This window comes from Motacilla alba, chromosome 28, assembly GCF_015832195.1.
Source record: "Motacilla alba alba isolate MOTALB_02 chromosome 28, Motacilla_alba_V1.0_pri, whole genome shotgun sequence".
Taxonomy (NCBI): Eukaryota; Metazoa; Chordata; class Aves; order Passeriformes; family Motacillidae; genus Motacilla; species Motacilla alba.
This window is the reverse complement of record NC_052043.1, coordinates 97,547-226,419: the sequence shown is the minus strand read 5'-3', so window position 1 is coordinate 226,419 and position 128,873 is coordinate 97,547. Positions and strand designations below refer to the sequence as shown.

General features: G+C 60.0%; 14 protein-coding genes across 33 annotated transcripts in view; 10 read left to right on the top strand and 4 right to left on the bottom strand.

Annotated features, from left to right (window-relative positions):
* MAU2 (MAU2 sister chromatid cohesion factor) overlaps positions 1 to 12,532 on the top strand; it is a 14,223-nt gene extending 1,691 nt beyond the window's left edge. Inside the window, exons 4-19 of the mRNA XM_038163677.1 lie at positions 232 to 327; positions 1,330 to 1,424; positions 1,961 to 1,988; positions 2,421 to 2,576; positions 3,039 to 3,185; positions 4,138 to 4,228; positions 4,477 to 4,580; positions 5,434 to 5,511; positions 6,141 to 6,206; positions 6,427 to 6,510; positions 6,939 to 6,988; positions 7,199 to 7,276; positions 8,106 to 8,217; positions 8,902 to 8,992; positions 9,746 to 9,873; positions 10,393 to 12,532. Coding sequence (XP_038019605.1) covers positions 232 to 327; positions 1,330 to 1,424; positions 1,961 to 1,988; positions 2,421 to 2,576; positions 3,039 to 3,185; positions 4,138 to 4,228; positions 4,477 to 4,580; positions 5,434 to 5,511; positions 6,141 to 6,206; positions 6,427 to 6,510; positions 6,939 to 6,988; positions 7,199 to 7,276; positions 8,106 to 8,217; positions 8,902 to 8,992; positions 9,746 to 9,873; positions 10,393 to 10,467 — 1,479 coding nt within the window. The 3' untranslated portion in view covers positions 10,468 to 12,532. The remainder of the gene's footprint in view (positions 1 to 231; positions 328 to 1,329; positions 1,425 to 1,960; positions 1,989 to 2,420; positions 2,577 to 3,038; positions 3,186 to 4,137; positions 4,229 to 4,476; positions 4,581 to 5,433; positions 5,512 to 6,140; positions 6,207 to 6,426; positions 6,511 to 6,938; positions 6,989 to 7,198; positions 7,277 to 8,105; positions 8,218 to 8,901; positions 8,993 to 9,745; positions 9,874 to 10,392) is intronic.
* A 1,251-nt stretch (positions 12,533 to 13,783) lies between these two features.
* GATAD2A (GATA zinc finger domain containing 2A) lies at positions 13,784 to 39,361 on the top strand. Of its 4 annotated transcripts, none has more exons than XM_038163678.1 (12): positions 13,784 to 13,875; positions 22,852 to 22,902; positions 27,050 to 27,315; positions 28,319 to 28,448; positions 29,326 to 29,454; positions 29,927 to 30,019; positions 31,519 to 31,638; positions 32,481 to 32,648; positions 33,264 to 33,543; positions 33,948 to 34,237; positions 34,790 to 34,964; positions 36,001 to 39,361. In XM_038163678.1, the coding sequence occupies exons 3-12, from the start codon at positions 27,059 to 27,061 to the stop codon at positions 36,129 to 36,131; spliced, it is 1,773 nt and encodes a 590-aa protein (XP_038019606.1). In that variant the 5' UTR covers positions 13,784 to 13,875; positions 22,852 to 22,902; positions 27,050 to 27,058; the 3' UTR covers positions 36,132 to 39,361. The 4 variants fall into 4 exon arrangements, with proteins under 4 accessions (XP_038019606.1, XP_038019609.1, XP_038019608.1 ...); XM_038163680.1 differs by lacking the exon at positions 13,784 to 13,875 and adding an exon at positions 13,884 to 14,013; XM_038163679.1 differs by lacking the exon at positions 13,784 to 13,875 and adding an exon at positions 19,691 to 19,904.
* On the top strand, positions 19,693 to 24,750 carry LOC119712355 (collagen alpha-1(I) chain-like). Its single transcript, XM_038163459.1, has 4 exons — positions 19,693 to 19,865; positions 19,912 to 20,990; positions 22,852 to 22,902; positions 24,707 to 24,750. The coding sequence occupies exons 1-4, from the start codon at positions 19,693 to 19,695 to the stop codon at positions 24,748 to 24,750; spliced, it is 1,347 nt and encodes a 448-aa protein (XP_038019387.1).
* Positions 39,362 to 40,599: 1,238 nt separating the features above from the next.
* Positions 40,600 to 43,286, top strand: NDUFA13 (NADH:ubiquinone oxidoreductase subunit A13). Its single transcript, XM_038163690.1, has 5 exons — positions 40,600 to 40,757; positions 40,865 to 40,943; positions 41,626 to 41,697; positions 42,065 to 42,134; positions 42,923 to 43,286. Exons 1-5 carry the CDS (start codon positions 40,664 to 40,666, stop codon positions 43,040 to 43,042), a joined length of 435 nt encoding a protein of 144 aa, XP_038019618.1. The 5' UTR covers positions 40,600 to 40,663; the 3' UTR covers positions 43,043 to 43,286.
* Positions 43,287 to 43,726: 440 nt separating this feature from the next.
* On the top strand, positions 43,727 to 49,790 carry YJEFN3 (YjeF N-terminal domain containing 3). Of its 2 annotated transcripts, none has more exons than XM_038163686.1 (6): positions 43,727 to 44,127; positions 45,941 to 46,049; positions 47,436 to 47,546; positions 47,631 to 47,744; positions 48,417 to 48,570; positions 49,146 to 49,790. In XM_038163686.1, exons 1-6 carry the CDS (start codon positions 44,081 to 44,083, stop codon positions 49,343 to 49,345), a joined length of 735 nt encoding a protein of 244 aa, XP_038019614.1. In that variant the 5' UTR covers positions 43,727 to 44,080; the 3' UTR covers positions 49,346 to 49,790. The 2 variants fall into 2 exon arrangements, with proteins under 2 accessions (XP_038019614.1, XP_038019615.1); XM_038163687.1 differs by lacking the exon at positions 43,727 to 44,127 and adding an exon at positions 45,536 to 45,801 and having other exon boundaries at positions 49,146 to 49,783.
* A 1,021-nt stretch (positions 49,791 to 50,811) lies between these two features.
* Positions 50,812 to 57,262, top strand: CILP2 (cartilage intermediate layer protein 2). Of its 3 annotated transcripts, none has more exons than XM_038163671.1 (9): positions 50,812 to 50,856; positions 51,100 to 51,268; positions 51,865 to 51,963; positions 52,396 to 52,668; positions 53,241 to 53,423; positions 53,786 to 54,253; positions 54,337 to 54,445; positions 54,536 to 54,693; positions 54,774 to 57,262. In XM_038163671.1, exons 2-9 carry the CDS (start codon positions 51,109 to 51,111, stop codon positions 57,161 to 57,163), a joined length of 3,840 nt encoding a protein of 1,279 aa, XP_038019599.1. In that variant the 5' UTR covers positions 50,812 to 50,856; positions 51,100 to 51,108; the 3' UTR covers positions 57,164 to 57,262. The 3 variants fall into 3 exon arrangements, with proteins under 3 accessions (XP_038019599.1, XP_038019600.1, XP_038019598.1); XM_038163672.1 differs by having other exon boundaries at positions 50,819 to 50,856; positions 51,172 to 51,268; XM_038163670.1 differs by lacking the exon at positions 50,812 to 50,856 and having other exon boundaries at positions 51,022 to 51,268.
* Positions 57,263 to 62,759: 5,497 nt separating this feature from the next.
* Positions 62,760 to 67,734, top strand: LOC119712453 (paramyosin-like). 2 transcript variants are annotated; one of them, XM_038163689.1, is made up of 8 exons: positions 62,760 to 63,023; positions 63,122 to 63,185; positions 63,304 to 63,373; positions 63,503 to 64,707; positions 65,932 to 66,028; positions 66,114 to 66,237; positions 66,601 to 66,666; positions 67,022 to 67,734. In XM_038163689.1, the coding sequence occupies exons 4-8, from the start codon at positions 64,336 to 64,338 to the stop codon at positions 67,029 to 67,031; spliced, it is 669 nt and encodes a 222-aa protein (XP_038019617.1). In that variant the 5' UTR covers positions 62,760 to 63,023; positions 63,122 to 63,185; positions 63,304 to 63,373; positions 63,503 to 64,335; the 3' UTR covers positions 67,032 to 67,734. The 2 variants fall into 2 exon arrangements, with proteins under 2 accessions (XP_038019617.1, XP_038019616.1); XM_038163688.1 differs by having other exon boundaries at positions 66,601 to 66,684.
* Positions 67,735 to 70,003: 2,269 nt separating this feature from the next.
* LOC119712451 (plasmalemma vesicle associated protein) lies at positions 70,004 to 72,712 on the top strand. The gene is made up of 6 exons (XM_038163685.1): positions 70,004 to 70,445; positions 70,812 to 70,890; positions 71,109 to 71,701; positions 71,962 to 72,082; positions 72,301 to 72,376; positions 72,465 to 72,712. The coding sequence occupies exons 1-6, from the start codon at positions 70,068 to 70,070 to the stop codon at positions 72,469 to 72,471; spliced, it is 1,254 nt and encodes a 417-aa protein (XP_038019613.1). The 5' UTR covers positions 70,004 to 70,067; the 3' UTR covers positions 72,472 to 72,712.
* A 1,070-nt stretch (positions 72,713 to 73,782) lies between these two features.
* On the bottom strand, positions 73,783 to 77,860 carry GTPBP3 (GTP binding protein 3, mitochondrial). Of its 2 annotated transcripts, none has more exons than XM_038163683.1 (9): positions 77,776 to 77,860; positions 77,117 to 77,421; positions 76,753 to 76,839; positions 76,213 to 76,415; positions 76,025 to 76,097; positions 75,469 to 75,612; positions 74,856 to 75,021; positions 74,400 to 74,774; positions 73,783 to 74,071 (listed from the first exon to the last, which is right to left on the bottom strand). In XM_038163683.1, exons 1-9 carry the CDS (start codon positions 77,811 to 77,813, stop codon positions 73,837 to 73,839), a joined length of 1,626 nt encoding a protein of 541 aa, XP_038019611.1. In that variant the 5' UTR covers positions 77,814 to 77,860; the 3' UTR covers positions 73,783 to 73,836. The 2 variants fall into 2 exon arrangements, with proteins under 2 accessions (XP_038019611.1, XP_038019612.1); XM_038163684.1 differs by having other exon boundaries at positions 73,891 to 74,071; positions 75,469 to 75,641.
* A 1,712-nt stretch (positions 77,861 to 79,572) lies between these two features.
* Positions 79,573 to 95,109, top strand: ANO8 (anoctamin 8). Of its 6 annotated transcripts, none has more exons than XM_038163820.1 (18): positions 79,573 to 79,972; positions 82,831 to 82,941; positions 83,652 to 83,784; positions 83,995 to 84,133; positions 84,398 to 84,494; positions 85,085 to 85,201; positions 85,391 to 85,518; positions 85,918 to 86,100; positions 86,597 to 86,749; positions 86,981 to 87,107; positions 87,186 to 87,241; positions 87,857 to 87,931; positions 88,132 to 88,275; positions 88,836 to 89,489; positions 89,783 to 89,974; positions 90,990 to 91,121; positions 91,624 to 91,734; positions 92,183 to 95,109. In XM_038163820.1, exons 1-18 carry the CDS (start codon positions 79,870 to 79,872, stop codon positions 92,840 to 92,842), a joined length of 3,315 nt encoding a protein of 1,104 aa, XP_038019748.1. In that variant the 5' UTR covers positions 79,573 to 79,869; the 3' UTR covers positions 92,843 to 95,109. The 6 variants fall into 6 exon arrangements, with proteins under 6 accessions (XP_038019748.1, XP_038019747.1, XP_038019749.1 ...); XM_038163819.1 differs by having other exon boundaries at positions 79,574 to 79,972; positions 92,180 to 95,109; XM_038163821.1 differs by having other exon boundaries at positions 79,575 to 79,972; positions 85,939 to 86,100; positions 92,180 to 95,109.
* A 1,025-nt stretch (positions 95,110 to 96,134) lies between these two features.
* Positions 96,135 to 100,172, bottom strand: DDA1 (DET1 and DDB1 associated 1). Its single transcript, XM_038163834.1, has 5 exons — positions 100,095 to 100,172; positions 99,290 to 99,370; positions 98,987 to 99,038; positions 98,376 to 98,437; positions 96,135 to 98,113 (listed from the first exon to the last, which is right to left on the bottom strand). Exons 1-5 carry the CDS (start codon positions 100,095 to 100,097, stop codon positions 98,003 to 98,005), a joined length of 309 nt encoding a protein of 102 aa, XP_038019762.1. The 5' UTR covers positions 100,098 to 100,172; the 3' UTR covers positions 96,135 to 98,002.
* A 442-nt stretch (positions 100,173 to 100,614) lies between these two features.
* Positions 100,615 to 101,279, bottom strand: MRPL34 (mitochondrial ribosomal protein L34). Its single transcript, XM_038163833.1, has 2 exons — positions 101,163 to 101,279; positions 100,615 to 101,071 (listed from the first exon to the last, which is right to left on the bottom strand). Exons 1-2 carry the CDS (start codon positions 101,204 to 101,206, stop codon positions 100,801 to 100,803), a joined length of 315 nt encoding a protein of 104 aa, XP_038019761.1. The 5' UTR covers positions 101,207 to 101,279; the 3' UTR covers positions 100,615 to 100,800.
* Positions 101,280 to 102,242: 963 nt separating this feature from the next.
* ABHD8 (abhydrolase domain containing 8) lies at positions 102,243 to 110,243 on the top strand. Its single transcript, XM_038163825.1, has 5 exons — positions 102,243 to 102,695; positions 105,321 to 106,035; positions 107,456 to 107,626; positions 108,031 to 108,247; positions 108,732 to 110,243. The coding sequence occupies exons 2-5, from the start codon at positions 105,329 to 105,331 to the stop codon at positions 108,879 to 108,881; spliced, it is 1,245 nt and encodes a 414-aa protein (XP_038019753.1). The 5' UTR covers positions 102,243 to 102,695; positions 105,321 to 105,328; the 3' UTR covers positions 108,882 to 110,243.
* A 937-nt stretch (positions 110,244 to 111,180) lies between these two features.
* Positions 111,181 to 116,072, bottom strand: BABAM1 (BRISC and BRCA1 A complex member 1). Of its 7 annotated transcripts, none has more exons than XM_038163830.1 (9): positions 115,830 to 115,987; positions 114,897 to 115,281; positions 114,557 to 114,615; positions 113,861 to 113,981; positions 113,452 to 113,530; positions 113,061 to 113,085; positions 112,532 to 112,661; positions 112,255 to 112,341; positions 111,181 to 111,636 (listed from the first exon to the last, which is right to left on the bottom strand). In XM_038163830.1, exons 2-9 carry the CDS (start codon positions 115,239 to 115,241, stop codon positions 111,439 to 111,441), a joined length of 1,044 nt encoding a protein of 347 aa, XP_038019758.1. In that variant the 5' UTR covers positions 115,242 to 115,281; positions 115,830 to 115,987; the 3' UTR covers positions 111,181 to 111,438. The 7 variants fall into 7 exon arrangements, with proteins under 7 accessions (XP_038019758.1, XP_038019760.1, XP_038019757.1 ...); XM_038163832.1 differs by having other exon boundaries at positions 113,061 to 113,079; XM_038163829.1 differs by lacking the exons at positions 113,061 to 113,085; positions 115,830 to 115,987 and adding an exon at positions 116,051 to 116,072 and having other exon boundaries at positions 113,424 to 113,530; positions 114,897 to 115,242.
* Between the last annotated feature and the right edge of the window lie 12,801 nt (positions 116,073 to 128,873).

Here is a 128,873-nt window from a genome sequence, read left to right as displayed (position 1 = left end):
TTCTCCATTTCTCCCCAAATCCCAGATTTCTCCAGTCCCCTCCAGCCCTTCCTTGGACGTTCCAAGGACGCAGCAGCCCCAGCCTTCTCCCATTTTATTTTTATTGCTTCCAACGCTCGCTCCCTTCCTCCCAGCCCTCCCCGGAGGGCTCAGCCTGGTTTTCCAGGGAATTCCAGGGCTGTGGGATTCCAGGGTCCAGGGTTTTGCTGACTGGGGGTGTCTGTGTTGCAGAATTCCGTGGACACGGCCAAGCCCCTGCTGCGCAAAGCCATCCAGATCTCGCAGCAGACTCCCTACTGGCACTGCAGGCTGCTCTTCCAGCTGGCTGTGAGTCCTTGGAGCAGCAATTCCCTGGGGAAAATCCTGGAAAGATACTGCATCCCCGTTCCAGACAGCCTGGAAGCCTTGCATTCCGTTATTCCCTAAAAACTGCTGTTAATGGGTGCTTTCTGTCCCTTTATCCCATAAAAATTTGTTGTTAGTGGGGAGGGAAAAGGCAAATCCAGGGTGGAAACTGGTGTTGGGTTGGGTCAAGGAATCAGCCAGGCTCACTCTGTGGGAATCAGGGACCTGGAATTCCAAGGATGGAGGAAAAAATCCATTTTGGGGCTTGCAGGGAGGGCAGATCCTGCTGGGGCTGGAGGCGTTGGTTGTTTTGTGTTCAATGTGGGATGGGAGAAGGAGGAAAAGGACCCAAGGAAAATTCTTGTTCCTGCTCTGGAATACGCTGCAGAATATTTACAAGTTAAAAATATTACTGAGAGTGGAGACACTGAAGTGTGCTTATGGAGAAATAACCTTCATTCCTGATGGATTGAGGAATATTTCGTCTCCCAGGAATGGAGGAATATTTAGTTTTGATTGAGGAATGTTTAGTTTTCCAGGAGTTCATCCTGAGGACTCTGAAGCTTTTCCTCTCCTTGGAGCTTCCCATTTTCCCTGATTCCCCATTTCCTTGGAGCCTGTTCCCTTCCTGGATTCCATCTGGCTTTGGGAAAGGGGTAAAATTTGGGAGCACACCTTGGAGGCTCCTCTTGCTGGGAAAGCTCTTGCTCCAGTGTGGCAATCCCTGGGTTTTTTGGAGCTGTTGGGATCTGATCAGCACTGGATTTTCACCCTTTGTAGGATCTGCCTCCTGTTCTTAATCAATTCCTCATTAATTAGGAATTTGAAGATAAAAAAATCCATCTGGGCTCAGACAAATCCTTGGAAACCCGACGGATTCTTTGGAAAATGGGTCTAAAACCCCTTTAAGGAGCAGGAATTTGTAAATCTGGGGAAATTGGCATTTTCTTGGGATTTTTATGGCATTTTTTATTCCCATTTCAGCAACTCCACACGCTGGAGAAGGATTTGGTGTCAGCCTGCGACCTGCTGGGCGTGGGGGCGGAGTACGCGCGCGTGGTGGGCTCCGAGTACACCAGGTGACAGCTCTGCTTCCTGGGACTCCCTGCCTGGATCCCTGGGATTCCCTGCCTGGATCCCTGGGATTCCCTGCCTGGATTCCCTGGGATTCCCTGCCTGAACTCCCTGGGATTCCCTGCCTGGATTCCCTGGGATTCCCTGTCTGAACTCCCTGGGATTCCCTGCCTGGATTCCCTGGGATTCCGTGCCTGAACTCCCTGGGATTCCCTGCCTGGATTCCCTGGGATTCCCTGCCTGGATCCCTGGGATTCCCTGCCTGAACTCCCTGGGATTCCCTGCCTGAACTCCCTGGGATTCCCTGCCTGAACTCCCGGGATTTCCTGCCTGGATTCCTGGGATTCCCTGGGATTCCCTGCCTGAATTCCCTGGGATTTCCTCCCCCAGTTCCCCGGGAATTCCTCTATTACTTCCCTTATTCCTCTTTTTTCTCTGTTTTTAGAGGGAGAAAAAGGCAGATTTTTTTTTTCCTGGAATTTTTTTCTTTTTGGATGGAGTAATTTCTTTTGGAATTTAACTTTACTTTCTTTCATTCCAGAGCCCTCTTTCTGCTCAGCAAGGGGATGGTGAGTTGCAGCTCTTTCTGAAATAAATTATTTCCTGTGTAATTGTAAATCCCAGGGGATTTTTTTGGGGAGGGGTGTGGGGGATAAGCAGGATTCTTATGGATAAATTCACCTTTTCCCCTCATTTTTTTTCTGGGAAAAATAAAAGGATTGTTGCACATTTTCACTGGAGCTTTTGTAATGAGGGGTTGAAAAGTTGGTGGGGTGAAAGGGCTGTGGGAATGAGGTGAATAATCCAATCCAAATCCCTGGAATTGGAGAATCCCTGGAATTGTTTGGCTTGGAAGAACCAGGGGCACCTTCCTCCATCCCAGGCAGCTCCAGCCTGGCTTTGGGCAATTCCAGGCTTGAGGCAGCCCCGTTTTCCCTGGGAAATTGTCATTCCCTGAGGGTTTATCCTGGAAAAAGCTGGATTTTCCTTGGGAATTGCAGCTGCTGCTGATGGAGAGGAAGCTGCAGGAGGTTCACCCGCTGCTGACGCTGTGTGGGCAGATCGTGGAGAATTGGCAGGGCAATCCCATCCAGAAGGAATCCCTCAGGGTCTTCTTCCTGGTCCTGCAGGTCACACATTACCTGGATGCCGGCCAGGTACGTGCCACGTTCCAGCTGGGAATTTGGGACAGGGATATTCCCTAAGGAACAGCCCCGAGGGGATTTTGGGGATTGTTTTTTTGTAATGGAAGCAAACTCTTGTTGGTTTTATTCCCAAATTAAATGAAGAGTGAGGAAATCGTGTTAACTTGGAGGCGTTGTCCGTGATATTTTTACATGCATGGTGGTCTCTGGTGCTTCCAGGTGTGTGTCGGAGGGAATAACAGGAATTTTGGGGGATTTTGGGAATATTTTGAGCATCCCTTGCTGCTGTTCACCCCGTGAGGCGCTGAGGGTCATCAATCCTGAACCAACCCCCTAACTATGGGAATTACCACTGTGCTGGGAAGCTTCCCCCTGCCAGAGCATGGCAGCAGCGGGAATGTGAGGGATTCCCAGGGGAATGTGAGGGATTCCCAGGGGGAATGCGAGGGATTCCCGTGGGATCGTGTCCTGCAGGTGAAGAGCGTGAAGCCGTGCCTGAAGCAGCTGCAGCAGTGCATCCAGACCATCTCCACCCTGCACGACGACGAGATCCTGCCCAGCAACCCCGCCGACCTCTTCCACTGGCTGCCCAAGGAGCACATGTGTGTGCTGGTCTACCTGGTGAGCGCTCCTCGTTAGTGCTAATTGCCAATTAATGAGGGTTGAGGGATGCTTTGGAGAGCAGGGACGGGGCTCCTGGCTGCCTTGGGCTGCTCAGTGACCCTGGGGTGAGGCTGAGGGGGCTGCTCAGTGTGTGAGGAGATTCCAGGCTGGGAATGGGAATTAATTCATTATTTATTAAATGATTTATTAATTAGTACCTGGCTCAAACGGAAATGGAGCCATTTGTACAAATCAGAGCCACTTTGGCTTGATTTTATCAATTGTTTGGTGCTTTTGTTCCCCTCAGTGGCCTGGGGTGATGCTGAGGGGGCTGCTCAGTGTCTGTGGGAATTCCAGCCTGGAAATGGGAATTAATGAATAATTAATTAATGAACTGATTAAGCAATACCCCAGTCAAGTGAAAATGGAGGTATTTGTACCAATCAAGCCACTTTGGCTTAATTTTATCAGCTCCTTGGTGCTGGTTCTGCCTCAGTGTCCGGGGGTGATGCTGAGGGGCTGCTCAGTGTGAGGAGATTCCAGGCTGGAAATGGGAATTAATTCATTAATAACTAGTTAATTGATTAAATAATACCTGATTCAAATGAAAATTGAGTCATTTGTACAAAGCAGAACCACTTTGGCTTAATTTTACCAACACGAGGAGAGCTGGACTTGGAATTGCTGAAGGATTTTGTTCCATTCCTTGGAGATTATTCCAATCCTTGGTAAAAAATCTGGGATTTGAGGAATTCTGTGAATTCCCAGCCCTTCCCTCTCTGCACAGACAAATTTTGGGAATCATGGAATAGCTGGGCTGGGAAGGAGCTTTCAAACCATCCATTCCCACCCTCTCAGTCACACCTCCCGCTATCCTGGGGTGCTTCAGAATTTTCCAGGGATTCCTGCTGTGGGGATTGCATCCAGGGGAATTCCTGGGGGGGATAATCCTTGCTGTGCTTCCCTGCAGGTGACAGTGATGCATTCCATGCAGGCAGGCTACCTGGAGAAGGCTCAGAAGTACACGGACAAAGCCCTCATGCAGCTGGAGAAGCTCAAAAGTAAGGAAAAGGGGCTGGGATTCCAGGGAAATCCTGGAAAATCCCGTTATTTGTTCCTCATTTACACCCATCCCGCAGCCTTGCTGAGCTGCTGGGTCAGCCTAAGACTAAAACTAAGACTAAACCCCTGATTTTAAGGCCTGGTGGTGGCTTTGGAGTACAAAAATCAACTTTTTTGGGGGTTTTTTTGGGTGGGATTTGAAACATTCCATAAATTTCTGATGGAGTTGCTCCTGCTCCTTTCCCAGTGCTGGACTGCAGCCCCATCCTGTCCTCATTCCAAGTGATTTTGTTGGAACACATCATCATGTGCAGGCTGGTCACGGGACACAAAGCCACCGCCCTGCAGGAGGTAACGTGGGAATCCCAGCACTTCCTGCCTGGGAATGGCTCCCAAAAAATGGGAATATTCTGCAGGAACGGCCTCTGAAACGTGGGGATGGCAGTTTGGGCTCAGGTGGGAATTCCTGCTGGGTTATCGTGGATGCAGCCAGCCTTGCTGGGGCTCAGGACTCGGGAAGTGGGGATTGGCTCCTCTTGGATATCATTTAAGGGCACTTTGGAATTGGTCGTGGAATAATCAATAACTGGTTGGATTGGCACCTTCCTGGTGGCAATTCCAGGCTGATTCCAGTGGTTTTTTCCCATTCCATCCATTCCAGAGTGGCTCCTTCCTCTTTCCCTTCAGGTTCCTGCCTTGTCCAGGTGTTTCCCAGTTTTTCACATTCCTGCTTTTCCTCCTCTTTCCTGGTTGGTTTGGGTTGTTCCAGAGGAAGCTGCACCTTTTATTCCTTGTTTTTCCAATCATTTAAAAATCCTGGGAATCCATCCCAGGACTGGATCATCCAATCCCTGCTGCCAGCTTGACTGGGAATGTGCTGGGAATGGGGAGGAATTCAGCCTCCTGAGACTCATCCCAATCCCAGATTTTGGGAGGTTCTATCCCACTTTTCCTGGAAAAGCTGCAGCATTTCAGGAGGGATCCGTGGCTGTGAGTCCCAGGGGGTGGAGGAAACCATTCCAAACCAGCTGGAATGTGGGAGGGATGTGAGGAAATCCCTTTTCCTGCACTGGCAGCACATCCAGCCTCCCCTTCATCCGGGACTGGGGATCCTGGAGCCGATCCCTGCGCCCACGAGGAGCGGGGTTTGGAGCAGGGAGCAGTGGGAGAGGTGTCAAACATGGGGAATTGTGTTCTTCCCCAGATTTCCCAGGTCTGCCAGCTGTGCCAGCAGTCTCCCAGGCTCTTCTCCAACCACGCTGCCCAGCTGCACACGCTCCTGGTGAGTTTTTGGGGTGAAACCTGGGAATTCTGCATCCCTCCTGGAATTCTGGAGATTCCCTGGGAGTTACAGATCTGCACCATCCACTGCTGGGGGAGCTGATCCCTGCCTCAAAACCCTTTGGAAACAGAATTCCAGGTTGGGTGGGCACGCAGGGGCGCTTCCCACAATATCCCAAGTTGCTCCAGCAATTCCTGGAGAGAAAATCCCACTTTTCTGTGGAGGAAATTCCTGGGATTTGGCTATTCCTGGGTGTTTTTGCCATCCAGGCCTTGTCGGGCAGCAGTTTCTTCATGAAGGGAGGGGGAATTTGGGAGGAATCAGCTGGAAAAGGGGAAATCCAGGGGTTTCAGCTTTGCCCACTGGAGACAGCTTTAGTGGGAATTACAGAAGGCAAAGGGGTTTTGTAAGGAATACTGAGTTTTCCATGATTTTAATAAAGATTTTTTTGGGCTAAATTAAGCTTTTCCCCCCCATGAATAAATTATTTTCAAGGACATTTTGTGGAAATTCCTGATTTTCCCCACACCTGAGCCTCGTTGCTCCCTTTTTCCTGCTGTTATCCCACTATTTCCAAGGATTTGGGGATGTCTTGGGCTACATTCCCAAAAATATCCTTTCTTTTCCAGGGTCTCTACTGCATCTCTGTCAACTGCATGGATAATGCAGAAGCACAATTCACTACAGCACTGAGGGTGAGATTTTATTCCCACATTTTCCCCTGGAAACTTAGGGATGGCAGTGTGAATTTGGAAGGGAAACCTTCCTCGGTTCCATTATTTATTAACAGTTTTCCTTGGATTGGGGGGATTTTTAACATCAAAATGTGTGACGTTTTTTAGCCAAGATTTTTTAATGGCAGTGAGCAAATCGTGAGGAAAAGACTGAAATATTTGGGAATTTTCTCCCTTCCAGCTCACAACCCACCAGGAGCTGTGGGCGTTCATTGTCACCAACCTGGCCAGCGTCTACATCCGGGAGGGGAATCGGCACCAGGAGGTGAGCCAGGCTCTCCCAAATCCTGCTTTTCCGTGCAGAAATTCCCTGGGATTTGCCTTTTTCCGGGTGTTTTTGCCATCAGGGCCTTGCTGGCAGCAGCTCCTTCATGAGGGGTGTGGAAATTCCTGAGGAATTATCTGGAAAACTCCAGAATTTCTGGATAGTTACATTCTGGTTTTCATTAATCAAGTCTGATATAAAATTCATTTTCATAATCCACCAGGTCCAAGTTTTCTGTGGGAATACAATTATCCAGGAAATGCTGTGGAATTGGAGGAGATTTGGGATGAAACTTGCATTTCTTTGGGATCAAAACAAGCCTAAAATCCCCAGTATTGGGATAAACTCGGGCTGGTTTGGGTGGAATTTCACTGTTTCGGTGTTGATTTTTCCGTGGAAAATCGATTTTTCCTTTTCCCACTTTCCAGCTCTACAGTTTATTGGAAAGGATAAATCCCGACCACAACTTCCCCGTGAGGTGAGAATTCCCACAAATCCCAGCATTCCGGGCTGGGAGTGGCGGATTTGCAGCAAGATTTTCAACAAATCAGGGGGGAAAAATCCAACCTAATTCCAAGGGGAAGCTCGGGATGGGGCTCAAATGGAATATTTTGCTTGGAAGTGGGATTTTGGGTGGGATTCCTGGGAATTCGGGTGGGATCCTGAGGTATCCATGGTTTTCCCACAGTTCCCACTGTCTGCGGGCTGCGGCGTTCTACATCCGAGGGCTCTTCTCCTTTTTCCAGGGAAGATACAACGAGGCCAAGTGAGTCCCAGCCCTGGGAAAAGCAGGGAGAACGTGGGAAAAATGTGGGAAAAGTCACCCCGGCCTTCTTTGGGATGGGAGTGGGAATGCCGAGGCTTTGTGTCCATCCCATTCCCACGGATTTCTCCTGGATTGGCCTGGGGGGAGGAGCAGGGATGTGGTGGGGGTTGAGCTCTCGCCTTGGGAATCTTGGGAATCATTCCCTGCAGTCCTTGGGAATCTTGGGAATGTTACTCCCAGCAAGCCCAAGGAATCCTTGGGAATGTGTTTCCCTGCAATCCTTGGGAATTTTGGGTTCCTGTTCTCTGCAAAATCCTTGGGAATCTTGGGATTTTATTCCCTTCAATCCCAAGGAATCCTTGGGAATCTTTTTCCCTGCAATCCTTGGGAATCCTTGAGAATCTGGGACTTTTATTCCCTGGAACCCCGAGGAACCCTTGGGAATTTTGGGCATTTTATTCCTTTCAATTCCAGGGAATCCTTGGGATCTCGTTCCCTGTAATCCCAAAGAATCCCTGGAATCGTGGGACTGTTATTCCCTGGAATCCCTGGCAATCTTGGGACTGTTATTCCCTGGAATCGTGGGACTGTTATTCCCTGGAATCCTTGGGAATCCTGGCATTTCAGCCCCTGCAATCCCGAGGAATCCCCTGGGAATCTCGTGCCTCTCCATCCCGAGGCTCCGCACCCTCCAAGGGCCAATCCCAGAGCAAACCCAGGCATTCCCTTTCCCTGAGCTCCTGATCCCGCTGCTGCCGTCCCGTCCGTGCAGGGGTGCCCCCAGGCTGCCCAGGGGGGCTCCAATCCCATTTTCCCCGTGTTTTTCCAGGCGTTTTTTGCGGGAGACGCTGAAGATGTCGAACGCCGAGGACCTGAACCGCCTGACGGCGTGCTCGCTGGTGCTGCTGGGCCACATCTTCTACGTGCTGGGCAACCACAGGGTGACCGCAGAGCCCTCCCGCCCCCGCGTCCTGCCCGGCATTCCCAGGGCACATCCCAAAAATCCCGAAGGCAATGCGATGTGCCTGGGAATAATGGGGTTTTATCAGGGGTTTTTAGTGCAGTCGCATCAAAAATCGGGGTTTTCTTCCCTCTGGATCATCCAAATCCCTCCCCATCCCTGGAATCCTGCACGGGCATTCCCAGAACAAATCCCCAAAAAATCCCTGAGAAAATCCTGAGTGAAATCAGGGAATCCTTGGGAATCCATTGCCCTACAGTCCCAAGGAATCCCTGGGAATTTTGGGATTTTATTCCCTGCAATCCCAGGGAATCCCTGGGAATTTTGGGATTTTATTCCCTGCAATCCTAAGGAATTCTTGGGACTGTTACTCCCTTCCATCCCAAGGAATTTTGGGGTTTTAATCCTTTCAATCCCAGCAAATCCTTGGGATCTGATTCCTTTCCATCCCAGGGGATCCCTAAGAATTTTGGGATTTTTTTCCCTTCAATCCCAAGAAATCCTTGGGAATCTTGAGCATTTTCCTGACTTCCATCGAGCAGAGCAACCAAAATCCGATTTCCCACGGGGAATTTTCCATCTTTTCCTCTCAATCCGTGTTGGAGAGGGCAGGGAAAATTCCCCACATCCCAATTTTTCCCCTTTGCCTTCCCGATTTTCCTAGGAAAGCAACAACATGGTGGTGCCGGCCATGCAGCTGGCCAGCAAGATCCCGGACATGTCCGTGCAGCTCTGGTCCTCAGCCCTGCTCCGGGGTAAGGCCGGGACAGGGGGAATCCAGGGAAACCTGGGGAATGGGAATGTGCAGCTCCGGGGGCATTCGGGAGTACCCTGGAAAACCGGGATAGAGCCTCTGGAAGAGCGGGAGCTGAGTGAAAATGTGGAGTGGATGGTGAGGGTGGGAATGTGCAGCTCCAGGGGTGACTCAGTATCCATAAAAAACTGGGAAACGGCCTCGGGGAGGGGGGGAATGCCAGGGAGAGCCTGGAGCTGATCCCAGGGCTGGGAATGCACAGCTCCAGGAGCTGATTCCAGAGGGGGAACGGGCTCCAGAAGAGCAGGAGAGGATTTGGGAGAGGGGATGGAGGGACGGGGCACGGGGAATGGACCTGGGATGGGAATTCCAGGACACAGGGAATGGATTTGGGATTTGGGAATTCCAGGGCACAGGGAATGGATTTGGGATGGGAATGAGGACTTTGGGAAGGAATTCTTGGCTGGGAGGGTGGGGAGGGAATGGGCTGGAATCCCAAGAATTCCTTGGAGAAGGGAAAAACTCGGGATCTCTGTGGAGCTTTGGGGGAGATTTTGCCTCAAATTGAGGCAATTTTGGGATCTTATTCCCTGCAATCCCAGGGAATTCTTGGGAATTTTGGGATCTTATTCCCTGCAATCCCAGGGAATCCGTGGGATTTTGGTGCAGACCCCAAACCCAGGCAGGATTTTTGGGATGGGGGGAGCCCGGAGGCGGGAATGGGAGGAATCCCAGGATTTCTGTGCCTTTCCAGACCTGAACAAGGCGTGTGGCAATGCCATGGATGCCCACGAGGCCGCCCAGATGCACCAGAACTTCTCCCAGCAGCTGCTCCAGGACCACATCGAGGCCTGCAGCCTCCCCGAGCACAACCTGATCACGGTCAGGGCCGGCCATTCCCAAATCCCCAGAGTTCCCAGAATCCCCCAAATTCCCACTGTGCCCGTGGCAAAAAGGACCCCGAGGTCATCTTTATAGGATTTTTAATGTGTTTTTTTAGTGCTGTCACATCCAAAGTTGGGATTTTCCTCCCTCTGGATCATCCAAATCCCTCCCAATCCCTGGAATCCTGCAATGGGCATTCCCAGAAAGAAACCCCTGAAAAATATCCCAAGGAAAATCTGGATATGGGTGGGAATAATGGGATTGCTGAAGGGTTTTTTGGTGCTGTGGCATCAGAAGTTGGGATTTTCTCCCCTCTGGGTCATCCAGATCCCTCCCCGTGGGATTTTGGCTTTGAAATCCCAAAAAAACCAAAACTGGGAAACCAAATCCCAGCGGGATGTAGGGTTGGAATTTGGGATCCCTGAGGGCAGGGAGGGTTTTCCTGGGAATTCTGGGATGCTGAGGGAGCTTTCTGGGAATTTCTGCCGGGATTCTGATCCCGTTTTTCCCTTGCAGTGGACGGATGGACCCCCCCCAGTCCAGTTCCAGGCCCAGAACGGCCCCACCACCAGCCTGGCCAGCCTGCTGTGAACTCCAGGAAAACTCCAGGAAAATCCCTGGAAAACTCCAGGAAAACCCCAGGATATCCACCAACCACATCCCAGGAGGGGGGGTAAAGAAAAAGCATCAAAAACTTCGGAAAAGAAACAAAAAAGAATCCATGGGAAAGCTCCCGAGTTCCCTCTGGCAGCGAGAAAAGCCCGGGGGTTTTCCAGGGATTCCCGGAGCCTCCGGAGCTGCTTTTCCAGGTGGGAATGTCCCGGCGAATGCCGAGGTTTGATCCTGGAGAGAATTGCCAGGAAGAGCTGGGAATCCTCGGGGATAAGGGGATGAGGAAATCATGGATTGGATTCCCAGCTGGAATTCCCTGAGGGGAAATTCCCATTTTTTTGGGAAGGAGGAATTCCAGGATTTCCTGGGATGTCCCTCCCGCAGCCGCAGCTCTCCCCACGCTCTCGGGATTGGGGAACATCCGGAGTTTTCCTGCTGATCCCAAACTTTTCCAGGCTGAAGGCACCACCTGTGCCTTAAGGATTCCCAAATCCTGGGAATAAATCCCAGTCCAGGGGTTGGGATGGAATTCCAGCCTTGCCCTCGGCACCAGATTCCCCTTTCCAGGTTAAATTCCCTGGTTTTAGCCCGTTTTTTTTAGGATTTCCCGGAAATCTGGGAATGCTGAATCCCAGGAAAAAAGCTGGAAGTTTTTCCAGGATCCCAGCAGTGCCTGGGGTGGGACGGAGTTGGTTTTCCCAGCTGGAATTCTCCAGATTTCTGGGAAAGCAAAAAGAATTCTGGAATTCTTGGAGAGAGGAAAACCAAAGCCCTGGAACTTCCCGAGATTTTTGGGAATTTTCAATCCCACCTGGATGGGAAGGAACCTTAAAATTCCCTTAAAACCCCTTTGAAATTCCCTCATTCCCATCTCTTTCCAGGTCAAGGAATTCTCTCCACCCAAATTCCTGTTTTTCCCTCTGGAATTCACTCCAGGGATGAGGTTTTTTCGTCCCATTCCCAAAAATTCGCATTTTCCAGTTTTTTTCCCTGTGGAAATCCTGGTCCTAAACCTGGAAATCTCCGAAGGACCTGGAAATCCCTGGAAGTTTCGGGGATTGAGGATTGGGAGTTTTTATTCCGGATCTTTTTGGGATGAAGGAAAATCCTCAGTGCCACTGGAACTCAAAAAAACAGGGAAAAAATCCCCCAAATTTCCCAAATCCAGGGATTTTCCAGCTGAATCCAGGGCTGGAATTCCCATGGGAAATCCCAGAGGCTCCCGGGCTTTCTCTGGGATCTTTGGGATCCCACGGACACAGAACCATCCCGGGAATTTTGGGATCTGGGGATTTTCCTCAGCACCTGGGGGACTTTTCCCACTTTTTGTGTTTTTTGGGAAGCACATTCCCAGTTTTTATTTCCTCTGGGGTGCAACAGTTCCTTGGAATCTTTTTCCTTGGAATTTTCCTGGCTTGGGAAAGGCTGAAATTCCCAAATCCCAGCCAGGAAATCCAAATTTTCCTTTCCAGCTCCGGAATATTCCAGAATTTCAGGCCCAACTCAGATCCAGCTTGGAATTTTGGGCTCAAGTTCCCAAATTTTGGGCTGGAAAAGCCTCGGGATGATCCCAATCCCAGGGCAGGGACACTTCCACTGTTCCAGGCTGCTCCCACCTGCATTTGAGCACTTCCAGGGCGGCCAAATCCCAAAAACTTGGGGAAAAACCTGGAAAAATGGGGAAAAAATTGGGAAAAATCCCAGTTTTGGAGAGCTGTGGTTGGGGCTGAGCTTTGGGAATTCCCCAGGTGGGAAAAGAGCCTTTCCCACCCCCCGGAGACGCCGAGGAAGGAGCAGAATTCCCAAAAGTTCCCTAAAATTCCCAATTTTCCAGCTTCAGTCTCCTGTGAAAATCCATCAAAATCGGTGAAACGGCCGGGAAATCCCTTGGGAATTCTGGGGGGGTTGGGCTGGGAGCTCTGAGCTGCTCCCGGCTCCCCGGGGCTCCTCCCGCCGCCGGAATTCCCAAATTCCCGAATTCCCGGCGGAAATTCCAATGTACAGAGCTTTTTACCATTGTATATTAAATTATTTAATAGCTTTTCGTGGCAGCTTTTCCTTCCTTTTCCTTTTCTTTTCTTTTTTTTTTTCATGGAGCAGAGCTGGGGAAGAGGAGCTGAAATTCCTTGGAATTTTAGAGGAAAAAATCCAGGATTTTCTCCAAAGTTAAATCCCAATGGGAATGATCCCAAATCCCAGTGGGAATGATTCCAAATCCCACTGGGAAATTATCCCAATAATAATGATCCCAGGACTAAATCCCAAAGGGAATGATCCTAAATCCCACTGGGAATTATCCCAGATCCCATTGGGAATGATCCCACATCCCAGTGGGAATGATCCCAAATTCCAGTGGGAATTATCCCACATCCCACCGGGAATGATCCCAGATTCCATCGGGAATGATCCTGAATCCCAATGGGAATGGCCCCAGGTCCCGCCGGGCCCGATCCCGGCGGAGCAGCCGGACCGGGCCGGGCAGCGCTGACCCAGATCGGGCCGGGCCCTCATCCCCGGCCCGGGCCCTGTGCCGCTCCCGGCCCTCAGCCGGCCCGGCCGCAACCCCGCCCGCAGAACCGGCTCCGCCGGCCCGGTGCCTGCCCGCTTCCTGCCGCCGGCCCCCATGCGCGGCCCCAGCGCGGCCTGCGCGGGCGGATAAGGGCGGGTGAGGGCGGATCAGGGCGCCCCTCCCGCGCCGCCATCACCTCAGCCGGCCCCGGGCGGAGCCCGCGCGGCCCGGCCCGGGAACCGCCCCCTCCCGCGGGCCGCGCTCCCATTGGCTGCGCTTGGGCGCACGCTAGCTTCTATTGGATATTTGAACTATCTATCAAATTAAGGCCACGCCTCTGTCCGCCCTCACAGCAGGGGCGAGGAGCGCACCACGGGGTCGCGCCGCTGATTGGTCGATGTGCGCGTCAATCAAAAACAAACCGCGCCTTTTCATTTCTCCTTACTACGAGGGGCGGAGCTACTGCTGACTCTTCGCGCCAATTGGCTGCAGGGCAGGCAACCCACCTTTCTATTTGCCGACGCGCCTGCCAATCATTAGTTTAAAGATTAAAAAAACCCACCCGACGCAGCGCCCCAGGCCTGGGCAGGGGGCGTGGCCGGGCGCGAGGGTGTCCCAAATCTGCCTGGCAACGGGGGGGGTCCCGGGGGGGGAGGGGGGCACGGGGGGGGGGGAGGGCACGGAGGGGGAGGGGGAGAGGGGCGGGAGGAGGGGGGGGAGATGGAGGGGGGGCGGGGCCCCCTGCGCGCGCAGCCCCCCCGCCCCCCCCGCCTGTCAGTGGCCACCTGAGGGAGCCGCCTCCCCTCCCCCCACGGCCCCAGTCCGGGCCGGGCCCCGCTGAGGAGGAGGAGGAGGCGGCTCTGAGGGGGCTCCGGACAGTGAGTGACACCCGCGCCTCGGCAGCGCCCGGGGGGACGGGGCCGCGGGGACACCCCCGCACACACACCCCCTTCCCCCCAGGGCGGCCCGGGGCAGTGCGGGGCGGGGGAGCGCCGCGGACTGAGAGAGCCGGGGCGGTTCGTGAGGGGCACGGCCGCGAGGGGAGAAGGGAGCGGCCGCAGGGCGCCCGCGGCCGGGGGGACCCGCGAGGGACGCGGGGAGCGGGGCGGAGGGCGAGCGCCGGAGCGCCAGGGGGGCTCGGGGGAGGATGAAAGTGCGGCCGGGCGTGTGTGTGTGAGGGGCGGAGGGGGGCCGGGGGGGTGGCGATAATAAAAAGGAAAAAGCTTAAAAAAAAAAAAAAAAAGCAGAAAAGAAAAGGTTGGGAAGTCCGAGGGGAGGGTGGGCACGGGTGAGGGGGTGCCAGGGAGGAGCGGGAGTGCATCCTGGGAGTTGCCCGATAGGCACAGCCACCAGAGCATGTCAGCAAAGGCGGATTATTGGTGCCAGAGCCTTGGGAGGGCGGGGGAGGGGAGTGGGGGAGGGGACGGGCCACCACCGGGGCCACCGGGGCCACCGGGCCACGGCTCGGGGCTGCGGGGCCGCGCCGGGAGCCCCGGGGGAGCCCCCCCAGCCCCGGGCGGCCGCGGGTGTCCCCGGTGGGAGACGGGCCCGGAGCCGCACTCCGGAAACACGGAGAAAGTTTGGGCACGGGGCGGGGAAACGCGGGCAGAGGAGCGGGGAGAGAGCGGGGAGAGAGCGAGGATGTGCGGGGAGAGGAGCGGGGATGTGCGGGGAGGGATGAGGGGTTTGGGGGAAAAGTGAGGGATGCAGGGAATGCTGAGGGGTTTGGGGAAAAAGTGAGGGATGCAGGGAATGCTGAGGGGTTTGGGGAAAAAGTGAGGGATGCAGGGAATGCTGAGGGGTTTGGAGAAAAAGGGGTCCAGGAAATACTGAGGGGTTTGGGGGAAACTGAGTGGTGCAGGAAAAGCGAAGGGGTTTGGAGAAAGATGAGGGGTTTGAGGAGAACTGAGGGTTGCAGGAAAAGTTGAGGGGTTGAAGGGAAAAGCTGGGCTGCAGGAAAAGCTGAGGGGTTGGGGAGACTGAAGGGCTGAAGGGAAAGCTGAGGATCTGCTGGAGAATCCCAGGGGCTTCTGGAAAACTTGAGGGTCTGGGGCAAAACCTGAGGGTTTGGCCTAAAGTTGGAGGGTTTGTCCTAAAATCTGAGGGGCTGAAGAGAACACTGGGATGCACTGGAAAACCTCAGGGGTGGCAGGGAAACTTGGGGCTCTGCTGGAAAATCCGGGGGTCTCTTGGAAAACTTGAGGGATTTTCTACTGGAAAATCCGGGGGTTTGTCCCAAAATCTGAGGGTACTTGAGGGTCTGTTGGGAAAGTTGGGGCTCTGCTGAAAACCCCGAGGGCAAAACGTGAGGGGCCATCCCCGAATCCAGGGATTTGTGCCAAAACTCGAGGCTCTGCAGGAAATCCTGAGGGTTTGCCCCAAATCCTGGAATTCTGCTGGAAAACCCCGGGCTCTGAGCAATCCTGAGCATTTGTGGGATAATCCAAGGATCTGCTGGAAAGCTTGGCAGTGTGTTCCCCAAAACTCCGAGGGTCTGCCCTAAAAGCCAGGGATCCCCTGGAAAACTCTGGGATTCACTGGAAAACCCGAGGGGCTGGGGGGGACCGCAGGGATTGTCCCAAACTGCCCAAATCCAGGGCTTTTCCCCAAAACCTGCGGGCCTGGGGATCTGCTGGGAAACCTGAGAGCCTCCTGGGAGATCTGGGGTCTGCGGTGGATCCCAGGGATCTGGGTGAAATCCGTGGTTCTGTCCCAAATCCCGGGGTTTGCAGTGGATCCCAAGGGTCCATCCCAAATCCTGGGATTCTCTGGTGATTCCTGGGAATTCACCCCAAATCCCAGGGATCTGTGTGAAATCCCAGGGCTCCATCCCAATCCCAGGGCTCCATCCCAAATCCCGGCTCCATCCCAATCCCAGGGCCACCATCAGGACCAGAAAATTCCTTTTAATTCCCCCCATTCTCCCTCAGCCCTGCCCCCCTTTTTTTTTTAGGATTTTGGGAGTTGGAAAAAATCCAATTAATTCTGGATTTCCCCCTTTTTTTCCCTTCTCTTTTCACTCTTTTCCCTGGTTTTGGGGGAAAATCCAATTTCAGGATTTTTTGAGGGAGGCTGTTGGGAAAATTGAAGGATTTGGGAGGGATTCATTCCCAAATTTTGATCAAGGAGTGAACTCCCAATGGGAAAATAGGGAAAAACCCCTTTTGTTTTAAATTAAATTTAAGGAAAAGTTACTTTGTTTCAACTCAAATTCCTTAAAAAGTTGGGAATTGGGATTTGCTGAGTCCAAAGCAGCAGGAACTGCCAAGGAAAAGTGTGGAATATTTCAGCTTGGGAGAGGAAGATGGGGTTTTGGGAAGGAAAATCCCTGATTTTAGCAGGCAATCAGCTTTTAGAATTTGGATTTGTCTTTTTTCCCTCCCAAAAAAGCTGGAAAATGAACTTTTTTAGGAGTTCAAGCACAAATCCCAGCTCCAGACCAGCCCTGCTGGAGCTGCGTTTTCCAGGGAATAAAATGCAGCTGCAATTCCCATTTTATGCTCCAAAAAATCCCAAAAATCCTTGGAAAATTCCCGTTTCCTGCTGCCAGGAATTCCAGAGGGGATTGCAGCACCCGGCTTGTCCAGGCTGGGGCTGGAGCTGGGGAAATTTGGGATTAAATCCCCCAAATTCAGCCACTTTTCCTTGGGAATCTGCTTGGGATGAGCTTTCTCGGGAATTCCTGATCCCGGTTTCCACGGGGATGGGACAGAAGGGTTAAACCTCGGGATGGGGCCCCAAAGCCAAGGATTTGGGAGGGCTTGGGATGGGATTTGGGAGTTCCTGACCCTCGTGTCCCTTCCCATCCCAGGATCTCCAGCTGGAATTTGGGGAGTGCAGGAAAACAGGCACAGAGGGGATTTGTGGGGATTTATTCCTGGAATTCTGGATTTATTCCTGGAATTCTGGGGTGGTTTGGATGGAAGGAGCTGAGGGATCAGCTGATCCCACCCCACGCCTTTCCTGATCCCAGACTGGGACATTCCAGGGATCCAGAGGCAGCCACAGCTTCCCTGGGAATTCCAGCCCATCCCAGCCAAGAATTCCTTCCCAAATCCCAACCCACATTCCACTTTTCCAGTTCAAATCATTCCCTGTGCCCTGGCATTCCCAAATCCCAGATCATTCCCCGTCCCTCCATCCCCCATCCCAAATCCTCTCCAGCTCCTTTGGCCTCCTCGCCCCTCCGGAAGCAGCTCCCAGTTTTCCTTGGATCCTTCCCTGCTCGGGCATTCCCGGCTCCAGGGGCAGCCAGGCTGCTGTGGGAATGCCAGCCCGTCCCGTTCCAGGCGGGAATCCCTCCCCAGTCCCATCCCTCCCTGCGGGAAGAGCCAGGAAATCCCAAAACCTTCCCTGGGAACCTCTGGAACGGGGCAGAAACTGGAGAAGGAATCCCAAAGGAGCCTGAGAAACTTTGGGATCTCTCCCATCCCGGGACGTTCCCGCTTCCAGTGGGATGGGATTTTATCCAGGGGAGCTGTTTGGGGTGACATCCATGGGATTTTCCCAGTTTTGGGGTGATATCCATTGGGATTTTCCTAGTTTGGGATGGAATCCCTGGATTTTTTTCCCAGTTTGGGGCGATGTCCGTCGGATTCTCCCGTTTTGGGATGGCATCCATGGGGTTTTCCCAGTTTTGGTTGATATCCATGGAGTTTGTCCAGTTTGGAGTGGTATCCCTTGGATTTTTCCAGTTTTAGGATGATATCCACTGGATTTTCCTGCTTTGGGGTGTAATCCATGGAATTTGTCCATATTTGGGATGATGTCCATGGAATATTCCAAGTTTTGGGATGGAATACCTGGAATTTTCCCAGTTTGAGGTGCTATCCGTTGGATTCTTTCCAGCTTTGGGGTGGCATCCACGGAGGTTTCCCAAAATTTGGGTGCCAGCCCTGGAATTTTCCAGGTCTGGAATTGGATTTGTCCAAGTTTTTGGTGCCATCCGTTGGATTTTCCAGCCTCGGGATGACATCCATGGAATCTTCCCGCTTTCGGGGTGGCATCCATAGGATTTCCCAGCGTTTGGGGTGATTTTCTCTGGGATCATCCCCACGTTCCCCCCGTAGGAATATTTGGGATTCCCAATCCTGGATTGCACTTTCCCAAATCCTTCCAAACTCCGGGAATTTGGGGTTTTAGGGATTTCTTTTTGGATTGGGGTAACAGGAGGGAAAAATGGGAATAATAATTAGTAATTAATAATTAATAATCAATAATCCCACAGCTCCAAATTCCTTCTGCTGCTAATTTGGTGGGAAATAATTGAAATTCGGGATTTTGGATTTGGTTCCAAACTTCCCTGGAAAAGTCTTTGCCCAAAATCCTGGGGATGCCGGGCGCTGATCTGGGGGGGATTCCGGGATGTGGGGAGCTGGGGCTGCTCAGGGATTCCGGGATGGGAGGAATTCTCGGGAGGGTTTCGGGGCCGGGCTCCCGGGGCTGCAGAGCTTTTGTGGGATCGGGAATTCCGCGATGGGAGCCGGGCCCTGCCCCCGTCCCGCTGCCGCCCAGAGCCACCGCTCCATCGGCCACCGCCGCTGTCCCCTCGCTGTCCCCTCTCTGTGTCCCTGCTGTCCCCTGTCTCTCTGTCTGTCCCCTGTCTCTGTCCCCTGTCTCTCTGTCTCTCTGTCCCCTGTCTGTCTGTCCCCTGTCCCCTGTCTGTCTCTCTGTCTGTCTGTCTCTCTCTCTGTCCCGTCTCTGTCCCCTGTCTCTGTCTGTCTCTCTGTCCCCTGTCTCTCTGTCCCCTGTCTCTCTGTCTGTCCCCTCTCTCTGTCCCTGCTGTCCCCTGTCTCTCTGTCCCCTGTCTGTCTGTCTCTCTGTCCCCTGTCTCTCTGTCTGTCCCCTGTCTCTCTGTCCCCTGTCTCTCTGTCCCCTGTCTGTCTCTCTGTCCCCTGTCTCTCTGTCCCCTGTCTCTCTGTCTGTCCCCTGTCTCTGTCCCCTGTCTGTCTGTCTGTCTCTCTGTCCCGTCTCTCTGTCTGTCCCCTGTCTGTCTGTCCCCTGTCTCTGTCCCCTGTCTGTCTGTCTGTCTCTCTGTCCCCTGTCTCTCTGTCTGTCCCCTGTCTGTCTCTCTGTCTGTCCCCTGTCTGTCTCTCTGTCCCCTGTCTCTCTGTCCCCTGTCTCTCTGTCTGTCCCCTCTCTCTGTCCCTGCTGTCCCCTGTCTGTCTCTCTGTCTGTCCCCTGTCTCTCTGTCTGTCCCCTGTCTCTCTGTCTGTCCCCTGTCTGTCTCTCTGTCTGTCCCCTGTCTCTCTGTCCCCTGTCTCTGTCCCCTGTCTCTCTGTCTGTCCCCTGTCTGTCTGTCCCCTCTCTCTCCACGTGGCCTCTCCCAGCGCGGCGCTGCCCGCGCGCCCCCCGCCCGCCTCTCCAGCCAATCAGCGCCCCCCTCTCATCATCCGCGCGCCCCCCGCGGCCAATGGCGGCCCGCGACACAACCGCGGCTCCCCCGCGCCGCGCCCGGAAGCGGCGGCGGCCGCAGCGCGCGCGGGGCCCGGCCCGGAGCCGCCCCGGTGTCCCCGGTGTCCCCGGTGTCCCCGGTGTGCCCCGGTGTGCCCGGTGTGCCCCGGTGCTGCCCCACGCTGTGCCCCGGTGTGCCCCACGCTGTCCCCGCTCTTCCCCCGCTGCCCCCGCGCTGTCTCACCGCTGTCCCCACGCTGTCCCCTCCGCCGGCCCCGCCGCTCGGCCGCCCCGCCCCGCGCATGCTCCGCCGGTGCCGCCGCGACTCCATGTGTGAGGAGCGCATTATCGGCACCGGGAGAGCGGCGGCCGCGGGAGCCGCCGGCAGAGCCCCGCAGCCGCGGGAGAGCGGCGGGGCCGGCGCGGGGAGCGCGGCGCGGAGCCGGGAGCGCGGGGCGGGCTCGCCGCGGATGCGGCGCGGAGCTACCGGAGCGGCGCCCTGCGAGTTCTCCCGGTAAAAGTTCTGCCGGCGTTTATTGGCTCCGGTACCGGAGCGACGGCACCGCCGGGAATTTGGGAGAACGGAGGCCGGGATGCGGGAGAGCTGCCGGGGAAGTTCCGGCGTTTCCCGGCCGTGCGGGCAGCCCGGAAAGTGCAAAGTCCCGCTGGCCGCGGCTCCGGCCCCGGCCGCCCGCGAGCCCCGAGCCCGCGGCACCGGGGCCGCTCCGGGATCCCGGGGCTCGGCCCCCCGGGAACCCCAACTCCGCCGCCCGCCCGGCGCCCCGGGGCGCCGCCGGCTTTTGTTTGGGAAAGTTGCTGCGGGCTTTCCGCCGGGCTGCTTCCTCTTCCTCCTCTTCCTCCTCCTTCTCCTCCTCCTCCTCCTCTTCCTCCTCCGCCGCCGCCCCGAGCGCTCCGTGCCCGCTGCCCCCCGCGCTCCGCACCGGGGACACGGGGGGACACGGGGGGACACCAGGGGACACGGGGACCCCCCGAAACCCCCCCGGTCACTCCGTGGTCACCCCCCCGCTCACCCCCCGCTCACCCCCCGCTCACCCCCGGTCACCGCGACCCTCCCCGGTGTCCCCGGGGGTCAGTCCCCGCTGTGCGAAGCCGCGATCCCCCCCGCTGTCCCCGTGGCCGGTGCCCCCCGGTGCCCCCCGGTGCCGGAGCCCCGCGGTGGCCGCGGCCGGGCCGTGCGGCCGGGCCGGGCCGGGGCCGTGTCACAATAAGAGTCCCCGGCCGCCCTTCCTGCGCCCCGGGCACCGGAACGGCACCGGCGCGGCACCGGCTTTGGGACCGGCATCAGCCCCGGGATGCGCTGCCCGGGATCGGGATCGGCGCTGGCATCCGCACCGGGATGGGGACCGGGATGGGATCAGCACCGGCACCGGGATTGGCACCGGGATGGGGACTGGCACCGGGGATGGCACCGGGATGGGAATCAGCACCAGGAACGGGATTGGCACCGGGATGGGAATCAGCACCGGGAACGGGATTGGCACCGGGATGGGAACCGGGACCGGGATTGGCACCGGGACCGGGATTGGCACCGGGATGCGCTGCCCCGGGGGGATCTCGGGCATCCCGGGGGTCCGGGGGGGTGCGGGACGATCCCGGCCCCGCACGGCACCGGTGGGCAGAGGGAAACTGGGAATTGCAGTCGGGAACAGCTCCCGGGATGGGCTGGGATCCTGCCGGGATGGGATCCTGCCTGATGGGATCCTGCCGGGCTGGGATGGGATCCTGCCGGGATGTGGGATTGGGATTCACATCCCGGCTTTTCCTGAGCATCTCCTCACTTTTCCCGGGACTGGCCCGCTCAGGGAAACGGGCGGAGAATTCCAGCTGGGAATGCCTCCCTCGGGATTGGAGCTGGGATTCACATCCCGGTTTTTCCCGAGCATTTCCTGGCTGCTTTTCCAGGATTTTCCCAGCCCGACGCTCGGTTTTCCTTGGGCTTGTCCGGGATTTTGCTGCCTTGCTCGGGCTGGAATTCCCGAGCTGTCCCAGATCCCGGGAATGCTCCAGTCCCGGCTCTGGGACCGGAGCTGGGAGAGGCACAGGAAGTGACAGCGAGAGAGGACTCTGGGAATGCGGGATGGCAGCGCCTGGAGCTGGCCGGGGGAGCGGGACAGGGCCGGGAAAGAGACTGGGATCAGCAGGAAAGGGCTGGGATCAGCCTGGCATCTTGGGAAAGAGACTGGGATCCACCTGGGAGCAGCAGGAAAGGGCTGGGATCGGCCTGGGAGCAGCCTAGGATCAGCGGGAATGCTGTGGATTTAGGGAAAGGGGCAGGAAGCTGACAGGGATTTTGGGAAAAGGGCTGGAACTGGCCTGGGATCAGCAGGAAAGGGGCTGGAATGTGCCTGGGAATTTGGGAAAGGGGCTGGGATTGGTGGGGAAGCCGTGGATTTTGGGAGGGGAGCAGGGATCTGCTGTGGATTTTGGGAAGGAGGTTGGAAACGGCCTTGGATCAGTGGGAAAGGGGCTGGAATTTTGGAATAGTGGAAAGTTGGGAATGCTGGAAGTTGGGGTGTTCTGGGAATGTTTCAAATCCCAAAATTCCAAAGCCAGACATGAATCCTGAAAGGGAATAAATCCCTCTTCTTCCATGGATTCATGGAATTCTGGGATGGTTTGGGGTGGGAAGGAGCTCAGGGATCGGGCAGGGACATTCCCAGGTTTTTCCAGGCTGCCCTTGGACCCTCCTAGGAATTCCCGGGAATTCCCTGCTGCTCCCTCTCCAGTTTTTCCCACAGATCCCAAACCACTCCTGATCCAACTGGGAGCTCCTTCCTGAGAATCCCAAGCCTTAACACAGCTGGAATTCCAGAATTCCAGGAATTCCCAGTGAAATCCAAGGAATTCCAGCTCTCCTGGATCCTCGGAGCTTCCCAAACTCCAGGAGAAGTGGCCGGGGCAGCTCCGAATTCCAAAGGATTTCCTGGGCTTTTCCCAGATCCTCTTAACCACGAACAGCTCTGGGTGAGCTCCGCTAATTCCCCCTGGAATTCCCAGGATCACGGGGCCGGAGCAGCCGGAAAAACCCGGGAACAGCCGAAGGCCCCGGGAGCTGCTCCCGGCCCAGAAAAACTGGGAATGGGGGGAAATCTGGGAATTCCATGGATGGGAACCAGGAGTGGAGGAAAGTCTGGGAATTCCATGGATTTCAGTGCCTGGAAAATTTGCGGGATGAATGAGAATTCCCAAATCCCAGTTCCCAGGATTGTGTTGCGCTTTGGGATTCCCAAATTCCAGGGCTGTGCCCTGCTGATATTCCCAGTTTTCGTGGTGGAGCCGCCATTCTGGGATTCCCAAATCCTGGCTCTGTGCCAGTATTCCAAATCCCAGCATTCCAAACCCCAGCTCTCTTCCAGCATTCCAAACCCCAGCTGCTTCCCTCAGGAAGGTGGGAATTCCCGGAATTCCCGGAATTCTCACCCCTCTCTCTGTTCCCACAGGATCCTTGGCTCCGGCTCATCCCAGCGGGACCCCATGTCCTTCCCTGACAGGTAGGAGCCGGCAGTTCCTGGGAATTCCTGGGAATTTGATGGGCTGGGGAATCTCTGCCGTGCCACGGGCCTGGAATTTTCTCCTGGAACAGCCGGGGAGGAGCTCCAAGAGGAGCTTTCCCAAAAATCCCGGGAATTCCTGAGGGGTTTGAGGGATTTGAGCTGATTCCCGAGGAAATCTCCCGGATTTTCCAAGGGATTGGGGAATTCCAGAGCATCCAGAGCTCCTGGAATTCCTGCCGGGATTGTCCTGCAGGACTGGGCAGTGCCTGGAGCGGGGACGGGACTCGGGATTTGGGATTTGGGATTTGGGATTTGGGATTTGGGAAGGGTTTGGAGCCAGGAGTGCTCGGGAGGAGCCGAGGCTGAGCTCTCACCTGGGCCGGGCTCACCTGGGCAGGTGTTCCCCGCGGTGGGTCCTCACCTGCGTCAGTGCTCCCCGGCCCGAGCGGGTCCCACCTGGCCTGGCCTCACCTGTCCTGGTCCCACCTGTCCTGGTCTCACCTGTGCAGGTCCCACCTGTCCTGGTCTCACCTGTCCCGGTCCCACCTGTCCCGGTCTCACCTGTCCCGGTCCCACCCGAGCGGGTCCCACCTGTCCTGTCCCGGTCTCACCTGTGCAGGTTCTCCCCCCGTCGCTGTTTACCTGGGGCGTTCTCACCTGCTCAGGTCCCACCTGCTGGGGTCTCCCCTGTCCCCTGTCCCGCTCCGGCCTCACCTGTCCAGGTTTCCCTCTCTCCTGTCCCCGCAGGAATTCCGGGATTTCTCCCGGGGTGGCTCCGCCCCAATCCTGCCCTGGCCCAGGGATCCCGGGAATCCTGCGGGCCTGGGATTGTCCCAGGACAGGAATGGGATTGTCCCGGGATAGGAATGGGATTGTCCCAGGACAGGAATGGGATTGTCCCGGGATAGGAATGGGATTGTCCCGGGATCCTTTGGCTCCGGAATTCCGGGAAATTCTTTTTTGAAAAGTTTGGGAATTTTGGTGGATCAATAAGAAAATTCCGTGGATCTCCGATTCTCCTGCTGCTTTTCCCTTTTCTGCGGGATCCCGCTGGGGAGGGAATTCCCGGCGGGAATCTCTGCAATCCCAACTCCAAGGAATTCCCAGCCTGGAATTTCCCCTTTCCCTTCTGGAAAATGGGAACATTTAAGGATGGAAATTCCTTCCTTAATGAGGAATTAATTGGGAAAGATCCGATTGCAACTCCTCATTAATATTCAAATGAATTCGGGAATATTTAAATTAACTCATGAATATGTGAACAACCTCATGAATATTTAAAGTAATATGGGAATATTTTAGTCGCTTCCCAGCAAATAAATCTTGGAATTTTTCCTCTTAAAGGAGGAATTCGGAATGGAAAATCAACAACGGAGAAAGAATTGATTAATGATTAATTAATGAATAATTAATGCTTAATTAATAACGGGAGGATTCGCTTGGAAAATCCCAGGAAAAGTTGGGAATTCTGCTCCTGGATTTCCTCTCTGCATTCCCAAAAAATCCCAGCCCAGGAATCTCAGTCCTTGTGTCCTGAGTATTCCAGCTGGGAAGAATTTGGGAATAGTTTCCGTGGGAAAAGAGGAATTTTCCAGGAATTTTCCTGGCTTTGATCCGATGAAACCAGAGAATTCTCAGAATTCCCATAAAATCGGCAAATTCCTCCCTGAATTCCAGCTCTCCCCAGGGAAAATTCCCCCGAAATTCCAGGAATTCCCCCTGAATTTTTCCAGGCAGCCTCTGTTCCCCATTTTCCTGCTCCAGTGGAATTTTGGGATTCTCCTTTCCCGCTTTTCCTTAGCCTTTGGAGCTCCAAACTTCCGGGAGCAGGAATCTGAAGGATGATTTTGCCCAAATTCCTGTGGGAATTCCACAAAATTTCTGGAAAATTTCCCTTCCTTTGGATAAAAATTCCATCCGGGAGGCTCCAGAATTCCCGGGCTGGAATTCCTGGAGCTGCCCCAGGGGTTTGATCCCAAAGTTTTCCCAGAGCTGGAGAAACCTCGGGATAATTCCCGAGGGATTTGGGATAAACTCCGGGAATTCCCAGTCCTGGATAATCCGGGAATGAACGGGGCGGGGGGAGGGGGGGGGGGGGGCGGGAAAACCGGGAGAAATCCCGCTGGGAATCCCGGGAATTGCAGGGAATTCCCAGCCCGGGAATGACTCCCGGGAATTTCAGGGAAAATCGGGAGAAATCCCATGGGAATCCCGGGAATTGCGGGGGATTCCCAGCCCGGGTGACTCCCGGGGTTTTCCGGGAGCCGCGGGAGGGATCCCGGCGGGGCCGGGGGCGGGAGGTCCCGCGGGGAGCGGAGGCAGCCCCGGCATTCCCGGCGGGAATTCCCGATCCCCGGCCGGCATTCCAAGGGTTAAGCGCTGCCATTTTGTTCCCGGAGATTTCTCGGGAATGGCGCGGAAATGGCAGCGCTTAACCCTTGGAATGCCGGCTCGGGAATTCCAGCGGGACCGGGGGTTCCCCTCCCCCTCTCCTTTCCCGGGAATCCCCATCCCAAAATCCCGGGAAAACCGGGAGCGGGGCTTCTCCAGAGCCCTGATCCCGCTCTTCCACCTGTTGGGATCCCGAAGTTTGGAGTGGAAAATGTGGGATTGGCTCTGAATTCCCAAAGAAGAGTTGGGGAATTTCCCCTGGCGGTGCCACATCCAAGGATTGGAGTCCTTCAGCCGGGAATTCCCATGGATTTTCCTGGGAAATCTCGGAAAAATATTCCTAGAAAAAGGAATTCCCAGGAATTTCGGGATGATCCAAGGCTGGGGTATCCAGGAATTCCTCCTGGGAATCCTCGGGAGTAGGAAATGCATGGAAAACATTTGGAAATGTTGGAATCCCACTTTTCCACCTCTGGGAATTTTCTGTTGTTGGAATTTTGACTCCCAAAATTCCAGGAGCTGGGTGGGAAAAACTCAGGGAGGAATTCCAGGATGTGGGAAAAGATGGAATTTTCAGCCCAAGTTTCTCCTTTTCCTTTGGAATTTTATTGGAATTTTCATTAGGATTTTATTTGGATTTCCCTCCAAATCCAACCCAGTTCCCATTCCCGGGAGATCATCAAATCCTCCTTTTCCAAGGTTTTCCTGGGATTTTGGAGGAATTTTTTCCCTCTTTTGTCCCTTTTCCTGCTGGGGCACTGGGATGGGCTGGAATTCTCCTGGGAGGGGTTTCCAGCAGGGAGAGCCTTGGGAATTCCCTTTTCCTGCCCTTTTCCTTCACTTTTCCAGGGATTTCCCATCCCTTTCCCAGCCCCATTTCCAGGGATTTTCCTGCCCCTTTTCCAGGGTTTTCCCCTCCTTTTCCCAGCCCTTCCTGGGTTGGAAATGCAGGAATTCCATCCCGAAATCCCGGGATTTTTAACCCCTTCGTGTCTCCCTTTTCCCGGCATTTCCCAGCCCCTTTCCCAGGATTTTTCCCTCCCTGTTGTCTCCCGGTTCCCGGGATATTTTCTCGGGAATTTTTACTTTTCCCGGGACTTTCAGCTCCCGGTTCTCTCGCTTTTCCTGGGATATTTTCCCCCCTTTTCCCAGGATTTCCCCCCCTTTTTCCCATTCTTTCCCAGGATTTTTTAACCCTTTGATGTCTCCCTTTCCATGACCTTTTCCCAGGATTTTTCTCTCATATTCCAGGACTTTTCCATCCCCTGTTGCCTCTCCTTTCCCAGGATTTTTAACCCCTAGATGTCTCCCTTCTCCTGGCATTTCCCCCAGCATTCCCAGTGTTTTTAACGCTTTCCCAGGATTCTTTCCCCCTTTCCCTTCTGTTAACTCTTTGTTCCCGGCCTTTTTCCTGGGACTTTTAACCCCTTGATATCTTCCTTTTCCTGGGATTTTTTCACCCCTTTCCCATTATATTTTCCCCTCCTTTCCCCATGATTTTCCCCGCCATTCCCAATGGTTTTAACCCTTTCCCGAGATTTCCCCCCTGGTATTCCCACTGTTTTTAACCTTTTCCCGGGATTTTTTCCCCTTTCCCGGGGTATTTTCCCCCCACCATTCCTGGGATTTTTTCCCGGGATTTTTTCCCCTTTCCCGGGGTATTTCCCCCCCACCATTCCCGGGATTTTTTCCCGGGATTTTTCCCCCTTTCCCGGGGCATTCCCCGCCGTTTTTAACCCTTTCCTGCCCCCAGGCCCTCACCATGAGTGAGGACTCATGCCGCACCCGGAGCCAGAAGCGCGCGCTGGAGCGGGACTCGGAGCCGGACAGTAAAAAACTCAGGATGGACAAAGGAATTCCGGGATCCGAGCTCAGCTCCGAGGGGGACATGAAGATCAAAGCGGATCCCGGAGCCGGGAAAATCCCGGGAGTGCTGAAAAGCGGGGAGGTCAAAGCCACCATCAAAGTGGAGCTGCCGGCAGCTGGGGATGAGCCCGTGGACATGAGCACATCCAAAGGGTGAGCTTCCTTGGAATTCCAGGAATTCCTGGGCTTGGGGAAGGGCTTGGGTCCCTTCTCATCCCGGTTTTTATTGGGATGTGGCTTGGGTGGGGTTGGAGCTCAGTTTTCGGGAGGCTCTGGTGCCACGTTCCCGGTTTTTCCTTTGGAATGGTGGAAAAGTTGGGAAGAGAATCCCAGGAATGCTTTGGAAGCTCATCCCATTCCAGGGGCAGTTCCTGCTGATCCAAACCCCATCCCAGCCCCATTTCCTTGGAGCTGCTGATGGAATTCCTGGGATTCCAGCAGGAAAAGGAGTCTGGGAGTTGGGAATTTCTCATTCCCAGCCTTTATCCCAACCCAGTCAATCCCAGTTTTCCAGCTCCAGGGAAAAGCCTGGAATGCTCCACCTGTGCCAGTTCCAGAGGGAAATGCCTGGATTCGGGGATTCCCTGGATTTGGGGTTTCCCTGGATTTGGGGTTTCCTGGGCTCGCTGTGCCCTCTAGAGGGCATTCCCGACCCTTTGGAATTTTCCCATTCCTGAAATTCCCACCCTGGGCCTTTTTCCCAGCCCTGGAGTTCCCTGAGGGCTGGAAAAGGGCTGGAACAGCCTTGGAAAAGGGGCTGGGAAAAGACTGGAGAAACCCTGGAGGAGGAATGGAAAAGGGGCTGGAGAAGAGCTGGAAAAGGGCTGGAAAATGGGTTGGAAAAGCACTGGAAAAGGGTTGGGAAAGGGCTGGGATAGGCTTGGGAAGGCTGCTCCTGGAGTGACCCTGTTCCTGGGGTTTGCTCCCCGTTTTCCTGGGGTTTGCTCCCCCCGCACTGCCACTTTTCCCGGGGTTTGTCCCGTTTTCCTGGGAATCCTGCCCCGTTCCCGGGGTTTGTCCCGTTTTCCTGGGAATCCTGCCCCGTTCCCGGGGTTTGTCCCGTTTTCCTGGGCATCCTGCCCCGTTCCCGGGGTTTGTCCCGTTTTCCTGGGCATCCTGACCCGTTCCCGGTTTCTCCGGTTCCCGTGGCTCCCAGGGAGTGCCGGCGGGAGCGGCGCGTGCCCTCCCCGGACGTGATCGTGCTGTCGGACAACGAGCCCTCGAGCCCGCGCGTCAACGGGCTGGCGCGCCTCGCCCTGCCCGAGCCCGGCGCCGAGGCCCTGCTGGTGAGCGCGGGGCTGGGACTGGGATTAACTGGGACCGGGACTGACTGGGACTGGCTTAACTGGGACTGGGACTGGCTTAACTGGGACTGGGACTGGGTGAACTGGGACTGGGACTGACTGGGACTGGGACTGACTGGGACTGGGTGAACTGGGACTGGGACTGACTGGGACTGGGACTGACTGGGACTGGGTGAACTGGGACTGGTGAACAGGGACTGACTGGGACTGGCTTAACTGGGACTGGGACCGGGTGAACTGGGACTGACTGGGACTGGGACTGGCTTAACTGGGACTGGGACTGACTGGGACTGGTGAACAGGGACTGGGACTGGCTGGGACCGGGACCGGGACTAACTGGGACTGACTGGGACTGGGTGAACTGGGATTAACTGGGATTGGGTCAGGATGAACCAGGATTGGGTCGGGGTTAACTGGGGTTAGGTCACGGTTAACTGGGATTGGGTCAGGGTTAACTGGGATCCACTGGGAATAACCCAGGATTGCCCTGGATCCCAATCCCGGAGCCTGGCGCCGAGGCTCTCCTGGTCAGTCCGGCTGGAAAAGCCAGGATTGGGTCGGGATTAACTGGGATGGGGTCAGAAGAACCCAGGATCAGCCACATTTTCCCTCCCAGCCCCATCCATTGCCATTAATTCACGAGGAGCCAATTCCAGCTGGGAATTCTCCTCATTTAACCCTTCCCATGAGTTTTTTCATGGAAAAATCCCAAATTTTCCCCTTGGATCTCCCAGTCCCCAGTCCCAGCTGGGAATTCTCACCGTGCCTGTGCCTGCCCTTCCCCTGGGGTTCTCCCCATTTTCTTGGGATTTCCCTGGGATTTCCCTGGGATTTCCCTGGGATTTTCCTGGGATTCCAGCGGAGCCCGGAGCAGCGGGAGCGCCTGATCAAGCAGCTGCAGGAGGAGCTGAGGCTGGAGGAGGCCAAGCTGGTGCTGCTCAAGAAGCTCCGGCAGAGCCAGAGCCAGAAGGAGACGCCGGCGCCCAAGGTAGGAAAATCCCGCTTTTCCAGGAATTCCCAGCCCTTTTCCCAGGGGAAATCCTGCTTTTCCAGGAATTCCTAGCCCTTTTCCCAGGGGAAATCCTGCTTTTCCAGGAATTCCTAGCCCTTTTCCCAGGGATTTTCCTGTCAGTTCCCAAGGATTTTCCCTCCAATTCCCCCAATTTTCCTGTGAATTCCCAAGCTTTTTCCCTCCAATTCCCAAGGATTTTCCTGCCATTTCCTGAGGATTTTCCTGCCAATTCCCAAACCCCTTCCCCTGGACCGGACCAGGAGGAGCAGGTGCCAATTCCTGAGGATTTTCCCGCCAATCCCGAGGATTTTTCCCGCCAATCCCAAGGATTTTCCCTCCAGACGTTCCCACCAGCTGCTCCCGGGCTCTCGGTGTGCGCTCCCCGCTCTCTGCATTCCCGCTTTTCCAGCTTTTCCCGCTGCTCTCTTTCCGCTTTTTCCTTTTCCAGCTTTCCTCGGGCCCCTCTGGAGGCGCTGCGGCCACGCCCCCGCCCTTGGTGCGGGGCCCTCAGGCTGTTCCCGCTGGGAAAACTTCCCTCCAGGTCAGTGGGAGCCGGGAAGAGCCCGGGAAAAGCCGGGGAATCCCGGGAAAAGCTGCCAGGATCGCCCAGCTCCCACGGGTCACAGGGATAACGGCCGGGAAAATGGGATGGGGCTTGCAGCTGGGATTGCTGAGCCAGGGGAACCCAGAATTCCCTCTGGAATTGCTGAGGGAATCCCAGGATTTTCTAGGTGGGAATTGCTGGATTTTCTTTGGAACAGCTCAGAGAATCTCAGGAGTTTTCCTGTCAGGGAATCCCAGGATTCAGGGTTGGAAAAATCCCATTCCAGGCTGAATCAAATCCTGGGAATCCTCAGGGAAGGAAATTCCCAGAGTCCAGGGGCGGCTGTCACTCACCCCTGGAATCCTGTGGGATTGGAACATTCCTGCTTTTTTCTTTTCCTGGGATAACAGGACCCAAATTCCCAAACTGCTCCAGCACGAGGGATTTTCCTTGGAAAAGGGTTTGGAAAAGCCCTGGAATTCCAGGAGAGGGAGGGATTTGCTCTCCTTCAGGAGCCATTCCCAAATCCAGAGGTGTGGGAATCTTTACCTTTGGAATCACTTCCAGAGGAACTGGAAAACCTTCAGGGGATCTCAGAGTTAATCCCAAAAATCCGCTTTATCCCAAGAATTCCTCTGGAATTTTGGGTGAATTAACCTGGCTTGGGTTTTGCTGGAGTGTCCAGGAATTCCAGAGGGAGGAGCAGAGGGATTCCCTGGGAATGGGATGGAATTCCCAACATCCCAAATCCTGGACAAGGGGGAGATCCCTGGTTCCAGGGGCTGGGAAACGCCAGGGTTGGGATGCAGAGGAAAGTTGGGAGTTTTGGGAATATCCCAGCCCAGCACCAGGATGGAATTTGAGGATTGGAATCCCGGGAATCCTCAGGCAGCAGCTTTTCCAAACTCCTCTCATTCCTTTTCCTTCTCCATGATTTTTCCAGAACTTTTTCTTCCCTTTTCCTTTCCTTTTCCTGCTTTTCCTTTCCCTCTTCCAGGATTTTTCCCCAGATCTTTTCCTTTCTGTGATTCCTTTTCCTCTTCCATGATTTCTCTTGGAGCTTTTCCTTTCTCCTGATTCCTCTTCCAGGATTTTTCCCAATGTTTTTCTTCCCTCCTCCCTTTTTTTTTCCCTGCTTTTCCTTTCCCTCCACAGATCCAAACACTTCCATTCCCACAATTCCCAACACTTCCACTCCCCATTCCCCCAATTCCCAACGTTTCCCCCCCATTTTTCCCCCATTTCCAGCTTTCCCAACCCTTTTTCCCCCATTTTACCCATTTCCCCCCATTTTTACCCCATTTCTTATCCTCGTTTCCCGCCCCGATGCCATTCCGACTCCTTTTCCCATTTTTCCAGCCCTCCTCCCGCCGCATTCCGGGCACCGGGATCCCGCCATTCCCACCTTTCCCATCCCTTTTTCCCCCATTTTCCCCCCATTTTATCCCCGCTGTGCCATTCCCAGGCTGGGGCTGACTGCTTTCCCGTTTTTCCAGCCCTCCTCCAGCCGCGTTCCGGGCACCGGGATCCCGCCGCCGCTGCTCCGGGGGGGCCAAGCGGCCGCCTCCAAGCAGAGCCCCCAGATCGTGATGCCGCCCCTGGTGCGAGGGGCCCAGGTGAGCTTCTCCCATTCCCCTTCCCATTCCATAGAGAAATTCCGGATTTCCCCCCTCTGGCTGGTTGGAACATCCCGGGGTGTGTGTTCCCATAGCAGCGGGATTTTTGGGGTTCCTTCGGGGTGTTCTGGTTTCTGGGGGGTTTTGGGGGAGGGGGTGGGAGGCAATTCCTGCTTTTCCATGGTTTTCCCTCGATTTATCCTTTCTATCCCACCAGTTGTAGCCTTTCAACGGGAAATCCCCTTTTTCCCTCATTTTCTGGGGTTGGGGAAGAGCGGGAGGAGGGAATGGAGCCCAGTCCCTGCTCTTTTCCCTGTTTTTCCTTCTTCTTCTCCTTTATCCCAGGAAAAATTGGGATTTCTTCTGGGGGAGGAGGGAGAGGTTTGGGAATTCCCTGTTCCTCCTGCTCTTGTTGAGGAGGGAAAAATAATTCCAAGGAATTCAAATGGAACAAGAAAGTGAAAACTCCAGGAGTTGGGCTTGGAAATTTGGGAATTAGGGGCTGGAATGTGGAGGCCTCTGGGATCTGTGTCCCATGGTTTTGGAGGGAAAGGGAAAAACATCCCAGTTGTTATTCCATGGTTTCCTTGCCTTTGTGCCTTTTGATTCCCACTTTTCCACATTTTCCCAACCTCCTCTTCCATGGGCTCCCAACCCCCTTTTCCATGGATTCCCAAGCCCTTTTCCATGTTTTTCCAGCAAATCCACTCAGAAACTTGGGAATTTGGGGCTGGAGGGAAAGGGAAGAACATCCTGGTTGTTATTCCACGGTTTCTTTTTCTTCGTGCCTTGCTTATTCCCACTTTTCCGTGTTTTCCCAACCCCTTTTCCGTGTTTCCCAGCAAATCCACACCATCCGGCAGCACTCGAGCACGGGCCCGCCCCCGCTGCTGCTGGCGCCGCGCGCCTCGGTGCCCTCGGTGCAGATCCAGGGCCAGCGCATCATCCAGCAGGGCCTGATCCGCGTGGCCAACGTGCCCAACGCCAGCCTGCTGGTCAACATCCCCCAGGTGAGCGTCCGGGAATTCCCACTGGGAATGGGGCGGGAATGGTGGGAATGAGCAACGCCAGCCTGCTGGTCAACATCCCCCAGGTGAGCGTCTGGGAATTCCCACTGGGAATGGGGCAGGAATGGTGGGAATGAGCAACGCCAGCCTGCTGGTCAACATCCCCCAGGCTGGCACTGCCCCGGCAGGTGACACTGGGGACTCCCTTGATTCCCAGTGATCCCATGGATCCCATTCCCTGATTCCCAGTGATCCCATGGATCCCGTTCCCCGATTCCCAGTGATCCCAGTGATCCCATTCCCGTCTCTCCGCAGGCGTCCCCCACGTCCCTGAAGGGCTCGGCGGTGCCCTTGGGCCAGGCTGGGACTGCCCTGGCAAGTGGCACGGAGCTGGGTGGCACCGGGGGACTCCCCGATTCCCAATGACCCCAGTGATCCCATGGATCCCATTCCCTGATTCCCTGTGATCCCGTTCCCTGATTCCCAGTGATCCCGTGGATCCCGTTCCCTGATTCCCAGTGATCCCATGGATCCCATTCCCTTGATTCCCAGTGATCCCATGGATCCCGTTCCCCGATTCCCAGTGATCCCGGTGATCCCGTTCCCGTCTCTCCGCAGGCGTCCCCCACGTCGCTGAAGGGCGCGGCGGTGCCGGCGGGCCAGGCCGGCGCGGCCCCGGCGGGCGGCGCGGCGCTGGGCGGCGCGGGCGAGGCGCCGGGCAGCCGGCAGGCCGCGGCCAAGCTGGCGCTGCGCAAGCAGCTGGAGAAGACCCTGCTGGAGATCCCCCCGCCCAAACCGCCCGCGCCCGAGATGAACTTCCTGCCCAGCGCCGCCAACAACGAGTTCATCTACCTGGTGGGGCTGGAGGAGGTGGTGCAGAACCTGCTCGAGAGCCAAGGTGAGCCCGGCAGGGGCAGAGCCCGGCTTAAACCTGGCTGGGATCAGTTAAACCCGGCTGGGACCAGTTAAACCCTGCTGGGATCACTTAAACCTGACAGGGACCAGTTAAACCTTGCTGGGATCACTTAAACCCAGCTGGGATCAGTTAAACCCGGCTGGGATCACTTAAACCTCCAGAAATGCAGGGTTCAAACATGACAGGAATCATTTAAACCACCCAGAAATCATTTAAACCTCGCTGAAACCACACTGGGGCTGACCCGCCGTGTTTGTCCCCCAGGGAAGGTGGCAGTGGTCACTCCCAGGTGTTTGTCCCCCTGGGAAGGTGGCAGTGGTCACTCCCAGGTGTTTGTCCCTCAGGGAAGGTGGCCCTGGGGCTGACCCGCCTTGTTTGTCCCCCAGGGAAGGTGGCGGTGGCCGTGTCCTGCCGGGAGCCCTACCTGTGTGCCCAGTGCCACACGGACTTCACGTGCCGCTGGCGGGAGGAGAAGAACGGCACCATCATGTGCGAGACCTGCATGGCCTCCAACCAGAAGAAGGCCCTGAAGGCCGAGCACACGAACCGGCTCAAGGCCGCCTTCGTCAAGGCCCTGCAGCAGGAGCAGGAGATCGAGCAGAGGATCCTGCAGCAAACGGCCCCGCCCGGGCAGCCCAAGGCCGAGCCCGTGGGGCAGCACCACGCGCTCAAGCAGGTGAGGGAGCGCCCCAAATCCGCCTGCTCCGGAGGGAAGAGCGTCCCGGGGGCTGGGGGGTGGCCCGCGGGGTTTGGCCCCCGGGTTGGGTTTAGGGTGGGGGGCTGTGGGTGTTGTCACAGGCTCTAAAGATCATCCAGGCCCAAAGATCTTCCAATCCCAAAAAACATCCAGGCCCAAAGATCTTCCAATCCCAAAAAACATCCAGTCCCAAAGAACATCCAGGCCCAGAGAACATCCAGGCCCAAAAATCATCCAATCCCAAAGATCATCCTGGCCCAGAGAGCGTCCAATCCCAAAGATCATCCAGGCCCAAAAATCATCCAGGCCCAGAGAACATCCAGGCTCAAAGAGCATTCAATCCCAACAATCTTCCAGTCCCAAAAAACATCCAGTCCCAAAGAACATCCAGTTTCAAAAATCATCCAGTCCAGAGAGCATCCAGTCCCAAAGATCTTCCAATCCCTAAAATCATCAAATCCCAAAGACCCCCCAGTCCCAAAGATCGTCCAGTTCAGCAACATCCCAGGTTTCGTTTCCGCTCCCTGGCAGAGCTCCGGCCAGCTGTCCCGCGGTGCTTCCCGAGGGGTGCTGCACAGCTTCAGCTCCTCGCCCAAGCTGCAGAGCTCCTCGGCCAGCGCCGCGCTGGGCAGCCGGCCCGGCAAGCACGCCGAGCGATCCGGCAGCAAGGGCGGCGCCGCCTGGAAGAAAAACCCCATCGGCACAGGTACGGCGTCCCGGGCAGCCCGGCGTTCCTTGGGATCGCCACCCAGAATTCCCAGTTCTGGGTGGGAATTTTCCTGGGGTGATGCTGAGGGTTGGAGGTGAAAGTTGGTGACATCACTGCCCAAAATTCCAGATTTTGGGTGGGAATTTTCATGGAACAATGCCAAAGGTTTAAAGTGAAAGTTGGTGACATCACTGCCCAAAATTCCCAGTTTTGGGTGGGATTTCCGTAGGGCGACCCTGAGGTTTGAAAGTGAAAGTTGGTGTTGGAGTGGTTTCCCCTCAAGGAATGGTGACTAAAATTAATAGAAACCCAGGTTTATCCATTTGGAGTTAAAATTTTATATTTCAGTGTATTTAATAATAAAAATAATTTGTGTTTATGTTCAAAATTTATATCTTATACATAGGTTTTTCTATGTTTTATATTATAGGTATTATATTTAATGTGGAAGAATAAAATTATTGGAAAAACTTAGTGTATAAATAAGTAGAATTTATTAATATTATTATTTATATCTATATTAATATATTATATTATTATTTCTATAATTACATAGTGTTTATATAATTCTTTTAAAAATACTAGATATATTTAATTTAATTTTATATTTAATTAGAATAACTTATATGTTATAATTTCATTATTTATATATTAGAATGTTCATTATTTTCTCTCATTCCCATACTATTCCATAATTCCAGAGGGCTCAAATCCTGATTTTGATCCTAAACCTTTGCGCTTCTCGGGATGAGTTTGGCACCAGATCCTGGTGGGACAATCCATATTTGAATCCTGCTTTTCCATGGGTTTTTCATTATTTGCCCTCATTCCCAAGCCGTTCTGTCATAATTCCAGAGGGCTCAAATCCTGATTTCGATCCTAAACCTTTGCGTTTCTCGGGATGAGTTTGGAACCCGAAGGTGCTGGATTGCACGGGGACAATCCCTGTTTAAATCCTGCTTTTCTTGGGTTTTTCCATTCTTTCCCCTCCTTCCCAAGCCCTTCCGTGACCCGGATTCCCTGTTTCCCGCAGGCGGGGCGCTGCCCTTCGTCAGCCCCGCGCTGGCCGTGCACAAGTCGGCCTCGGCCGTGGAGCGGCAGCGCGAGTATCTCCTGGACATGATCCCGCCCCGCTCCATCCCACAGTCGGCCACGTGGAAATAATTCCCGAGGGAGAACTTTTCCAGGCTCTGCCATCCTTTCTTTTCTACCACAATTCCGTGGAATCTGCTTTAATCCCAGCTGGATAACGCCCCGAGGCTTTCTAGGATGCAGCACCACCACTCCTCATCCGTCCCTGCCGGGAGAAGTGACCGCGTCGGGGTGGCCGAAGCCCGGCTCCGTTGGCTCCCAGATTTTTCATGGAAGCTGGCAGGGAAAGGGGGAAGAATTCCTTAATTTTTTTTTTTTTTTGGTTGGCTTTTTCCGTATTTAGTTTTGAAATTTTTTTGGCACCAGCACAAAAACAAACAAACAAAACCGAAAGGACTCAGCGACTCCTCTCTGCCTTCGCCGACGCCGAACTTTTTGCCGGGAACGCTCCGGAATTCCGGAATTTTGGGGCGTGGAGAGAGGAATTCCAGCCCCATCCTGCGTTTAGTGAGCCGAGTTCATGGCTGCTCCTTTTCCCTGCTCCTCTTCCAGCTGGGAAAGCAGGCGGCACATCCCGAGATTCCCAAAATTCCGACGATCCCAAGAAGAAGAGGAAGAGGAAGTGCAGATCCCGGTCAGCTCCCGTTGAGTTTGGTTTGGTTTTCTCCCCTTCGGGATCGGCTGCCGCCCAAACCTGGGCTGGGAGGTGGGAATTGCTGCGGGAAATTCCCACTTTTTTCCTTGGATTCTGGTTGGAATGGACTTCGGAACCGTTGGTAGATTCCAAACCTTGCAGGTACTGAGAGACAAAATCCACCTCGGTTCTTTCTCATCCCGCGAATTTTGGGCCTTCCCGACGTTCCCAGAGACTCCAAAGCGAAACTTCTTGGGAATTTTTTTTTCCTTTGGGAGGGTTGGTTGGGTTGTTTTATTTTTTTCCTTCCTTTTCTGTTGTTGTTTTGAGGGATATTATTCCAAAATTTATAGGAATTCCAGAAGCTGATGCAGGCAGGGAGGGTTGGGAGCTGTTCCCGATTCCCACCGGGAATTCCGGCCGTTCCCAATCCTTCCCTCCATGATTCGAGTTCTTCCAGGCATCCCAAGCGTGCTCCTCTATCCATTTGGGATGGAGTTTTCCATCATTTTTTTGGGAATTCCGGAGGTTCAACCCAAAATCCATCGGGGGCCAGTTTGGTTTCATTTTTGGTTTCTCATCCTCTTTTTCCTTGGGCTTCTTCCCGAATTCCAGACGAATCCAAGGGGCAGAATTCCAGGCCTTATTCCAGTGAGGAGAATTCTTTGGGAAATCTGGGGAATTTTCTTGGGGAAATTATAAATATATATAATTTAGAGATCTATATATATTAAAAAAAAAAAAGTGTGTGTGGGGGGGAAATTCAGGAAAATCCGGATTTATTTTCTTAGGAATTGCTGAAGCCAAGAATTCCTTCGGGATCATCCCCCTCGGATCCGAGGGAAAGAACCCCTCCCTTTTCCCACTTTTCCTGGTGTTTCCATATTGAGGGATTTCGTTCAGGAGAAAAAAAACCAACCCTTGTTTTCCAAACTGGGATTTGTTGGATGAAAACCCCCGGAATTCCCAGCCGGACGCGGATTTTGGGGTGTTTTCCGTAGGGATGTGAAGAGCTCAGATGTGGGAGTTGGGTTGGAATCTTGGAGTTTGGAGTTTTCATTCCAAGCTTGGACTGGGAGGTGCCACCAGAGGGAAGACGTGGAATTCTTTCAATTCCATTGGATTTTATGGAAAAGTTGCCGTTCCTTTCCCACGTGGAATTTTTTGGGGTTGGTTCAGGGGATTTCCTCTCCTGTTTTTTTTCCTCATGGATGCCAACGTTTGGAAAAAGTTCATTTATTCCCAAAAAAAAAAAATCCCGACAAATTTCCTTCGATTAAAATACAATTTTTTTTTTTTTTTTTTTTTTTTTTTTTTTTTTTTTTGGGGTGGGGGGAAATCTGGTTCATTTCTTCCCAGAGTTGGGATGACTCCTGGAAAAAAAACAAACAGGGAATGGAAGAGTCACAGAAGGATTCAATGGGATAAAAACGATGTCAAAGCTTTCTGGATCCCGGCAGAATTCCCTTGGAAATTGGAATTTCAGCCAATCTTGGTTCATTAAAATAATCAGGAATTGAAGGATTTGGAATTAAAAATCCAAATAATTTTCTGTGTCCAGACTTCCAAATATTCCATCCCAATTTTTTTGGATGGATAGTTCAGGATAAATCCCCCAAAAAAGTGTTTGGGGGGGTGGGGGGAGATCTGTTTGGAAGGGGAGGGAAAATCCAGCATGGATCGAGGCTGGAAAACCAAAATCTTCCATGGGATGGGGCTGAAACTCCGAATTCCCGCCTGGAATGCGGCTCCCGGGATCCAGCCTGGTTCTGACGTGGTTTTTCCCGGGATGTCCTTGGAGAGCTGCCGGGAATGGGGAGGATTGGTTTGATTCCATCCGCGTTTCTGCCAAATTCGGGATCGGTCTGGGAAAGGTTCCGTGTTGGAACGCCGGGATGTTTCTCCTCCCCACTTCCACGTGCCGGAGGGGATTTTTTGGGATTGGGCTGGGTCAGGTTCAAAGTTGTTCCAGCTCTTCAATACAGATTTTCCAAACCTCTTCCCGGTCTCCTTTTTCCAGGAAAAAGCCCCACAAAAAAATGGGAAAAAATGGGGAGAAAAATCTCAAAGAAACGGAAAATTCCCATCGTGGAATTCTGCCCTGGAAGGGAAATGTTTGGGAATGGTGGAGGAGGGGGGAATTTGGGAACAAATCCTGGGTTTATTCCTGCTGCTGGATCCCTTTTGGAGTTTGGGATTCTCTGACTGGATCCCCTCTGGGATTCTGGAATCCCCGGGATCTGCTGGATCCATTTTGGGATTCCCAAATTCCTGAGATCTTTGGCATTCCCAAATCCCTGAGGGCTTTTGGATTCCTGGATTCCCTGGGGCCCTCGAGTCTCTTTCAGGATTCCCAAATCCCTGAAATCTCTCGGATCCCCTTTGGCATCCCCAGATCCCAGAGATCTCCTGCATCCACGGGAACACCACCCAACCCTTCCATTCCCACGGATCCCTCGGGATCCTGGATCCCTGGTCCCGCTCTTCCCGAGCTTCGCTGCACGAGCTGCTCCGGGGGGCTCCGGATCCAGGGGCTCCCTAAAGCCATAAAATTCCCGCTCGGAGCCGCCGGGATTCCGGGGTTTGCTGGGACACCGCGGAGAACGAGGAAGCGCCGTTGTAATTTAGATTTTAGCCACTTGTGAAATAAAAAGATCCTGGATTTTCATGGGAGCATTCCCGCGGTGGAACTGGGGAGCCGTGTGTTTTTCTTGGATTTCCCTCCCGACGGTCGGGATTTGGAATTTGGCCGCGGGGAAAAAAGGAAAAAAAAAAAACAAAGGGGTTGGAATTGTTTTTCCTGTCCAAGGCTCTTCCTCCTCAGCGTTCCCAGCCTGGAAAAAAGGTGAATTCCCAAATTGTTTATATCCCAGGGATTCCTGCACCCGCCATTCCTGAGGAAAACGAAGGGAATCCAACATTCCAGCGGGTTCGGGATTGGGGTTCATTCCGTGTCTGGTTTTATCCTCATTTTGGGAATTCTTCCGTTACCTCTGGCTTCTCCCAGCCAGTTATCCCTTTTTTGGGGGGGGAAGAATTGGAATTGAATTCCCAAAGTTGAATCCCGGATGGAAAACTGGGAATTCAGGCTGCAGGAAGGGGTGAAATGGAGGACATTCCGGGAGATTTTGGGGAAAAACCCAAGTTTGGCTCCTTTTCCTCTCTCCTTGGGGAAGGAAGGAGAACAGGGCGGGATTTTTTTTCCCTTGGATTTGTTGGGACTGAAAATATTCCAGAATAAATCCCAAAATTTAATGATTCTCACTAATCCCGCCAGTGGAAGGATCCAGAATCGATAATTAATCAATAATTAATGGGGGGTTGGAATTGGGATGACAATAAACAGAGAAACTCCAGGATCTGCCTCATATTCCCAGGATTTTGGGGGTCGGGATGGATCGCGTGGATCACCAAGACAGAGCTGGATCTCCTTCCTCTCCCGAGGATTATTCCCAAAAAAAAAACTGGGAAGACGGGAGATGGGGAAAAGAAGGCGGCAAAAATCCGGGATTTCTGTGGATTTCCTGTGGAATTTCATGGATGGAGCATCTTCCGAGGCGCATCCCGGCGTTCTAACGGAGCAAATCCATGAATCCAGAGCCTCCTCCATTCCCACCTGGAGCTCCTGCACCCTTGGATTGCTCCTGAACATTCCGGGAAAACGCGCGGAGCCTTGGATCGTTTCCCCTGGAAGGAGAACGGGCCAAGGACATTCCCAGGTGGATTTTTCCCCCGATTCCGGATTAAATCCAAATTCTCGGAGCCGAGGAAGAGCCGTGGCCGCACGGGAATTCTGAATTCCCATGGAATTGTCCCAAATTCCGAGGTCCCGGGGATCGAGGTGGCGTTGCCCTTTTAAGCGCGCGTTGCCCCTTTAAGTGCGGCCCCCTCGCGCGCATTACGTGTGTTTCCCGCGCGCGGGAACGGGCGGGCAGGCGGCGCGCGGCAGTGACGTCACGGGAGCGCCGCGATGGCGGCGCCGAAGGTGAAGCAGGACATGGCCCCGCCGGGCGGGTACGGCCCCATCGACTACAAGCGGCACCTCCCGCGCCGCGGCCTCTCAGGTGAGCCCGGGGGGAGCCGCGGAGGAGCGGCGGGGGTGGCAGCGGCGCCGTGCGGCCCCTGGGCGCCGAGCGCCCCCCGCTCCCCTCACGGCCCTGCCGGCCCTCAGGGTACAGCCTGTTCGCGCTCGGCATCGGGAGCCTCCTGCTCGGCTACTACACCCTCGTCAAGTGGAACCGCGAGCGCAGGTGACGCTCCGAGCCCCCCGCGGGCATCCCCGGCCCGATCCCGGCTGTCCCGGGGCTCCCTGCGCCTCTGGCCCCGCCGTGGGCTTTTCCCACCCGGCCCCCGGGACCCCCCAGTGCCCCCCGGGACCCCCCAGTGCCCCCCGGAACCCCCCCCCCAGTGCTCCCCGGGACCCCCCAGTGCCCCAATCTCCTTCCAGCACCACTCCCATCCCTTCCCACTCCCTCATTCCCAGTGCCCCCAGTGCCCTATTCCCAGTCTCAGTGCGCCATTCCAATTCCTGTTCCTGTTCCCATTCGCCCGTTCCCATTCCCATGTTCCCGTTCCCATGTTCCCATGTTCCCGTTCCCATGTTCCTGTTCCCGTTCCCATGTTCCCGTTCCCATTCCCATGTTCCTGTTCCCATGTTCCCGTTCCCATGTTCCCGTTCCCCCGTTCCTGTTCCCGTGTTCCCGTTCCCATGTTCCCATGTTCCTGTTCCCATTCCCATGTTCCCGTTCCCATTCCCATGTTCCTGTTCCCATGTTCCCGTTCCCATGTTCCTGTTCCCATTCCCATGTTCCCGTTCCCATTCCCATGTTCCCATTCCCCTGTTCCCCTTCCCATGTTCCCGTTCCCCCATTCCCGTTCCCATATTCCCATGTTCTCGTGTTCCCGTTCCGTTCCCGTTCCCGGTGCCCGCAGGCGGCTGCTGATCGAGGAGCTGGAGGCTCGCATCGCGCTGATGCCGCTGCTGCAGGCGGAGTCCGACCGCAGGTACGGCCCCGCGGCGCCCCGGGAGCAGGGGGACTGCCCTGGGATCGGGAACTGCCCTGGGATCGGGAACTGCCCTGGGATCGGGAACTGCCCTGGGATCGGGAACTGCCCTGGGGAGGGGGAACCTCCTTAACAGGATTGGATCCCCTTTATGGGATTGGGAACCTCATTTGGGATTGGGAACCTCGTTAATGGCACTGGGAGCTCCTTTTATGGGATTTGGAACTTCCTTGATGGGATTGGGAACTTCCTTTGGGATCGGGATCCTCTTTGGGAACTGAGAATTTGGGATGGGGGTCCCCTGTGTGGGACAGGGGGTCCCTCTGGGGGTTCCCTCTGGGTCCCTGGCCGTGCCCGTGTCCCCCAGGATGCTGCGGATGCTGCGGGAGAACCTGGAGGAGGAGGCCAAGATCATGCGGGACGTGCCGGGCTGGAAGGTTCGGGATTCCCGGGGGATTCCGGGGGCTGAGGGGGGCTTCCCTCTGGGATCCCGTGGGATGAGCCATCCCCGTGGCATCGTCTCTGTGGCATCTCCTGGGATTTGGCTCCATGGATTTGGGATTCCCTGGGATTTGGCTCCATACCAGGGATTTGGGATCCCCTGCCATTCCGGGCTCACTCAACACAATTCCCGACACAGTTCCCAGCCCAATTCCCATCACAATTCCCATCACAAATCCCAACGGAATTGCCAGCAGAATTCCGGGCAATTCCTGTCACAATTCCAGACACAATTCCCAACAAAATTCCCGGCCCAATTCCCGACAATTCCCGGCACAATTCGCAGGAATTCCTGTCACAATTCCTGGCGATTCCCAACACAATTCCCAACACAATCCCTGGTGATCCCCAGCCCAATTCCTGGCGCAAATCCTGGCCCCATTCCCGGTGGTTCCCGGCGGTTCCCAGCCCCGTTCCCAGCCCCATTCCCGGCGGTTCCCAGCGGTTCCCAGCCCCATTCCCGGCGGTTCCCGGCGGTTCCCAGCAGTTCCCAGCCCCATTCCCGGCGGTTCCCAGCGGTTCCCAGCCCCATTCCCGGCGGTTCCCAGCCCCATTCCCGGTGGTTCCCGGTGATTCCCAGCCCCATTCCCGGCGGTTCCCGGTGGTTCCCGGTGATTCCCAGCCCCATTCCCGGCGGTTCCCGGTGGTTCCCGGTGATTCCCAGCCCCATTCCCGGCGGTTCCCGGCGGTTCCCGGCGGTTCCCGGCAGCCCGTGCCGTTGCAGGTGGGCGAGTCGCGGTTCCACACGGAGCGCTGGGTGCCCCCCACGCTGGAGGAGCTCTACTTCCTGCGGCCCCCGGCCGAGCTGGACCGCGAGAAGTTCGGCCTGCAGAACTACGTCTGAGACCCCAAACCCGACCCCAAACCCGACCCCAACCCTAAACCCAAACCCTAAACCCAAACCCGACCCCAAACCCGGCCCTGACCCCAAACCCGGCCCTGACCCCAAAGCTGCCTCTCCCGGCCTCTCCCGGCTCCTTTCCGGAGCTTTCCCCTTTTCCTGTCCCTCTCCGGGCTGTTTGCCCCCTGCCGAGCTTCTTCTGACGCCTGCTCATTAATAATTAATAAATGAATAATTAATAAATAAATGAACAAATCCTTTGGGGGTTGGAACTGCCCCTGGGAATTGGGAAAACCCCCCTGGAAACTGGGATCCCCCGTTGGGATCGGGGTCTCCCTTTGGGATTGGGATCTCCTGGGATTGGGATCTCCCTTTGGGGCTGGGGTCCCCGTGGCTCCCGGACTCCGCTCTCTCTCTCGGCAGCTCCCGGGGGATTTTCCCGGGAATTTGGGATGGAGGGAGGGGGCCGTGTCCTCGTCCCCTCCCCGCGTGTCCCCCTCTCCCGGGGCTGCGGATCTCGCTGGAAAAGCCCCGATCTGGGGGGGTTTAACCCCAAAATTCAGCCCGCTTGGAATTCCCGGGTGGGAACCGCGGGCGGCATTCCCGGAGCGGGGCCGGGCCGGGAGCGGGGCGGGGGCACCAGAGCCGCCTCCCCCCGGGCGGCACCGCCGAGCGCCGGCCCCGCTCCCACCGGAGCATCCTCGGCATTCCCGCGGGATCCGCTCCCACCGGAGCATCCTCGGCATTCCCGCGGGATCCGCTCCCACCGGAGCATCCTCGGCATTCCCGCGGGATCCGCTCCCAGCGGAGCATCCTCGGCATTCCCGGGGGATCCGGTGCCAGCGGAGCATCCTCGGCATTCCCGGGGGATCCGGTCCGGCCGGAGCATCCTCGGCATTCCCGCGGGAGCCGGTGCCACCGGAGGCTCCGCGGAGACTCCAGCGGATCCGCTCCAGCCGCGGTCGGAGGCTCCGCGCGGCTCCCGCCGGCTCCGCTCCTGCCGGGGTTCGGTTCCGCCGCCGCTCCCGTCCCGCTCCCGCCATGAGCTCCGCGCCCTGCCCCTCCCGGGAGCCGCCCCGGTACCTCAGGTGAGCCCGGGGGTCCCCCCGAGGAGCCCCCCTCGGCAGAACCGGCAGCTCCGGGCGGTGCCGCTCAGCCGGGGCTGCCCCGGGACGGGCCCGGTTCCCGGTGCCTGGACCCCGCGGGGGTGAACGGGACCTGCCCGCTGCCCCGGGAGCTGCCCCGGCTCGGTGCCAGCCCCCGCGCTGCCCGCGGCAGCCCCGGGGGGTTTCCCGGTCCCACGGGTGTCCCCTGGGGCCGGGGAGGGGGGCTCGGTACCCACGGAGCCGCCGTTGCCGGAGCAACAGCATCCCGGGTCTCCATGGCTGCGGCGGGGATGCTCCGGGAGGCGGCGGGAGAGGAGCGCGGGACCCGCGGGACCGGGATGGGCGGGGATGGGGACCCCGGGGACCGTGGGACACGCGGCGGGGACAGCGGGGAGAGCGGGGACACCGCGGACACGCGGCGGGGACAGCAGGGACACCGGGGACACGCGAGGGGCCGGGAGGGTCCCACGGTCGGGCTGTGCCGGGAGGGAGCGGCGGAACGGGAACGGGGAATGGGACCGGGATGCAGGACTGGGATATGGATCCGGGACATGGGACTGGGATGTGGAACCGGGATGCGGGACCGGGATATGGATCTGGGACATGGGATAGGGATGCGGGACCGGGATGCGTTCCGGGGGTGGGGCCGCAGCCGGTGCCAGCCCCGCGGAGCCAGCGGGTGTCCCTGCCAGCCAGGAGTGTCCCTGCCAGCAGCGCTCGGGGACAATGCGCTCCGGGAACGGACGCGGGGAACTGCGGCGGCCACGTGGCTTCTGTTGGGCGAGGGACAACACAGCTGCGCCCGGCCACCCGCGGCCACCCCCGCTCGCCACGGGAGGGGCTCCGGGCACCCTCGGTCCCTTCCCACCCCTTCTGCCCCCGGTTTTGTCCCAGAGCCCCCGCGTGGGGCTGGGACAGGGCTGGGACTCACTAGAGGGCACCAAAGGATCGGGGACAGGGATGGGATGGGAATATGGGATGGGAATGTGGGATGGGATGAAGTTTTCCTGGCAGGTTTATCAGGACAGCCAAGGGATGGGATGTGGGAATGGGGGTGCCAGCAGCTCGCTGGGGCCCTGCTGGAATGACCAAGGGACTTCTTGGGCTCTGCCAGGACATGGCTGCTCCGTGGCGACAGCCTGGATGGGGTGCGACCCCCCTGGAGCCTGGGGCCCCGACCCGGGACCCCAATCAGGGACCCCAGCTCGGGCCCCCTCAGCTGCCCCCTGGCAGTGCCGGGTCCCCTCCCGGGGCTGGCTCTGAGCGGTTCCCCCCAGCCCGGGCTACGGCGGGGTCCGGATCCCCCCGGCTCCTCTCGGTCCCCCGGTACCGCCGGGATCCCGGCCCCGCTCGGTTCCCCCGGTACCCGCCGGTTCCCTCCCGGCGGCCGCGGCGGGCGCTGGAGGCGGCCCAGGCCGCTCCGCCCGGCAGGTGAAGCCAACAGATGTGAGCAATTATTGTCGCGCTGGGCGCTGCCAGCTCCGGGCTCGGCGGCGGCGGAACAACCGCGGCTTTGTTCGCTTTTATGTAACCGGGGAACCGGAGCCGCCGCCAGCTCGGCCGAGCGCCGCTCCCGCCCCGGCCCGTGGGGTCACGGTGCCCTCCGTGCGACATCCGTGCGACATCCGTGTGGCCTCCGGGCCCGTCCCCACCACGGTGCCCACCCCGAGCGCCCGGCGCGCTCGCCCCGTGTCCCAAAATCCCGTCCCGGGGGTGGAGCGGGGTCCCGAATCCTCTCGGGGGGGTGGGGACAGCTCTGTCCCCCTGTCCTGAGCGGTGACTGTCCCCAAGGCAGCCAGGCGGAGGCGGAGGCCATGGAGAAGGAGCTGCTGGAGGATTATCGCTTCGGGCGGCAGCAGCTGATCGAGATCTGGGGACACGCCTGTGCCGTGGCTGTCACCAAGGTGAGGCTGGGGACACCCACAGGGGCTGGGGACACCGCAGCGGGGCAGGGGTCCCCACGGGGAGGGGGATGCTCAGCCCCTGCCGGGGGTCGGGGCGGTCCCCAGAGGTGTCCGGGTGTCCCCGTGCCCTGGCGATGTCGCTGCTGCGGGGATCGGCCGGGGCTCGTGCGGGATGTGAGGAGCAGGAGGAGGAGGAGGAGGAGGAGGAGGAGGAGGAGGAGGAGGAGGAGGAGGAGGAGGAGGACGAGGAGCGGGGTCCATCAAGGGCAGCTTTGTGCCTCGGGCCCGAGCGCTCCGTGCCCGCCTCAGCTTTTCCATCGGCCCTTCCCTGCCCCTAGCGCTGCCTGAGGAGCAGAAATGTTTTGCTGCCGGAGCTGTTGCAGCATCCCTGACCCCACCTGGGGCTCAGCATCCTCCTCTTCCTCAGGGCCACCCCAGCTCCGGCTCCCCCAGCCGGCCGGGGTGTCCCCGCGGTGTCCCCGCTGCCGTGTCCCCGGTGCCAGGCGGTGCCGGCGGCGTGGCCAGCGCTGGGCCGGGGCCAGGGCCGGGCTCCCGGGGCCGTGTCCCGCTCCGGCCGCTGGGGACGGGTCCCGGAGCCAGGATCCGTGAGCAGGAAAAAATCCGTCAGTGGATAAACAGCGGCTGCCTCCCTCCCTCCCTGCCCGAGCCATCCTGGAACGCGCGCGGGCGGGACGGGGGGGCCGAGGGCACGGGCCCGATCGTACCATGGGAACCATCCTGCTCCCAGCCGGGGCATCCCCCGGGCCGCCGTGGGCAGCACCCCGATGGTACCACGGGCACCGCCCCGATGCCGCCCGGGGCACCTTCCCCATCCCACCCCGGGCATCTTCCTGAGCCCACCTTGGAATTCCACCACAGGCACCGCCGTCACCCCACTGCTGACATCATCTTCACCCCACTGCTGGCATCGTCTTCATCCCACTGCTGGCATCATCTTCATCCCCCTGCTGGCATCATCTTCATCCCACTGCTGGCATCATCTTCATCCCACTGCTGGCATCATCTTCACCCCACCACGGGCACTGTCCTCATCCCAGTACGGCCCCTGTTCCATCCCACTCCGAGTGCTGCCCAAGTCCTGCTGTGGATGCCGTGCCATGCCGTGCTGTGCCGTGCCGTGCTGTGCCATCCCACTCCCTGCTACGGCCGGCATCCCTGTCCTGCTCCATGTGCCGCCTCCATCCCTCGCTGGGTGCCGTGTGCCAGTGCCACCCTGGTGTCCCTGTCCCTGCCATGTCCCAGCGCCACCCCCGTGTGCCGGTGCCCCTGCTGTGACCGTGTCCCGCTGTCCCTGTCCCTGCCACGTCCCAGTGCCACCCCGTGTGCCGGTGCCCCCGGTGTGACCGTGTCCCGCTGTCCCCGCAGGCGTTCCCGCTGCGCTCGCTGCGGCGCAGGCAGCCCACGCTGCTGGTGGCGTGCGGGCCGGCGCAGAACGGGGCCATCGGGCTGGTGTGTGCCCGCCACCTGCGCAGCTTCGTGGGTACCTCGGCCCCCGCCCTCCTCCTGCTCCTCCTCGCGGCCTTCCTCCCGAGCCCCGGCCCAGCGCTGCCTCTCCCGCAGGATTACGAGCCCACCATCTTCTACCCCAAGCGCTCCCCGGACCCGCTGCACCGCGACTTCACCACGCAGTGCGAGAAGATGGACATCCCCTTCCTGTCCTACCTGCCCGCCGAGGTGACCCCGGCCCCGAACCCCCCTGGCTGTCCCCTTCCCCTTCCCCCTGTGAACCCCAAATCCCCCTGGCTGTCCCCTTCTCCTTCCCCTTCCCCCTGTGAACCCCAAATCCCCCTGCTTATCCCCCTTTCCTTCCCTGTTTCCCTCTCCAAGCCCCAAAGCCCCCTTCTCCTTCCCCTCTCCCCCCTGTGAACCCCCCAAACCCCACCGGCTCTGATTTTCTCCCCCTTTTCCCTCTCTTTCCCCCCCTCCCCGAACCCCAAACCCCCCCAACCCCCCCCAAATTTCCCCCAACCCCCCCCCATCTCTTTTTCCTCCCCTTTCCCCTCCTTTCCCCCTCTCTCCCCATCCCGGCGCTGCTGCGATCCCGGGGATGCCAGAAAGAAAAAAATCCAGAAAAAAAAAAATCCATAAAAAATCCCGAAAATCCGGAAAATCCCGCAAGCGCAGCACACCCCAGCGGCGCTGCCCGCAGCCCCGGCTCTGTTGTTTTTGGAGCCTCGCAGCGCCGGGAACGGAGGAATTTGACCCAAAATCGGCCGCTCCTGGCGCGGCCCCGCAGTCTCGGCGTGCCGGGCCCGGCCCCGCCCGCCGCCGCTCCACCTGGGGGGGATTCTTTGTGTCTGTCCCCCCCGAGGTGACGCGGGGACACCCCGAACGCGGCTCCTCCAGGTGCAGCTCATCAACGACGCCTACAACGCCGTGGTGGACGCGGTGCTGGGAGCGGAGGGGACCGAGGGGACCGCGGGGACGGAGCCGTGCGCGGCCATCCTGGCCACCCTCAAGCACGTCCGCATCCCCATCGTCAGCCTGGATGTCCCCTCAGGTGCTCCAAGTGCCCCCCCGGTGCCCCCCCGGTGCTCCCCGTGTCCCCTCCGTGTCCCCCCGGTTTCCCCCGTGCCGCTGTCACCGCGCCCGTGCCGGTGTCACCCCGGGGCCCCCCTTCGGTGACCCTGGCGGGGCTGGGGACATCCCTGGTGACCCCCCCGCGGTGACCCTGGCGGGCTGGGGACATCCCGGGGAAATAACAAAGTGCCCGGCCCGAGACATGACGTCACCGGCCGATGGCATTCCCAGCTGGCATTCCCGGAGAGCCGCGCGGCCGCGGGCCAGGCCTGGGATTGTCATCACCCGTGTCCCCCTCCCCCGGCCTGGCCGTGTCACCTCCCCCCCCCCCCCCGGGCTGGATCCCCGCGGGGACAAACCCCTCCCGTGCCACCCCCCGGTGCCACCCCCCGGTGCCCTCTCTGTCACCCTCCGCGGCAGCGGCGGCACCCCCGGGCCACCCCTGAGCCACCGCGTGTGTCCCCTGGTGTCCCCTGGTGTCCCCCCTGTCCCCGGGTGTCCCCGCTGTCCCCCCGCTGTCCCCGCTGTGCCGGTGACCGCTGTCCCCCGGGGCAGGCTGGGCGGCCGGGCCGGGTGGCAGCGGTGACATCAGCCCGGACGTGCTGGTGTCGCTGGCGGCCCCCAAGGAGGTGGCGCGGCGCTTCCAGGGACGGCGACATTTCCTGGCCGGGCGCTTCGTGCCCGAGGAGCTGCGGCGCAAATTTGGCCTCGGGCCCGCCGAGTACCCGGACAGCGACTGCGTGGTGGCCCTGTGACCCCAAAACCGCCCTGGGACCCCAAAAACCTCTGGGACCCCAAAACCACCCTGGGACCCCAAATGCACCCCTGGGACCCCAAAACCCTACTGGTGGCCCTGGGACCCCAAATAAATCTCTGGTGGTGGCCGTGTGACCCCAAATAAAGCAGTGGTGCCCTTGTGACCCCAAATAAACTCCTGTGACCCCAAAACCCCTGCTGGTGGCCCTGGGACCCCAGAGAAACCTCTGGTGGCCCTGGGACCCCAAATGCACCCCTGCAACCCCAAATAAAGTCCTGGGGCCCCAAATAAACCCTGCTGGTGGCCTTGTGACCCCAAATAAAACAGTGGTGGCCCTGTGACGCCAAACACACCCCTGGTGGCCCTGTGACCCTAAAAATGAAGTGGTGGTGGCCCCCGAAATAAACCACTGGTGGCCCTGGGGACCTGGCCTGACCCCCCTGGCAGTGCCACCACCCCGCTGCTGGGGACAGAGCCGTGTCACCTCCCCTGTCAGCCACCCACGGGGACAGTGGCGCTGCAGGGGTCCCGTGGGGCTGAAATGCCACAAAAACCCCACAAAACCCACAAAACCCATAAAACCACACAAAACCCCACAAAAACCCAGGGAAGGGACACGGGAACCGCCCCGCAGAGCACGGGGCTGTCCCTGAGGGTGACGAGCCACCCCTGGGGACTGTCCCCAGTGCCCCCAGTGTCCCCAGAGTCCCCCTGTGCCCCCCTCCCGCCCCGGGGGGGCTCGGAGCCGCCGGAATGCCGGGAATGCACCGGGATTTCCGCGCGCCGGGGCCCAAAGCCCAAAGCCCCGGTGCCCCCCGGTGCCCCCAGTGCCCCCCCCCCAGTGCCCCCCCGGTGCCCCCCCCAGTGTCCCCCAGTCCCTCCCAGTCCCTCCCGGTCCCCTCCAACCCCTCGGAGCAGTCCCGGCTCCTTCTTTTCCCCTTTCCCGTGGTTTTGTTTTTCCAGTATTTTTATTTTTCCCGTGGTTTTTAGTTTTTATCTGTCTTGTGTTTTTATTTTTCTGATAGTTTTTATTTGTCCTGTATTTTTATTTTCCCCCTGTAGCTTTATTTTCCCTGTAGTTTTTATTTGTCCTGTGTTTTTATTTCCCCTGTAGGTTTTCTTTTCCCTCATAGCTTCTAGTTTTTATTTTGTCCTGTATTCTTATTTTCCCTGTATTTTTATTTTCCCTGTATTTTTATTTTTTCCTTATTGTAACTTCCCCCGTGTTTTTATTTCCCGTATTTTTATTTTCCCCGCAGTTTTTGCCTTCCATTTCCCGAGTATTTTTATTTCCCGACTATTTTTATTCCCTCTCCCTCCCTCGGGCCGCATTCCCGGGCGGATCGCGGATCCCGTGCTGGCCGCGGGCCCCGCGAGCGGCGGCGCTGCCCGGGCGGGCTCCGGGCCCGGCCCTGCCCCATAAAAGCGGCCCCGGCCCCGGCCCGGCCCCGCCGCACTCGCTGCGGAGCAGCCGCCGAAGGGCTGGCACGGCTGGCAGGGGTGGCACAGGTGACACGGGTGGCACGGGTGGCACGGCTGGCAGGGGTGACACGGGTGGCACGGGTGGCACGGCTGGCACGGCTGGCAGGGGTGACACGGCTGGCACGGGTGACACAGCTGGCACGGGTGGCACGGGTGGCACGGGTGGCACAGGTGGCAGGGGTGGCAGGGGTGGCACGGATGGCACAGGTGGCACAGGTGGCACAGCCGGTACAGCTGGCACGGCCGACACAGATGGCACGGGTGGCACAGGTGGCACGGATGGTGCAGATGGCACAGATGGCATGGATGGCACGGCCAACACAGATGGCACGGGTGGCACAGGTGACACAGATGGCACGGCTGGCACAGGTGGCACGGCTGCTGGCGGTGCTGGCGATGCTGGCGGTGATGGGAGCACCGTGCGCAGCCAGGGTGGAAGGTAAGGGATGGGGTTTGGGTTTGGGTTTAGGTTTGGTGTTTGGGTTTGGGGTTTGGTGTTTGGGTTTGGGTTTGGGTTTGGGGTTTGGGGTTTTTGTGCCACCGGGGTTTTGGGATTCCCAGTGGGAATGAAGTGAGGAAGGGGTGGGGATGGGACGGTGGCATGGCATGGTGGCACGGGGTGGGCAGGGACCGCTGGCACCTGCCAAGGGGGAGAGGTGAGTGGGGATCAGGGAGCTGTGTCCTTCCCGGGATCACGGCACTGGAGGGACAGGGACAGGGACAGGGACAGGGACAGGGATGGGGACAGGACAGGGACAGGGACAGGGACATTGGACATTGCCAGCTCAGTGCCACAGGGACGCTGGGCACCCTGGGTGACGCTGGCTGGGCTTCCGTGGTGCCAGGGCTGGCAGGCACATGTCCCCATCCCTGTCCACGTCCCTGTCCCCATCCCTCCAGTGCCGTGATCCCGGGAAGGACAAAATCCAATCCCCCCGGGACTGGGGGTCTCAGGGCAGGGTGTCCCCACCCCTGCGGGGACACAGCTGGGCAGGGACCCCGTGGATGTGGCAGTGCCACCCCTGTGTCCCCCAGAGCCACTGGAGAATGACTCGGAGCCGGGCAAGGCTGGCACGGCTGGGAAGCCCCGGAAAGGTGTGCCTGACCTGGAGGAGCTGGACCTGGGCACGGCAGGTGAGGCCACCCCGAGGGCCACCGTGTCCCCTCAGCGTCCCCAGGGCCACTGCCCACCCTGTGCCACCCCCATGGGACACTGGTGGTGACCACCGTGACATCCTGCTGGGCCTGGGGACAGTGCCCACCCTGTGCCACCCCCCACGTGACCCTCAGTGGTGACCACCCTGCCGTGTCCCCTGGGGTTACCTGTCCCCTCTCCATGTCCCCACAGCCCCCACCCCGTGTCCCTCCCACTGCCCCATCGGCCATCGCCACCCCACCAACCCCTCAGCGGTGACCCCCATTGCCACACCCTCTGCCCCCCGTGTCCCCAACCCGTCCCCAACCATCCCCAAGTTGTCCCAACCATATCCAAGCTGCCCCCAAGCTGTCCCCAGCCATCCCAAGCTGTCCCCAGGCTGTCCCCAAGCTGTCCCCTCTCCCCCCCAGGCAAAGGCGCGGCGTGGACGTCGTGGTTCAACATTGACCACCCGGGTGGGGACGGTGACCACGAGAGCCTGGCGGCCATCAGGTTCTACTACGGGGACCGGGTGTGCGCGCGGCCCGTGGCCATCCAGGCGCGCAGCACCGAGTGGCACCTGCCCGCCGCGCTGGGCCAGGTGGTGCACGCCAGCCCCGAGCGCGGCTTCCGCTGCCTGCACCGCGAGCAGCCGCCGGGCACCGCCTGCGCCAACTACCACGTGCGCTTCCTGTGCCCCGCGGGTGAGCGCCGACACCGGGGCACCTGGGGCACCTGGGGGCAGCTGGGGCACCTGGGGCAGCTGGGGCACCTGGGGCAGCTGGGGCGCAGCTGGGGCACCTGGGGCAGCTTGGGGGCAGCTTGGGGGCAGCTGGCACAGCTGTGTGTCACCTCTGTCACACCTGTATCTCACCTGTGTCCTGTCTGTGTCACACCTTTGTCACACCTGTGTCACACCTGTATCCCACCTGTGTGTCACACCTTCACCTCACCTGTGTCCCACCACCATTTTACCTTTACCTCACCTGTGTCCCACCTGAATCCACCTGTGTCCCACCTATATCTCACCTGTATCTCACCTTCATCTCACCTGTGTCCCACCTGTGTCCCACCTGTGTCTCACCTGTGTCTCACCTGTGTCCCACCTGTGTCTCACCTGTGTCCCACCCATATCTCACCTGTGTCCCACCTTCACCTCACCCGTGTCCCACCCGTGTCCCACCTGTGCTGTGACACAGGGGCGTAACTTCCCCCTTTAACCCCTTGGCTGCCGTGTCCCTCCCGCGCGCCCGCAGTGACCCGCAGCGTCCCGCAGGTGACGTTTTCTGGTCGCACTGGTCGCCGTGGAGCCCCTGCTCGCGCAGCGCCTGCGGCACCCGGGGCTCGCAGAGCCGCTCCCGCCGCTGCCGCAGCTCCCGCAGCCCGGCCCCGCTCGGGGAGCTCCGCTGCCGCGGCCGGGACACCGAGCGGCGGCCCTGCAGCGCCGGGCCCTGCCCAGGTAGGGACGGGACCGCGGGGCCACCGCCTGTCGCTGGGTGCTGCCGGGGAGGGGACACGGGGTGCGGGTGGCACCTGAGCCCCGCGGTCCCTGGGTGCTGCCGGGGAGGGGACACAGGATGGCAGCGGAGTCGCTGCTGCGGGTGGCCGTGGGGTGGCACCGGGGTGTGACAAGGACAGGGGTCTCTCCGAGGACCCGAATCCCCTCTCAGCCCCCACAGCAGGAGCAGGTGTGAAAATCCCCCTGGTGCCACCCGGTGCCACGCACCGCTGGCCGCTCTGCCGAGGGGGTGACCGCGCGGGGCCGCCCCAAGCTACGGCTTTGGGGGGGAGTCCCGATTCCCACCGGGAATGTCCCCTCAGAGCCCACCTGGACGGAATGGGGCGCTTGGGGACCCTGTTCCCGCAGCTGCGGCCGCTCCGGGACGCGCGTCCGCCGCCGGAGCTGCCGCACGGCCAAGAACCCGCCGTGTCCCGGCCGCGCCACCGAGGTGCAGAAATGTCGCCCGTCCCCGTGCCCAGGTAACGCCCCCGCTGCCCCCTCGGCGGTGCCCGCTCCGAGCCCCCCGGGCTGCCCCGGGCACACGCTGCGGGGCACGGTGGTGACAGCGGGCGGGGCGGCACTGCCGGGCGCCAGCGTCTACCTGGAGGGCCGCCCGCGGGTGCTGCTGGCCCGCAGCGATGCCTGGGGGCGCTTCGCGGCCTCGGGGCTGTGCCCGGGCCCCGCCGCCAACCTCAGCGCCCACCGCGACGGCTTCGCCCCGGGGCTGGCACCCATCGTCACCAACGGCTCGGGCGTGGCCGAGGCGCACCTGAAGCTGCGGCGGCTCGGTGAGAAGGCGAGGGGGGATTTTGGGGCACCCCTGGGGGCGAGCGGGGGTGCCCATGGGCTCGCTGCCCCTCTCCCTTCGCAGAGAAGCCCTACATGGTGCTGCACCCCGCGGGCAGGGTGCGGGAGGCCGGGCAGGACGTGACCTTCTGCTGCAAAGCCTCGGGCACCCCCGCGCCCCACAAGTATTACTGGTGAGCTGGCACAGCGGGCGCGGCCGGGAGCGGCGGGGCGGCAGTGTCCCCGCTGAGCTGTCGCCCGTCGCCTGTCGCCTGTCGCCGCAGGTACCACAACGGGACGCTGCTGGAGGGGACAGCCGAGCGCAGCAGCGGGCGCCTGGCGCTGCGGGGGCTGGCACCGGAGCAGGCTGGCACCTACCACTGCAAAGCCAGCTCCGAGGCGGGCGCCATCCGCTCGGCGCCCGCGCAGCTCACCGTGCTGGGTGAGCGAGCACGGGGGGCCCCTCCGGGGTGGCGAGACCCCCGCTGACCCCTCTAATGCCGCCCCCCCCGGTGCCCCCAGCCCAGGGCCAGCCGAGCTGCAGGGCGGAGCCGGAGCCCAGCCTGGTGGAGCTGCCCAGCGAGTGCCCGCAGGACGCCAGCGGCTCCCGCTACTACAACGTGGGGCGCTGCCCGGCCTCGCCGTGCCCGGGCGGCCCCGCCGAGCCCTCGGGGTGCGGGGGGGAGTCGGGGCTCTGCTGCGGGGTGCGGAGGATGGAGCTGCGGCAGGTGCCGTGTGCCGGCTCTGTGCTGCCCCTCAAGGTGGTGGCCGAGTGCGGCTGCGGGCCCTGCGCCCAGCCCCGGGTGCTGGTGCAGGGCCGGGTGACGGCGGCCGACACGGGCGAGCCGCTGCGCTTCGGCCACATCTTCCTCGGGGGCAAGAAGGTGGGCTTCACCGGCTACCAGGGCTCCTTCACCATCGAGGTGCCGCCCGACACGCAGCGCCTGGTCGCTCGCTTCGTGGACGGCCAGCAGCGCTTGGTGGACGCCGTCAAGGTGCTGCCCTTCGACCGGCGCGGAGGAGCCGTGTACCAGGAGGTGAAGATGCTGCGCAGGAAGGAGCCGGTGGAGCTGGACGGCGGCCGGAGCAACGCCATCCCTCTGGGCGAGGCCGGCGGCCGGGAGCCCGTCGGGGAGCTGGTGCTGCCGGCCGGAGCCTTCCTGCGGCCGTCTGGGGAGGTTTTCAACGGCACCGTCAAGGCCAGCGTCACCTTCGTGGACCCCAGGGACGTGGGCACGGCCAGCGCCGCCTCCAGCGACCTGAGCTTCGCCGACGCCGAGGGGGAGATCGTGCCCCTGCGCACCTACGGGATGTTCGCCGTGGATTTCCGCGAGGGCGACAGCGGCGCGGCGCTGCAGGCGGGGCCGGTGCAGGTGAGGATGGACGCGGGGCAGGTGTGGATGGCCGAGCACCTGCAGAAGATGAAGCTGTGGTCCTTGAACCCCGAGAGCGGCCTGTGGGAGGAGGAGGGCGTGCTGCGGCTGGCCGGGGGCGGCCGGAGGAAGAGGGAGGAGAGGACCTTCCTGGTGGGCAACCTGGAGATCCGCGAGCGGCGCCTCTTCAACCTGGACGTGCCCGAGGATCGCCGCTGCTTCGTCAAGGTCAGGGCCTACAGCAACGAGAAGTTCAACCCCTACGAGCAGCTGGAAGGGGTGGTGATCAACCTCATCAACCTGGAGCCGCAGCCTGGCTTCCCCAGCAACCCGCGGGCCTGGGGCCGCTTCGACAGCGCCGTCACCGGCCCCAACGGCGCCTGCCTGCCCGCCTTCTGCGACGCCCGGCGCCCCGACGCCTACACGGCGCTGGTGACGGCCACGCTGGGCGGCGAGGAGCTGGAAGCCGTGGCCTCCAGCCCCAAGCTGAACCCCAACGCCGTGGGGGTGGCGCAGCCCTATCTGGGCAAGCTGGGCTACCGCCGCTCGGACCACGAGGACGCGGCGCTGAAGAAGACGGCCTTCCAGATCAACGTGGCCAAACCCGACCCCAACAACGTGGACGAGAACAACGGCCCCGTCTACTCCTACCGCAGCCTGCGGGAGTGCGAGGAGGCGCCGGCCAGCGCCAACCACCTGCGCTTCTACCGCGTGGAGGTGGACAAGTACGAGTACAACGTGGTGCCCTTCAAGGAGAGCGACGTCACCTCCTGGACCGGCGACTACCTGGCGTGGTGGCCCAACCCGCAGGAGTTCCGGGCGTGCTTCATCAAGGTGCAGCTGGAGGGGCCGCAGGAGTACATGGTGAGGTCGAGGAACGTCGGGGGCAGCCACCCCCGCACACGGGGCCAGCTCTACGGGCTGCGGGACAGCCGGAGCGTGCGGGACCCGCTGCTGGACAACACCTCGGGCGCCTGCGTGGAGTTCAAGTGCGGCGGGATGCTCTTCGACCAGAGCCTGGTGGACAGGACCCTGGTGTCCATCGTGCCCCAGGGCAGCTGTCGCCGCACGGCCATCAACGGGCTCCTGCGGGACTACCTGAGCCGCCACCCGCCGCTGGCCGACAACAACCACACCGGGGCCTTCTCCATGCTGGCCCCGCTGGACCCGCTGGGCCACAACTACGGCATCTACACCGTGACGGACCAGAACCCGCGGCTGGCCAAGGAAATCGCCATCGGCCGCTGCTTCGCGGGCACCTCGGACGGCTTCTCGAGGGAGATGAGGGCGGGCGAGGGCACGGCCGTCACCTTCGAGTGCCAGGAGCGGCCGGCGGGCAGGGAGAGCCTCTTCCAGCGCCTGCTGAGCGCCCCGGCCGAGGCGCTGGCCGAGATCCGCAGGGAGATGGGGAGCTCCGAGCTGCGCCGCGCTCCCCCCGAGGTGATGGACTTCGCCTCCGGAGCCCCCTCCGGACCCACGGCCACCCGCCGGACCCCCAGCAGCCAGCGGAGACCGGGCCGGCCGCGGGGAAGGCCCTGAGTCCCCTCCGTGTCCCCTCCCGGCTCTGCTTTGTCGCCCCCCTTTCCCCGTCGCTTTTGGCCGCGCTCATTTACAACGCCCGAAGCACTGGGGGGACACGCGGAGCGGGGGACGGGGGGCAGGGGACAGCGGGGACGTGGGGAGGGGGTCCCGCCGCCCCCGCGGTGCTGTCGCTGCCTCCTCTTGGTGCTCAGCCCCGCGCTGCCGCCGCGGGATGGAAATAAAAGGAATAAAAGAGGGGCTGGGGCAAAGCGGGGAAGGGGCGGGAGCGGCAAGGGGGTCCCCGCCCGGTGCTTTGCCCCGTGCCGCCGCCGCAGCCCCGGTGCGCCAGCGCCGGGAGCCGGGGGCGCTGCTTTCATCCCCGAATCCCACAAAACCGGGATTTTTGGGGAGGAAACCCCCAAAAGGATGACGCGGATAAAACTCCCTCCTTGCCGGTGCCACCGCCGCGGCACCTCGGCCACCGCGCGGGCCGGGATTCGGGCGGATTTGTACATTATTTATTACAAAATACACAATTCTTGTACACCCGCCTGGCTGCTGGCCTTCTCCGGCACGGGGGGCCAGCCCCGCCTGTCCCCCCGCCTGTCCCCCGCGTGTCCCCGCTGTCCCCAGCCCCTGCCCCCGTTCGGTAGCTCCATCCCGGCCGCTCCTGTTTGCCTTGGGCCGGGCTCAGCCGGGCTGGCAGCGGCGGGGGGCTCGGTGCCAGCTCCCCGCGGCCGGCGGGACGTGGCAGCCGGGGCGGGGGACGCGCCCGGAGCCCCCCTGGCACCGCGGCGTGCCAAGCCACCGGCTGGGCACCCCCAGCGTGACCCCCGCGGGGAGGGGGACGGGGTGGCTCCGTCCTGCGGCCACCTGGGTGTCCCCAGCGGGGTTATTTCTGGGTGTCCCCCCCCGCCGCCGCTCCCCGCCGGCCCAGGCGCGGATGCTGTAATGGAACAGGCGGCGTTTATGGGGCCAGACCCGGGACAACATCTCCCTTCTCCAAGCCGCCCTGGCCCCGGCGCAGCATTTTTCCACCCTTTTTTCCACCGTTCCCGCTGGATGCGGCATCAAAGGGGGCGCGGGGGCCCCCGGGGGGGTTCCTTGGCCCGAGCAGCGGCCAAAGCCCGGCCCCGCCGTCCCGGCCCGGTCCCGCCGGGATGCGATCCCAGCGCGGGCGGATGCCGGCACGGCGGGGGGGAGAGGGAGGGAGGCGGCACCTGGAATGCTGAGATTCCACGGCGAGGTGTCGTTCCAACCCCTCCTTCCCGAAATCTGGCTGCTGCCTGTCCTGGGTTCTCCCTGTCCTGAGGGTTGTTTTCCCCTGGATTCTCCTTGTCCTGGGTTCTCCCTATCCTGGATTTTTCCTATCCTGGATTCTCCCTATCCTGGATTTTCCCTGTCCTGGGTTCTCCCTATCCTTATTTTCCCTATCCTGGATTTTCCTTATCCTGGAATTCCCCTATCCTGGATTTTCCCTATCCTGGATCCTGTTTCTCCCCCGATCCTGACTTTCCCCGGGTTCCAGGAATTGTCCCCTCCGGGTTCCACGTCCCCTCCCCGGGGACACCCTGGGGGTGCTCCCGGGGGCAGCGGCCGGGACAGGGCCGGGATCCGGGATCCTGCGGGAATGTGGGAATGCGGGAATTCCATATGGGAATGCCAAGAATGCCGGGATCCTCCGGGAATCTGGGATCCTGTGGGAGTGCCGGGATCCTGTGAGAATGCTGCTTTGGGAATGCCGGGATCCAGGATCCTGTGGGAATGCGGGAATTCCACGTGGGAATGCCGGGATCCTTCGGGAATGCTGGGATCTGGGATCCTGGGGGAATGTGGGAATGCGGGAATTCCACGTGGGAATGTCAGCTCGGGGCAGGGCAGATGGAAACGGCTCCCGCCGCTGTTCCTGGAGCCGGGAAGGACAAAAGGGGGGGAAAGGCAAAAAAAAAAAAAGGGGGAGAAATTGGGGAAAATGGGAGAAAAACGTGGGGAAAAGGGGGGGAAAGGGCAAGAATAAAAAAAGAGGGAGAGAAGGGCGACCCCCAGTCCCAGGACACCCCGGGACAGAGATCTGTGGGACGGGGGATCCAGAGGGGATTTTTGCAGGTTTTGGGTCAAAACCCCTCAATTTCCGCTGTTTTTTATGGAATGTGGGATGCGGATGGAGCGAGGTTGCCCTAAAAGGTCCCGGCCGTGGATTTTAGGGTGCCCCAGAGGTGGATTTAACCCCGGGGGCGCCGGGAAGCAGGAGCAGGGCTGGGAACATCCCGGGAGAGGAGGGAAAACGGGATGAGAAAATCTCAGGCGCTTCTTTTCCCCATTCCCGGCCCCATTCCAAGCGGGAGGAGAACGGGAGCCCGGAGCCGGCAGCTCCCGGCCCGCCCCGGTAATTTGGGATGGCCAGATCCCAAAAAAAGATGGGAAAAGGATGTGCCAGCACGTTGGGATCTCCGAGAGGCTTTTTTTGGGATATTCCTCCCTCCTACAGCATCCTAAAACCCCCTAAAAACCCCACAGGGAAGGGGGAGTGGGAGGATTTGGGATTTTTTTTATTTTTTAGGATTTTTGGGGATATTTTGGGATATTCTACCACCTTCCCTCCGGGAGTAAGGAGCTGGAAAGGCCCCTGGGAAGCTGCTTTTGGGTTTTTTTTTTTGTTTCTTTGAAAGAATGGAAAATGTAATGACAGGCTCTGAATGAAAAGGATAAAAGGAAGCAGCTGGAAAGGCCCTAAATAGAGAAAAATCCACCCAAAAATAAAACGGGACGAGGGAGAGGGAACAGGGGGTGAAAAGGGGAAGGGGAGGATTTGCGATCCCCTTCCCAGGCCCTGACCCCAAATGGGGCATCCCCGGGGACCCCAAAGCAGAGGGTCCCAAAACTGAGCATCCCTGGGGACCCCGAAACAATTGGAGCATCCCTGGGGACCCCGAACTGGAACCTGTGGGCATCCCAAATCTGGGAATCCCTGGGGATCCCTAATTGGAGCATCCCAGAAACCCCAAATCGGAAGATCCCTGGGAATTCTGGCCTGGATCATCTTTGGGGACCCCAAATTGGAGCATCCCAGGGGACCCCAGCTTGGAACCGGTGGGGATCCCAAGCCCGAGCAGTCCAGCCCGTCCAGCTGTGGAATTCCAGCTGTGGAATTCCAGCTGTGGATTTCCAGCTGTGGAATTCCAGCTGTGGAATTCCAGCCCGTCTGGCCAAGAGGAGCTGCTGCTCTCCCGCCGTTCCCTCTGCCGGCAGCCGGGAAAATCCCTGATCCCAAAAATCCCCGATCCTAAAAATTCCTAGTCCCAAAAATCCCCAATCCTAAAAATCTCTGACCCCAAAAACTCCTGATTCCAAAAAACTCCAATCCCCAATAACCCCGATCTCAAAAATCCCCAATCCCCAAAAATTTCCGATCCCAAAACCCCTGATCCCAAAAATCTCTGATCCCAAAACTCTCTGACCCCCAAATATCCCCGATCCCCAAAAATCCCCCACCCCCAAAAATCCCCAATCCCCAAAAACCCCGATCCCAAAAAATCCCCAATCCCCCAAAACCCTGATCCCAAAAATCCCCAATCCCAAAATCCCCCATCCCGGACCCCCCATCCCAAACCCCCAATCCCAAACCCCCAGGGTATCGATGTTTTTCCCAGCTATTTTATTTCATTTTATTTTTCAGCCGCTTCTGGAAAAACCATCTTTCTTTTTTTTTTTTTTTTTCTTTGTTTTGCTTTTTCCAGCTATTTTTGAACCTTTTTGGCTCCTTTTCCCCCTCTGGGGCTGCAGCCCATAAATAACAATAAAAACAACATTTTTAAAGCCTTTTCGCTGACACTTCAGCGGCCCTGCCAGAGCCTTCGCGTGCTCCAGATGGCCGAAATCCGCCTCGGAATAAGGAAAAAATAAGGGAAAAATCCCTTTTAAAAAAAGGTAAAAAAAGGAAAAGAAACCCTTAAAAATGTTAAAAATCACTTTTAAAAAGGGAAAAAATCCCTTTAAAAAGGGGTAAAAAAAGAAAAAAAATCACTTTAAAAAAAGGTTAAAAAGGTAAAAAATCCCTTTAAAAAGGGAAAAAATCCCTTTTAAAAAGGGGGAAAATCCCTTAAAAAGGAAAAATCCCTTAAAAATCCCTTAAAGAAAAAGGAAAAAATCCCTTAAAAAAGGAAAATCCCTTTAAAAATATTTATGGGGTCTTTTTGGAATATTTTGGGGTTGTTTTGGGGATATTTTTGGGGATATTTTTGGGATATTTTGGGGATATTTGGGGAATATTTTGGGATATTTTTGGGGATACTTTGAGGGTTTTTTTTGGATATTTTGGGATATTTTAGGGAGGAAGGTGCCAGGGCTCCGTGCCCACTTTGAGGTGCCCGAGGGTCCCCCCGGGTTTGGGGGTGTCACACCCCAGGGGGGGAAACTGAGGCACGGAAAGAAAAAAAATTAAAGAATTCAAGAAAAATTCAACCCTAAGAAACTTTTTTTCTTTAAAGAATTAAAGAAAAATCAAAAGTGGGATGTTTTGTGAAAGAATAAAAAAATTTAAAATTAAAAAAATTAAATAGATTTTAAAAATTAAGAAATGAAAGAAAGTGGAAGAATTCGTGAACCTCCCAAATGCGCGAAATTCTCAGAGCTCCTCTCCAAAATTTGGGGGTTTTATCCTCCCAAAAATTTACATATTCATAGGATCACCCAATATACTCATGCATATTCATTACATGGCCACGCCCACCCCTCTCCCTATTGGTTGGAATCTGAAACTCAAGGAAATCTCAGAATTTTGGGCCTGGAAAGCCAAATTTGGGAGAGAATTCCCCCAGAGGGGTTGGGGAAAGATTTCCTTGGAGAAAATTGGAAATTTGGGTCGGGATTAGAGCCGGGATTCGACCCCGGCCCTCGGGAAGCTTCCAGAGAAGGTTCCGGAAGCCAGAACGTGGATTTGGAGTTAAAGCAGAGACACATCAAACTGAACAAAGGAAATGTTTGGGTTTTGGAGCTTAGGAGATGTAAAAATTAACGTTACAGAGGGAAATAAAGAGTGAGGCACGGTCCAGGTGCCTGTTCTGGGTGAAACGAGCCCGGAAAAGGGCACACGGGGGATTTGGGGGGTCTGGGGAGAGGTTTGGAGGGTTTGGGGGGATTGAGGGGCAAATGGGGCAGGAAAAGGGGGTTTTGGGTGGCAAAAGGGGAATTTTGGGTTCTGCACACAGCAAAGCCTAATTAATGATCCATTGTCCTGGCTCCACCCAGCTCGATTAATTATTTGTTAATAATTAATCGCTCATTGCTCCTGCTCTTCTGGCTAAACTCTGAATTGTTGTACATTAATTCTGTCCTGCTAAACTCTGAATTGTTGCACATTGTTTCTGTCCTCTGAACTCTGAATTATTACAAATTGTTTCTGTCCTGCCTGGACTCTGCCTGGTTTCCATTCTTTCGGGGCCTCGGTTCGGTCCCGGCACGCAGGATCGAGGAATCCTCAATTTTGGGATTATTCCCCCCCTCCCCCGCTTTCCCTGGATGCACCCAGGGTTGGGATGTCCCCAGAAGCGGCTCGGGAGCGTCCCCAGACCCAGCGCGGAGGTCACCGATTGTGGCCGGGCGGGGGATTTTGGGAAGCACGTGATTTCCTTCTCGCGGAGAATCGAAACCGCAGAAATTTGGGACAGAAACTCCCGCTGTCCCCATGGAGCTCTGGAGGGCGGCGGCCGCTGTGGCCCTGGCGGTGGCGGCCGTGGTGGCGGCGGTGACTGTCCCCACCCTGCTGTGCCAGCGCGGGGGGGACAGGGACACCCGCGAGGGGCTGCAGAGGGCTCTGGATGCCACCAACAGGTCCCTGGCCGTGTCCCGCGGGAGGTGGCAGCGCTGCAGGGAGGAGCTGGTGGGTGCTGGGGACACGGGGACCCCCGCTCTGGGGGGTCTGGGGACATGGGGAGGGGACAGCCCAAAGCGGAGTGTCACCGGGGTGTCACCGCTCAGGGAGCGCTGCAGGGGACAGTCCTGGAGCTGGAGCAGGCGCTGGCCAATGTCACCCGGCTGGAGGGTGAGTGCTGGGCAGGGAGGGGACTCTGTCCCCTGGGCCAGAGTCACCCTGGGCACTGTCCCCTGGGTCACCCTGGGCACTGTCCCCTGGGCCATCCTGTCCCCTGTCCCCTCTGCAGAGCAGAACCGGGCTCTGGGGACAGAGGTGACACGGCAGCGGGAGCAGCTGGCGGAGGAGGAGAGCCTCAGGTGAGACCCCACCCACCCCCGGTGTCCCCACTGTCACCCCCTGTCCCTGTCCCCCTTCCCTGTCACCCCCTGTCCCTGTCCCCTCTGACCGTGTCACCCTTGTCCCCATGTCCCCTCTGTCCCCTCCAGGGCCCAGCTCCAGCTCCAGCTCCAGCTCCTGCAGGAGCAGCTGCGGGACGTGAGGAGCCAGCGCTCCCCAGGGGACAGGCTGGCCGTGTCCCCCGCTGTCCCCGCACTCCTCCTCCTCCTCCTTGGCCTCCTCCTGTGACCCCGAGCACGCCGGGGTCCCCCTGTCCCCTCTGTGGGGTGACCAGGGACTGTCCCCACCCGGCCAGGGGGTGGCATGTCCCTGTCCCCTGCTCAGCCCTGTCCCAGTGTCCCCAACTCCACGGGGACATCCTGGAGTGACCATTCCCCTCCGGCCACCACGGGGAGGGAGGGGACAGGAACAGGGACAGGGACAGGGACAGGGACAGGGACAGGGACAGGGACAGGGACAGGGACAGGGACAGGGACATGCCAGCGCTGCCCTGAGCCGCAGACCTTCCCCAGTTCCTCGATTTTGAACCCATCTCCAATAAAACCCGGCCAACGTCGCCTCGCTCTCCCTGTGGGGGACATGGAACTCCCTGCTGGGGACACATGGACACCGAGGCCACCCCGGCTTGTCCCCTCAGCTGGGACAGAGCTGTCCCCTGTCCAGCACAAACAAAAACCTATTCTGGGCCCTGACCCGCCACAAACCTCGGCCCACGCGCGACAATTACGGTGTCACCAGCAGCGCCACCGCCACATCCTGGCACGGCCATTGCCGGAGCGGGTCCTCCTGTCCCTGCCTGTCCCCTCTGTCCCCTCCGGTCCCTGCCTGTCTCTGTCTGTCCCCTCTGTCCCCTCCAGTCCCCTCCTGTCCCCTCCTGTCCCCTCCCGTCCCCTCTGTCCCCTCTGTCGCCTCTGTCCCCCGCATGGACCCCGCGGTGCCCCGGGCCACTCTGAAGGTGCTGGCGCGCTGCGCGGCGCTGCTGCTGCTGGTGGCGGCGGTGACAGCGGCGGTGGCGCTGCTGCTGCGGCGCTCCGAGGCGCTGCGGGCGCTGCGCGGCTGCGGGGAGCGGGCGGCGAACGAGAGCCGGGAGCTCGGGACGCGCCTGGCGGAGCTGGAGCGGCACCGGGAGCGGAGCTGGAACGAGAGCCGGGAGCTCGGGACGCGCCTGGCGGAGCTGGAGCGGCACCGGGAGCGGCTGCGGAGCGAGAGGGACGCGCTGCGCCGGGAGCTGGCACGGGCACGAGGGGACAGCAGCAGGGACAATGCCAGCCTCGTGTCCTGCCGCGAGCGGGCGGTAGGTGGCCGGAGGGATGGGGGACAAGTCCATTGTCCCCATAGGTGGCCGAAGGGATGGGCACAAGGAGGGGTTTGGTCACTTTGGGGCGGCAACAGGATGGGGACAGCACCTCCTGTTCCCTCAGCAGTGTCCCCTGTCCCTCCCTCCCTGGCCAGCGGCCAAGCCCGGGGGCTGCTCCGTCCCTGGGGGAATTCCCAGTTCCAGCCGGGCTGGTGAGCTGGGACACGGCACAGCCACCTGGGGGACACAGCCGCCACCTCTCCGCACGGGACACCCCAAAAGCCAGCCCTGGGTGCTCCCAAGCCGCCACCTCCCCGCAGGGGACACCCCAAAGCCGAGCCCGGGCTGCTCCCCGCTCCGTCCCGCTCCCGGCGGGGCCGCCGCTCCCGCTCCATCCCGGTAATTGCCGGGGCCGTGTTGGTCCTTCCCGGGTATTTTTAGCTGTGGCTGCAGCCGGGGCTGGCCCGAGGAAGAGCCGGGTCCCGCCGCCCCTCTCGGGCTCATCCGGCTGAACAATGGCCCGGGGGGCTGGGAAATGTCCCCGCTTCCCGCCGGGCAGGGCTGGGCAGCCTCTCGGACAGCTCCCGTCCCCCTGTCCCCTCCCTGGCACCCGCGGTGGCACCCGCGGGGTGACCTTGGCCTGCTGGGACAGCTCGCAGCTCCCCGAGGATGAGTGTCACCTCAGGGAGGAGGGGTTGTCCCCAAAGCCACGTCCCCAATGCCTTGAGGGACCTGATGGGAGGGGGACAGGCACCCAAGGCCACCAGGAGCCACTTGGGGACACCTGGGGACAGGGGTGACCTGTGTGATTGTTGTGCTCAGGCTGAGCCGCCCCTCCAGGGACCTCAGGATTGTCCCCAAATCCGTGAAATCCATGTCCCCACCCCTCCAAGGAACATGAGGGGAGGGGGACAGGCACCCAAAGCCACCAGGAGCGTGGGGACACCTGGGGATATGGGTGACCTGGGGCTCTCCTGTGCTGCCCACCCTCAGGACTAGGCATCCCTCCAGGGCAGAGGGATTGTCCCCAAATCCGTGTCCCCACCTTTGGAGCAGGATGAGAGGGGGGCTCAAGACCACCGGAGCGTGGGGACACCTGGGGACATGGGGGGACAGAGAGGCAGAGGAGCAGGAGGGCTCTGATGAGGCAGCAGATGAAGGGTTGGGGGTGGCGGAGGGGGACACTGCCCAGCGCGGTCCCCACGTGTCCCCTGTCCCCAGGCCAGGCTGGAGGCCAATGTCACCGCTCAGGGGGACGAGCTGGTGGCGCTGCGGCGCGAGCGGGCCCAGCTGGCCGGTGACAAAGCGGCCCTGCAAGGTGAGCTGTGTCCCCGCGCGAGGAGCCCGGCCGGGGGGGGCTGCCCTCCGCCCCGGGGTGACGCCGGTGTCGCCGCTGTCCCCAGAGGAGGTGGCGCGGGGCGCGGAGCGGGCGCGGCGGCGGCTGCAGGAGGCGCTGCAGGAGCAGCGGGAGCTGCGGGAGCGCCGGGAGCGCTGCGAGGCGCGACAGAGGGAGCTGCAGGACAGCCTGTAAGGGCCCTGGCCCCGGGACACCCCCTGTTCCCCGGGGACACCCCCTGTAAGGTCCCTGTTCCTCAGGGACATCCTCTGTTATGTCCTTGTCACCCTCCTCAGGATGGGCCACCCCCAGAGCAGCCACCCCCTCAACCTTGTGACATCCTGTCCTGTCCCTCCCTCCTCATGGGGACCCCCGTGTGTCCCCCAGTCCCCTCCTCCCCTTCCCTGTCCCTGTCCCCTCTTGGGGACCCCCTGTCCTGTCCTGTCCTGTCCCGTCCTGTCCCGTCCTGTCCCGTCCCTCCTCCCCTTGGGGACCCCCTGTGTCCCCCGCCCGGGTCAGGGCCACCCCCCAACGTGGCTCCGCTGTCCCCACAGCCGGGACCGCGCGGCCGAGCTGGAGGCGCTGCGGCGGCGGGGCCGGGACAGAGGCGGCGGGCGCAGGTGTCCCCCGGGCCAGCGGTACTGCGGGGGGACCCGGGGACAGGGGACAGCCCGAGGGGACAGCGTGGAGAGGAGGGAGAGGGGGGACAGCTTGGGGAGGGGGACAATCCGGGAACGGGACACCCAGGGAAGGTGTCACAACCCACGGACTGGGAAATCCCGCAAGGGGCGACATCCCGGGAAGAGGGGACAGCGCGGGAGAAGGGACACCCGGGAACAGGGGACAGCCCTGGGGGTGGGACATCCCGGGAAGAGGGGACAGCAAGGAGCGGCGGCTTCACCGCCCTTGTCCCCGTGTCCCCAGGGCAGCAGGACCCGCGCGGGTCTCACTCCCCGTCCCCCCCGCCCCTTGCAGGAAGGGCTGAGCCCCACGGCCCCCCCGGCCCCGTCCCGGCCAGCGCCACATCCCCGGTGTCGCGATGTCCCCGGTGTCGTGGTGTCCCCGGTGCTGCGGTGTCCCCAGCGCTGCCACCTGCGGGCCTGGCCCGGCCCAGGAGCCGCCAGCGCAACGCGGAGACCGTGGCGGGGGGACACGGGTCCTGATCCTATTGTGGTGACTGATCCCATTGATCCCTGATCCCACTGATACCTGATCCCACAGATCCCTGATCCCTGATCCCACTGATCCTTGATCCCATTGATCCCATTGGGTGCCAATCCCATCCCACGTCCTTATCCCATCCCATGTCCCAGTCCTGATCCCAATCCCGATCCCAATCCCGATCCCAATCCCTTCCCGATCCCGATCCCAATCCCATCCCGATCCCGATCCCACTCCCACCGTGCTCCCGCCCCCTTTGTGCTGCCATCCCGTGTCCCGCTCCCGCCGTGTCCCCGTCCCGTTCTGCAGCCAGACAGGGCACACAGGGGACATGGGGGACACAGGGGGACACGGGGGCTCCCTCCTCCAGCTTTTTGGGGCAGTTTCGGCTCATCCCAGGCACGGATTTCCCTGGAATCCCCTCCGGGAGCTCCGGCCACGCCCGCAGCGCTCCAGAGCCCGGGAACAGCGTGGATTTGGGGGATTTTGGGGACCTTGGGCAATAAAAGCTGCGCTGCTCACCAGGACACGTCCCTGTGCCACCAGCCCGCTGTCCCCTCTCCCTCTGACCCCAACTGTCCCCTCCCCAAACTCCAGGGATTTCTCCCATCCCCAATCCCCGAGGGGGGACTGGGGGACACAGAGTCACCCCCCTGTCGTGGGGCCACCCCCGATGTCTGTCCCCGCACGGGGACATCGCTGCCGCGGTGGCTCCACCCAGCCGGGAATGGCAGAGCCGGGGTTGTCACCGTGTCCCCACCTCGATCCCGGACCCTGCGGGTCCCTGGGGGTCGGGGCGGCCTTGGGGACACCTTGGGGACATGGAGGGGACTCAGCGCAGGGTAAAGGGTGGAGTTTGGGGTGGCATGGCTGAAGGGCTGGGGGGACACTGCCCCTTTGTCCCTCAGTGCCACCCTAATCCGGGTGTCTGGGGGTGTCCGGGCCGTGGCTACGGCCACTGTCTCCCTGTCCCCATCCTGTGGGTAGGTCGCGGTCCCCCAGCTCCGCAGAGTGCCCGGGGGGGAGGTCCGGGTTGTTCCGGGGGGTTCGGGGTGTTCCGGGGGGCCCCTGGGAGTTCCGGGGGATTCCGGGAGGTTCCGGAGGGTTCCGGGGGGTTCGGGGGGGCCGGGCCGCGGGGCCCCCCGGGCGCTGACCCCTGGCCGGTGGCTGTTTCCTGCCCTGGCTGCCCCGCGTCCCTCGGGGACAGGGAAGTGTCTGCGGTGGCCCGGCCGGTGTCGCTGCCGGAGCCATTCTCAGCTACCGCCGCTTCCTTTTCCTGAGCTGCAAATAACAGTGAGTCACCCGCGGGGACACTGCCACCCCCCCCGGGGGGGACACTGGCATCCCTGAACCCCCCCTCCAGAGAGGGCACTGCCATCCCTGCTACCCCCGAGGGGACACTGCCACCCCCGCCCCGCCGGTGTCACCTTTGGGATGCCCCATGCCGAGGGCTCCTCGCAGGCTCCCAGGACCCCATGGATCCTCCCCATTCCCAAATTAACCCCCCCGATTAACCCTGCCCTAATTAACCCATCCCCACACTGTGGGAACGCTGCTCCCAGTCCGGGAATGCCGTTCCCAATTCGGGAATGCCGTTCCCAGTTCGGGAACTCTTTTCCCAGTTCAGGAATTCTCTTCCCAGTTCGGGAATGCCGTTCCCAGTTCAGGAATGCCGTTCCCAGTTCAGGGATTCTATTCCCAGTTCAGGAATTCTGTTCCCAGTTCGGGAATTCTATTCCCAGTTCGGGAATGCTGTTCCCAGTTCGGGAATGCCGTTCCCAGTCCCCCTCCCCATCCCAAACCCTCGCAGGGCAGGGGGGTCGCTCTGGCCCCACCCCGGTTTGGGGTTTGGGGTTTGGGGTCCCCCCGCTGGGAGCGGCTCACGGGGACACCGGGATGTCGCCTCTGTCCCCTCCCGGCGGCTCGGGGGGGATCCCCGGGGTGAACGGGGGGCTCGTGGTGGGGGCGGGACAGCGGGATGTCACCTCTGTCCCCTCCCGGCGGGTCGGGGGGCTCGGGGGGGCCCGGATGCGTCGCTGCCCTTTGCACAGGATGCGGCCGCAGGAAAATCCAACTTTCCTGGAAACCCGCTTCAAAGTGAGCCCAAGGATGCTGGGAAGCCGCGGCAGAGCTGGTCCCGGCCCCTGTCCCCGTCCCTGCCCTGCCACCTCACTCGGTGCCACCCGAGCTGTCCCCGTCCCCGTGTGCCACCCCCGTGCCACCCTCAGGGTCCCTGCACTCCCGGCGGGATCGGCGCTGCAATTCCCAGGGCGGGGGTGGGAGTTTTGAGGCGGAAGGCAATTCCAGACGATTCCAAACAATTTCAGACAATTCCAGACAATTCCAGGGGTGCCGGGGGCACTGAAGTGGGGATGGGAAGAATCGAATCCCATGATTTTGGGGCGGGAGACAATTCCAGGGATGCGCTGGGCTCCGAAATGGGTTGCAAGGAATGGAATCCCACTTTTCTTTCCCCCTCTCCACTCCGGGAGCAGCAACCCCAGCGCCCCGATCACCCGGCAGGATCGAATTCCCTGGAATTCTCACACCAGGAGTAGGAATTTTGGGACAGACACTTCCAGACAATTCCAGGGGCGCGCCGGACACCGAAATGGCATGGAGGGAACGAAATCCCCCTTTTTTTCCCCTTCCACACTTCAGGAACAACAACCCCAGCAGAAGCTGCGCCCTGATAACCCGGCGGGTCCCCGGGAGCATCCGGCACGGCAGGAAGGAGCCCGGCAGGAGGAAATATTAAATCCTGGGGTATAAACACGGCGTCGGGAGCAGCCCCGCCCCAGCGCGGCCCCCCTGAAAAGCGCGGTCCCCGCGGGGTGGGGCGGCCAGAGCGGCGGCGAGGATGGAGAAGAGCAGCTTCGCCATGGCCAAGTTCGGGCTGGAGCACAAGGAGGCGATGCCGAAGCGCGACTGCGGCTTTTATGTCAAATACATTTTCCTTTTCACCTCGCTGATCCAGTTCCTGATCATCCTGGGGCTCGTGCTCTTCATGGTGTACGGCAACGCCCAGGCGGGCACCGACACCCACCTGAGGCTGCTGGAGGAGCAGGTGCAGAGCCACTACCGCAGGATTGTCGCCCTGGGCGCCACCAACGCCAACCTGAGCCGGACGCTCAACGCCACCCTGAAGGACAAGGACAAGGTGCAGGGGATGGCGCTGAAGGTGCAGAGGGAGCTGGAGAAGTGCAACAGCAGCCAGGCCTCCAGCAGCATCCCGCAGGTGAGCCCCGCGCTCCGGGCAGCGCGGGCAATCCCGGGGAGGGGGCACCGCCTGCGGGTGACGCTGCTGTCGCCTCCTCGTCCCTCCGGGCGGTGGCGGCAGTGAGGGGACCCCAGAAAGTGCCACGGGGTTTTGGCCAAGGGGATTCCAGTCTTGGGGTTCTCTTCCTTCTCCTCCTCTTCATCCCTGGAGCTCTCCCAGAGCCCCTGAAGTGGTGCCAGGGGATCCTTTTGGGGTGTTCTGACCCCTCTCCTCCTCCTCCTCCCCGGGCTCTCTCTGCCGCCTGTGGGGACTGGGATGGTGCTGGGGGTGGTTTTGGGGTGTTCTGACCCCTCTCCTCCTCCTCCTCCTCTTCCTCCCGCGCAGCTGCGGGAGCTCCTGTTCCGGCAGGTGAGGCTGACCGAGTGCCAGGTGATCACCACCCTCATCAACAGCACCTGCAATGGTAAGAGACACCCCCAGCCCCAAAAAACCCCTGGGCACCCCCAGCACCCCCTTCCCACCCCTTGGGGACCCCCAACTCTCTCTCCCCACCCTCCTGGGCACCCCAGCACCCACACGTGATCTCCACCAGGCAGAGCCATGGGGTGGCACCTGGGGGGACCCAAACCCCCAGATCCCAAATGCCCCAGAGCCAAACCCTGTCCCCCGACTCCCCCCAAGCTGAGAAGCTGCAGCTGCAGCGGCAGCTGGACCAGGCCAGCTCGTCCAAGAAAAGCCTGGAGGACAGCGGCCGGCAGAGCCAGGCCGAGCTGGCCAAAGCCACCCGCGAGAGGGACAGGTGCCAGCAGGAGCTGCAGAGCACCAGGACCGAGGGCGACCTGAGCAGGATGGAGCTGGAGGTGCAGAAACACCGCTGCAGCTCCCTGCAGAGCGACGTGAGCGAGAAAATCCTGCGGGTTTCGGAGCTGGCCAAGCTCTACCAGTGCAAGGAGGCCGAGAAGGAGCTGGGGCAGATCCGGGAGCGCGTGGAGGGGCTGCTCCGGAGGCAGCAGGAGCGCGACTCGCACTTCATCTGGAGGAGCAGCTGCGAGCTGAGCGTGCAGCAGTGCCGCCACAACTGCTCCCGCGACACGCAGGAGCTGCTCCAGAGGATCCAGGGCCTGGAGAAGAGCCAGAAGGACGGGGAGGAGGAGAGGAAGAAGCTGCAGGCGGAGAAGGAGAAGGTGGGGAAGGAGCTGGAGGAGAAGAGGAAGGCGGCGGTGGCGATGGCAGAGTCACTGAGGCAGCAGCTCGGGGTCTGCATGGGAACCAAGGTGGGGACATGGGGACACCGGACATGGGGACACAGGGCACTGGGGATATGGGGCATGGGGACATTGGGGCACTGGGGACAGAGGACATGGGGGCATGGGGTGTGGGGCACTGGGACTCCCATGGGGACATGGGCACGGGCACCTCTGCACCGAGGTTTTCCTTCCTGACACCTGGATTTTGTTTATGTGGGAATTTCCTGCTGGGGGCAGTGCCACCCCTCAGCGGTGCCACCCCTGAGCAGTGCCCGCTGTCCCCCCAGATGTCCCACCTGGACCTGCCGGGCTCGCGGGTGCCGGGCAGTGCCGGCCGCTTGGGCTCCTTCCCTGGCACGGGCGCCTACATGGAGCTCCTGAAGAACCCGGCCACCCTGGGCACCATGGGTGAGTCCCTGGGGGGACTGGGGACACCCTGGCGGGTCACCGTGTCCCCTGGGTGCCCATCCCATCAATCCCATCCCATGGATCCCATCCCAAATCCCATGGATCCCATCCCAATCCCACGGATCCCACCCTGATCCCGTGGATCCCATCCCAATCCCATGGATCCCAATCCCATGGATCCCACCCTGATCCCGTGGATCCCACCCCGATCCCGGCAGGAATGCAGAACCCGGCGGAGCTCCAGCAGATGCTGCAGCTGATGGAGCAGTACACGGCCACCCTGAAGAACGCCAGGTGAGGGGACAGAGGTGACACCGGGCACCCTCCCTGGGCCACCCGGGGTTCCTGGAGGTGCCCTCGGCCTGATCTCATTTTCCCACAGCGGATAGCGCTGGAAAATCCCGTGGAAAACCAGGAGAGCCGCCCAGGAGGTGCTTCCCGCAGCACGGATGGCAACCCCCGCCCCAGGGCCACCCTCCCTTTGTCCCTTTGTCCCCGTGTCCCCAAGCCCGCCCCGCGTGTCCCCTCAGATGTATCCTCGCCTTTTGGCTGGAGCGGGACAACAGCCAGCCCCGAATCTGGGGACAACTCGCTGCTCGTGTGGGTGGAAATCCATGGAAAAATCGGGAATTTTGGGAGTGGGAATTCTGTACAGAGGGGTGGGACACGCCTGAGGATGAGGAACAGGGATGTCCTTGTCCACAAAGGATGAAGCACAGGGATGTCCTTGTCCCCTGGCCCCAAATTTGGGGACAACTCGCCGTTTCCGTGGATGGAAACCCATGGAAAAATTGGGATGGGGAGCGGGAATTCCATCCCAGCTCTGCACAGAGGGGTGGGAAATGCCCAAGGACACGGCACAGTCCTTGTCCCCAGAGGATGAGGGACCACGCTGTCCTTGTCCCCCAGCTCCCCCGGAGCGGGACAGGGATTTATTCCCAGGATTTATTCCTGGGATTTACGGCTGCGTTTCCTGTGGAAAATCCTTTTCCTGCCCCGCCGCCCCTGCCCGCACGCCAGGCGCCACCGAGGCCTCCCGGAGTGTCCCTTGTCCATTTCCCTGTCCCAAGTGTCCCCCAAGCCGTGTCCGTGCCGGGAGAAGGGCACTGCCACCTCGCCCCCACCTCCTGCCCAGCCCCAGGGTGGGACCGTGGTGACAAAGGTGACAAAAAGTCTCACAGTCCCCGAAGGTCCGGGGGGCCTCAGGCAGTGCCAGAGGATTTCCTGGAATTCCTCCATGGATAATCTCGGAGCACCAGGTGCTTCCCGAGCTCCCGGCTGGGTGGTGGCACAGGGGGGTCCCCAGGAGATGCCACCATTTTTGGGGTGGCAGAGCACCAGCAAGACCCCACGTGCCACACCTTGGGGGTGTGAGGGAATTGGGGGAATTCCCTGGATTGGGGAATGACCCTGCGGTGTCATTCCTTGGGGGAATTCCCTGGATTGGGGCGATCCCGGGGGTCCCAAACCCCTCAGACTGAATCCCTGGGGTCAGGGGGCAGAGGGGTGTGCCCCATGTCACACTGGGGATGGGGACACCCCAAAGTGGGGACACCGGGGGTAGCTTTTCCCTTCCAGCTCTTTGTTTGTCCCCCTGGCCAGGAATTGGGATTTTTCCAGGTTTTTTTTCCCACATTTGGGATTTGGGGCTCGGGACACGCTCCCAACACGGCCACCAGCGAGGGGACAACACAAAGCCACCAAAGGCACCACGGTTTAATGCCGGTGACACCACGCCCCACGGAGCGCCACCGTCACTTCCCGACACAAAAATCCCTAAAAATGATATCCAGGACGTCCTCGGCGCCCACGTGCCCGGTGATCCTGCCCAGCTCCCGCCGTGCCACCCGCAGCTGCTCGGCTGCCACCGCCAGGTCCCCGCTGTCCCCGACGTCCCCGAAGCGCTCCAGGGCCGCCGCGCACGCCCCGAGGTGGCGGCTGTGCCTGCTCTGCGTCAGGCTGGGCGAGCCCAGGAGGGGATCCCCGCAGCTGGAGAGGGAGCGGGAAACGGGGATTGGGAACGGGAACAGGATCGGGTATAGGAAAGGGATCGGAAATGGGAAAGGGGTCGGGAAAGGGATCGGGCATGGAAAGGGATTGGGCATTAAAAGACAATCACGCAGGGAAAGGGGGATTGGGCATGGAAAGGGGATCGGGAATGGGAAAGGGGATCAGGAATGGAAAAGGGATCGGGAACAGGAAAGGGGCATCAGGAATGGGAAAGGGATCAGCCATAGAAAAAGGGATCAGCCATGGAGAAGGGCGATCAGCCAGCCCCAAAAAACCAGGATGAGGGCTGGGATGCCCCGGGACTCACAGCCGTGCCAGCTGTTGTGCCAGCAGCTCCAGCAGCGCCTCCAGCCCCTCGCCCGTCTTGCAGGACAGCAGGGTGGCAGGGGGTCCCTGGGCACCGGTGGCACTCGGGGACCCCCCGCAGGACAGCAGGGTGGCAGGGGGTCCCTGGGCACCGGTGGCACTCGGGGACCCCCCGCAGGACAGCAGGGTGGCAGGGGGTCCCTGGGCACTCGGGGACCCCCTGCGCCCCCCCAGCAGGTCGGCCTTGTTGAGCACCAGCACGCAGGGGGTGCCCGGGGGCGGCTCCAGCGCCGCCAGCGCCGCCCCCAGAGCCACCGGCGTGGGTGACACCGAGGTGGCATCCAGCACTGCCAGCACCAGGTCAGCCTGGCACAACCTGGGGACACACAGGGCGATGTCACCTTCCGGGCTGAGCTGTGGGGACACCCCAAAACCCCCCAAACCCCCCAGAGCTCACCGGGCACGTGCCCGGGCCACGCCCTCGCGCTCCACGGGGTCGGTGGCCTGGCGCAGCCCTGCGGTGTCACTGAGCACCAGCGGGTACCCCCCGATGTCCAGGGCCACCTCCAGCACGTCCCGCGTGGTGCCTGCCGTGGGGGACACGATGGCGGCCGGGCGCCGGCCTGGGGACAGCGGGAAAGGTCCTGGGGGATTTGGGGAATGATCCCGACCCCGCCACAGCCAGTCCCCACCATGGGTGACACGGTGGCCTGGGAACATCAGGAATGGTCCCTGTGGGATGTGGGGAATGATCCCAACCCCTCCATGCCCGTGGGTGACTTGGGGACATCAGAAAGGGTTCCCTCTGGAAGTCTGGGAATCATCTCGTCCCTTCCACACCCATGGGTGACATGATGACCTGGGGACAGTGGCAATGGCTCCCTCTGGAGTTTTGGGAATTATCCCAACCCCTCCACGCCCGGTCCCCACCCCAGGTGATGCAATGGCTCCCTCTGGAGTTTTGGGAATTATCCCAACCCCTCCACGCCCGGTCCCCACCCCAGGTGATGCAATGGCCTGGGGACAGTGGCAGTGGCTCCCTCCGGAGGCCCGGCGCGCTCCCCACTCACAGAGCAGGTTGAGCAGGCTGCTCTTGCCCACGTTGGGGGGCCCGGCGATGACGGCTCGGACGCCCCCCCGCAGCAGCTCCCCCCGGCGCCCGTCCCGCAGGTGGCCCCGGAGCTCCTGCAGCAGCGCCCGCACGGTGACACCCACTGCGGGGACACGGCGGGGTCAGCCCGGCCTGGCTGGGGACAGCAGGGACACAGGGGGGTCAGTTGGCCTGGCTGGGGACAGCAGGGACATGGCAGGGTCAGCCTGGCCTGGCTGGGGACAGCAGGGACATGGCAGGGTCAGCCCGGCCTGGCTGGGGACTGTGGGACTCAAGCCCCAGACTGGGGAAAAACACCAGGACAGACCCCGCGTCCTGATCCCTAAATCTGGGATGAAAACACCAGGAGAGGCTCCACGTCCTGATCCCCAAATTTGGGATAAAAACACTGGAACAGACCCCGGGTCCTGATCCCTAAATCCGGGACAAAAACAGGGACAGCAGGGGCTCCCCTTGGGCCAGTGTGCCACTATGGGGACACAGCGGTGGCAGCGCTGGGGACAGCAGGGGCTCACCTTGGGTCAGAACCTCTTCCTCCACGTTGTCATCCTCGCTGAAGTCGATGTAGGCCTCCAGGTGGGCGAGCGCCTGCCATTGGGGTGGGAGTCATCCCCGAGCTGCTGCCCACCCGGGGGGGCTTGGTGGCCACCTGGGAAGGCTGGGTAGCCCCGGGAGGGCTCGGCGGCCGCGCAGGTGAGCGCACCTGGGTGAGGGCGTGGCTCCAGCGCTGGTAGAGCCGGCCCAGGTCGCCCTCGAGCTGCCGGAGCGCCTGGCGCCGCTGCGCCTCCGTCTCGGCCCCGATCAGGTCCCGCAGCCCCTCGGCCGCCGTCAGGTCCAGCTTGCCGTGGGCAAACGCCCGGCGCGTGAACTCGCCCGGCTCGGCCGGACGCAGCCCCGGCAGGCGGCCTGGGGACAGGGGACAGGGGACACGGGCGTGAGGGGGGCCGGGATAATGGGGGGGAGCAGGAAGAACCCCCGGGACCCCAAAGGGAAGGGGGAACGGAGAAGGGGATTCCCCAGGATCCCAAAGGGAAGGGGGGAAAGGGAAGGACACAAAATAAAGGGGGAAGAAGGACGGGGGAGGATCACTCGGCATGCCAGGGGGGAGAGGGAAAGGATCAGGATGGCTGGAATAGGGGCAGGATGGGATGGAATAGGGGCAGGATGGCTGGAATAGGGGCAGGATGGGCTGGAATAGGGGCAGGATGGGATGGAACAGGCTCAGGAGGGGGTTGGGGCTCACCCAGGGCCTGCAGCACCCCGCTGACCACGGCGGGCCCCCCGTGCACGTGCAGCTCGGCGCAGTCCTCCCCGGTGAAGCTGTGGGGCCCTGCGGGCACACCGGGCTGGGTGGTACCCCCGGCTGCCAACCCTGTGTCCCCAACCCCGTGTCCCCAGCCCCAACCTCATGTCCCCAACTCCATATCTATGTCCCCAAACCCCAATTCATGCCCCCTAAACCCCAACTCCATGTCCCCAAACCCCATCCCCGTGTCCCCAACCCGTGTCCCCAGCCCGTATCCTCCCCCTAATTTATGACCCCAGCCCCGTGTCCTCATCCCCGTGTTGCCATCCCTGTGTCCCCAGACCCCAATCCGTGTCCCCACCTGGGAACCACACCACGAGCCCCCTGTCCAGGCTCTCGGCCGTGCGGGGGTCGCGGATGCGCCGCAGGGCCATGACGCGCGGGGGCGGCGCGGGGGTCCCGGTGAGGCTGCGCAGGGCCCCCCCGCAGCCCGGCCCGCTGGCCCGGATCACGGCCACGCCGCAGCGGCCCGGCGCCGAGGACAGCGCGAAGATGGTGGCAGCCGTGCCCCTGCTGGTGGCAGCCGTGCCCGCGGTGTCACCCGTGCCCGCGGTGTCACCCGTGCCCCTCGAGGGGGGCACCGCCCAGCTCAGCGCCCGCGCACACCTGGGGATGGCGGATGGGGGGCGTCATGGGGACCCCCGTGGGCAGCCAGGGTGTGCTGGCTCCCCATAGACCCCCTCCCAGGTGAGACCCCTCCCCAGGTGAGACCCTTCCCCAAGTGGGACCCCTCCCCACGGATCCCTTCCCCTGTGAGACCCCCTCTCCAGGTGGGACCCCTCCCCATGTGGGACCCTTCCACAGGTGAGACCCCTCCCCAAGTCCTCCCCCTCCCCAGGTACCCCCAAACCCCGACTCACCCACTCCCGTACCCCCCATCCCTGTGTTCCCCTCCATGCCCTGTGTCCCCCGTGTTCCCCCCGTCCCCCTGTGTCCCCCGTGTCCCCCCCGTCCCCTCACCTGCCCCTCGCCGCCCTCACGGCCCCGCTCAGCGCCATCGCTGCCCTCCCCGCGCCCACCTGGCCCCGCCCACCGCCGCACGCTATTGGCCAAACCAAGGAGGAGGCGCGGCCATTACCAAAATCCCGCTTCTGATTGGTTAATAACAGCGCAGCCGCTGCAGCAGCCTCAGCACCCCCGCCCATAAACGCTCGCTATTGGTCAATACACACAGAGAGGCGGGGCTAACGTGGAAACTCGAGTTTTTATTGGTTAATGCGCAAAGATGGTGGCGCCCTGATGAAGCCACGCGAACACGGCGGTTCCGCCCGGCCCGCCGGGAGAAACATTGTTTAAATTCTTATAAAATTTATATCTGTTTCTATTGAAATAAAATCTAAAAATTTATAAAAGCTTATTAAGGCATGAAAGGGTTCAAATCCAGCGCTGGGGTGCTTGGCTGTTTGTTTGATATTCCTATTTTTATATTTTTATATTTTCAATTAATTAATTTTTATTCCTAGTTATTGCTATGAATATGCAGGTACCCCCTGTAATGGAGCAGTCTGTAGAAGACATGGCTTAAGTTAAATAAATACAAATATAAATGTAAATATACTAGATATATATTTGATTATATAAATATATATTTAATAAGTATTTATATGTATACAAATAATGTATATTTAATACAGTATAGTAGTAGTTTTATATTAAACATATACTATTTATATATCAATACAAAACATATAAAATATATTTTTATTTATTTAACTTTAACTTAAAGCTCCATTACAGGGCTTCATGCACAATTATAAGAGTTTAAATTAAAATATTTCTTTGCCTTTAGACATTTTTTTGCTTGCTTTTAACCTTTGACTTGTCTTCTCGCCATCTTGTAGATTAAACCGATGTATTTGACTTCTTCCTGGGGTTAAATAATGATGATAATAATAATAATAGTAATAGTAATAATAATAATAGTAATAGTAATAATAATAATGGTAATAATAATAATTTATACTATGTTATAATATATAGTTATAAATAAAATTAATATTATAAAATAATATTAATCAATAATTTTCCTTTGTTTCTTCTTCTTCCTATTTTATATTACTTTTTTTATTAATAGCGATAATAATATTAATGATATTAATAATATTCCTATCCTGATTCCCAAAATCTGGGCTCTGCTTCCAGCGGGGTTACAGACTGGGATGGACTGGGCTGGACTGGGATAATCTGGGACAGACTGGGATGGTTGGGACGGACTGGGACAGCCCGGCACGGCCCCGGTGCCGCCGTGCCCCCCCGTGCCCCCCAGTCCCGGGCCCGGCAGCCCGGGGACAGCTCGGGGACAGCCCGGGGACAGCCCGGGGACAGCTCGGGGACAGCTCGCGGTGGCACCGGGCGGCCGGGCTGGCGCCGCGCCCCGGGGCACCGGGCACAGCCGTGCCCCCCCCAGTCCCCGCGTCCCGGGGGCTCCGGGCGGCCGGGCCGGGCGGGACCCCGGCCCTGGGGGGCTCTGGGGGGCTTTGGGGACTTTGGGGAGACCCCCCGGGCTGGGGATGCCGCTCTGGGGGAGGGGTGGGGGTCACCCCAAATGTCACCGGGCAGCGCTCGGCCCGCTCGGGTTACCAGGCGGGGGGGCACTGGGGGGGCACCGGGGGCACGGGGGGGGTGGCACTTGGGGACAACCAGGGGGGCACTGGGGGGGTGGTGGCACTTGGGGACAGCCGGGGGGGCACTGGGGGGGCACGGGGCGGTGGCGTTCGGGGCCGGGCCGAGCGCGGCGGGGGCGGCGACGCGGGGAGGGGGCGGCGGCACCCCGGGGCACCCCGGGGACAGCGCGGGGGTCGCGCCGGTGCCACCGCCGGGCGGAGCCGCCCCCCGCGCTCCCCCCGGGACCCCCCCGCGGGGCGCGGCCGGACACGCGTGGCCGGGAGCGGCGGCCAACCGGAGCGGCCGGGGCAGCGGCGGCTCCGCTGCGCTCCGCGCCGCGCTCCGCTCCGCCGCCTTTGTCCGCCCCTCCTCGCGGCGGCGGCACCGGCGGCCCCGGCGGCCCCGGCGGCCCCATGCACCGGCCCCGCCGCCGCCGCCGAGCCCCGCACCATGCCCGAAGCGGCGGCGGCCGCGGCGCAGGACGGAGAGCGGCCCCGGCGGGCCCCGGCCGCGGAGGAACGAGCGGAACCGGCGGCCCCCGCCGGAGTGCTGGGTACGGGGAACCGGGGGCTGCGGCAGAGGCGGGGGGGGGCACCGGGAGGGCACCGGGAGGGCCGGGATGCGGCTCGCTGCGGATGCGGGCCGGGATGCGGCTCGCCGGGACCGCCGGGGGGGGTCGGGCTGCCGGGGGAGCTCCGAGCATCCCCCCGGTACCGGGACGGCTCCGAGCCCCCGCCCGCCTCATGGGGGGGGGCTGTGGCTCTCGGGGGGTTTAGTGTCACCCTCCCCCCGCCCCGGACAGCCCCGAGACCCCCGGGATGGCGCTGGCAGCCGGCTCCGTGTGTTCCCCCCCCCAACCGGTGACATCCCCGGTGTCACCCCCATCCTGGGAAGGGGTTTTGCCCCCCTTCCCCCCTTGCCAGGCCCGTGCCCCCCCCAGCACGGCAGGGGGGTGGCGCAGCTCGCAGCCTTTGTGTCGCTGTCCCCACGCTGCCGTTGGGGTCCCCTCCCCCGCGTGGCGCTGGGCCAGGTGACATCCCCTGATCGGGGTCCCCGGGGCGCGGGGCGCGGGGGGGTGGCAAGGCCTGGTGGCAGCTGTGGCACCGAGCGGGGCTCCTGCCGGCGGCTGGGTGACCCACTTCGTGCCCCCCGGGACACCGTTCGGTGCCCGCCGCGCCGCAGCTCCGGTGACCTTAGCCCGGGAGCCAAGGTGAGCCGCACGGCCGGCGACAAACGGGGACAAGCGGGGGGACCCGGGGGTGGTACACGGCGCGCCAGCCCCGCCGAGACCTCGGGGCCCCTTCGGTGGTGGCACCGCGTGTCGGGAGGGGCCGCGGGGACAGCGGGGGGAGGGTGGCGGTCACCCCCCAAGCCCGGCCAGCCTGGGGGTGCTGGGGACCCCCTTTTCCATGAGCTTGGGCACGGAAAGCGCCCCCCCCCCCGGCCCTGGGTCTGTGCCCCGGGGTGGGCATTGCCCCACGCGGGTGGCAGTGTCGCGGCTGGCACCGCTGCGGGCAGGACATAAATAATGCAGGGTGGGTGAGCTCAGCCCGCCGGCGTCACCCGGCTGCCCTGCCAGGGTGGCACTGCCGCTGCCACCAACCAGCGCCCCGTGCCCACCGGGCACTCCGGTAGCCCCACAGCCTGATATGCCAATGGCCTGGCACCTTGAGAGTCTGGCACCCTGGCACCCCAATACCCCAACACCCAGCTACCCCTGCACCCCACCACCATGGTACCCCTACACTCCAGTACCCCAAAACCCGGCTGCACCTGTACCCCAGCACCCTGGTACCCCAATAGCTCAGCCCCCCAGCACCCCTGCATCCTGATACCCCAACAGCCAGGCACTCGGGCCCCCCAGTACCCCAATACCCTGACACCCTGGCATCCCATCCCTGTCACCCCAAGAGCCCTGGTACCCCTGCACCCAGAAACATCAACAGCCAGACACGCCACCAGCCGGGCACCCCACCAGCCTGGCACACCCTGGCACCCCAACACCTCAGCACCCTGGCACCCAATACCTTGATACCCCGGCATCCCAACACCCCAAAATCCCAGCACCCTGATACCCCAGCAGCCCGATACCCCAACATCCCACAGCTGGAAACCCCAGCATCCCAACCCCCTTGTACCCCAATGCCCTGGCACCCCAGCACCCGAGTACCCCTAAACCTCAACCCCCCAGCACCCTGGCACCCCCTTACCCCACACCTTGGCACCCCCTCACCCCCGGACCCTGGCGCCCCCTCACCCCCAGACCTTGGCACCCCATTGCCCCCAAACCCTGGCACCCCCTCACCCCCGGACCCTGGCGCCCCCTCACCCCGCGCCCCAGGGCAGGACGCGGCCGTGCCCAGCCTGCCGGAGCGGTGCCACAGCGGGGGTGGCAGCCTGGCGCTGTCCCCAAGTGCCACCCGCGGCTCGGGCACAGCGCAGCCTTTCAGAGCCCATCGGAGTTTGGGGGGTCCCGGCAGAGGCTCCTGGGAGGTTCCCGGGAGCTGCCCGGATTTGGGGGGTCCCAGCAGAGGTTCTCGGGTTTTGGGGGTCCCAGCGGAGATGCCCAGGAGGTACCCGGGTTTTGGGGTCACAGCAGAGGTTCCCGGGTTTCGGGGGTCCCAGCAGAGGCCCCCGGGAGGTGCCCGGGTTTTGGGGTGCCTTCAGCTGCTCTGGCATTTCCTGTTTTCCCGGGCGGTTTCCGGCACCCCGAGCCCTTCCCAGCCCTGGGGCACCGCCACATCCCGGCCGAGGAGGGGAAACTGAGGCACGAGGGGACAGTGAGGCAGGGAAGGGACAAACGGGGTCTCCACGCCACCGGGAACCCCCATCCCTCCCTCCCTGCCAGCCCCGGGTGGGTTTTTTGGGATCCCCCCGTCCCCACCCTCCCCGGGAGGCGCTTTGGGGACACCGGGCACGGGGACAACGCGACCCAGCGGCGCGGCCACCCCGAGGCGGGGCAGCGGCCGCGTCCCGCGGTGCCACCGCGCAGCGGGGGTGCTTTGGGGACTGTCCCCATCGCGGACTGTCCCCACCGCGGCGGCGCGGGGCCCGCCGGGTTTCCATGGAGACCGGCTGCTTCTCCCCATCCCCGTTTTTCCTGCGCTTCTCCGCGCCCGGGCTCCGGGAGGAGGTGAGAGGCTCTGGGGACGCTGCGAGGGGACACCCCGCGACATTCGGCACGGCCGGGGGTGGCAGGACGCGCTGGCGGCTCCTCCCCGCAGCTGTCGGGGCCGATTTTGGGAGCTGCCGCAGGAGAAATCCGATGCCAGGGCGGCGGCACCGCCGTGCCCCGGGCCACGGCCGGGTTGGGGACAGGCGGGGACAGTCCCGCGGCCAGCGCGGGGCTCCGGGGCCGTTCGGGATCCGCTGCCCGGGGGCGTTGATCCCTGCCCGGCCTCCCCCCCTCAGATAAACTCTTCGGGAAGCGGCTGCTCCAGGCCGGGCGCTACATCATGTCCCACAAGGCCTGGATGAAAACCGTGCCCACGGAGAACTGCGACGTGCTGATGACATTCCCGGGTAGGGATGGGCTGGGAAACCGGGAAAACCGGGATTGGGGTGGGACCGGGAAAACCGGGATCAGGGTGGGATGTGGCCAGGAAAATCCGGGATAGCCGGGGCAGGAGGGGGTGGGGATGGTGGGGAGAGCCCGGGAGGTGGCAGTGGGAGTGGGGGATGTGGGATGAGGGGTCAGGGATGGGGGATTGGGGTGGGATGGGGACGTGGGAGGGGACAGGGAATGTATGGATGGATGGGGACCGGGACAGGGACACATAGTGGGATGGGGACCGGGATGAGGGACATGGGGATGGGTGAGGAGCGGGATGAGGGACACATGGCAGGATCAGGACTGGGATGAGGGACACAGGGATGAACAGGGACAGGGATGAGGGACACGGGGAGGGCTGGGAACTGGGGTAGGGACACCTAGAGGGATGAGGACTGGGATGAGGGGCATGAGGATGGGTGAGGACTGGGACAGGGACGCGTGGCAGGGTCAGGACTGGGATGAAGGACATGTGGCAGGATGGGGACAGGGATAGGGACACTGGGATGGCTGGAGACAGGGATGAGGGACACAGGGATGGCTGGGCACCAGGACGGTGACACACAGCAGGATGGGGACTGGGATGAGGGCACGTGGCAGGATGGGGACCGGGATGAGTGCCATGTGGAGGGCTGCGCACCGGGCCGGTGACACAGCAGGACACGCGCCGCTGTCCCCGCAGACAGCACGGATGACCACACGCTGCTGTGGCTGCTGAACCACATCCGCCTGGGCATCCCCGAGCTCATCGTGCAGGTGCGGCACCACCGGCACACGCGCGTCTACGCCTTCTTCGTCACCGCCACCTACGAGAGGTACGTGCCCGTCCCCGCCGTGTCCCCAGCCTGTCCCAGCGCTGTCCCCACCATGTCCCCAACACTGCCCCCAGTGCTGTCTCTGGTGTGTCCCCAACACTGTCCCCAGCGTGTCCCCAACACTGTCCCCAACGCTGTTCCCATGCTGTCCCCAACGCTGTCCCCACGCTGTCCCCAACGTGTCCCTGTGTGTCCCCGGCGCGGGCGCAGTTTGCTGCGCGGGGCGGACGAGATGGGGCTGCGGAAGGCGGTGAAGGCGGAGTTCGGGGGCGGCATGCGCGGCTTCTGCTGCGAGGAGGAGTTCATCTACGAGAACATCGACAACGAGCTCGGCTTCTTCAGCTCCCAGGTGGGCACGGGGTGGGGAGTGTGGGGTACGGGGTGTGGGATATGGGGAGCTGGGGAGGCTGGATGGGGATCCAGCCACCTCCGGTGCTGGGGACAGGGACGGGGACCGGGAGGGGACAGGGACAGGCCAGGGAGAGGACAAGGACAGAGCCAGGGAGGGGACAAGGACAAGGAAAGGGCCAGGGAGGGGACAGGGACAGGCCAGGAAGGGGACAAGGACAAGGACAGGGCCAGGGAGGGGACAATGGTGGCGTGTCCCCCGCAGGAGCGGCAGAGCATCATCCGCTACTGGCTGGAGAACCTGCGGGCCAAGCAGGGCGAGTCCCTGCACAACATCCACTTCCTCGAGGGCCAGCCCATCAGTGAGTGGCACCCGGTGACACTGCTGACACTGCCACGGCGCCCGGTGGCACTGCCACGGCACCCGGTGGCATCTGGTGGCACTGCCCCTGTGGCATGGAGCTGCCACGTGCCACCGTCCCCCATTGTCCCTGTGCCAGTCCCACCACCCCAGGGCTGTGCCGGGCGGCAGTGCGGACGCTGGGCCATGTCCCCATTGTCCCTGATCCCGTGTCCCCACTGTCCCTGACCCCGTGTCCCCATTGTCCGCATCCCTGGAGCCCTGTGCTGGGCAGGATCCTGGTGGGCACAGAGCTGTCCCCACTGTCCCCACTGTCCCCGGCCCTACTCTTGCCACCCCAGGGCCATGCTGGGTGGCAGCGGAGACCCCGGGCCCTGTCCCCATTGTCCCTGACTCTGTCCCCATTGTCCCCATCTCTGGGGCCGTGTGCTGGGTGGGGTTTGTAGGACCACGGTGGGCACAGAGCTGTCCCCACTGTCCCCGCTGTCCCCATTGTCCCCGCCTCTACTCCCACCACCCCAGGGCCACGCGGGTGGCAGCGGGGACCCCGGGCGGCGTCCCCGCGTCGCTGACCCCGTGTCCCGGTGGCAGTCCCGGAGCTGGCGGCCCGGGGGGTGATCCAGCAGCTGTTCCCGCTGCACGAGCAGAGGATCCTCAAGCGCCTGATGAAGTCCTGGGTGCAGGCGGTGTGCGAGGCGCAGCCCCTCGGTGAGATCGGGGGCCTGGGGGTCCCACGGGGCTTGGGGTGACCCCAGAAGGGTTTTAGGGGTCCCATTTAACCCATTTAGGGTAATCCCAATGGGGCTTTTGGGCTCCCAGCCCCTGGGTGAGCTCTGGGGTGCCCCAAGGGGGATTTCGGGGTCCTGACCCCACTGATGTCCCCTGTGCCCCGCCCAGATGACATCTGTGACTATTTTGGGGTGAAGATCGCCCTGTACTTCGCCTGGCTGGGCTTCTACACCTCGGCCATGGTGTACCCGGCCGTGTTCGGCTCCATCCTCTACACCTTCACCGACAGCGACCAGGTGAGCCTGGGGCACTCTGGGGCCACCCTGGGGTCACCCTGGGGCCACCCTGGGGTCACTCTGGGGGGCTTCCCAACCTTCCTGGGGGGTTTTCATCCCTTCTTGGGGTTCCCATCCTTCTGTGAGAGTTTCCAGACTCTTTTAAGGGTTTTCATCCCCTCTTGGGGTTTCCATCACTCCTTGTGGTTTTTCTTCCCTTTGTGGGATTTGCCATCCCTCCTTGGGGTTTCCCTCCCTCCTTGTGGGGTTTCCCCCTCCCCTGATGGATTCCCTCATCTTCCTCCCCCTTTTCCCTCAACCCCCCACCCCAGCCGTTTCCTCGGGGCTGGGGGAACTCCCAACCCCCCAGGGCAGGATTTGGGGGCTGCGGGGGTGGGGAGGGGACCAACCCCGGTGCAGTTGGTGCCGTCTGTCCCCCAGACCAGCCAGGACATCTCCTGCGTGGTCTTTGCCATCTTCAACGTCATCTGGGCCACGCTGTTCCTGGAGGAGTGGAAGCGCCGCGGCGCCGAGTTCGCCTACAAGTGGGGGACGCTGGACACGCCCGCCGAGTCCCTGGAGGAGCCCCGGCCCCAGTTCCGGGTCAGACACCGGCACGGGGTCCCTTCCCCCTGGGGGTCCCATTCCTTGGGGGTCCCGTCCCTTCTGGGGGGTCCCATTCCTTTTGGGGGATCCCATTCCTTTTGGGGGTCCCATTCCATGGGGGATTCTGTCCTTTTTGGGGGATCCTATTCCCTGAGAGAAGGGTCCCATTCCTTTTGGGGATCCCATTCCTTTTGGGGGTCCCATTCCATGGGGGATTCTGTCCTTTTTGGGGGATCCTATTCCCTGAGAGAAGGGTCCCATTCCTTTTGGGGATCCCATTCCTTCAGGGAGGTTTCATTTCTTGGGGATCCCATCCCTTCTGGGGGATCCCATTCCTTTTGAGGGATCCCATCCATTTTGGGGGATCCCATTCCTTGGGAAGGCCCCCAGATCCCATCCTGAGGGGGTTCAGCCACCAGTCCAGGGATCCTGGGCGGGCTCCCCGGATCTGCGGGGTCCCCGGAGCCGTGTGTGCCACGGGCCGTGCCCACAGGGCACCAAGCGGATCAGCCCGGTGACCAGCGCCGAGGAGTTCTATTACCCGCCCTGGAAGCGCCTCCTGTTCCAGAGCCTCGTCAGCGTCCCCGTGTGCCTGGCCTGCCTCGCCCTCGTCTTCCTCCTCATGCTCGGCTGCTTCCAGCTCCAGGTGTGGCTCTGCCCTGGGGACAGGGACAGTGGCACTGCCCTGGGGACAGTGACAGTGGCACTGCTCTGGGGACAGGGACAGTGGCATTGCTCCTGCTGCTGTTGCTGCTGCTGGGGATCCTGATCCTGCTCCTGACCCTGACTGGTTCCCTGTCCCCATCCTTGTCCCCATCCCTGTCCCCATCTCTGTCCCATCCGTGTCCCCTCTCCTGTCCCACCCCTGTCCGCACAGGAGCTGGTGCTCAGCATCCAGGAGCTGCCGCGCGTCCTTCGCTTCCTGCCCAAGATCATCCTGGCCATCATTGTCACTGCCTGTGACGAGCTCTACAAGAAAGTGGCCTTGTGGCTCAATGACATGGGTGCGCTGGGGACCCTGCGGTGGCCCTGGGGTGGCCCTGGGATGCCCGGGCCCCCCTGACTCCCCCTGTGCCCTGCAGAGAATTATCGGCTGCAGAGCGCCTACGAGAAACACCTCATCATCAAAATGGTCCTGGTGAGGGGACACGGGGACATTGGGGGGACATGGGGACATGGGGGACATGGGGGACATGGGGATACTGGGGCGACATGGGGACATGGGGGACACGAAGACACAGGGGGACACTGTGGGGACCGGGAACACAGGGGACAAGAGAGGACATGGGGAAACATGGGGACATGGGGGACATGGGGACACGGGGATACTGGGGGGACATGGGGACATGGAGGGACATGGGGACATGGGGACACGGGGATACTGGGGGGACATGGGGACAGGACATGAGGACATGGGGGGACACTGGGGGACATGGGGATACGGGGATATGGGGGCACATGGGGGGACACGGCGACATGGGGAACATAGGGGGACACAGGGGGACATGGGGGGACTGGAGAGGGCCAGGATCAGGCACACGGGGGACTGGGAGGGACTGGAGGGGTCCCAGTGGCTCTTGCTGAGGGACAGAGGGGACAGAGGGGACCTGGGGGTCCTGGCAGCTGCAGAGGTGACAGATGGGACTGGAGATGTCACAGAGGGACACAGGGGACACGGAGGGAAGCGGAAGGTCTCAGCCAGCGCTGAGGGGACACCGAGGTGACCGAGGTGCCACCCCCGTGTCACCACCAGTTCCAGTTCGTCAATTCCTACCTGAGCCTTTTCTACATTGGGTTCTACCTCAAGGACATGGAGCGCCTCAAGGAGGTGAGGGGACCCTGCCGAGGGGGCCGATGTCCCCAAAGTGTCCCCAACACCCCTCCACCCCCCCTCCACCACCACCACATCCCTCTGGGTGTCCCCACGTGTGTCCCCGCCCAGTGTGGCTCACGGCGTGTCTCTGTGTCCCTGTGTGGTCGTGGTGTCGCCGTGTCGTCCCTTTGGTGTCCCTTGTGTCCCTTCCGCAGCTCCTGCTCATCCTGTCCCTGTCGCAGAGCCTCGCGCGGCAGCTCCGGGAGGCTCTGCTCCCCTCCATCCTCCTCCACCTCCACCTGTCCCTCATCTTCCTCAGGCGCCTCCTGCGCTTTTGCTGGACCCTGGCACTATCCAAAGTAGGAGCGTGGGGACACCCAGGGGACACCCAGGGGACACAGGTGTCCCCAACGCCCCCAGGGTGGCGGTGGCGCTGCTGCGGCCCCGCCCCATCGGGGTGTCAGCGATGGGCGGGGGGTCACAGCAGAGGGGACACTGGGGGGGTGACAGGGAGGGGCGGGGACACCACGGGGACAGCAGAGAGGAGCAGGGACAGCACGGGGACACCACAAGGGGGGCGGGGACACCACAAGAAGAGTGGGGACACTGGGGACATCAGAGAGCAGCACGGACACCACAGGAGAAGAAGGGACACTGTGGGGACATCAGAGAGGAGCAGGGACACCGTGGGGACATCAGAGAGGAGCAGGGACACCACAAGAAGAGCAGGAAACCACGAAAAGAGCAGGGACACTGTGGGGACCCCAGGAGCAGGGACACTGTGGGGACAGCAGGGGCAGGACCCCACAGGAGAAGCAGGGCCACCACAGCAGGAGCAGGAACCCCGCGGGGCCAGGCCATGGGGACACTCCCCGGCGATAGGGACGGGGGTGACACCGCGGCCCCCGTGTCCCCGCAGATGCTGGCCACGCTGCTGATCACGCGGCAGTTCCTGCAGAACGTGCGGGAGGTGTCGCAGCCGCACCTGTACCGGCGCCTCCGCCGCGGGGACCTCTCGGTGCGCAGCCTGCGGCAGCTCGGCCGCGCCCTGCTCCGCCTGCTCGCCCCGCGGCCACCCCCGCACGCCCCTCCGGAGGGGCCCCGCGGCGAGAAGAAGTGTCTGAACGGGGGCTGCGGGGTGCCCGAGGAGGAGGAGGAGGAGGAGGAGGAAGAGCGGCGCGGCTCGGACTCGGACTCGGAGGGCGCGCTGGACTGCGGGCTGAAGCTGAAGAAGGTGAGCTTCATCGAGCGCGGCGAGCGGCGCGCCGAGCCCGCGGGCCCCGAGGACGAGCCCTTCCTGGAGGAGGGCAGCCCCACCATGGTGGAGAAGGGCATGGACCCCGCGGCTGTGTTCGAGCTCTGCGAGGAGGAGGAGGAGGCCGAAGCGCAGCCCGGCAGCCCCGGCAGGGCGGCGGAGCCGGCGGTGCTGGCGAGGAGGAGGAGGAGGGAGGAGGAGGAGGGCGATGAGGAAGGGAGGAAGCGCAACCGCGCCTCGTGGATTGACCCGCCCGAGGAGGATTACTCCACGCAGCTGACCCAGGCTGAGGTGGAGAGCTGCATGAAGAAGTACGAGGTGGGTGGCTTCTGTCCCCTTTGTCCCCTTGTCCCTGGACATGCTGGATTCCCCAAGTCTTCCCGGGGCTCGCTGAGGTGTCCCTGTGGCCATCAAGGTCCCCAAGGTGTCCCCAGGGTGTGTGGCATTCCCAAGGTGTCCCTGTGGCCATCAGGCTCCCCCAGGTGTCCCATGGCTTCCCTGAGGTGTCCCCGTGTCCGGTGGCCTCCCAAAGTGTCCCTTCCCGAGCTGTCCCATCAGGAGCCACCGTGGAACTCCCAGTGACCCGGGCAGTGCCACCGCTGTCCCCTCAGGACACTTTCCAGGACTACCAGGAGATGTTCATCCAGTTTGGCTACGTGGTGCTCTTCTCCTCGGCCTTCCCGCTGGCGGCCGCGTGCGCGCTGCTCAACAACGTCATCGAGATCCGCAGCGACGCCTTCAAGCTCTGCACCGGCCTGCAGAGACCCTTCGGGCAGCGCGTGGCCAGCATCGGCCACTGGCAGGTGCCACGCGGGGACAGCGGGGACAATGGGGACAGCAGGGACAGCCGGACAGCGGGACAGAGGGGACACGGGGACAGCAGGGCAGTGGGGACAGCAGGGACAATGGGGACACCGGGCACCTGGGACACCAGGGACACTAGGGACAGCAGGGACACTGGGGACAGCAGGGACAGTGGGGACATGGGGACAGCAGGGACACTGGGGACATGGGGAGATCAGGGCTCTGTGTCCCGGTTTGGAGGCGCAGCAATGACGTTTTCAGAGCAGCTGCTCTCAGGTTCCTCCGTGTCTGACCTGAAAACCAATCAGGAATTTCATATTTTTTTTATTTCATTATGAATTAAAAAATATAGGTATATAGTTATGAAATAAAATGATATAATATTATTATTAAATATAATTATTTATTATTTAATGTACTATTCATTATTACTAACCATTATAAAATATAATTACTAAAATATTAAATATTGTTAATATATATTAGTAACTATTAATATTCATTATTAATTAATAACAACTATTATTAATAACTATTATTAAAAGCTATTATTAGGTGATAACTATTATCACTAATAACTATTATTACTAACTCTAATTAAACAATAACTATTATCATCAATAACTATTATTAGCTATTACTATTAATAATTATTATTATCAGCTATTATATAATAGTGATTAAACGTTATTAATAACTCTTATTAAATATTATTAACAACTAAGATAAAAATTAGTTATAACTATTATGGAATAATAATAATAATTATTATTATTATTTTATTATTATTATATGCAATTATTACAATTTTATTTTAATTCTTACCACTCTTTCCTTTAATTACCACTAAACCATTTCTCTTCTTGCCCTTTTAAACCTTTAAACCTCCTTCCCCTTCCTCCCAACCCAAAAATCCACCCACACACCCCAATAACCACCCTGCCCATTAACCACCACACTAATTAACTAATTAATAAAAACCCCTCGAATTGACGCCCCGACCGTGTCGTGCAGAAGGTGATGGAGGCCATGGGCGTCCTGGCCATCGTGGTCAACTGCTACCTGATCGCGCAGTGCGGGCAGCTGCAGCGCCTCTTCCCGGGGCTCAGCCCCGAGGCCGCCATCGTCTGCGTCGTGGTGCTCGAGGTACCGGGGCAGCGGGACTGGGGTCACACAGGGTCACCCCGCTGGGGTTTGGGGTCCCCTGGGTTCACCCCGCTGGGGTTTGGGGTCCCCTGGGTTCACCCCGCTGGGGTTTGGGGTCACCCAGGTTGGGTCATGGATGGGGGGAGGTGATGGCTGCGGGTGGGGATGGCGGGGGGAGTTCTGGGCTGGATGGGCCACAAACCCCCGGGTACTCAAATCCCGGGTACTCAAATCCATGAGTACTCAAACCCCCGGGTATTTACACACCTGGGTACTCACAGTCTTGGGTACTGGAACCCCTGGGTACTGGAACCCCTGGGTGCTCACAGCCCTGGAAAATTAATTAATTAATTCCCTGGAAACTGGGCCAGATTTTGGGGTGGAAGGAGCAGATTTTGGGGTGGAAAGGATGGATTTTGGGATGGAAGGACAGGATTTCAGGTATGCCAGGAATGCTGAGGTGTGTCCCTGTGTCCCCATGTCCCGTGTCCGGTGTCCCCAGCATTTTGCGCTGCTCCTCAAGTATGTCATCCAGGTGGCCATTCCCGACATTCCCGCCTGGGTGGCCGAGGAGATGGCCAAGCTGGAGTACCAGCGTCGCGAGGCCTTCAAGGTGGGTCCTGCTGGGGTGGCGTCCCCAAGGTGTCCCCAAGGGTCCCCAGAGTGTCCCCAGCATCACTGGGCTCCCAGAGGTGTCCCCATGGCCAGTGGCCCTCCTGGGGTGTCCCCATGCCCGGTTCCCCCTCGATGTGCCCCAGGGGTGTCCCTGTGGCCACTGTCCCCTGGATGTGTCCCCTGGCTGTGCCCCATGCGCAGTGTGGCCCCTGTCTATGTCCCCTCAATGTCCCCTGGCCATGCCCCACACCCGGTGTCCCCTCTTTGTCCCCTGTCTCTGTCCCCTTGACGTCCCCTGGCTGTGTCCCCTTGCTGTCCCAGTGTCCCCTCTCTGTCCCGGTGTCCCCTCGCTGTCCCGGTGTCCCCTCGATGTCCCCGCGGCCGTGTCCCCCGGCCGTGCCCCGTGCCCGGTGTCCCCTCGATGTCCCCGTGGCTGTCCCCAGAAGCACGAGCGGCAGGCCCAGCACCACTTCCAGCAGCAGCAGCGCCGCAAGCGCGAGGAGGAGGAGCGGCAGCGCCACGCCGAGCTCCAGGCGCGCCGCGACCGCGACCCCGCCCGCGACGAGGCCACCAAGGCCGAGGCCACCGGGCAGGACCCGGCGCACGACAAGGGCCAGGCCAAGGGGAAAAGCTCCGGCGGCTCCTCCGCGCACGGCCCCGACAAACCCAAGCGGCCCAGTTCGCTGCTGGCCACCAACAACGTGATGAAGCTGAAGCAGATCATCCCCCTGCAGGGCAAGTTCCTGTCCGGGGGCACCAGCGCGGCTGGCACCGCCACCGCCAGGTCGCCGCAGTCGCCCACGGGCAGCGAGAACAAACTGCCGGGATTCCTGAGCTTCAAATTCCTCAAATCGCCCGAGACTAAGCGGGACGCGGGCACCGAGAAGGTGCAGTCGCCCACCAAGCCCTTCAACCCCGGCAAGCTCTTCAATTTCGGCAAGTCCGAAGGGCTCGGTGCCAACGGCGGCGCGGCCGGAGCGTCCCCGCAGCCCCGGGCGGTGCCCTCGGCGGACGCGGGGCCCGGGAAGTCGCACCTCAACGAGGAAGGGGCGCGGGAGGAAGCGGAGACCCGGGCGGAGGAGGAGGGCGGCGGTGCTCGGCTCTGACCGGGGGCTCCGGGGGGTCGGGAGGAGCCGGGCGGGGGAGGACAGCGGCGGTGCCCGGTTCTGAGCGGGGCTCCGGGGGCACGGGGAGCCGGGGAACCGGGCGGAGGAGGAGGAGGGCGGCGGTGCCCGGTTCTGAGCGGGGCTCCGGCGGTTCCGGGAGCCGCCCGGTCCCTGCTGCGCGCGGCCGTGGCCGTCGGGAGCCTCTCGCCGCCGCTCGCCCGCGGGGCCGGCCCGGGGGCCGCCGGCGCCGCGCTCCGCTCCGGTGCTCTGTGCTGTGTCCCCCCGGGCTGTGTGCCCCCGGGTCCCCCCGGCCCCGCCGCTCGGAGCCGCCGCCACCGCCCCGGGAGCCGCGGGGGGACAGCGGGGGAGGCCTGAGAGCGGCGCGGCGGCGAAATCCCGGCACCGGTGGCACGGCGCGAGTTATCCCGGTGCGACCGGAACATCCCGGTGCGGCTGCAGCATCCTGAAACTTCATAGGCTCACCGGGAGCAGTTATCCCGGTTTTCCGTGGGCACCGGGAGCGGTTATCCCGGTTTTTGGAGCATCCCAAACTCCCCCACACCCCGTTTCCCCCAGAGACGCCGCGCTCCAGCCTTTGGATCCTTCGGGAGCCACATCCCGCTCCTGGAATTCCCGGGATCCCCGGGACGAGCCCGATTCAGCCGTGCCTCAACCCTGCTCCGCCCGCTCCCCCCGCCTGGATCCCGGATCCCAGTCCCAAATCCCGGAGGTCCTTCCCGGGAGTTTTCCAGCCGGGAACGGGGCGCATTTCCCGGGAATGCCGTGCATGGGCAGCGTTTCTTGCACTAAACCCCAGCCCCGAGCCCGCCGCCGGTGCCGCTTCCCCCAAATCCCAGCGGGACCTTCCCGGCTCCAGCTCCGAATTCCCTGGAATTCTGTCGCAATAAGGGGCGGGACAAGGAGGGGACATGGGGAGGGACAAAGGGGGAGGGGGTGGGAGCCGCTTCGCTGCTGCCGCGGGAAGGAATTCCTGGATTCCCTGGATTCTCTGGATTCCCGGGATCGGCTTTTCCAGCGGGATACATGCTGGGAATGCGCTCCCTCTTTTCCCTGCTTCGCTTCGCGGGGTTGGTGGCACTTGGGGACATCCATTCCCAAAGGGAAAAATCTGGGAAAAGAGGGAAAAGCTGGGAAAAGGGAGGGGGGGAGTGGTCCCAAGTCTCCTCCTGTTCCCTCTTCCCAAAAATAAGGTTAGAATTTTTTGGGGTTTTTTTTCCCCCCCTCCTCTTTCAAAAAAATCCATGGAAATTCAGAGAATCCATGGAATTTGGAAGAACGCATGGAATTTTGGGGTTTGGGGTTTTTTTGGGATCCCAAATCGAAGCCATTTTCCAGAGCAATAAGGGCAGGAAAATCCGGGATTCCCAAAGGAAAAGGCTCAGAGGTTGAAAAATCCCAGTGGGATTGGGGAGGCTTGGGATCAGGGAGGGAAATTTGGGAATGTGGGAATTGGGGATGGGAAATTAGGGAATTGGGGATGGAGATTGGGATTAAGGATGGAGTTTGGAAATGGGAGTGGAGTTTGGGAATTGGGGACAGATTTTGGGATGGGAGATGGAGATTTGGGAACAGGGATGGAGTTTGGGAATGGGGGTGGAACTTTGGGATTGGGGATGGGGATTTGGGAACTTGAGAAGATTTGAGAATAGGGAATGGAACCTGGGAACAGGGAAGGAGATTTGGGAATTGGGGAAATTTGGGAATAGAGGAGATTTGGGAATTGGGGATGGAGATTTGGGAATAGGGAAGGAGATTTGGGAACGTGGATGAAGGAGGATCCCAATCCCCCCACCTGCCCTGGCCTGGAATATCCCAGAGAGGTCCTGGGGCAATCCCGGGAAAAGGGAGCCCTGGGAAAGTCGGGAATCCCGGGAAAACGAAATCCCAGAATTCCAGGAGGCTCCGGCTCCTCCCCCTCCCTCATCCCAAGGGATTTTCCCAAAAAACCCCGGGAATGGCTTTGATCCCATTTCCCTCTGGAGCAGAGAATTCCCAGAGGGAAAAGCCCCAAATCCGGGGAATTTTCATCCCTTTCCCAAAAAAAACCAACAACAAAAAATCTCTGGAATTTCAGAGGAGGGAAAAATTCGGGAATGGTTTTTCCTTTGATTTTTTCCCTTGGAGTGGGAATTCCGTGGGAATTCCAGGAAAGGAAGGGAAAGGAGGGGGGATGGGGGGGGTTAATTTATTTCTTTTTAATTTATTTTTGTAAAATCCGCAATAAAAAAGAAATCTATTTCAACAGCTCATTTGCATCTCATTTGCATATTTGAATATTCGAATTAGGTTCCAGGATCCAGAGCAGCATTCCAACCTCTGGAAAAGGGGATCCAAATATTCCCAGGAGCCAGGAAAAGATGGAAAAATCCAATTAAATCCTGGAAATTCTATCAATTTCTTGGTGATAAAAATGTGGAATTGTTGGAAAAGAAATTCCCAGAAAAAGAATTCCAGTAGATATCTGGGATTCTGGCAGGAATTTTGGGAAAATCCAAGTTTTTCCAGCTCTGTGATCCCGGAGTTTGGGAGGAAATTGAAAGATTTGAAGGGAAAATTCTGGAGCTGGGAATGACGGAGCTTCCCGGGATTTTGAAATGGCCAAAATTGGGTGGAAAATTCCCAAAAAAATCAGGACTGGGCTCTGGGAATTGCAGGAATTCCGAGAATTCCAAGCCCTGGGGGTGTTTGGAGCAGAATCCCGGGATTTGGGAGCTGCACGACACGGAAATCCCAGGATGAGGAGGAAGAGGCAGGAACTGGGCAAAAAAACCCAGGAAAATCCCAGGATTTGGTGGAGTTTGGTAATTCCGGGTGGGAAAGCAGCAGCAAGTGACAAGAGAGGAATCTTCTGGGAATTTTCCAGATTTCCTGAATGGGATAAAGGGAAGGGGGGACAGAGCTCCTGGAATTCCTGGAGAAGCTGGGAATGAGCTGGAGGAGAGGGGGAAGGGGGATCCCAAATGCAGGGATGGGAGGAAAACCCCAAATCCAGGGATTTTGGGATGGGATGAGGAAAGAGAGGGAATTCCAAATCCAGGAATGGGATCCAGACTCACTTCAGGGATCCCACATCCAGGGATGGAATGAGAATCTCAAATCCAGGGATCCCAAATCCCAAAGGGGATCCAGAGCCTCCGCGATCCCAAACCCATCCAGCTCCAGCCAATCCCGACCTTTCCCCCCAGAATTCCCCAATCCCATTTTCCCTGGGATCAATCCCCATCCCGAGGCTCCCGTGCCCCTTTTCCAGGGGGAAGAAAAGTGGGAATTCTAGCAGGAAGTGCCAACTCTTTAATGGAACAACATTCCCGAGCCTCGGGAACGCCGGGATCCGCCCTCCTCTCCTGGAAACCCCAGAATGGCTCCCGGAGATTCCTCAAATCCGGCTCCTCCCGGAGTTCTCCAGCTGGAAATCCCAAAGCAAACCCAAATCCCAGGAATTCCGCTTGTCCTTCCCCTCCCCCCACCCCCCCTACACCGCATTCCAGGAATTCCAAAGTCGCTTCAATAAAAAAACAAACAAAACAAAACAAAACAAAAAAATTGGGAAAAACGGAGGCAGAGCCAAAGTTCTGGACTGAATTCCAGTCCCAAATTCCGGGAATTCTGACCGGAGCCATGTCCTGCTCCTCCCCAGCTTCTGGAGGAGTTTTGGCCCTTCCCAGCCCGGAATTCCGAGGGTGGATCTGGGATTTTCCGGGAAAAGGGGCGGCAGGAACCCTCCCAGAGTCAGGGAATCGATTTTGGGAATCTCCTGGAAAAATTTCCCAGCAAGGGGAGGGAGAAGGGCCCCGAATTCCAGGATTCCTGCAGGAATCAGCTCCTCATGGAAAAGCAGCTGGAATTTCGGGATCATCCCGTCCTTTCCCGAGTTCTCCGTGGATCCCGAGCCTCTGGGTGGTCCCGGGAAGGCGGCTGGGAATTGGCCGAGCGCCGAGGGTTTGGGGAGCAGGGATGGGCTCTGCCTTCCTGGAATTCCAGCCTGGATTCTTCCTCCTGGATTCCCGAATTCCAGCCTGGATTCCAAATTCCAACCTGGATTCTTCATCCTGGATTCCCGAATTCCAGCCTGGATTCTTGAATTCCATCCTGTATTCCTGAATTCTAGGCTGGATTCCTGGAACTCCATCCTGGATTCTTCCAGCCTGGATCCTGAATTCCAGCCTGGAATCTTCCAGCCCAGATCCCAAATTCCAGCCTGGATTCTTCCAGCCCAGATCCCAAATTCCAGCCTGGATTCCCAAATTCCAGCCGGGATTCTCCCAGATCTGGAGCCGCTCCCATCTGGGGAATTCCGAGCGATCCCTCGGGCAGGATTCGGCGATTCCCAGGAAAAACTCGGGATTTAAGGATCTAAGCTCCTGGCTTTTCCAGAGGGCGGGGAAAAAAATTCCATGGATCCAGCCCCAAAAAAATCCCGGGATCCAAATTCCCAGGGACTGGCTCCAGCCATGATCGGAGCCTGGGAAGGGGTTGGGAATTTTCTGGAAAAATGGGAAAGGCCTCACAGTCGTGGGTGGGTTGGGAATATCCAAAGGATTCCTGGGAATTTCTCCAAGGGGAAGTGAAGGGGAAAAAAATCCTGGAATTTTACAGGGAGGAGATGTGGGGAATCCTGGGAAAAGGGGATTTTTGGGAAGGGAGGAGATCCCAGGAAAAGTGGGGGTTTGGGAATGAGGAATTCTGGGGGATCACAGGGAGTAGATCCCAAGAATCCCCAAAAAATGAAATTTTGGGGGAAAAAAGGAGTTGTTCTGGAATTCCACAAGGAGCAGATAGAGGAATCCCAGGAAAAAGGGGATTTTGGGAAGGGAATAAATCCCAGGAAACGGGGATGTTTGGGAATGAGCTGTCCTGGGAGATCTCAGGAGCAAACCCCAGGAATCTCAAGAAAAAGGGGAATTTTGAGAATTAGGAATTCTGGGATATCCCAGGAAAAAGGGGAATTTTGGGAATTAGGGCCCCTAAGGATGAGCAATTCTTCCTCTCCATAAAAACCCCATAAATACAAACCAAAACCCGGGCACGAGGCAAATCCCAAATAAATAGGGCGGATCCTGGGAATTCCCAGTGGGTCTGGGGGGTGTGGGAGGTGAAAAGAAGCGGGAAGAGCCTTGGGAATTCCGGAATCCCAGGGTTTTAAGTGTCCTCGGTCATGTCCTGGCTGCCGGTCCGGGCGATCTTGCGCGGCGGCGCCGAGTTCTCCCCCTCCAGCTCGCCCTGCTCCTGCTCCCGCTTCTTGGCCGCATTCTGCAACGAGCCAGCGAATTCCGGGAATTCCAGGGGGTTCCAGGGGGGTTCCAGGGCAGACTCCCGGCACGGAGATCCCCGGTGTTCCCATGTGCTGGGATTCCCAAATCCCAGCGTTCCCACATCCCCCAGTTCCCAACCACAACCTCCCCTCAATCCCACCCCAGGATTTCCTGCCTGGAATTCCCACCAGGAATGATTCCTGCAATGAACCAATCCCAGATTCCCGGGAAAACTGGGAATTTTGGATCCCAAATGTCACCTTTTTGTCCCACTGCTGGTGGAGGTAGCGCAGGAGGATGTTTGTCTTCTCTGTCACGATAACTGGGAACAATTCCAAGGAAAAACAGGGAAAAATCCCAGGTTTTAGGAGGATTCCAATGGGCAAGGAGGGAGGGAAAATTGGGAATTTTTTGGGGAAAATTTGGGATAAAGAAGGGGGAAAATGGGAATAATTAAAGGGGAAACTGGGAATGAAAAGGGGGAATATTGGGAATAAATAAAGGGAAAATTGGGGAAAAATGAGGGAGAAATTGGGAATAAATAAGGGGGAAATTTGGGATAAAGGAGGGTAAAGTTGGGAAAAAGTAAAGGGGAAACTGGGACTAAAAAGAGGGAAAATTTGGGATAAAAAAGGGGGAAATTGAGAATAAAGAGAGGGGGAAGTTGGGAATTACTAAAGGGAAAATTGGGAATTAAAAGGGGGAATACTGAGAATTCAAAGGGGGAAAATGGGAATTAAAAAGGGGGAAACTGGGGATTCAAAGGGGGAATATTGGGAATAAAAGGAGGGAACACTGGGAATGAAGAGGGGGAGCTGGGGCAGGGGGTGCCCAGGGCGGGGATGCCGGCGGGGTCCCCAGCAGCACTCACTCTGTTCCGAGGGGAATTCTCTGGTGGGCAGGTACACCGAGGGCCGGCGGTTCTGCAACGGAACGGGAGCCTCAGGGCAGGGATGGGGGATTCCAGGAGCTGGGAATTCCGGGATTTGGGAATGGGATGGGAGTGGGAATGGGGGATCTGGGAATTCCAGGATTTGGGAACGCTGGGATGGGGAATGCCAGGATTGGGGAATTCCAGGATTGGGGAATGCTGGAACTCCTCAGGAATGACGGGACTCAGGAATGCTGGGATTGGGGAACCCCAGGACTGGGGACGTGGCCCCGGAGCACTCACAGAAGCCTTGCAGACGGAATCCGCATGGAACCTGCTGAAGTTGCTCTTGTTGTACACCGGGAGCCCCTTCAGGAAATCTGCCTGGAGAGCCACAGTTCCCAAAACCCCTCAGGGAAGGCTGGCACAGCCCAGGGATCAGTGCCCACCGCAAACTCCAGGGGCTGAGGGGAAATTCCCGGGATTTGGGCAGCTCCAAGCTCTCCTTCCCCAGATAAAATTCCCAGCGTGATCCCAAGGCTGTGACCCCTATGCCCCCCCATAAAACAAATGGTTCTGCCCAACTTTAAGTGAACCCCCACCCAAAACAAATGGTTCAGCCCCATTTTAGGGTGCCCCCTGAACCCCCTCAATAACACAAATGGTTCAACCTAACTTTAGGGTGATCCCCTGAATCCCCCACCCAAAAAAAATGGTTCAGCCCCCTCTTAGGGTGCCCCCCTCCAATTTTGGGGTGCTCCAACCTCACCCCGAGCCCAAACCCCGGCCTGGGCTTCCTCAAATCCTCCAAACCCGCCCTGGGGCCTCCAAAGCCCGCCCTGGGGCTCCCCAAATCCTCTAAACCCCGCCCTGGGGCTGCCCTCACCCCAAACCCCCCGCCCGAGGCTCCCCTCACAGCCCTCACACCCCCTCAGCCCCGCCACCCCCGCCCAGGCCGCGGCGGGAGCGGGCCGTACAGGCCGGAACCGGCCGCGGTGCCGCCCCTGCGGTACCGGGAAGGCCGCGGGCGGCGCGGCGGGGCCCGGGAGCCGCAGGCGGGCCGCCGGGGCCGGCGCGGGGCCGCCATTGCGGCGGGGGGCTCACGTACCATCTTCGCCGCCACCAGCCGGGAGGAGCCGCCCCGGCCCGCCCACTGTCATGGCCGCCCGCCTCGTGCGCGCCCATTGGTCCGCGCAGAGGAAGGCTGCGTTCCTATTGAGCGCTGCACCTGTCAATCACCGACTGGAGGGTTGGGTTGAGGCAGGAAGTGCCCGCGCGAAAGGGCGGGGCGGGTGCAGCGCGGGAGTCCCCGGATGGAGCGCGGCGCGAGGCGTGCTGGGAGTTGTAGTTTGGGCGGCGAGACGGCTCGTTAATTAAGGGGCCAGTCATTAAGCGGCGGTTCATTAGCAGCGCGGGGAGAAGGAGAATTCCTTCCCTTTATCCCATCCCAGAGGTGATGCTGGAATCAGGAGCCCAGGCTGAGTGAAGGAAACCTGAATTCCAGCCCTCATTCCACACCCCCACCTTTCCACCCTCCCCAAATCTCTGCCCTGGAGCCGCCAGGTGCCCCCTCCTCATTAAATCCCCCACCCTAATTAACGCAAGAACTTCCAGGCGACACGGTGGGATTTCAACACACTCCGCATCCCCACGTTTATAAACAAACAAAATAAAAAAACCTTGGAATAAACACACGGAAAACGCGAGGATAATTCAACAACTGAAGCAGCAGCCGCGCCCCAAACCCCTCAGAGGCACGGGGGGACAGGGCCAGCAGGGTCACCCCGAATTCCCAGAGGATTCCCGGGGCTCCCTCAGTGGCTCAGGGATTTCCTGCCCTTCAGCATCCGCCGCAGGATCACGGCCACGCCGCCGGGAGTTCTGATCCGTTTGATCCAGCCGTGAGTCTTCTTCCGCTTCCAGTTGTTGGGCTGGTACTCGTTCCCCCGGGATTTTCCACGGATTTGTCGGAAATTCCACGCTGGGGCCGGGACGCGGCAGAGAACGGCGGCCTTGGAAGCGACGGGAAGAGACTCCAGAGCGTTTGGGAGCAGCGGGAAGGGAAAACCTCGCAGCAGGGAGAAGCTTGAGGGAAATTAAAGCAGAACGAGGAGTGAGGAGAGGGAAATGAAATAAAAATTTGGAATTTTAAGGTTGGGATTTCCCCTCCCGGTACCTGCGGCCGCCGGCCCGCACCCACCCCGGGCCCAACGCCGCCATTTTGCTCCGCCCGCCAACAACGCCGCTTGCTATTGGCTCCGCCCTCCCAGCCAATCACAGCCGGCTTCGCGCCGCAAGGGTTGATGGGAGTTGTAGTTCTCATGGGGTAGTGGCGGAGTTACCATGGCAACGGCGCCTCTGCGGCTTTGTCGCCTCGGGGGTGTCGGTTGTCCCCCAGGATGTCGCGACAGGGCCACGAAGCCACTCCCTGTGCCTGAAAGGGCTCCAAGAGAGCTGGAGAGGGACTTGGGCCAAGGGATGGAGGGACAGGAGCCTGGGAATGGAGTTGCAATGGGAAAAGGGAGATTTGGGGGGATTTGGGGAAGGGATTCCTGGCAGGGAGAAATTCCCGGAGCAGCTGTGGCTGTTGCAGGCCTGGAATGCCCCAGGAAAGGTGGGAGCAGCCTGGGACGCTCCAAGATGGCACTGGCTGGGATTTCAGGTGCTTCCAAGCCAGAGAATTCCAGATTTTCCTTTTTGGGATCACTCCCAGCCCTAGAGTAGGAGCAGCTCTGGGATTTTTCCCTCCTGGATTTTGTGGCCCGGCAGGAATGAGGGGATGTGGCTCAACCCTCCCCAAGCCCAAAATCTGGGGAAATAAACTCAAAAGTCAGCCCTGGTTTGGTTTTTGGCCTCCTGGACGTGGCACTGCCACATTCATGTCACTGCCACATGAGTGACAGGTTGGTGGCAATGCGACCCTCCTGGCACTGCCCGTGGCGCCGCCACACTCGCCCCCTTTGCCACCCCACAAGCACCACAGTGTCACCACCCCCTCCCAAATGCCACCTCTGTCCCTGTCCCCTCCTGTCCCTGTCCTGTCCCACTCCCTGTCCCTTCCCCTTATCCTTGTCCTCATCCCTGTCCCATACCTGTCCCCGTCCCTGTCCCCGTCCCCTCCTGTCCCCTCCCGCGGCTGTCCCCTGCTGTCGCTGTCGCTGTCCCCATCCCTGTTCCTGTCCCCTCCCGCGGCTGTCGCTGTCGCTGTCCCCTCCCGTGGCTGTCCCCTCCCGCGGCTGTCCGTCAGGCGGTCCCGCCCCCGGCCCGGGGCTCGGGGCTTCGCCTTTTCCATGGCGACCGCTCCAAGGACGAGCGCGGGGCGCGCCCGGGGCGGGCGGGGGCGGCACTCGGGGGGCTTCGGGCGACTCGGGGCGTTTGGGGGCATCTCCGGGGGGGGCTGAAGGAATTCCCTCCCTCCCGCCCCCCCAAGAACGCCTGGAAAAAAAATAATCGGGATTTTCACCGCCCTGCTCCGCCTCTCCTCCGGGAATTCTGCGGAATTCCAGGATTTGCGCCGGGAATCCTGCACAATTCCAGGATTTGCACCAGGAATCCTGCACAATTCCAGGATTTGCCCTAGGAATTCGGCGCAATTCCAGGGTTTGCAGCAGGAATCCTGCAGATTTCCAGGATTTGCAGCGGGAGTTCTGCGCAATTCCCGGGTTTTTTCCTCACCCCGCATCCCCGGAATCGCTGGGCCATCGATGAGGTGAGCGGCGCTTTTTTCCCCTGCGGGGCTGCGGGAATGTCCGGGCGCCCAGGGTGCTGCTGGGGGTGGGGATGACCCAAAAATGCGGGAATTTTTGCCGTCGGGAAAAAAAAAAATCTGCGAGGGGGGTTGGGGTGTTGTGGGGCAGAGAGGAGCCGGGAAAAACCCGGATCTGTGCAGGTGCGCCAGGGAGGGGGGAAAGGAGGGGAATTATCCTGGAAACGCAACTCGGGGGAAAGCTTCCCTCGTTCCTTCCCTCGTTCCTTCCTTCATTCCTTCCCTCGTGATGCAACGGCGGGGAAGGATTGCTGGGGGGGAGGGGGGGTCCAATCCCGCTGGAATTTCGGCTGGAAATTCGGCTGGAATTTCGGGAAAAGCTGCCCGTGGTGGGGGGAAGGCTGGGCTGGTTCCAGTACCTGATCCCAAACCCAGATCCCAAACCTGGATCCCAAATCCGCATCCCAGACCCAGATCCTAAATCCTGATCCCAAATCCTGATTCCAAATCCTGATCCCAACCCCAGATCCCAACCCCAGATCCCGAGTCCCCCATGCCAGCCCCGGTGTCAGGATCCCAAGGCCAGATCCCAACAGCACGATCCCAGTGGAAGGATCCCTTTGGCTGGATCCCTCGGCTGGATCCCTCCGGCTCCAGGATCCCTCAGCCAGATTCCGCCGTTCCTGCTTCATTTCCATTCCCAGCCTTACATATGGCACCGGATTCCCAAATTAATGAAATCCTGAATTTCCAAATTCCCGAAATCCCGAATTTCCACATTCCCGAATTCCCAGATTCCCAGGTTCCTGAATTCCCAAATTACTGAAATCCCAAATTCCCAAAATCCTGAATTCCTGAACTCCCGGATTCCTGAATTCCCAGATTCCCGACCTCTCAGATTCCTGATTTCCCAGATTCTTAATTTCCCAAAGTCATGGATTCCTGCATTCCCAGATTCCCAGATTCCCGGGGCTGGGAAGGAGCCGGGTTGGGACAACCTCCCCCCATCCCGTTTCCATGGCAACCGGCGCCATTCCCGCCTTCCCGCATCCATCGGGATCCTGTTCCAGTCTCTCCTCCCTGGATGCTCCCGGGCACCGAGTGCGGGGGAGACGGGATCTGGGGATCTGGGACCCAGGAATCTGGGGATCCCGGATTATGGGAATCTGGGAATCCGGAGAGCTGGGAATCCAGAATCTGGGAATCTGGAGATCTGGGGATCCGGGAATCTGGGAATTCAGGAACCCGGGATCCAGGGATCTGGGACTCCAGAATCTGGGAATATGGGAATCCAGAAAGCCAGGGATCCAGGATCTGGGAATGCAGGGATTATGGGAATCCAGGGATCCGGGAGTGAGTCTGGGATGGATCCCTGGAGCTGCCAGCTCCCGCTGGGATTTACCCCTGGAAGCGCTGGGTGGGTTGGATTTGGGCATGCCAGAGGGATTTTCCAACCTTAATCCCAGGATTCCAGGTGGGTTTGTCTGGATTTCCATGGGAACAGGCAGATCCCGGGCCTGGATCTCCGTGATCCACAGGAATGGGAACTGGGATCCCAATCCCACAGGAGTGGGATCTGGGATCAGGATCCCACAGGAATGGGATCAGGATCCCGCAGGATCAGTGCTGGGATCCCACTCTCTCCTAGCGTTGCCATCAATAATTCACCGTGTTTGTTTTCCCTCCGCCATAATTAACCCATTCCCAACCTCCGTGCCCCCATTCCCACCAGCTTTTCCCTGAATATTCCCAAAATCCCAAGATTTCAGCTCCAGCAGCGAGCTTTGGGAACAGCCGGGATAATCCCACACCCCACATTCCTTAGTTTGTTCTGTGGAGAGATTTTAATTAAATTTTAATTCCCACCTCGGATGCTGCTTCCGACCACAGCCGTGTTTATATTTAATGGGGTAAATATTTCAAATTGTTGGGTAAATATTTATCTTTTACGGGATAAATAATGAATTCCCAGGACTGGAGCTTCCCTGCACTCCACATTTGGTAGGAAAAGGGAATTTTCTGTTCCAAACAGGCTTTTTTTCCCCCCAGGTTTTTTCCTTCAGCCAGAATAAATCCCTTTTCCAAGGGTTGTGATGGGAACTTCAGGGACTGGGGACAGGGATGTGACCCAGAAAAAAGTAGGATGGGGAATTTTCAGTGTTTCCACGTTTTTCCATGGTTTTCAATTGTTTTCCATAGTTTTCCACATTTTTCCATGTTTTCCCATGTTTTTTTCCACATTTCCCCCCTTTTCCCAATTTTTTCCCAGGAATCACCATGCTGACCACCATTGCCAACAGGTTCCCTTTGCCACAACCCTTTGCTGGAATTGGGGCTGAATCTCATTCCCCCCCCCCTTTCCCCCCATTTCCTCCAATTTGCTCCTATTTCCCCCCATTTTTCCCAATTTTTTCCCATTTCCCCCCATTTTCCCCCATTATTCCCCACTTTCCCCAATTTTCCTACATTTTTCCCTGCTTCCCATGTTTTTCCCCCATTTTTTCCCCATTTCCCCCCATTATTCCCCATTATCCAACCTTTTTGCCCAATTTTTCCCCCCATTTTTCCTCCTTTTTCACCATTTCCCCCCACTTTTCCCCAATTTCCCCCATTTCCCCCATTTTCCAGGCATCACCATGCTGACCAGCATCACCGACGGCTTCCTCTGCTGCCTGCTGGGCAAGAGCCCCAACGCCGTGGGGCCACTGGACAGTGTTGAGTCCAGCGACGGCTTCACCTTCCTGGAGGTGAAACCCGGCCGGATCCTCCGGATCCGCCACAGCGTTCCCGATCGCCCGCGATCCCCGCGATCGCCCCCGGGATCCCCCGCGGGATCGTCCCCGGAGCGCGGCGCCGTGCGCTGCCAGCGCCGCATCACGCTCTACCGCAACGGGCAGCTGCTGATCGAGAACCTGGGCGATGCCGCGCGCCCTGAGAGCGCCCGCGGCCCCCGGTGCCCGCAGCACCCGCAGCCCAACGCCAACGGTGAGCCGGGAGCGCCGGATCCCGCCGGGACGGCCGCCAAGCGTCGGAAGCGCAAGCCCAAGCGGGTGGTGACGGTGGACTGCAAGAAGCACATCACGAGCTGCAAGGGCACGCACAGCGACGTGGTGCTGTTCTTCATCCACGGCGTTGGCGGCTCCTTGGACATCTGGAAGGAGCAGCTGGAATTCTTCTCCAAGCTGGGCTACGAGGTGGTGGCGCCGGATTTGGCGGGGCACGGTTGTAGCTCGGCGCCGCCCGTGGCCGCCGCCTACACCTTCTACGCGCTGGCCGAGGACATGAGGGCCGTGTTCAAGCGCTACGCCAAGAAAAGAAACATCCTCATCGGGCACTCCTACGGGTAAGGGGCTGGGAGTGGGGTGGGATTGTCCCAGAAAATGGGAATGCCCACAAACCCCATGTTTTAGGAGTTTGGGGATCCCATTCTTTTTATCCCATTTTTATCCCATTTATATCCCATTTTTATCCCGTTTCTCCCAGGATTCGGAGCTCCTGAGTGCCCTTGGGGCGGGCACCATCTCGGTGCCCAGCTAATCCCGAGCGGGCACTGGAAGGGCAGGGACCATAAATAAGATAAGCCAGGATTAGGGCTCCTGATTAGGAGGAGACCAAAGGAGGAGCTGGATCCAGCGAGGCTGGCTCGGGACAAGGCTGGGGCAGCCTGGAAGGCACCAGGGGGGTGGGCTGGGCAGGGGGCACCAAATCCTGCCCCAAAAGGGCCTGAGGGACTCTGCCCCACAAAATGTGGGGTGGGGTGGGGTGGGGAGGGAGAGGGAAAATCCTCTCGTGATCCGAGGGACACTGCCAGGGTGGCATAGGGACAGGGCAGGGACCCCTTGGCATGGGCAGGGACATGGGACATGGCAGAGACAGGACAGGGACATGGACAGGGACACTTCCCACTGTCCCAGGGCCACTCCTGGGACACTCCTGGCTCCAAGGGACACTGCCAGGGATGGCACAGGGACACGGCCGTGGAACACCTTCACCTGTCCCAAGCCCCCTCCAACTGTGGCCACCCTGCTGCCCCCAGCCTGTGGGGGGATAGAATGGAGATGGTATATAAAGTAATCTTACCCCTAAGGAGTTGCAGCTGGGAGGAGCTGCAAAAATGAGGAAGAAGGCCTAACTATCAAAATGAGGAGAAGGCCTAACTTCAACAAGCCACAGCTATAACTAGTAAGAACAGTAGGAGCTATAAAAGAGTGGGTTGGCTTGTCAAGGGGACACGCCTTAAAGCAGGAAGGGAACTGGAGTCAGTCAGTTACCTGGTGAGAGAGGAAGGATGTGCTCAGAGGAGCTGCTCGCCGGAAAACACCGAATAGGTATGAAACTTTTGTAAGAAAGAGATGATAGCATAAAAATTCCTGTTACTTATATGCATATATGACAAGACCAGCCCACCCCTACCACGCTGGCACCGTGTCCCCATGTCCACTCAGGGTGTCTTTCTGCACCCTCCTGGCACAGGAGTGCCCGGAGCTGGGGCGCAAAGTGATCACAATCAATATAATTAATATAATTCATATAATTAATAATTAAAATAGGGAAAGCCAAGCACTCCACAGTTATTTTTAACCCTTTCAGAGTGTCCTTCTGCACCTTCTGGGTACTGGTGCACGAGTACCCAGAGCTGGTGCACAAAGTGATCACAATCAACTAATATAACTAATATAATTAATACAATCAATATAATTAGTATAATTAATAATTAAAATATGGAAGGCCAAGCACTCAGTGGTTATTTTTAACCCTTTCAGGGTGTCCTTCTGCACCTTCCTGGCTCATGAGTACCCCGAGCTGGTGCACAAGGTGATCATGATCAACGGGGGCGGCCCCACGGCGCTGGAGCCCAGCCTGTGCTCCATCTTCAATCTGCCACCGTGTGTGCTGCACTGCCTGTCCCCCTGCCTGGCCTGGAGCTTCCTCAAGTGAGTCACCACTGCCACCCCAGGGTCCTGTGCCACCCAGGGGGCAGCCTGGCACTGCCACTGCCGAGGGAGGGGACACAGTGTGGCTTTTGGTGGGCTGGGGGCTTCCTGTACCACCCAAGGGGACATCCTGGCACTGCCACTCTGAGACAGGGGACAGGGGATGGCTTTTGAGGGGCTGGAAGCTCCTGTCACCTCTCAGGGGACTCATGCCAGCACTGCCTTCACTCACTTCACTCTGAGTGAAGGGACAGGGGGTGGTTTTTGGGGGGCTGGAGGGCTGGGGCTCATTCTGGCACTGCCACCCCGAGGGAGGTGACAAAGCGTGACTTTTGAGGTGCTGGGCTGCTCACCCTCGCTGCCAACCCCCGAATTTCGAGCTGAGCCCACTCCCCCCGTGCCAGGGCCGGCTTTGCCCGCCAAGGTGCCAAGGAGAAGCAGCTGCTGAAGGAGGGCAATGCCTTCAACGTCTCGTCCTTTGTGCTGCGCGCCACCATGAGCGGGCAGTACTGGCCCGAGGGCGATGAGCTGTACCACGCTGAGCTGGCAGTGCCTGTGCTGCTGGTGCACGGCATGCACGACAAGTTCGTGCCCATCGAGGAGGACCAGAGGATGGCAGAGGTACGGGGGTGGCACCACTGAAAGGCCTTTGGGCGGTCTGCCCCCCCACCAAAATGTGGGGTGGCTGCTGGAGGGTGGAGCCTGGGGTGGGGGTGGGGAGGGAGGGGGAGACACCCTTGTGGTCCGAGGGACACTGCCAGGGTGGCACAGGGACGGGCAGGAACACCTTGGCATGGGCAGAGACATGGCAGGGACACCTTGGCATGGGCAGGGACCCCTCCCACTGTCCCAGGGTGCTCCAAGGGACACTGCCAGGGATGGCACAGGGACTTGGACAGGGACATTGACAGGGACACGTCCCACTGTCCCCGGGTGCTCCAAGCCCTGCCAGGGACACTCCCTGGGAGGGGACAGAGTGGCTTTGGAGGGCTGGGGCAGGGCCGGGGCTCATCCTGCCACTGCCACTCACCAGGGAGGGGACAGAGTGGCTTTTGGGGGCTCGTGCCACCTCTAGGGGTGTCTGACCATGTCGCTGTCCTCGCAGATCCTGCTGATTGCCTTCCTGAAGGTGATCGACGAGGGTAGCCACATGGTGATGCTGGAGTGCCCCGACACGGTGAACACGCTGCTGCACGAGTTCGTCCTCTGGGAGCCCGACACGCCCGCGGCCCGTGGCGACGGCGACACCAAATGAGGGCCAGCGACACGCGGGGACAGCGGGCTGGCTGCTCCCGCGGCAGAGGCGGAGCGGGCTCGGCCCGGCCGCCAGCCCGGCTTGTGCCCACGGCGAGCGAGGAGGAGCCCCCGGGCTGGGATGGCAGCGCCGGGAGAGGAGCGCGGCCAGTGCCCAGGGCCGGGGACAGCGGGGACACGGCTCGGCCTGTCCCCAACCCCGGCAGGACAGCGGGGACACGGCATGGCTGGTCACCAACCCCGACAGGACAGCGGGGACACGGCTCGGCTGGTCCCCAACCCCGGACATGCCACACCTGGACACGCCACACCTGGTCCCTGGGCCCGGAAGATGTCACACGGAGTCCCCAACCGCCAGGGACACAGGGGACACGGCACAGCCGGTCCCCAGCTACCCCCGGACACGCCACCCCCGCTCCCCGCCCCCGGCGCTGGAGCGGCTCCGTCCCGGTTTCTTTGTCGCCGTCGTTGTCATTCCTGCACACAGCGACACCGGGAGGACACGGAGGGTCCCCGCAGGGATTTTCGGGGCGGGTTTCAGGAGAATCCAGAGGCTCCCCCGCGTCGGGATTTGCTCGGAATTTGGGGGTTCCTTGTGGGGTTCGGCAGCTCCTGCTGGGAAGAGGAGGAGGAGGAGGATGATGAGGATTCCCGGGATCACGGCGTGCCCCCGCTGCTAGCAGCGCTTTTAGGGCAGAACCCCTCCGGGACACCCCCGGGCATTTCCCACTGCTCCCCGGGATCTACTCGGGATCCACCCAGGGAGCAGCAAGGGACAGCAGGACCCCGATTCCCGGTGAGGATTCCCGATAATTCCTGCCCGGTTCCGCAGGATCCGGGACCACCGGATCCCACCTGATCCCTGCCGATCCCACCCGATCCCGCCCCTCCTGTACGAACCCCCCCCATTCCCGGGAACCGAGCAGGACTGGAGGAGCCCCCCGAGGATGTCCCCGGTGCCACCCGCAATGCCAAGAGGTGCCACCTGTCCCCCCCTCCCCAAAATTCCCGACTTTTAAACCAAAGAAGGCGCCGACCCCGCAGACACCTCGCCCCTGTCCCTTGTCCCCACCCTGTCCCCTGCCCCACACGGGCTGGCACTGCACCGAGGGGCTCAGGGGACCCCACTGATGTCCCCGGGGTGTCCCCTGTGCCAACCCCACCCACTGCTGTCTCATAATGAGAATTTTACTCCTCCCTGGCACCCCAAAACCGCCACCAATGCCCCAAAAATGCCACGCGCCGGCTGTGGGGTCACAGCTCTGTCCCCTCCCGCCGGGAGCCACATTCCTGTCGCGCTGCCACCCCCGCTGCCACCGCCGTGTCCGTGCCAGGCGTGCCAGTAAAGCCGTGCCCAATGCCAGCCCAGTGTGAAGCCGTGCTCAATGCCAGGCCAGTGCCAGTGAAGCCGGGCTAATGCCAGCCCCGCCGGGTCCGTGCTCAATGCCAGCCCGGTGCCAGCCCGGTGCCAGTAAGGCTGTGCCCAGTGCCAGCCCTGCCGGGTCCGTGCTGGGGGCGCCGGGGCAGGGATGGGATCCCAGAAATTCCTGGGAAAACCGACCCGGGACAGGATTTATGGGAAAATCAGAATAGTCCCCAAAAATGTCACCCTGGGGTGCTCAGTGTCCCCTTGAAGTGTTCAGTGTCACCTTGGGGCACTTAGGGTCACCCTGGGGTGGTGAGGGTGGCCTGGGGGTGTCCCCAGGCCACTCATGGTACGGTACAAGACGAGGACACCCTGGGTGGCACTCGGGCCCAGCCAGTGGCCACAAGCCTGGGGGTGGGCACGGGGGCAAGGATGGCACCCTCGGGGATTGGGGACACACGCACAGGGTCTGGGGACAGCACCTTCCGGGACTGGGGACAGCACCCCCCGGGACTGGGGACAGCACCGGGACCCCCCTTGACTGTGCTGGGAGGGCTGAGGGCTGCGGGATTTGGGATTGGGAATGAGGGGCTGGGAATGGGAATGGGGGATTTGGGGTTGGGAATGGGGATTTTGGGGTGACGCCCATCACGTCGAATGACGTCACACACAGGGGGCAGGGCCACGACACTCAGCGCCACCCCGTGGCCAAAACTGGCACTGCCCAGCGCCACCAACAGGACCTCGATCCCCATGACCTGGAGGTGACACAGGGCCAGGAGAGGGGACCCTAACCCCACAAAAATCCTCTGTTAACCTTTGCCACCCAAAATCCCCCTTTTCCTGCCCCATTTCCCCCTCAACTCCCCCAAACCTCACCCCAAATCCCCCAAAACCTCCCAAATTTCACCCCAAACCTCCCAACGAAATCCCCTTTTTGTGTCTCTTTTTCAGGTTTATTTTGCTCACAAAGAGGCTCCCGGGCCATCCAAACTCTCGGGTTTTATTGTCTCGTGGTGTCCTGAATCCCAAATGTCCAATCTGCATTTCTGCATTCACACTGCAGGGTCTGGAGCCAGCTCAGTTCTGACCAAGTTTTACATTTAAAACGGGGATTGGCGTTTTGCACTGGGCTGGCCCCTCAGAGGGTGGCCTGGCCTTGGGGGCTGTCCCCTCAGGCGGTGGCAGTCCCTCAGCTGCTGGTGTCCCCCTCGGGGCTGTCCCCGTCCAGCAGCCCGTAGCAGGCGTGGCTCTGGCAGGGCCGCTGCAGGGGATGCGCCAGCAGCTTGGCCATGCAGTTGTGCAGCTCCAGCGCCGGCCCCGCTAGAGCCACCTCATACTTGTAGTTGGTGCCTTTGGTGTCCAGGCTGCCAAAAAACCCAAACATGTCCTGGGGAGGGGACACACGGGGACACACAGGGGTTAAATCTGGCTTGTCCTGACCTCAAATCCTGAGAAATTTCCTCTTTTTGTCCTCACGATTTGCACACAAGTTTCCCTCAAAATTTTGGCTTTTTGTCACCCCTTTGTTGGTGATCCCCCACTGTCCTTTGGCCTCCTAAATCACCCCCAAACCCACCCCATTTTCCCTAAATCCCCCCATTTCCCCCCCAAACCCCCCCATTCCCACAAAAAGGGGGAAAATTTTGGGGAAAAAGAAAATAAAAAAGGAAAAATGGGGACAAATGAGGGAAAAAATTGGGAATGTGAGGAAGAAATTTTGGGGGAAAAGAAAATAAAAAAGGAAAAAATGGGACAAATGAGGGAAAAAATGGGGGGAATTTGAAAGGAAAATTTAGGGGGAAAAAGAAAATGAACGAAAAATGGGGACAAATCAGGGAAAAAATTGGGGGAATTCTGGAGGGAAAATTTTGGGGAAAAAGAAAATAAAAAAGGAAAAATGGGACAAATGAGGGAAAAAATGGGAGAATTTTGGAGGGGAAAAGGGAGGATTTGGGGGGGGAAGGGAGAAACTTGGCGGAATTTGGGGGATTTTGTGCCCTTTCACCTTCCAGCTGCCCTCGTCTTCCTTCTCATCCAGCCCGTTGTGGATGTAAACGACGTCGAAGAAGAAATAGGGGCACTGCAGCAGCTTCTGGGGGAAAAGGGGATTGGGGGGAGATTTGGGGGATTTGGGGGGAGACTGGGAGGATTTGGGGGAATTTGGAGCATTTGGGGTGAGATTTGGGGAATTTGGGGAGGAAATGGGGGATTTGGGGTGGCACAGGGGTATTTTGGGGTGGCACAGGAGGATTTTGGGCTGACATCACAGGGGTGGCACAGACCTTGACGTGCTCGCCCCCACAGAAGTGGGGCTGGCAGCGCGGGCGCCCGAACACCAGGATGGTTCTGACCACGAAGGGCGGGGGGATGGTCTGGACATTGTCTGTCACCGGCAGCTCCACCTTCTGCTGGCTGGGGACAGGGATGGGACAGGGTGGCACCCAGGGGACAGGAGGGCACCCAGGGTTGGGACAGGGTGGCACCCAGGGGACAGGGACAGGACAGGGGGGCACCCAGGGGACAGGGACACAGTGGCACCCACAGGGTCAGGGACAGGACAGGGTGGCACCCGGGGACAGGGTGGCAGCCATGAGGACAGGACGGCGTGACACCCAGGGGGATGGGGACAGGACAGGGTGGCACTCATGGGGATGGGGACAGGACAGGGTGGCACCCACAGGGACAGGGGAGAGGGACAGGATGACACTCCTGGGTCAGGGTGTCAGCCACGGGGACAGGGCTTAGGTGCCACCCTCCCCTGGCACTCTCCAAGCCCTCCCCAGAACATTCCAGAACCCCCCTGGTGCTCACATGAGGTTGAAGAGCCCGTCCAGATCTGAGCTCAGGGTCAAGGCTGCTCCTGGCACCTGTGCCACCCCCAGGGCCACCCTGGCACCTGTGCCACCCCCAGGGCCACCCCCAGGGCCACCCTGGCACCTGTGCCACCCCCAGGGCCACCCCCAGGGCCACCCTGGCACCCAAGACACCCCCAGGGCCACCCCCAGGGCCACCCTGGCACCCAAGACACCCCAATGCTACCCAAGGGACCCCAGTGGCACCCCAGTGGCAAAAAAGGGACACCCAGGTGGCACCCAGGACACCCAGGTGGCACCCAGGACACCCAAGGGACCCCAGTGGCACCCAGGACACCCAGGGGGCACCCAGGACACCCCCCTAGCACGGTGGTGGCACGGCAGGATACTGAAGGACTGGCACACGACGGTGTCCAGGTCGTAGAGGCAGCTGCAAACCTCGCGTGGGTCCGACGTGAACCCCGAGAGCTGCGGGGGCATCGGGCTGGCACCGGGCTGGCACTGGCCCTGTCCCCACCCCTGTGTCCACCTCTGTCCCTGTCCCCATCCCTGTTCCCATCCCTGTCCCTGTCCCCACCTGGCACACCAGCCCCTCTGTCCCCATCCCTGTCCCCACACTTTCCCCACCCTGTGCCCGTCCCCCCTGGCACCCCAGCCCTGCTGTCCCCATCCCTGTGCCTGTCCCTGTCCCCACTGTCCCCCTGGCTGTCACTGGCCCCTTGCAGTGTTCATCAGTCCCTGTCTCGGTCCCCACCCCTGTCCCTACCCTGTCCCCATCCCTGTGCCCGTGTCACCTACCCAGGTGGCATCGTTGTTGACCACCACCAGGGCGAACTCGTGGCTTTTGTCGATTTTGTGTTTGGTCCTGACGAACATCTCGATCATCTTCTGTGCCACCGTCAGGGCATTGCTGCGGCACCTGCGCGGGCACGGCTCAGGGCACCCGACCCCAAACACACAACCCACAAACACCACCAACACCAGAAACACCAAAAACCCCAAAAACCGCAAACCCCGAACACACAAACACCAAAAACCCCAAACACAAACCCCAAACACCCCAAACTCCAAACACACAAATTCCAGAAACCCCAAAAACAACAGAAACCCCAAACACCACAAACTCAAAACATGCAAACCCCAAACACACAAACATCAAAAACCACCAACCCCAGAAACCCCCAAAACCACCAACCTCAAACACACAAATCTCAGAAACCCAGAAACCCCCAAAACCACCAACCCTGAACACACAAACCCCAAAACCCATAAACCCCTGCTTGGCACCCCAAAAATCACACAAGCCCAAAAAACCACACCTGGCACCCCAAAACACACAACCCCCCGCCTGGTACTCCAAACACACCACAAAAAACCCCCAAAAAACCCCACAAACCCCATAAACCGCACCTGACACCCCATAAACCACACAAACCCCAAAAACCCACCCAGCACCCCAAAAACCCCAACTTTTTGGCATCCCCTGTTCCTGACCCGTTGAAGGACTCCAGTTTGGGCACTGCCATCTCCTCGGCCAGGTCCAGGCAGATGATCTGGGGGGGGGCGGGAACACGGCTGAGAACGCAGAGCATCCCGAGAGACCCCTAGGGACCCCAAAACGTCCACAGAGACCCCAGAGTTTCCCCAGTCTCCCCCATTCCTCTCCCAATCCCCTCCCACTCCTTCCCAAATCCCTCCCAGTTCCTCCCAGTTTCTTCCAATCCCCTCCCAGTCTCTCCCAGTCCCCTCCATTCTCCTCCCAGTCCATCCCCAGTCCCCCCCAAACCCTTCCAGTCCCTCCTATTCGCATCCCAGTCCCCTCCCAGTTCCTCACCACCTTCTCGGGGCAGTTCACCCGCGGTGTTCTCACGGTCACCTCCCCGTGCTGGGCGCTACCCGGGCCGTGCCAGGCCGTGCCAGGCTGCCCGGGGCCGCCAGGGGGGCTGTGCCCGGCGCTGGCCGCTTCCCCCTCGCCCTCGCTCCGGTTGCCCACGGCGTCTCCGCGGTTGCCCACGGCCTCTGCCCGGTCGCCCACGGCCTCTGCCCGGGTGCCCGCGCTGCCTGGGCCGCTCAGGGCTCGGTCCTCGGCGCCCTCAGGGTTGGAGCGGGTGCGAGGGCGAACTTCTGGAACCTTCTCCTCCTCGTCCTCGGCTGCGCTGCCCGGCTCTGACGTGTCCATCCTGAAATGGGGGGGCCGGCACCCCAAAATCGGGGGTGCGCTGGGGATGGGACCCCAAAATCAGCGGTTCAGGGGGGCTGGGACCCCCAAAACGGGGAATTCTCTGTGCCTGGGACCCCAAAATCAGAGGGTCAGGGGTGCTGGGATCCCAAAACCGGGGTGTTCTCTGCGCCTAGGACCCCAAAGTCGGAGGGTGCTGTGGGGATGGGACCCCATAATCAAGGGTGTCCCGGTGTGGCTGTGACCCCAAACCCGGGGGACTCGGGGGGGATCCCGGTGCGTCGGCAGGGGCTCCAAGGAGGGGAGGGCAGAAAGGGCAGGGACTCCGCGGATTCTGGGAGGGGTCCCCACTCCTTGCACCCCCTCCCCACTCCCCCCCCCCCTGGAGTCCCTTCCCTCCACACCCCCATTCTCGGACCCCCTCTCCCAGGCCCCCCCCCCACCCCTCCCCTGCCCCATTTCCCACACCTCACGCCCCCATCTCTTCCCACCCTCTCTTCCCCACCTCCCCCCCCGCTCCTGTTCGCCCCCGAGCCCCCAAAACCCCCCTGAACCCCCCAAAATCCCCCCCGAGCCCCCCGTGCTCACCGCTCTCAGCCGCTCAGGCCCCGCCGGAAACGGCGCCGTGCGAGGGCTGCTGGGAGTTGTAGTCCCTCGGATGTCACGCTGCCACTACAGAGGGGACCCCCCCCGAGTGCCTCCCCACGACCCTTTCCCCTCACGCACCCCTTCCTCACATCCCCCTGTTCATGTTCGCCCCCTGAGCCCCCCAAGGCCCCCTTGAACCCCCCAAAGTCCCCCGCGCACACCGCTCGCCGCCGCTCTGGCCCGGCCCCTTTCCGCCGGAAGTGGCGCCGCGCGAGGACTGCTGGGACTTGTAGTCCCTATGGAGCCCCGGCAATGCCCCCGAACGCCGCCCCCCGTCCCACAAATTCTCCCATTAACCGCGCTGCGCTCTGCCGCACCCTAAACCTGGCGTGAACCCCCCCGCCCCGAACGGCTTCCTGCACCCCAAACACTCCTGTTCTACCCTAAATATCCACGCACACCCCCAGAACTGCCTCGCACACCCCAAATGTCCATGTGCACCCCCAAATATCCACCTGCACCCCAAATATCCACGCGCCCCCCAAACCCCCCTGTACCCTCCCAAAACCGCCTCCCACACCCAAAATGTCCACGTTTCTGTGGAAAAGGAATAATTCAAATCTACACGCTAAGATATAAAGAGTGGTTAAGTCTGTTAAGGAGGTGGGACACACACCACCTTCTCCTGAACTTTGGCCACACAAGCAGCTTCTCTCTGCGATGCATGGCCCTGTGATTGCCCAAGGGATATGGAACAGCCATCCCACTTCAGGACACAGGGCTGCAGATAGTCACCGAGGGCTACAGGGTGTCACAGGGGTCTGCAGGGTGTCACCAGGGCCTGGGAGCAGCAGGACGACACGAAGAATGGGGGCAGCTGAGAGGCAGAAGGGGGCTTTAGGAGCAAAGGGGGGCTCCAGAGTAGCACAGAGAAGCTGAGAGGCAGCAGGGCGGAACATGAGGGTGACACAAAGAGGCAGAGGGGAAGGGGAAGCCTGAGAGGCAAAGTCGGAAGTACCTGAGGTGGACAGGAGAAACAGCGCGAAAACCACCCGAAACCTCACCTAAAAAACCACCACTGCTGGATTTCTGCGAATCTGAAGATGCCGCCCAGGGACAAGCTGCCACCTGTGCCAACTCGGGCTGCTTTGAGAGTGCCCATGGAGCTCTGCAAACTGAGACCAGGAACGTGGGCAGGTGAGTTTTGTTTTCCGGGGCAGAAGCCTTTGTCAGTACCGGGTAGGCCCTCGGCCCTTAGGGGCCGGCTGGCAGCCGGATATCCGTGAATCCGAAGATGCCGCCCAGGGAGAAGCTGCCACCTGTGCCAACTCGGGCTGCTTTGAGAGTGCCCATGGAGCTCTGCAAACTGACACCAAGATTGTGGGGATGTGACTTTTGCTTACCGGGGCACAAGCCTTCTTCAGTACCGGGTAGGCCCTCGGCCCTTAGGGGCCGGCTGGCAGCCGGATTTCCGCGAATCCGAAGATGCCGCCCAGGGACAAGCTGCCACCTGTGCCAACTCGGGCTGCTTTGAGAGTGCCCATGGAGCTCTGCAAACTGACACCAAGATTGTGGGGATGTGACTTTTGCTTACCGGGGCACAAGCCTTCTTCAGTACCGGGCAGGCCCTCGGCCCTTAGGGGCCGGCTGGCAGCCGGATTTCCACGAATCCGAAGATGCCGCCCAGGGACAAGCTGCCACCTGTGCCAACTCGGGCTGCTTTGAGAGTGCCCATGCAGCTCTGCAAACTGACACCAGGAACATGGGGTGGTAAGTTTTGCTTACCGGGGCAGAAGCCTTTGTCAGTACCGGGTAGGCCCTCGGCCCTTAGGGGCCGGCTGCCTGCTGGATTTCCGCGAATCCGAAGATGCCGCCCAGGGAGAAGCTGCCAACTGTGCCAACTCGGGCTGGTTTGAGAATGCCCATGGAGCTCTGCAAACTGAGACCAGGAACGTGGGCTGGTGAGTTTTGCTTACCGGGGCAGAAGCCTTTTTGTGTACCAGGTAGGCCCTCGGCCCTTAGGGGCCGGCTGCCTGCTGGATTTCCGCGAATCCGAAGATGCCGCCCAGGGACAAGCTGCCACCTGTGCCAACTCGGGCTGCTTTGAGAGTGCCCATGGAGCTCTGCAAACTGAGACCAGGAACATTGGGTGGTAAGTTTTGCTTACCGGAGCAGAAGCCTTTTTGTGTACCAGGTAGGCCCTTGGCCCTTAGGGGCTGGATGCCTGCTGGATTTCCGCGAATCTGAAGATGCCGCCCAGGGACAAGCTGCCACCTGTGCCAACACGGGCTGCTTTGAGAGTGCCCATGCAGCTCTGCAAACTGAGACCAGGAACGTGGGCTGGTGAGTTTTGCTTACCGGGGCAGAAGCCTTCTTCAGTCCGTGCAGGCCCTCGGCCATTAGGGGCCGGCTGGCTGCTGGATTTCCGCGAATCCGAAGATGCCACCCAGGGACAAGCTGCCACCTGTGCCAACTCGGGCTGCTTTGAGAGTGCCCATGCAGCTCTGCAAACTGAGACCAGGAACATGGGGTGGTAAGTTTTGCTTACCGGAGCAGAAGCCTTTTTGTGTACCAGGTAGGCCCTCGGCCCTTAGGGGCCGGATGCCTGCTGGATTTCCTGCGAATCCGAAGATTCCGCCCAGGGACAAGCTGCCACCTGTGCCAACTCGGGCTGCTTTGAGAGTGCCCATGCAGCTCTGCAAACTGAGACCAGGAACATGGGGTGGTAAGTTTTGCTTACCAGAGCAGAAGCCTTTTTGTGTACCAGGTAGGCCCTCGGCCCTTAGGGGCCGGCTGCCTGCTGGATTTCCGCGAATCCGAAGATGCCGCCCAGGGACAAGCTGCCACCTGTGCCAACTCGGGCTGCTTTGAGAGTGCCCATGGAGCTGTGCAAACTGAGACCAGGAACATTGGCTGGTGAGTTTTCTTTCCCTGGGGAGAAGCCTGCATATTACCTTTGGGCCCTTGGCCCTTAGGGGCCGGCTGCCTGCTGGATTTCCTGCGAATCCGAAGATTCTGCCCAGGGACAAGCTGCCACCTGTGCCAACTCGGGCTGCTTTGAGAGTGCCCATGGAGCTCTGCAAACTGAGACCAGGAACGTGGGCTGGTGAGTTTTGCTTACCGGGGCAGAAGCCTTTTTGTGTACCAGGTAGGTCCTCGGCCCTTAGGGGCCGGCTGCCTGCTGGATCTACACGAATCTGAAGATGCAGCCCAGGGACAAGCTGCCACCTGTGCCAACTCGGGCTGCTTTGAGAGTGCCCATGGAGCTCTGCAAACTGAGACCAGGAACATGGGGTGGTGAGTTTTGCTTACCGGGGCAGAAGCCTTCTTCAGTACCAGGTAGGCCCTCGGCCCTTAGGGGCCGGCTGGCTGCTGGATTTCCGCGAATCTGAAGATGCCGCCCAGGGACAAGCTGCCACCTGTGCCAACTCGGGCTGCTTTGAGAGTGCCCATGCAGCTCTGCAAACTGAGACCAGGAACATGGGGTGGTAAGTTTTGCTTACCGGGGCAGAAGCCTTTTTGTGTACCAGGTAGGCCCTCGGCCCTTAGGGGCCGGCTGCCTGCTGGATTTCCTGCGAATCCGAAGATTCCGCCCAGGGAGAAGCTGCCACCTGTGCCAACTCGGGCTGCTTTGAGAGTGCCCATGGAGCTCTGCAAACTGAGACCAGGAACATGGGCTGGTGAGTTTTGCTTACCGGGGCAGAAGCCTTTGTCTGTGCCAGGTAGGCCCTCGGCCCTTAGGGGCCGGCTGGCAGCCGGATTTCCGCGAATCCGAAGATGCAGCCCAGGGACAAGCTGCCACCTGTGCCAACTCGGGCTGCTTTGAGAGTGCCCATGGAGCTCTGCAAACTGAGACCAGGAAGGTGGGCTGGTGAGTTTTGCTTACCGGGGCAGTAGCCTATGTCTGGACCAGGTAGGCCCTCGGCCCTTAGGGGCCGGCTGGCAGCCGGATTTCCGCGAATCCGAAGATTCCGCCCAGGGACAAGCTGCCACCTGTGCCAACTCGGGCTGCTTTGAGAGTGCCCATGCAGCTCTGCAAACTGAGACGAGGAACATGGGCTGGTGAGTTTTGCTTACCGGGGCAGAAGCCTTTTTGTGTACCAGGTAGGCCCTCGGCCCTTAGGAGCCGGCTGGCAGCTGGATTTCCGCGAATCCGAAGATGCCGCCCAGGGAGAAGCTGCCACCTGTGCCAACTCGGGCTGCTTTGAGAGTGCCCATGCAGCTCTGCAAACTGAGACCAGGAACATGGGGTGGTAAGTTTTGCTTACCGGGGCAGAAGCCTTCTTCAGTACCAGGTACGCCCTCGGCCCTTAGGGGCCGGCTGCCTGCTGGATCTCCGTGAATCTGAAGATGCAGCCCAGGGACAAGCTGCCACCTGTGCCAACTCGGGCTGCTTTGAGAGTGCCCATGGAGCTCTGCAAACTGAGACCAGGAACATGGGGTGGTAAGTTTTGCTTACCGGGGCAGAAGCCTTCTTCAGTACCGGGTAGGCCCTCGGCCCTTAGGGGCCGGCTGGCAGCCGGATTTCCGCGAATCCGAAGATGCCGCCCAGGGACAAGCTGCCACCTGTGCCAACTCGGGCTGCTTTGAGAGTGCCCATGGAGCTCTGCAAACTGACACCAAGATTGTGGGGATGTGACTTTTGCTTACCGGGGCACAAGCCTTCTTCAGTACCGGGCAGGCCCTCGGCCCTTAGTGGCCGGCTGGCAGCCGGATTTCCGCGAATCCGAAGATGCCGCCCAGGGACAAGCTGCCACCTGTGCCAACTCGGGCTGCTTTGAGAGTGCCCATGGAGCTCTGCAAACTGACACCAGGAACGTGGGGATGTGACTTTTGCTTACCGGGGCAGAAGCCTTTGTCAGTACCGGGCAGGCCCTCGGCCCTTAGGGGCCGGCTGCCTGCTGGATTTCCGCGAATCCGAAGATTCCGCCCAGGGACAAGCTGCCAACTGTGCCAACTCGGGCTGGTTTGAGAATGCCCATGGAGCTCTGCAAACTGACACCAGGAACGTGGGCTGGTGAGTTTTGCTTACCGGGGCAGAAGCCTTTTTGTGTACCAGGTAGGCCCTCGGCCCTTAGGGGCCGGCTGCCTGCTGGATTTCCGCGAATCCGAAGATGCCACCCAGGGACAAGCTGCCACCTGTGCCAACTCGGGCTGCTTTGTGAGTGCCCATGCAGCTCTGCAAACTGAGACCAGGAACATGGGGTGGTAAGTTTTGCTTACCGGAGCAGAAGGCTTTTTGTGTACCAGGTAGGCCCTCGGCCCTTAGGGGCCGGCTGCCTGCTGGATTTCCGCGAATCCGAAGATGCCGCCCAGGGACAAGCTGCCACCTGTGCCAACTCGGGCTGCTTTGAGAGTGCCCATGCAGCTCTGCAAACTGAGACCAGGAACGTGGGCTGGTGAGTTTTGCTTACCGGGGCAGAAGCCTTTTTGTGTACCAGGTAGGCCCTCGGCCCTTAGGGGCCGGCTGCCTGCTGGATTTCCTGCGAATCCGAAGATTCCGCCCAGGGACAAGCTGCTACCTGTGCCAACTCGGGCTGCTTTGAGAGTGCCCATGCAGCTCTGCAAACTGAGACCAGGAACATTGGGTGGTAAGTTTTGCTTACCGGAGCAGAAGCCTTTTTGTGTACCAGGTAGGCCCTTGGCCCTTAGGGGCCGGATGCCTGCTGGATTTCCTGCGAATCCGAAGATTCCGCCCAGGGAGAAGCTGCCACCTGTGCCAACTCGGGCTGATTTGAGAGTGCCCATGCAGCTCTGCAAACTGAGACCAGGAACATGGGGTGGTAAGTTTTGCTTACCGGAGCAGAAGGCTTCTTCAGTACCAGGTAGGCCTTTGGCCCTTAGGGGCCGGCTGGCAGCTGGATTTCCGCGAATCCGAAGATGCCGCCCAGGGACAAGCTGCCACCTGTGCCAACTCGGGCTGCTTTGAGAGTGCCCATGCAGCTCTGCAAACTGAGACCAGGAATGTGGGCTGGTGAGTTTTGCTTACCGGGGCAGAAGCCTTTTTGTGTACCAGGTAGGCCCTTGGCCCTTAGGGGCCTGCTGGATTTCCTGCGAATCCGAAGATGCAGCCCAGGGACAAGCTGCCACCTGTGCCAACTCGGGCTGCTTTGAGAGTGCCCATGGAGCTCTGCAAACTGAGACCAGGAACGTGGGCTGGTGAGTTTTGCTTACCGGGGCAGAAGCCTTCTTCAGTACCAGGTAGGCCCTCGGCCCTTAGGGGCCGGCTGGCTGCTGGATTTCCGCGAATCTGAAGATGCAGCCCAGGGACAAGCTGCCACCTGTGCCAACTCGGGCTGCTTTGAGAGTGCCCATGGAGCTCTGCAAACTGAGACCAGGAACGTGGGCTGGTGAGTTTTGCCTACCGGGGCAGAAGCCTTCTTCAGTACCAGGTAGGCCCTCGGCCCATAGGAGCCTGCTGGCAGCTGGATTTCCGCGAATCCGAAGATGCCGCCCAGGGAGAAGCTGCCACCTGTGCCAACTCGGGCTGCTTTGAGAGTGCCCATGCAGCTCTGCAAACTGAGACCAGGAACATGGGGTGGTAAGTTTTGCTTACCGGAGCAGAAGCCTTTTTGTGTACCAGGTAGGCCCTTGGCCCTTAGGGGCCGGCTGGCTGCTGGATTTCCGCGAATCTGAAGATGCCGCCCAGGGACAAGCTGCCACCTGTGCCAACTCGGGCTGCTTTGAGAGTGCCCATGGAGCTCTGCAAACTGAGACCAGGAACATGGGGTGGTAAGTTTTGCTTCCCGGAGCAGAAGCCTTTTTGTATACCAGGTAGGCCTTTGGCCCTTAGGGGCCGGATGCCTGCTGGATCTCCGCGAATCCGAAGATGCCGCCCAGGGACAAGCTGCCACCTGTGCCAACTCGGGCTGCTTTGAGAGTGCCCATGCAGCTCTGCAAACTGAGACCAGGAACGTGGGCTGGTGAGTTTTGCTTACCGGGGCAGAAGCCTTCTTCAGTACCAGGTAGGCCCTCGGCCCTTAGGGGCCGGCTGCCTGCTGGATATCCGCGAATCCGAAGATGCCGCCCAGGGACAAGCTGCCACCTGTGCCAACTTGGGCTGCTTTGAGAGTGCCCATGCAGCTCTGCAAACTGAGACCAGGAACATTGGGTGGTAAGTTTTGCTTACCGGAGCAGAAGCCTTTTTGTCTACCAGGTAGGCCCTTGGCCCTTAGGGGCCGGATGCCTGCTGGATTTCCTGCGAATCAGAAGATTCCGCCCAGGGAGAAGCTGCTACCTGTGCCAACTCGGGCTGCTTTGAGAGTGCCCATGCAGCTCTGCAAACTGAGACCAGGAACATGGGGTGGTAAGTTTTGCTTACCGGAGCAGAAGCCTTTTTGAGTACCAGGTAGGCCCTTGGCCCTTAGGGGCTGGATGCCTGCTGGATTTCCGCGAATCTGAAGATGCCGCCCAGGGACAAGCTGCCACCTGTGCCAACTCGGGCTGCTTTGAGAGTGCCCATGGAGCTCTGCAAACTGAGACCAGGAACGTGGGCTGGTGAGTTTTGCTTACCGGGGCAGAAGCCTTCTTCAGTCCGTGCAGGCCCTCGGCCATTAGGGGCCGGCTGGCTGCTGGATTTCCGCGAATCCGAAGATGCCGCCCAGGGACAAGCTGCCACCTGTGCCAACTCGGGCTGCTTTGTGAGTGCCCATGCAGCTCTGCAAACTGAGACCAGGAACGTGGGGTGGTAAGTTTTGCTTACCGGAGCAGAAGCCTTTTTGTGTACCAGGTAGGCCCTCGGCCCTTAGGGGCCGGCTGCCTGCTGGATTTCCTGCGAATCCGAAGATTCCGCCCAGGGACAAGCTGCCACCTGTGCCAACTCGGGCTGCTTTGAGAGTGCCCATGGAGCTGTGCAAACTGAGACCAGGAACATGGGGTGGTAAGTTTTGCTTACCAGAGCAGAAGCCTTTTTGTGTACCAGGTACGCCCTCGGCCCTTAGGGGCCGGCTGCCTGCTGGATTTCCGCGAATCCGAAGATTCCGCCCAGGGACAAGCTGCCACCTGTGCCAACTCGGGCTGCTTTGAGAGTGCCCATGGAGCTCTGCAAACTGAGACCAGGAACGTGGGCTGGTGAGTTTTGCTTACCGGGGCAGAAGCCTTTTTGTGTACCAGGTAGGCCCTTGGCCCTTAGGGGCCGGCTGCCTGCTGGATTTCCGCGAATCCGAAGATGATGCCCAGGGACAAGCTGCCACCTGTGCCAACTCGGGCTGCTTTGAGAGTGCCCATGGAGCTGTGCAAACTGAGACCAGGAACATGGGCTGGTGAGTTTTGCTTACCAGAGCAGAAGCCTTTTTGTGTACCAGGTAGGCCCTCGGCCCTTAGGGGCCGGCTGCCTGCTGGATTTCCGCGAATCCGAAGATTCCGCCCAGGGACAAGCTGCCACCTGTGCCAACTCGGGCTGCTTTGAGAGTGCCCATGCAGCTCTGCAAACTGAGACCAGGAACGTGGGCTGGTGAGTTTTGCTTACCGGGGCAGAAGCCTTCTTCAGTACCAGGTAGGCCCTCGGCCCTTAGGGGCCGGCTGCCTGCTGGATTTCCTGCGAATCCGAAGATGCAGCCCAGGGACAAGCTGCCACCTGTGCCAACTCGGGCTGCTTTGAGAGTGCCCATGCAGCTCTGCAAACTGAGACCAGGAACATTGGGTGGTAAGTTTTGCTTACCGGAGCAGAAGCCTTTTTGTGTACCAGGTAGGCCCTCGGCCCTTAGGGGCCGGATGCCTGCTGGATTTCCTGCGAATCCGAAGATTCCGCCCAGGGACAAGCTGCCACCTGTGCCAACTCGGGCTGCTTTGAGAGTGCCCATGGAGCTGTGCAAACTGAGACCAGGAACATGGGCTGGTGAGTTTTGCTTACCGGGGCAGAAGCCTTTTTGTGTACCAGGTAGGCCCTCGGCCCTTAGGGGCCGGCTGCCTGCTGGATCTCCGCGAATCTGAAGATTCTGCCCAGGGACAAGCTGCCACCTGTGCCAACTCGGGCTGCTTTGAGAGTGCCCATGGAGCTGTGCAAACTGAGACCAGGAACATGGGGTGGTAAGTTTTGCTTACCAGAGCAGAAGCCTTTTTGTGTACCAGGTACGCCCTCGGCCCTTAGGGGCCGGCTGCCTGCTGGATTTCCGCGAATCCGAAGATTCCGCCCAGGGACAAGCTGCCACCTGTGCCAACTCGGGCTGCTTTGAGAGTGCCCATGGAGCTGTGCAAACTGAGACCAGGAACATGGGCTGGTGAGTTTTGCTTACCAGAGCAGAAGCCTTTTTGTGTACCAGATAGGCCCTTGGCCCTTAGGGGCCGGCTGCCTGCTGGATTTCCGCGAATCCGAAGATTCCGCCCAGGGACAAGCTGCCACCTGTGCCAACTCGGGCTGCTTTGAGAGTGCCCATGCAGCTCTGCAAACTGAGACCAGGAACGTGGGCTGGTGAGTTTTGCTTACCGGGGCAGAAGCCTTCTTCAGTACCAGGTAGGCCCTCGGCCCTTAGGGGCCGGCTGCCTGCTGGATTTCCTGCGAATCTGAAGATGCAGCCCAGGGACAAGCTGCCACCTGTGCCAACTCGGGCTGCTTTGAGAGTGCCCATGCAGCTCTGCAAACTGAGACCAGGAACATTGGGTGGTAAGTTTTGCTTACCGGAGCAGAAGCCTTTTTGTGTACCAGGTAGGCCCTTGGCCCTTAGGGGCCGGATGCCTGCTGGATTTCCTGCGAATCCGAAGATTCCGCCCAGGGACAAGCTGCCACCTGTGCCAACTCGGGCTGCTTTGAGAGTGCCCATGGAGCTGTGCAAACTGAGACCAGGAACATGGGCTAGTGAGTTTTGCTTACCAGAGCAGAAGCCTTTTTGTGTACCAGGTAGGCCCTCGGCCCTTAGGGGCCGGCTGCCTGCTGGATCTCCGCGAATCTGAAGATTCTGCCCAGGGACAAGCTGCCACCTGTGCCAACTCGGGCTGCTTTCAGAGTGCCCATGGAGCTCTGCAAACTGAGACCAGGAACGTGGGCTGGTGAGTTTTGCTTACTGGGGCAGAAGCCTTCTTCAGTACCAGGTAGGCCCTCGGCCCTTAGGGGCCGGCTGCCTGCTGGATCTCCGTGAATCTGAAGATGCAGCCCAGGGACAAGCTGCCACCTGTGCCAACTCGGGCTGCTTTGAGAGTGCCCATGGAGCTCTGCAAACTGAGACCAGGAACATGGGGTGGTAAGTTTTGCTTACCGGGGCAGAAGCCTTCTTCAGTACCAGGTAGGCCCTTGGCCCTTAGGGGCCGGATGCCTGCTGGATTTCCTGCGAATCCAAAGATGCCGCCCAGGGAGAAGCTGCCACCTGTGCCAACTCGGGCTGCTTTGAGAGTGCCCATGGAGCTCTACAAACTGAGGCCAGGAACGTGGGCTGGTGAGTTTTGCTTACCGGGGCAGAAGCCTTTTTGTGTACCAGGTAGGCCCTTGGCCCTTAGGGGCCGGCTGCCTGCTGGATTTCCACGAATCCGAAGATGCCGCCCAGGGACAAGCTGGCACCTGTGCCAACTCGGGCTGCTATGAGAGTGCCCATGCAGCTCTGCAAACTGAGACCAGGAACATGGGGTGGTGAGTTTTGCTTACCGGAGCAGAAGCCTTTTTGTGTACCAGGTAGGCCCTTGGCCCTTAGGGGCCTGCTGGATTTCCTGCGAATCCGAAGATTCTGCCCAGGGACAAGCTGCCACCTTTGCCAACTCGGGCTGCTTTGAGAGTGCCCATGGAGCTCTGCAAACTGACACCAAGATTGTGGGGATGTGACTTTTGCTTACCGGGGCACAAGCCTTCTTCAGTACCGGGTAGGCCCTCGGCCCTTAGGGGCCGGCTGGCAGCCGGATTTCCGCGAATCCGAAGATGCCGCCCAGGGACAAGCTGCCACCTGTGCCAACTCGGGCTGCTTTGAGAGTGCCCATGGAGCTCTGCAAACTGACACCAAGATTGTGGGGATGTGACTTTTGCTTACCGGGGCACAAGCCTTCTTCAGTACCGGGCAGGCCCTCGGCCCTTAGTGGCCGGCTGGCAGCCGGATTTCCGCGAATCCGAAGATGCCGCCCAGGGACAAGCTGCCACCTGTGCCAACTCGGGCTGCTTTGAGAGTGCCCATGGAGCTCTGCAAACTGAGACCAGGAACATGGGGTGGTAAGTTTTGCTTACCGGAGCAGAAGCCTTTTTGTGTACCAGGTAGGCCCTTGGCCCTTAGGGGCTGGATGCCTGCTGGATTTCCGCGAATCTGAAGATGCCGCCCAGGGACAAGCTGCCACCTGTGCCAACTCGGGCTGCTTTGAGAGTGCCCATGGAGCTCTGCAAACTGAGACCAGGAACGTGGGCTGGTGAGTTTTGCTTACCGGGGCAGAAGCCTTCTTCAGTCCGTGCAGGCCCTCGGCCATTAGGGGCCGGCTGGCTGCTGGATTTCCGCGAATCCGAAGATGCCACCCAGGGACAAGCTGCCACCTGTGCCAACTCGGGCTGCTTTGTGAGTGCCCATGCAGCTCTGCAAACTGAGACCAGGAACATGGGGTGGTAAGTTTTGCATACCGGAGCAGAAGCATTTTTGTGTACCAGGTAGGCCCTCGGCCCTTAGGGGCCGGCTGGCTGCTGGATTTCCTGCGAATCCGAAGATTCCGCCCAGGGACAAGCTGCCACCTGTGCCAACTCGGGCTGCTTTGAGAGTGCCCATGGAGCTGTGCAAACTGAGACCAGGAACATGGGGTGGTAAGTTTTGCTTACCAGAGCAGAAGGCTTTTTGTGTACCAGGTAGGCCCTCGGCCCTTAGGGGCCGGCTGCCTGCTGGATTTCCGCGAATCCGAAGATGCCGCCCAGGGACAAGCTGCCACCTGTGCCAACTCGGGCTGCTTTGAGAGTGCCCATGGAGCTCTGCAAACTGAGACCAGGAACGTGGGCTGGTGAGTTTTGCTTACCGGGGCAGAAGCCTTTTTGTGTACCAGGTAGGCCCTCGGCCCTTAGGGGCCGGCTGCCTGCTGGATTTCCTGCGAATCCGAAGATTCCGCCCAGGGACAAGCTGCCACCTGTGCCAACTCGGGCTGCTTTGAGAGTGCCCATGCAGCTCTGCAAACTGAGACCAGGAACATTGGGTGGTAAGTTTTGCTTACCGGAGCAGAAGCCTTTTTGTCTACCAGGTAGGCCCTTGGCCCTTAGGGGCCGGATGCCTGCTGGATTTCCTGCGAATCCGAAGATTCTGCCCAGGGACAAGCTGCCACCTGTGCCAACTCGGGCTGCTTTGAGAGTGCCCATGGAGCTCTGCAAACTGAGACCAGGAACGTGGGCTGGTGAGTTTTGCTTACCGGGGCAGAAGCCTTTTTGTGTACCAGGTAGGCCCTCGGCCCTTAGGAGCTGGCTGGCAGCTGGATTTCCGCGAATCCGAAGATGCCGCCCAGGGACAAGCTGGCACCTGTGCCAACTCGGGCTGCTTTGAGAGTGCCCATGCAGCTCTGCAAACTGAGACCAGGAACATGGGGTGGTAAGTTTTGCTTACCGGGGCAGAAGCCTTCTTCAGTACCAGGTAGGCCTTTGGCCCTTAGGGGCCGGATGCCTGCTGGATCTCCGCGAATCCGAAGATGCCGCCCAGGGACAAGCTGCCACCTGTGCCAACTCGGGCTGCTTTGAGAGTGCCCATGCAGCTCTGCAAACTGAGACCAGGAACGTGGGCTGGTGAGTTTTGCTTACCGGGGCAGAAGCCTTCTTCAGTACCAGGTAGGCCCTCGGCCCTTAGGGGCCGGCTGCCTGCTGGATATCCGCGAATCCGAAGATGCCGCCCAGGGACAAGCTGCCACCTGTGCCAACTTGGGCTGCTTTGAGAGTGCCCATGCAGCTCTGCAAACTGAGACCAGGAACATTGGGTGGTAAGTTTTGCTTACCGGAGCAGAAGCCTTTTTGTCTACCAGGTAGGCCCTTGGCCCTTAGGGGCCGGATGCCTGCTGGATTTCCTGCGAATCAGAAGATTCCGCCCAGGGAGAAGCTGCTACCTGTGCCAACTCGGGCTGCTTTGAGAGTGCCCATGCAGCTCTGCAAACTGAGACCAGGAACATGGGGTGGTAAGT

What these genes read in the sequence shown, in the direction of transcription:
- LOC119712355 (XM_038163459.1), top strand. Translation starts at nt 19,693, where the DNA reads ATGCTCCGCCGGTGCCGCCGCGACTCCATGTGTGAGGAGCGCATTATC. An exon ending in GCGGGCTCGCCGCGGATGCG is followed by an intron (nt 19,866 to 19,911) that starts GCGCGGAGCTAC and finishes TCCCGGTAAAAG; the next exon opens with TTCTGCCGGCGTTTATTGGC. An exon ending in CCCATGTCCTTCCCTGACAG is followed by an intron (nt 22,903 to 24,706) that starts GTAGGAGCCGGC and finishes GCTTTTCCTTAG; the next exon opens with CCTTTGGAGCTCCAAACTTC.
- GATAD2A (XM_038163678.1), top strand. Translation starts at nt 27,059, where the DNA reads ATGAGTGAGGACTCATGCCGCACCCGGAGCCAGAAGCGCGCGCTGGAG. An exon ending in AGGAGACGCCGGCGCCCAAG is followed by an intron (nt 29,455 to 29,926) that starts GTAGGAAAATCC and finishes TTCCTTTTCCAG; the next exon opens with CTTTCCTCGGGCCCCTCTGG. An exon ending in CCCTGGTGCGAGGGGCCCAG is followed by an intron (nt 31,639 to 32,480) that starts GTGAGCTTCTCC and finishes CGTGTTTCCCAG; the next exon opens with CAAATCCACACCATCCGGCA.
- NDUFA13 (XM_038163690.1), top strand. Translation starts at nt 40,664, where the DNA reads ATGGCGGCGCCGAAGGTGAAGCAGGACATGGCCCCGCCGGGCGGGTAC. An exon ending in CCCGCGCCGCGGCCTCTCAG is followed by an intron (nt 40,758 to 40,864) that starts GTGAGCCCGGGG and finishes GCCGGCCCTCAG; the next exon opens with GGTACAGCCTGTTCGCGCTC. An exon ending in CAGGCGGAGTCCGACCGCAG is followed by an intron (nt 41,698 to 42,064) that starts GTACGGCCCCGC and finishes CGTGTCCCCCAG; the next exon opens with GATGCTGCGGATGCTGCGGG.
- YJEFN3 (XM_038163686.1), top strand. Translation starts at nt 44,081, where the DNA reads ATGAGCTCCGCGCCCTGCCCCTCCCGGGAGCCGCCCCGGTACCTCAG. An exon ending in CCCGCCACCTGCGCAGCTTC is followed by an intron (nt 47,547 to 47,630) that starts GTGGGTACCTCG and finishes CCTCTCCCGCAG; the next exon opens with GATTACGAGCCCACCATCTT. An exon ending in CAGCCTGGATGTCCCCTCAG is followed by an intron (nt 48,571 to 49,145) that starts GTGCTCCAAGTG and finishes CCCCCGGGGCAG; the next exon opens with GCTGGGCGGCCGGGCCGGGT.
- CILP2 (XM_038163670.1), top strand. Translation starts at nt 51,028, where the DNA reads ATGGCACAGGTGGCACAGGTGGCACAGCCGGTACAGCTGGCACGGCCG. An exon ending in GCTGGACCTGGGCACGGCAG is followed by an intron (nt 51,964 to 52,395) that starts GTGAGGCCACCC and finishes TCTCCCCCCCAG; the next exon opens with GCAAAGGCGCGGCGTGGACG. An exon ending in CCTGAAGCTGCGGCGGCTCG is followed by an intron (nt 54,254 to 54,336) that starts GTGAGAAGGCGA and finishes CTCCCTTCGCAG; the next exon opens with AGAAGCCCTACATGGTGCTG.
- LOC119712453 (XM_038163688.1), top strand. Translation starts at nt 64,336, where the DNA reads ATGGACCCCGCGGTGCCCCGGGCCACTCTGAAGGTGCTGGCGCGCTGC. An exon ending in TGTCCTGCCGCGAGCGGGCG is followed by an intron (nt 64,708 to 65,931) that starts GTAGGTGGCCGG and finishes CCCTGTCCCCAG; the next exon opens with GCCAGGCTGGAGGCCAATGT. An exon ending in TGACAAAGCGGCCCTGCAAG is followed by an intron (nt 66,029 to 66,113) that starts GTGAGCTGTGTC and finishes CGCTGTCCCCAG; the next exon opens with AGGAGGTGGCGCGGGGCGCG.
- LOC119712451 (XM_038163685.1), top strand. Translation starts at nt 70,068, where the DNA reads ATGGAGAAGAGCAGCTTCGCCATGGCCAAGTTCGGGCTGGAGCACAAG. An exon ending in CCTCCAGCAGCATCCCGCAG is followed by an intron (nt 70,446 to 70,811) that starts GTGAGCCCCGCG and finishes CCTCCCGCGCAG; the next exon opens with CTGCGGGAGCTCCTGTTCCG. An exon ending in GGGTCTGCATGGGAACCAAG is followed by an intron (nt 71,702 to 71,961) that starts GTGGGGACATGG and finishes CTGTCCCCCCAG; the next exon opens with ATGTCCCACCTGGACCTGCC.
- GTPBP3 (XM_038163683.1), bottom strand. Translation starts at nt 77,813, where the DNA reads ATGGCGCTGAGCGGGGCCGTGAGGGCGGCGAGGGGCAG. An exon ending in GGAAGAGGTTCTGACCCAAG is followed by an intron (nt 75,613 to 76,024) that starts GTGAGCCCCTGC and finishes GTGTCCCCGCAG; the next exon opens with TGGGTGTCACCGTGCGGGCG. An exon ending in GCACAACAGCTGGCACGGCT is followed by an intron (nt 74,072 to 74,399) that starts GTGAGTCCCGGG and finishes CTCCCTCTCCAG; the next exon opens with CTGCGGGGATCCCCTCCTGG.
- ANO8 (XM_038163819.1), top strand. Translation starts at nt 79,870, where the DNA reads ATGCCCGAAGCGGCGGCGGCCGCGGCGCAGGACGGAGAGCGGCCCCGG. An exon ending in TCGGCTTCTTCAGCTCCCAG is followed by an intron (nt 84,134 to 84,397) that starts GTGGGCACGGGG and finishes TGTCCCCCGCAG; the next exon opens with GAGCGGCAGAGCATCATCCG. An exon ending in CTTGTGGCTCAATGACATGG is followed by an intron (nt 87,108 to 87,185) that starts GTGCGCTGGGGA and finishes TGTGCCCTGCAG; the next exon opens with AGAATTATCGGCTGCAGAGC.
- DDA1 (XM_038163834.1), bottom strand. An exon ending in ATTCCGTCTGCAAGGCTTCT is followed by an intron (nt 99,039 to 99,289) that starts GTGAGTGCTCCG and finishes GTTCCGTTGCAG; the next exon opens with AACCGCCGGCCCTCGGTGTA. An exon ending in AGAATTCCCCTCGGAACAGA is followed by an intron (nt 98,438 to 98,986) that starts GTGAGTGCTGCT and finishes AATTGTTCCCAG; the next exon opens with TTATCGTGACAGAGAAGACA.
- MRPL34 (XM_038163833.1), bottom strand. Translation starts at nt 101,206, where the DNA reads ATGGCGGCGTTGGGCCCGGGGTGGGTGCGGGCCGGCGGCCGCAG. An exon ending in GTGCGGGCCGGCGGCCGCAG is followed by an intron (nt 101,072 to 101,162) that starts GTACCGGGAGGG and finishes ATTTCCCTCAAG; the next exon opens with CTTCTCCCTGCTGCGAGGTT.
- ABHD8 (XM_038163825.1), top strand. Translation starts at nt 105,329, where the DNA reads ATGCTGACCAGCATCACCGACGGCTTCCTCTGCTGCCTGCTGGGCAAG. An exon ending in CTCATCGGGCACTCCTACGG is followed by an intron (nt 106,036 to 107,455) that starts GTAAGGGGCTGG and finishes TAACCCTTTCAG; the next exon opens with GGTGTCCTTCTGCACCTTCC. An exon ending in CTGGCCTGGAGCTTCCTCAA is followed by an intron (nt 107,627 to 108,030) that starts GTGAGTCACCAC and finishes CCCCCGTGCCAG; the next exon opens with GGCCGGCTTTGCCCGCCAAG.
- BABAM1 (XM_038163829.1), bottom strand. Translation starts at nt 115,241, where the DNA reads ATGGACACGTCAGAGCCGGGCAGCGCAGCCGAGGACGAGGAGGAGAAG. An exon ending in TGAACTGCCCCGAGAAGGTG is followed by an intron (nt 114,616 to 114,896) that starts GTGAGGAACTGG and finishes GCCCCCCCCCAG; the next exon opens with ATCATCTGCCTGGACCTGGC. An exon ending in GTGGGGGCGAGCACGTCAAG is followed by an intron (nt 112,342 to 112,531) that starts GTCTGTGCCACC and finishes CTTTTCCCCCAG; the next exon opens with AAGCTGCTGCAGTGCCCCTA.